General features: G+C 34.3%; 1 protein-coding gene and 2 long non-coding RNA genes across 4 annotated transcripts; 2 read left to right on the top strand and 1 right to left on the bottom strand.

The window, feature by feature from the left end:
- The first annotated feature begins 28,028 nt into the window (after positions 1-28,028).
- On the top strand, positions 28,029-39,929 carry LOC142976608 (uncharacterized). Its single transcript, XR_012959662.1, has 3 exons — positions 28,029-28,799; positions 35,891-35,996; positions 39,150-39,929. It is a non-coding gene; the product is annotated as an uncharacterized LOC142976608 (long non-coding RNA).
- A 9,720-nt stretch (positions 39,930-49,649) lies between these two features.
- LOC142976607 (uncharacterized) lies at positions 49,650-143,911 on the bottom strand. 2 transcript variants are annotated; one of them, XR_012959661.1, is made up of 3 exons: positions 121,815-122,075; positions 101,388-101,439; positions 49,650-49,836 (listed from the first exon to the last, which is right to left on the bottom strand). XR_012959661.1 is itself a non-coding variant. In XM_076120051.1 (3 exons), the coding sequence occupies exons 1-3, from the start codon at positions 143,876-143,878 to the stop codon at positions 49,816-49,818; spliced, it is 309 nt and encodes a 102-aa protein (XP_075976166.1). In that variant the 5' UTR covers positions 143,879-143,911; the 3' UTR covers positions 49,650-49,815. The 2 variants fall into 2 exon arrangements, 1 of the variants encoding a protein (XP_075976166.1); XM_076120051.1 differs by lacking the exon at positions 121,815-122,075 and adding an exon at positions 143,643-143,911.
- LOC142976610 (uncharacterized) lies at positions 61,913-109,202 on the top strand. The gene is made up of 4 exons (XR_012959666.1): positions 61,913-62,130; positions 94,575-94,765; positions 108,034-108,199; positions 108,431-109,202. It is a non-coding gene; the product is annotated as an uncharacterized LOC142976610 (long non-coding RNA).
- Positions 143,912-144,179: the final 268 nt, after the last annotated feature.

Here is a 144,179-nt window from a genome sequence, read left to right as displayed (position 1 = left end):
CTACCGATATCGATACATCATCAATCTTCAATTATATGCGGATAGCATATTGAAATCTTGTTCTATATTACTAATGTATCTAAGTCATTAGCATAAGGTATTCGTTATAGCTTTATTATTATGTCGATATAGGCCCGTCCCTAGCGCGGACGGCAGACAATTGCTATACAAGTTTGTACCTATACGTAGTTGACTTTAGGGAAGGGATCATAATAGAGAATTTTCTCTGGCGAATATGCGCACAGTATCCGATACCCTTTTCACTTGTATTGTTTTTATTTTCCAACCCTAATGAAAGAACTTGCCTCGTCTGTATTGCAATTTCAATATATTGGCTTAGCAGCGTTCGTTTTGCCACGTATTCCGTAACTTTTTCTTTTTGGATATAGTTTTGACATAAAAACGTAGGATGTTAGGCAATAGATACAGACGAGTTCAGACGTCTCTAATGTATGTAGGTTACTAGACATACCTACTTTTAGGACGCGAGTCACTGAAAATAAATATATTATTTATAGGGAACCTTCACACTGCGATTATGTCAAGTATAATATATGGGACGAATGTTTTCGCACGTTTATAAATAAAAGTTCCAAATTTTAATGCCGTTAATTTTCTGTTTAATATCAAGGTGGAATCACCAGTTCTTTTTGAACAGCAGTGCATGATATCTTTTCCAAATAATTCCAGCAGTTAAAAACAATTCCGAATGTGTCTTGAGCGCACCGAATACTTTAGAAGTTCGTTTTACTGTTATGAGGTTGCGTTACGTTCATGCTCGTCGTGACACAAATACCTATGACAACTGGAAGTCGATCCGATACAAGATTTATGTCCCGACAAACAAGGGCATGAAAAATAAACTTTTTTGTTCATCAGCTGTAAATGTCTCCACAAATTGACCATAAATTTCTGCTCTATTAAAATTTATTGCCCTCAAAACGTTTATTGTAACATTACGTAACTTGGTAACCCTTCCACGGTCATAAAACAATGCAGGCAACACGGGCCATGCGAAAAAAATGATTTCAAGTTACATAACACCTGACATTTAAGGCCATATTCGCATGACAAACTCGATTCGATTTTATGACACGGGGGGCAGTGTTTTACGATCTCTTATCGAATCAAAAATTTTCTCCAGGACAAACAAATGTGTAACTTGTATAAAGAGCTAATTTGAATTACAACCGACAACACGATACGATCACTCGGTTATACCTCTGTTTGTTTTTGTTAAGCTCTTATTGTTTTATTATTGTCATAAAAATTATCGTTAATTATATAATTATGTGTGAACTTTGTAGATTTTACATTGGTAATAATGTCCGCTTATCTTTATTCTCGACGCTCGTTAAATTTTCATGATGCATATAAAACATTGTAAGAAGACTGGCGCAATCAATGCATAATTACTAAGTTGAATTTACAACGTGGCAAAGCTTATTGGCCGCACCTCGGACCTCGTAGAGTCTCTCGAAATCATAGCCAATGCAATCACTTGATGTAAAATCCTTTGACAGTCGACACGTATCTCTCTTTTTATTCAAGATAAAGCAAACACCGCTCTGAGCAGATAAAGAGGAGAAATCGACCGCAACTATATAAAGGTTTGCGGCGATAAAAATACCGTGTTTATTTGCACGTCCTACATCAGTTCCCTTAACCTGGAAAACTGACTTAAACGTGCGTAGAGCGATATACAAAAATAAATCTCACATGGAAAGATATACGACCGATTTTCCAACGTAGCACCTCATTCGATAATGATGTTTTAAAACTTTCGGCAAATTGAACTTACATTCCCCGGTATCAGTAAATTCGGATCCCAATCTCGAACAATTTTTTCCTAAAAACGTGATTTAAAAACGCTGGCAATGTACATTTTTTAAAATCGAGTACCCGGGGTGAGTTTTATGCATTTTATTGTTGAGAGTCCAGGTGGTACACGTTACGTCAATTAAAAGTTAAAAGGATTAAGCTCTTAATACTTGCTCAATATAAATATTTCTCTTTGTTTACGACTTCAGATAAGGATGTTTATTATTTAATCGTTCCTCACTTTCAATTTTCTAATGCAGACTTATTTTCGTAGCTTGTACGAGTTTCGGAACGAGTAAACACTACTAAATTTACAATAGTAGCGCCTACAATGTGGTTTCTCTGAAACTGATATAGTATAAAAGGCACTCGTATAACATTTGAATGGCTTCGATATTGATATTCGCCCTTTTCGCCCTTCGTAAAAATGTGCAATGTAGCTATCGTAAAGTGATCCACTTTACTATTACGAATGCGTTTTAAAAGCTAGACGGGACTGCACATGCTCTGTTCGTTCAGTTCAAGTAGCCCCCTCGCACGTGGGACAGAGATGGACCTATTCCGTGAAGGCAAGCCTTCCACATTGTCGCGTATTTTAAACGCGCTACGACAACAGTCACGTCGCTTGAAATTTTCTATTAATTGGCGTTTTTAGTGCTTTTTGTCGATGCCATTCTATGGCTTAACGTGATTTCGTATCTGTATTATCATGTAAGTACATGTTTATTTGACAGTGTTATGACACATTTATATTTGTGAACGACGAAAATCTACTTCAAAGTAACGATTTGTTTTCATGTGACTAATCCTACACAGATGTTAAGTGGCGGCATCCAGCAGTTTGTTGCGTCTGTTGCGGTCGTTTCATATCTAGGCAGATTATATACAGTTTTATTCTCGTCCTCTGCTACTCCCCGGCTGTAGGCGATTATTCTCTGAATATAGACTCATTTATTTTTATTTTGCAAATAAAACCGATTCAAACGCCAATAAAGGACCGCTGAATTGGATGCGAAATGTATGCTAATGCCACCGCCGAGTTGTATAATTGACGAAACTTCCTCCCGCGGCATCGTCCGATCATACAGATAGACGCTAACGTCGCCGGTTATCAGAGAGATCTCATATGAAATTCCAATAAAGAACACCATGAAAAATTCAATAGGTCGATAGCCAAAGAACGAAAGTGAAAAAAAAACGAAAACAATAACGTACATTTAATCAGTATTCAGAACGCGCCGCTTGTGTCCACAGCTGGGATATTTGGCAAGAGGACAAATCCTGCGGTCGGCCACCACGAAATTTGTGCGGCTCGGCGCTGCACCGTCACGTTACCCCGGTCGCTGTTGACGGCACGACGAATTTACAACGCGATTAACGACGTACATTATGCAAGGAATCGGCGTCAGTGATCGCTCGACCAAAATAACTAACACGAGTATTTTGAGTGAGCACTGATTTATTACGCTCTGGGATGCTACTGTGTATTACTACGATCGCTCACCCAGTTTCGAAACAATAAAACCGATAAAATGGTCAAATTAATAAAAAGTATTGCACACATAACAGTAACGTCTATATAAATAACGGTCTCGTTTGTTATGCACTTAAAATTTGCTCGATCAATTGTCGGATCGCAACTAATCATGCCAATAAAGTGCCGCGTCCGACGCCTCTATTGTCGTAAATAAACTCATTACTCGGAGCGGGCGGCGACTCGGTCAAATACCTGTGTTTTAAATCAAATGCTATGTATTCGGGGGCGATTTGTTCGCCCGAAATGGTTCCTTTGTTGAGTCTAATAAATAATTTAGCGGTCGGCCGGACGATCCATGAATTCACGCTCACTTGAACTCCTGTAAATTTTCATTTGCAGTAGCTACAAGATGATGCACTGATATTATTTATGAAGTCATTCTTAAGTGGGTAGTGACATCAAAATGACGATTAACGTTCCGTATACATACATGGTCATTGTTCAAATAAACATAAAACGTTATCGTGTTCAGAAGTTCATCAATACGCACAGTCAGGGTGCTCGGCGCGACAGAAGGGTGTGCTGAAATAAATGAAATAATCCACTGAGATTATTATCATCTCGATGTATAATTTATTTACCTTTATGTTGGTAGTTTAAGAAAACAAAGAGTGTATTACATTTAAAATTCAATGTAAAGGCACATTCAATTACGGACAAAGAGTGTGTTTTAACATATATTTTCGTGAAAGAGCAAACGTCGTCCCGCCTCCCACGATTTGCATCCACGTGATGTTATCTGCATTGTCGTACAAACAGCTTTTTATTCAAAACACATACGTAACGTTGTAAACACCAAAACTAAACTATCTATTTACTATGGAATTGTTGTAAACTCATAACATTGCGTCGATAACGATCAGATCATCTCTATGTAAAAAACATAACTGTGTGTATTATCTATTTATTATGTAATATTTTGTATCGAAAACTTATCTTTTCTATTAGCTAGGCGATAACTTGGTGTTGTCCAATAACTTATCGATAAGCTCGAGTAACGCGCTGTCACGATTCTATAGTCCGAGTCGTCGTAACCGATAATAAATTGTGAATACAATAGAAACCTTCTATTACTTTCTTACTCTTTGTTAAACGCGTGTAACTAATAAACGGCGACAGAAAAGTGGCGGTTATATTTTTTGTAAGCGAATTTCTAGGTTAAACGTTCCGACGTGTAGATGTTGACTAGATAGTGTGGCAACCTACATGTACAGTTCGGCGACCCCGCAAGGCCGGAATCCGTCATCCGTGGGTCAAGGTCACGTCGCCTCATGTCACACGTCACGAATATCTGCATCTGTGATCGTCTACATTGATACTCGTACCCAGTATGCATTCCTGCGCGAATGGGGACTTTATTCCACCGTGTTAAGACGTATTTAGCCTCTCGGTGCATCGACCCCATACAGTATGGCTTCAAGATGTTACTTTCGTTGGTATTTTAGATGTTGATAAACTTAGTCGCGGTTATGTAGTTGTTTGTTGTATTTCTTTGTAATATTACGTAACGTTTACTTGTATTTTTTTAGTTTGACCGTGAATTAATAGTAAAAGTTGCTTTGTTTCTAGGGAAATATTAGATATGTATCTAAATACTAGGTCGTATTAAATGATTTATATGTCATTTACGTTTTATTGCACGCATAATGAGTAAGTAACTAACAATAAAAATAGGTTAACATGATCTTGAAAAAATTGAAAGTATATTCTGTTAATTCATCGTATTACTTCTATAACATAAACCTTTATATGAAGGAGATAGCAAGATGGCTCCTAGACAAATTAATAACCGTCTATTAGAAGTGGGGACATCCAATCAATACGGAATGTGGACGCAGGAACAAATACAGTAGGGCGTTGGTTCACTCGCTTGACTCCCTTTACGATATCCGTACGAGTTGTCGACGGCTCGAGCTCAATGGTACCGAACCCTCTTAATGTATTTTCACGGGTACATTTCTCCTTTAATGTATCCCAACCTTTATACCCAAAAGAATGAATATTTAACTCTCTTAATCTAAAGAATTGTAGACATCGATTAATGACTTCCTTTAACATTATTACATTCAACCAATCTTTTATTGCAATATGTAAAACAAATTCTGAACCAATAATTTAGGTCTTTATTACAGTAAAAACACAATAAATTGATGAAGTAATTACCTCGATTCGCGCTAATGCATTCGCGATTGATAAAACTAATTGACGGTAACACTGTTATGTACCTATTGCATAAGTTACTATTTAAATGACTAAGAAAATCGCTTCTATATTCAGACTCCCGCGATACATTATTAATGTTGTCTAGTCAATAAAAAAAGTGTAAGTTATGTAGATAGCGAGCCAACACAAACAACACAATACTATAAATCGATTAAAGCTTTTGACAGCCACAGGACCCGATTATAAACATAAATTGGCGATTTTAAATAAAAATTATACGTACACCGGACCAATCCATGAACTAATCACATAAATAAAGGGAACAACAGATGGTGTACCCCGCGTTCAGCCCCACCTACATTTTTATTCGAAATTTCATATTTTACAACAATAAATTTTAGAAAAGAGAATAAAAAATGAAATATCGTCGTCGGCGTTACAAAGACGTGATATAGTTGTTAACCGAAGTGGTCAGGTGGTCCTTAATTATTTAAGATAAAAATATGATAGTACTTCATTAAGTGAGTCCCTGGCATTTTCTTTTTAATAAATAATATCCAGCGACGCTTTATAATGACCAAACAATGAATTATCGTGACATTGTGTTGTGTGCAGCGGTATACTTTAATTCGTGGGCTGTTTAATATAATGTATAAATATTATAGCCATTTCGTAGATAATTATCTTTATATTTAAATAATTATCACCTGCTTAAGTAATTAACAGAGGCTTTGTTTTAAATGTTTGTAGACTCTTCTTTTCATTTCCGTTCTTGCCTCCAACTTGTATTATTAAAAAATATCATTGAATTGTATTTTTTTTGTATTCATTGTTACGTAACAATTTGATAAACTAGAATGTGCCAGTCATTGTATGCTAGGCTAAAGCCGGTGTTAATTAAAACAAAAAACATTTAGAAGTGTGCTATTACCTATAAAAAATTTAAGACTATTTTGTTAGCCTGTTCTTCGTTTATATTTCGGCCGGGCTTCCTTACTGAAACCAATCATTTTAAACACAAATGAGAGGTAGTTTATTTGCTACGGTTACATAGTCTAAAACCTTTTTTGCGTCCGTGTAAATGAGATATTATTTTAAAAGTATTTACCGCCAACCATAAACGAAAATTACACAGTCACAATACAATCTAGATTCCTGCATACAGAGACCTATCATTATAGGCTATATAATATTGCAAGTTATAATTTAAGTTCTGTGCCGTCAAACAGGCCGTTTGCACGAGTGCCTACATAAATTCCTTTCACTAGAAACCCTTTCTATGTCAGATGAAGTCAAGCTACAATGTTGTTCATTCATTACCTATGCTTAGGTAAGCCGTTACATTTTAAGGTCTTCACATAACCAAGTAAACTCACTTACATATCTGCTCAGTCTACCATAAAACTCCAGGAGATAGTACTGTTTTACAAACGAACAAGACTTTTAAATATAAAGACATATCACATCTTTCATAAATTTCATGAGACAGTCGTATAAATCAGCCGCTCCCCAGGACAGCGAGATTTATCTGAAACCCTTTTATACTGTACATTTTACACTCACAAATAGATGTTTGGTAGTGAAATTTCATGTTAAAAGCCTATTCTAATACCTCAGTGAAATTCTAAAAGATCTCCTAATTTAACACTCTAGTCGAACCGGGACGACAAAAATCAGCAGCCAATTAAAATCTCTCAACCTATCAGTGTCGAGTCACTTGAATTTTAAATGTTCCCCCTTGCCCGATTAGGGTGCATCCTAAAAGCTTCTAAAGCGATAATTCACAACGCAAGAATGCGAGCCGACAAGGATAGGCGCGTGTACCACGCCACCAACTTAATAGTGCGTCCATCTAATCGTGTATGTCCCTCCCATAGTGTTTATTATTCAGTGTGCGAATAGTCAAGTGACGTTTGTTAGTGTGTAGTAATGGTGGACTGTCATGGCGCGCTTGACGTCACTCAGCCAATGAGCGTACAGTGCGACGCGACGGCAGCGCCACAAGATGGCCGCCGTCGGCCGGTCGCCGCCGCTTTTGTTGTGTTTAGGCCTAACCATGAAAAGAAAATTGGAAATAATAATGTATTTATAAATAAAAACGTGAATTTAAGTATTTTAAAATATATTTAAATTATTTCTCCTTCTTTTCGATTCGTGAATTCAGTAATTTTATGTAGGAAAGAGTGAAAATCGAGTGGTGTTTTGTTGTGGCAAGGTAAGTGTTTTATTTTATTTTTTACTGATTTATTATATTTTTTCGGAAAAATAAATTCCTCATAATTTTTTATTTAATACTTTTATTAAATTAATAGTATTTCTTATCTGTTTATTACATTATTTTGAAGGTTAACTAATTTAGTGTTCTTCTGTCTTATTAGAATTAAATATTTAATTTTTCCTAAATCGACACATTTATTTTAGCCCCATTAATTTACTTTAAATGTCTTTATTAATTCATTATAAAAATTTAAAAGCTTTAATTTATTATTTGTTCCGCTGCTTTAATATAAAATCTTTTAGATTTGCAAATATTTTATTTATTTATTTTGTAACTTTGATACTGGACATTATGTTAATCAGTGGGTTGGAACGTTTTATTGAAATTAGTGAGTGGGCGCTAATTTATTATGTTCGGACGTAATTTATTTGAATTGCGGGACTACTTTCGATCATAATTATATCATTTAAGACACGTTAATATATCGTCGTTGTACGCTCACATTCGACTCGCACTCGACAAAATTATCGGGCGTCTACATGGCAATTAAATTGTGTTAATTTATCGCCCTCCCAGGAGACTCAGATATCAAAATGAGGATCAAAGGCTTCCCTTTTAAAGGAGGGAATACTCATTCAGACTTGATTAGGAGCTGGTGTGTTTATACAACGCGTGTGTTGAGAAAATCTGTATTGGAAATTAGGCTAAATGAACGTTTAAATTGAGTACAAGATATGATCAGAAATATCTCTTATAGATGCATCAACTGGCATCAAGGCGTGACTCACGACGTAAAAATGTGCTTCGACGATCCGATAAATTGTTATGTATTGGTACTTACTTATCTGTAGGTATAACTAGTTAATAGCCTCCAGTTATCTGATAATTAACGATAGAGGCTTTTCTGGGGCACTGGCATAGTAATAGACTATTGATTAAGTTATTTATAAACAGCTGACCAGTAATTTACTTAGTTATACTGGTATATACCAGTTTATGGCTATTTGAACTCGAATTGGTATTGGACTGTCGACGTAGAGACAATAGGTAATTAGGTTGCTCGCTAATTAAAAACCTTCTACGGATTTTTAATACATGCATTTTAAGAATAGATGTGTCGCTAATTTGAAAATTAACTTTGAAGAAGTAAATTTCGCTTTCCATAAAGGATATAGTATAAGTAATAATGACAATAGGTCTACTATGAATTTAATCAAATCTAGACCTAAAACAAAGTTAGGTTTCTACAGAATCTAATGAAGAATTTAGAAGTTCATGTTGCCGAATCGGGACAAATATAACTGAGCCAAGTTTTTACAATTTCTGATAGTTTTTGTGTAGCTTTATCTCCGAGTTTTACCTTGCTTTATAGCATTACTTCTCATTAACTACAAGGCAATAGAGCCAAAACTATACGGAATCAGATACGTAATTTGAGAGTAACCGTTCAATTATAACATAAGTATCTACTTGAAGTAGGCATATTAAAATTTTGAAAAGAACTTTGAAGAAATATTATTCTTAAATAAAGAACCTAATGTTAGGTAAATGCCAGAATATTCTTTCTACTTAGTCTTTGTATAGATAGCTGACAACACGGAAGGTATCATCTGCTTATCACCCTGCGGAAGTCGTAAAAATCGAGTGAGGTAAAGGGTTTGTACCTACCTGCAGGCGATGGGGTGGACTTGACTATGTAACATTCAACTTTAATCTTGTAAGTTTTACGTGGCTGGAGAAATAGGTACCTAAAGTCGGCTGATTGCGGTTCAATTAAATATTCATTTCATTCGTTCGAGTATTGTGACGGTAAATTACTAATTAATTAAGTATTCTTCGCAATACAATGCCAAGTACGTTGACTGTAGGTAGTATTATGTACAAAAATATATGAAAATAATACGTTAAGCAATAAAAGTATTTGTCATATATGTACATTGTGCAACGTTGCTTTAGCTAGAGAACTTTAATATTAAAAATAAGATTTTGAAGCCGGTTAAAAAAGTAATAGGTAACCATAACATCACGACAATCGCGACAACTTGGCTTGCACCACCGTGCACCCAACGCACACAATCATACACCCATTCCTATTATTACACAATGTGTTATTCGCAAATAAATCTTAATTTTTTGTTGCAGGGGTCGTTGTCTGGTCGTACTTTGGTCCCACCCCATTTTTTTCTCGTCCCCACCCTTCGAGAGGCCGTTAGGGTTGAAACCGTTTATTCATTCATTTGACCATCGACCGACGAAGAACACCGGTTCGAGAGAAATGGTAACCCATATTCTTAAATTTCATGATATCTTGGATGAACATTGATTGAGGTAAGTAGGTCTGAATATATATTTTTTTGCAGAACTTATTCATTTATTCTCAAGGTACTGTCCTTTATTAAAATACAAGTTTGTGTCCTTTGTGTTGTATGAATTTTAAATTGTTCTACTTCGAACTTGGCTTATGTAGACTGGGGCTATTTATTGTGATTGAGTATGCCGTTACTATAAATAAAAGCAGTGTACGGCGAACTGTATTTTATTAAGAAAATGTTGTTTTTATTTTTGTGGTGAGAACTGAAAAACTAAATAAATAAAACGCGTCACGTTAGCGACTGTCGTGATTGCACAAATACCGTGGTACAAGGCAGGCGTGTTCAACACTTGGCTACTACTGCACAGATGCATTCAACTTTGATAATTTTAGCTTTCATTTATTATTGCGACTTCATCTAGTATATTACTTGTGACTTTTCAATTAATTTCAGAAATAAAGAGTGTAATGAAAATTCTTTTTTATTGACGAGGATTAGGGATTATTTTTCCACAAACAGCTTGATCAATAACATAAATTGTATCGCAAATACGTTTTACAGAAATTATACAATACAAAACAAGTTAATAGATGCTTCAATTAACTGTGGAGTGAGCTATAAATCTTAATTATAAATGTAGGAGTCTTACAATTCTCTACATACAAGTAGGTACTCTATACTCGTTAGAAGTAATAGGAACCCTGTAAGACCGTGATAAGGCCATTTTAGGCTTCTTTAATGACTTCAGGAGTTTTAGATGATATCCCTTTCGTCGTAAACAGGATTATGTAACAGAGAATATTGCTAGTACCTAGATTAGTGCTTAGGTAACTAGGTAGCTATGTTCACGAAAACACAGACTATGTAAGACATAGAAAAATGCTTAGCAGTTAATGAAATCTTATTAATTTTATATCATTATACTGTCTTGTACACTAAGTACATTTTTCATAGTAAAATTTAAAAAATGTAGGTTTTTATAAATACTTTTCAGTCTGTTGGTTTGACTTTGTATACCACGCGCTTTACATGCACATGGTTGCAACAAGCGCCACCTAGTTTCAACACCGGGAACTTAACCCCATAGACACCATAAGTTTATCATGATTTTATTTTATTTTTCAGTTATTTCGAAGATTAATCAAGAAACACTATTCTTTCAAAAATGCATACTTATATTGTTTCAGCCGTCTGAAATGTTCTGACGTCATTTTTAATTCGATATCAATACATATGCAGTTCAAAGACTTGTTAGGATTGCCTTTTTATAGCCCACTGACATGAATTAAAAGGCCAAAGTTAATTACAATTTAGTTCGAACATGTGTTCTTACAATTAGATAATAGTGCCAGTTATCTGATACTATATGTTAGCACCCACTCTACCTTACACATCAGGCATGTTATTGCTTAACATCGTTGCAAAAAAATCCAAGTTAATACCAAACTTTTAGGCAATTTAGACTACAGTTTCGTTCAAAATATGTATTGTAATAAGGGAACAATTGTTTTTTCGCTTAGCTAATGGTCTCAGACATAGATTAAATAAATACAAAAAAGGCAATCAGGATAAATGACTCGGAAGGGACCTTTTGTATTCGGAGTCTCTTAGCCTTATTTTTGAGCTGAAATACTAAAGGCTTTTTGTAATTTTCCGAAGACTGGTTATTAGAAACACTATTACGTATACACCAGTCGTTTATTTAGCATTTAAATCTCATAGTAAAGAGTACAGATTTCCTTCAAAATTTGAATTATAACGACTTTTTTATTCGCCATAAATTTATTTCCACGAAACGGATAGTTCCGGAGTTTTTAAAGTCGTAAAATATGAATCCAGGTCATATCGAAATAATCCGTCTTGCTAATTTTAGAGCCTTTTGATATAGTTTTAAAGACTTCGGATATGAATGAATTACTGAAATAGAAACGACGTATGTCCGGATAATCAAAGCTGTACGTTCTTTCTCAAATAAATTATTTCAAACTAGAGAGCGGCAAGCCTCTAAGAAAAAATATTTTTCGCTTTGTAAACGTTATATTTGTACAGGAATATGTATTTAAGACTTTTTATATTGGAACATAAAATCTAAAACAATAGGCTTCGCTGTTACCCACTAAGTAAGGTTTCACATGGATGATGAAGGATTCCAATGGGTAAACGCAAATGTACTGTCATAAAATTTTCCGTCATAAATTACAACTAAACGATAACTTGGATACCTCAGGTCTTGTCGTCACTATTTTTTTTCAACGTCGTTACCTACTTGGGCGCGATAGACGAAAACACCGCGTAACAACAATGTACAATTTCGTTTTATATTTTCTATTTATAAAATTGCCAAAATCTACATTACCCACTTATTACGTTGCGACATAAAGCCGACCTATGTTGGTATTAAAAATCCCGAGTCGTGCCGCAGGGCGGAACGGTAATCACCGAGAGAACAGGAACAGGTGGCGCAGCCTGTGTCTACTCTTTAATATCGACTTTTTTATCAGCACTCGTACGAACGTAATATTATAATCAGGCTGCCGGCGAGCCTCTATCTAAATAATATGTAAACGTAAATAGATATTCGTAATGTAAACGGTCGCGAAGCCTAAGCAAACTATCAAAAAACATTACGGGGTGCAAATAACAACGATCATGGCGTATGTAATGAAAATCTTGCATCGGCATTAGCCGTCCCGTGGTGCGGCGCGCGCCGAGCGGCGAGGGCGGCAATCGATGGCGGGCCGGGACGCGCGCCCCGACGCCCAGACCGGCAGACGCCCGGAGACGCCGTCCCTGAACACACGCTCCTTCGACACGCGCGCAACCCCATCCGTCATCCTTCAATGTTTACTTATCGGACGACGCGAACAGCTGACCGACCGGACCGGTAAGTCACGTGCTATATTCATTCTCTACCGCGTTCGGCACTACTCGCGTTTCGCGCTCCCCCGTCTCTCTTCTAGTGTTCGTTGCTGCATTTTTGTGAATATTTTATGGGTGCATAGAGAACCTTTCGTTTGTGCATTAGAATCAATAATGCAGGCCCGGTGCGATGTTGGCTCGCGTCGTAAATTACGAATATAATGCACCCTTACGCCCTTTCATGTTGTTCTATTGAATCCCCGGCTGACACACACATACAGGCTGGGAATTCTTTAGTTATCTTTACGAGTGGTGGTCGAAACTTGTCTTTTGTAATTTATCCTTTATGTGCAACAAAGGTCTGTGGACAAAAGGGCCTGCGGGAGACAGTCGCTGCCCGCTCGGTGGATAGGTTGTAAAAAACAAAGAGACGCTCTGCTACCGGTTGGCAGGTTTGCGAAAATAATTTTTGCAAACCAATCGCGTGTTTTTGCAATTCTCTGTGCTCTCATTGGTCTCCGAGGACAATAGATTGTTAGAGTGTCTAGCATTAAAGAATTTCTGTAAAGCAATTTCACTTTGCATATTTACGATTGGCTATAATTTTTCCCATTTTACTCGCGGCGTTACGATAGCGGAACGTAGTGTTTCCCGGTGCTATCAGTGTTTCCCTTTTGGGTTGAAGAGGCAGGCGTGTTGTAAATCGGCTGCTTTATTTTATAGATGGTGTTCCCAGTGGAGAGGCGGGGACCGGTATGCAAGTGACTACGTTTGGTGAGCTTTTAACATATTGGGAGGGTTAAATCGTAACATGGAAATGTTATTGTACTGGTAGTGTAACAATATTGTACTTATTTTATGTTAGGCTAAGTTTTTCTTGTAAATCTTCTAGCAGGCGTAGCGAAGAACAGAAGAGGAGAGAACGCGTCGCCTTCTGTACGTATACTGAATGTATCCTGAGTGCCTCATTCTTTCCGGTATACCTTCAGTATACGTAACAGAAGATGACACTGGCCAGCGAAGCTCCGACGAAGACAACTTGAAGACTTCCTTCTTGATTGTATTCTGTATTTCTTCACATGTGTATTTACCGTGTATTTTTGCTACAGGTGGAGACGTTTACAATATTTCTTTGTTGTACACTTTAATTAGGCATTTATACATGTTAATACTAAGTACTTAATTGACTCTGTACTTATTACATTTCATTAATTTTGTTGTAACATATTACATAAATGTTTGTAATTATAATGATTGCATGTTCAACTACTTCAATTAAGCTTGTATACTTTTTATGTAATAGGTTACAATAAAATGTTAATTTTGTATACAACTTACTTACATCTGAAATTATATGACTAATTATGTACACTGTATATTTCTGTGTCATACTTTCAGCTCGCCGGTTCTAAGTCGTTAAATAAATGAGTTTAATAAATGAAATTTTGTTTAATTTTTCTAATCCTTCTTCTCCAAATTTTTTCCCCTTAGAGCTCTTTTAATACAAAGTCATGGAAATTAAGATTTTGCAGTAACGTAGAGTCCGTTATCAGACATAATGATGGCTCAAACTGATTAAGAATTTGAATTAGTTTTCACAATACATAACTTAAATATCAACTTAACAAGGGTAATTGGAATCATCGATTTTCACATAGGCTACATAAGTACTCAGTTTAAACACTTAATTTGATAGGTATATACAACAAGTACTTAAAAAATATTTAACATAAAGCTTGTTTTAAATTATTAAGAAGCTGTTATAACTTAGCTCTACCATAGCCTCAAAGTCACAGAGTACGTAGCTCTACCGGTGACTCTACCAAGCATTGTTTCCTCTTCCGTATGACATTGCGAACAATAGGTAGAGTCAATTTGTATGTACAAGGCGTCTTTGTAGGTGGTCGTTATATTATAATTGTCATTTCAGTTACTTTTGGATCGATATTATTAAACGTAGAGTTTAATAGAGTCTTTCTATACTGAAGCTAATTATGAAAATAATGATTAAGGAATATTTAAATATACTTTTCTTCCTTTTGATGCTTCGTTTGAATAATAGCGTAAGTTACAAAAAATGTAGAGTAGTAAGAAAGGAAGCCTTGGAAAATATAATTTTGCTTTCCTTATTATTTGAAACTTAAATATTCCGTTGGGGAGCATTGCATTAATAATTCAAAAATTTCAAATTTTCTGGAACATAGAATACTGGTCAACCGTTAAATATAAAATGAGGGGATTTTTTCATCATTTCTGTTTGTAGAGTTCCAAGGAGAGTCATGCATGATTATACTGTCAACTAAAGTGCTATTTTCTAAGAAAACAATAAACTTGCGAGCATGAGTAAGTATGAGTATAAATATTAAAAGGTATTGTAGATTCTGATCACGATTACATTTGAATACACTGACATCCTACCAATAAACTAAACACAAGTAAATAAGGCATCAATTTATTGTGAGGCAGTTATTATGAATATTAAAAACTAGTGAGCATTTCTTACTGGCTGTAAGACTCTACTATAGAGTCATTGTTTTGCAATGCTTTCATAGTTATCAAGATTATTTCTTGGGGATTTCCTTCATAGGTTTACATTTTCAAATTTCAATTTTTTACAAAATTCTTTTTTTATAAATGATTGTTTTACAATATTGCTTGAACAGTTTAACATTAATAAAATATATAAATTAAAAATACTGATAATTAAAATCTAATAATTTTTTAATATTATTTTGTATACAAATGGAACTAACATTTAAAGAAAATAAAAATAGGCAGAGTTTTACGACGCCGAGTAAACTGCTGAGCAACCATGACCCCTGTTTCTAAGCGTGAAGGTAAGTGAGGTACGGAGAAAAATCTTAAAAGTTAATGTAAGGAAAAAGATAAATAAAATCCTTGAAATAAAAATTGCCCAAACCCTAATAAAGTTGATTTCTTCAACCTATTATTTTGAATCAAAATTAAAAATGAAAGTTTTTCAAATTTTTATTCTGAAGAGCTCTTACATGTGCTACACAATATTTAAACAGAACATAATAGGAAACGTAAAGCAATAAATTTTAGAAAAAGGGACTAAATATATATTTTAACGAAAGTACAAAATTTCGTGTCCTGAAATTCCTATTCCCAGCAGCCTGTATTTGATAGGTTCTAGAACAAGTTTCTGTGTGGCGAGAATTTAGATAGGATCATCAATTTTTCGTTCAGACAAAGGAAAAATTTCCATCGTAAGGTTAGGGTATGTCTACTAAATTCTATTCCTGGGCTGAATGTGTGACTTAAGTAACTAGCCACGTCAAAAATTACCTACTATCAGATTAACCCTTCCAATTTCGCTGGTGTAAGTACATTTTTACGACTCGACAAAAGCGCCATCTCTGTCGTCAAGGCCGAACTACTTGGTAAATCCGGAGCACGATAGAGCTTTTACTGTAGAGAAATGACAGTTGAGTACTTGTAGAAGGATTTTATAATACTCGAATAGTTTTTTGTGAAGAATGTTAAAATTTAATAAATGTTTCATTTATTTTATTTTCGTTTGTGACTTTATATAATATTGAGAAATGTACAAAGTATTTAAAAGTTTAGCGTTTAAAGTTATGTTGAAGTGGAATGAGATAAATGTTTAGTTGATGCAAAATAATTTCAGCGATAATTATGAATGTGTGCATTAATGAGATAATAAATAATTGTTAGTACTTAAATAATATACACTTCATTATTTATCAAATTCATTCAATCTTAAATTAAAACAATTAAAAGATGACTATTTTTGTGTAAAATTACTCATTATAATATTTGCACCAATATATGCCTAGTAGGTAAACGATCATAAATGTAATCAATATCTATATGACTGTATGGTAATGAACACAAAACTTTTTGACACATGAATATTTTTATAAAACGACTTGTTTATTGTGGTATAATAAAAAATAGCTCTACATTGTTAGAAAAAGCAGACGGTTATTATTGTCTCACCACCGACTGGGTTAAAAGCAATAAGCTATTGTTTCAAGGGGTGAAAGTTTTTAAAAACCCTTCCGCGTTGAGGTAACAAACCAGGAAGAATGAGAATTGTAACAAAAAAGAGAAAGTTAGTATAAAGGTGAGGAAAAAAATATAACATTTGTGCAATCGACCAATAGGGGAGCCGAAAATAGAACTTTCTAATTTGTTTTTGAAATTGCCTCAAGTTTGGAGTCATTTGCACGGTAGCTTCCCAAGATGAGTTTCGGCAAAGTTGTGTTCCGAGATTATATATTAAAATTAAGTGGTTCCAGTGGATTTATACCTATCTTTCTGTATACCTAGTCACTGCAAGAAGAAAAAAATGTTTTGTGAAAAAGTGTCAATTGTGAAGTGTTTTTTTATAGCACAAGATTACAGACATATCAAAGCAGATGAAGACTACATGCTTGTAATATTTTTAGGAAATATTACAAACAAAAATATTTCCGAACCTACTGAAAGATTTATGACGTTTAACAATAAATCATCTAGGATCATCAAGTGAGTATAATACAATCATAGAACTAGCCAAAATACAGTCATATCGATGTATTATGTTGTAAATTAGGTACGAGATATTTGCTCTAACAACGCATATTTGATATAATCTATATACAATCTATAGTTCGATGTAGGTCAGAACGGTTCAATATACTTATATAATTTACATTCTTGTTCGAACGAAGCTTTCCAACAAGACCGCGCTCAGTTAACCGACAGCACAGAGCATTTATGCTAACCCTACGAACACTGGCATTCAGCCATCGTGGTGCGAATACGACGATCGTCCAAATCCGGCCCCAGCATCTGACTACTTAAAGAGTAAGCGAGATGACTGTAACTTTGATTGTGCGGCTGCGAGTCCCCGGTATCGAGCGGCCCGTTGTCATGGTAACAGACAATGGTTTTTGGGTGCATAATATTTTAGGCTGCGTCAGGGTGCGGGTAGCGGGGACGCGGGGCGGGGGTAGGTCGAGAGCGGCAGCCATCTTTAAAATTATATTTCCAGTTTGGACGAAGTTCTTCGATTCCAGCGCTACTTTTTCTCTCTATGTAGAGTCGTGTAGGATATGCAGAATGAGGTTATGCTACGGTGAGCTTTTTGACTTTTGATGTTATATTGAGAATTGGAGGGTCGCATTATGTTGTTAAAAGGTACTCATATACGGATAATTAATAAAATTATAATGAAAACCTTAAGTATAAAATTATGCAAGCATTCAAATTAAATGCTCATTGTTTAACGGTTTTGACATTTTTACAAAATGTTTGGGATTGCAGTCACAATATAAAATTATTTTATTATTATATACTTGTAGGTATAAAGTATCCTTTATCTTTACATTAATAAGAATTACAACATTGATAAAAATGATTATGTATAATAATATAAATTAACATTTAAGCTGCTAGATTATTGCCGGCAACCTTTTGTGTTGGATAATATTTCATATAATTTTATTCAGGTCCACTATATTTTATCTGCAATGTTCCGCTATACGCACTCAATACGCTAAGAGGCTGGCGTTGTCTGCGGCTCGGATTCCCCTCGTAAAGCCTCCGATTAATGTCGCTCCTCCGACAGAGCCTCCCGCCTCGATTAAGCGATATTCTACTACCTGCCCTTCAGTATTTCAGACGAAAAATGTTACTTTACCAGATATTTTTTGTTCGGAGCTTTGTGTAATTGCGCATTCACCTAGCTGGGTCTTTTTGAGGATGGGGAACTTTTATTCTACTTTACCGTTAGTACATGTCTAGTTAACTCAAATATATGGGCTCCTATTTATAGTAGAAGTTTTAAGAAATAAAAAAATAAATCAAAAATATACACACCAGTCCATTAGGTGCTATAAATGTCACACAACACTTATAACTATAACTCACGTTATATCTGAAACAAAGAAAACAAAAAAATAATATTATCTATGTAGATTAAAGGATACCCGAAGGGGCTACCTATCTATGAGCTTTTAGTGGCCATTTAAAAAAATCTAATCTGTAATCAAGCATCAACCCTTCTACGCCGTGTGAAAGTACTTGTGAGTTGCGTCCAATTTAAACATATTACATAGCACATTTGAGCGTATCTCGTGTAGATAACATGTCGTAAAATAAAAGTATGAGTGTTAGGGAAATGCAGGGAGCGGGCTGCAGTCGGAGGGTTGAGTAAGGCTTGCGACACACTGACGTCAATACCTGCACAGTGCACACTAGCGAAGTGCAAATCCCACGAGATTCCGTGCCAAATCTCTTTAGCGCGGTCTTGTATTTCAAATGTGTTTGCCAAGGCGGCTCCCTATTATTGCTATATTGGCCGTATTCGGCATTTTATCAGTACCCGCGGCGCAGCTCTAAGATGTCTAGACGGGGTACGTGGTTCGATGTCCGGACGAAAGGTCATAGTGAAATTGAAAAGAAAATACCCTAGCGATGAAATGTCGTGACATTCAATTTTTTCTTCGACGGGTTAAGTCGAATGAAATTGGGGCCTAAATGTTATTTGCGCGTTAAATTAAAGTTGTTTATTCATTTTGGCTGAAATGTCTGGTAGGATGATATCATTTGGGTAGATGTAAAACATTGTGTTCTGTTGAGTAATACGACGGATTGTTGGGGACTTCTCTCCCTTCGTTTTTGTGTGTCTCGACGACATTGGCGTTTTAAAATAACACTTGTTTAAACGAGTATGTAGGTATGTATGTGCATCACGATAACGTTGTGGAATAACCAGTTTTCCAAGCCTGCTTGAATGATAGGTGCGAGTATTCGTGTAGGTATGAGCGGCTGAATAGGTAATATCAAGCGATGTTTAGCGGGCGTGTTGAGGAAATTTTGAAGTGGAGTAAATGGATGCTTTTATGGTTTGTTTTTCACGCAAGCAAAAAACCATTTGTATACTACGTATAGTATTCTTTGCCATTGTTTTGATACTGAATATTTAATTGAGTGTAGGTTCTTCGTTTGTTTGTTTATGCCTAATTACTTTCGTTTCAAAAATGTGATTTTTACAACGCATTTTCAAGACATATTTTCACCCATTCCACTCTAAGTTACTTTATTCAACAGTAAAATTTGTAGATCTCTCGGAACGAACCACAAATATTATTATTCCTTTTATTTAGCCTCCCCTGCTTCCGTTTGAATCCCTTTAGCACTCAAACGTGATATCATAGCATCTACCGAGCGTATAACCACCGTGATTTTACTGCGTATTATATAATAGACGTTGCGATCCGATCCGGATTGATTTTATTACATTTTAATTCACGATTAATTCAATTTTTAGTTGTAAAACTTTATTGGGCAACATTTGAATGTATATTAGGAGACAGGGCCTATATTTTTGCTCTTTAGACGTTCCTTAGTACTAAACTTACAAATTACTAGTAATAGGGATGGCTAGTTGAAAGGTCCTGAAGGCTGGAGGACATTGACCTTCGACCTTCTGAAAGCCAGAATACGTGAGTACCTACCTAACCTTTACTTAGAACAAAACTAAAGTAATACGGAGGGTTGGGTTCGCGTCGTTTAGATACATTCCCTTGGACCTACTAGGATTTGTTCGAGAAAATCTACTAAATACTTTTATACGTTTCTCTCTCTGCATCCAAAAAAGTTAAAATACTTGTACCTTTATTTCATTAAAATAAAATAGTTTTCGTGATAATATGGGAGATTTTAATAGTCTGCTGGATTAATCAAAAGTACTATTCTCGTATCAATTTAATAGCTAACTAAATAAAAAGGTTCTGATACTAAAGAACACTTAATACCAAGGAGGTACGTATCTTATCATCCTGTATATTTATCACGTAGATACCTCCCACAGCTGAATGTAGAGCTTAGTGTACAACGGCGTGTACTTACAAGACTTCAAGTACTTAAGTTAAAACTGAGCCTAAAATACTTCTATTTATCTCGATCTAAGTGTCGAGACGAGGCTCACAGACTGCAAAATATACCACCGTGATAAGCCTAAGAGTTTAAGATAAGACTTAGTATTCCCTCTGTAAACCTTTCCTTATGTAAATACGATCAAAAAATCAATGTAGATAAGTAATTTATTCAGAGTGGGGCGTCCAAGTGGTCTGTACGACCCCTGCTTGGAAAATATGTTCGGGATAATACCATTCTTAGGGACCACTTTGGGACACCTGATACCCACGACTCCACCCATTTCGAGGGATGTCAAAGGATTTTCTTTTAATTTATAAACGACGTTGTACGAAAATACAGGAGCCCCTACAAGACGAATATGCTCCAAATCCCTAATTAAATTATTCTATTTTATTACTGCCGGCTGTACTTCACTAATGAATAACGAAAACCATTTCTATAAAATATACGTCCCACAGAATTATCTAAGAAAAATTCGTCGGCCTACTCGTAAATAACGCACTTTGATCTTCCACGGAACCGGAAAACAAAAGCTACTCGTAAGATATGGCCGCGCTAGTTTATAAATATGCGACACTTAGACAAAACAAAATCTGTGCCAATGTTTAGGTGATAAATGAGTTTTCGCAAAGAAAGTCCACAATTCGAATGAGGAAAAATACTTTTCCTTATGCGGCATATCAATAAAACTATCATATTATTAGAGGCGTCGTTTCTTGGGTTGTCGTCCGTAACTTTATCAAATATCGACCGATTTTTCCTGCGAAGTATTGGTGAAAATTCTTTGTTTTTGTGAGAGCAAACACTGCGTGTTTATCCTTGACGTTTAACACCTGTTTTCAAGGCAATTTTGCAATTACAATTAGAGTAGGCCGGGGTCGTTAACTTAATAAGCAGCAGCCATGTTACCCAGCCCTGGCTTACATTTCTCTAATTATGTTAATTTCAAAATAAAGTTATGCCACCGCACTTGTAAGGGTCCCTTGTCCGTCCCATTTTGCCCACTCGCCCCTGTTTCGCAGTGTGTAGCTTACAAACAAATTATTTTTATAGCTACAGTACATATTACGTCGGTTTTTGTTTATCATTTTTGTGTTTTTTGTTTGTAATTGGATATGTTGCCATAATTTATCAAAGTTAGGCTGTTACTCTTACAATTATAGTCATATTTTACTGTATTTATTTAAGAATTAATTCATAGGTATATATTTATCACACTTTAAAAAACAATTACCTAAGTAGAACACATCTATATAATTAAAAATGCCCTTAAAAAAGCAATAAAATAATTTTAAACAATAATTATTTTACTGTTCAGTAACCAAAACGCACATAAAAATCTTCTCAGCTATTTATATTACAACTTTAGGTATATTCTGCATATTGTCAATTTTCCTCTAGGCATTTAATATCGCTTGAAGCTTATGAGCTGCGATAATATCAGCTCTTATTTTTATCTCATTATCTCTACATGTTTACAAAAACTTGGCGAAAAAACAACGCAACACAAAGGGCATTGCACAATTCAAAAATATTTCTGAATCCTTTAAAAAACAAGAAAAATGTGTCTTTTAATTTTAAACAAGCATGAAAAGTATGAAAAAAATTGTCTCGGACGGATTTATATATTAACATGGGTACACATTGTGTAAAGGTTTTTCATTCGACCCTTTGTTGACTCTTTGTCAATATCTTGTCCTTTTTTCATAGAAAAACACAATGGGTATGCGTTCGAAGACATTTTTCTGTGATACATACCTATCCTATGTAACGCTGACTAAAGACAAACAGTACACAATACGTGGATACCCAAGTTTTATTTCTATTGCTACTGAAAATGCTGAACGTATCTGAATTTTTATCTACATCTCGAACATTCAGATAGCGTATCTGCCTAGGCAATTTCTGAAAGTTGATTTTTCCCCGTTTTTCTTATTTTCAGAAGGTAACCAGGTGCCTATCTGCAAAAAAATATGAGGAATTCTTATGTTTCGTTGCGAGGTTCCCTCGGGAAGTCAGGGGTGATATGCGTCTGTCAAATATGAATAATGAATACCGCGTAGTTACCTCTCCAATACACTTTGGCCTTTCGATATGTTTTATAAATTTAACACGTAACGTCGTATTTTGTTTACCTACGAACTTAATATGTAAAAATCGATGAGCTGTACATCGGTACTGTGAGAACATTGCCGTGTGAAAGTTGCACTTCCATATATGGGCGGTAAATACCCACTTAGGCAACTATAAAAACGATCTTCTTTAGGTATTTCAGTTTGAAGTAATAAAAAGATTTTATTTGACTTCGCATTACATCATCTCTATCATAATTGAGGTTTTAAAATATTCTCCCCTTGAATAAAATCCGATCGTCAGCTGTTATTTTATGAACAAAATCGGATACCTCCCCACATCAATACCGAAGAAAGAGCCTCTAAAACAATCTGCGTCTATTGTAAGAGTTGGATTTGATTTAATTTAAAATGTTTTATCAAAGCGTTCCTTGTAATTGAGTAGGTATTTGATGAAACCTAAAATGAAGCGCGAATGAAAGAAATCACTGAATATTCGAGTTCCGTCACACTCACGAAACGTATCACACACCTAAAATTACACACTTTAAGTGTGAACAGGGCGGTAGGTGCAGGGAATAAATTAATCTTACCCACGTACTTAAGTATGTGCGTAGAATATACGAAAAGCTCGTATATCCAATCCTAACACGAGGCATTTCTTTTAAAATTAACGCGTAAATCGTACTTCGCTTTAATAAATTGGTCGAGAACCCCAATTCTTGCTTCCAGTGATGAAAACTTTGTTAGCGTGCCTTTGAAATGCTGAGACAGATATTGTTATGAATTTATATCTGAACATGAAATTATTTGAAACATTTTTAACAAAATTTGTCATTCGACAGTGGGGTTTAAAAATGGAAAAGTGTAGAAACAGATGCGAATTCCGTATATCTATACCTACCTACTCGGTGTAGGAGGTCGCTGGGTGTGCGCTGGGAGTGTGCATGAAAGTTAGCGTTCATCGGTATGAAACATGTGTGTATAGGATAGACGGACGTAGGTCTGGAGACTGTCTCATTCAAAATATAGCTGGGGAGCGCGCGCCGAATATGAAACAGGGTAGCGTCGGAAAATAAACATCGCGCCATTCTCACAATTTGTAAAGAAATAACCAACAGAATTTTAATACGTCAATTTCCCACGCAATAGCCTCTTGTAAAAACGTTGACATTTTACAGCTATAATTATGTGATTTTTCATTAAAATACTATGAAATCTCGTCTATAACACTACATTGTATAATACTTATTAGCTGAAGCACGTTCAGAAAATATAATTAGGCATATATCTCGCTTAAAGCGACGTTATGCTATCGATATATTCATATTTATAGTGATAATTTGCCCTTTAAAATCCGCCACCAGGTAATATTGCTGTATGAAATAAGGCAATGAATATTAAATTAAATGCCACACGTTGCAGACGCTCTTTGTGAAAGGGCAGACGTGTTCGATATTAGCTGTCGTTGAGAATGTCTCACGATGTTGCATTCGGCTGTCGTCGGCACGTAAATGGTCGATATTGCAGTATTTTACGTAGTTTTAGGTGAGCACTCAACCGCTATTATTCTGTAGGTATAATCGTAGTCATTGATATTAACCGTTTTTGTTTCAATGGCGTCACTGAAGAACCGATGTAAATGTATCGTGATTTCGTAATAAAATTCTTGGGCTAAAAATTGCTACGCGACGTAGCACGTCCTACGTAAAATGTAGCGATATATTAGTAAATAATTTTGATTTGTGGTTCGTAATAAAGTGACAAAATAATCTGTTTACAAACATTGAGTGAGAGTGTAAATAAAGTTAGGTTAGTTTAGTGAGGCTCATAGTTAAAACAAGTTGCGCCCACGCACGAACCATGAAAAAAAATAGGTAGGCGTGGATTAAATTATGTGTTTACATTATACATAAGTTTTACTGAAAGTTACTAAGTTTCCACTCTTAAACTTTGTTTATGAGTTCATTTTTATTGACACGGTTATAACAGGCACTTTTGACACGGTCTATGATATTTCTATTAAATTAAACATGTTAACTTACGGGCATTTAAAAAAAAACGTATACTTTTTAAGTTGTTATATCTATGTTTAACGTGTTTATAACTAAGCAAAACATAATGAAATACCCATAATTTGAACCATACCTTACCAATTATATAGTATCCTACTGTTATTTGTTCCTTAAAGCGCCAATTATACATTACAATTAAGCTATTAAATGAGTAGCACATGTCCGTTAAACGTGTTCTTTCATACGTTCAAGGAACGCCTTAAAATTGTGTTCATTAGTGACGGTACATTGACTTGCCCCGTAGGTAACATACTGGCATGCAGAGGAAATAGTATGAAGACAAATAATCCGTATCTACTTTAGTATAAAGTCAGAAGGTGATCATATTTTTTGTAGACTGTACTTTCCCAGCGATGGGTGGTACAGATAACAACTATCAACACAAATTGTAACCCCTTGTTCCATTCGCCAAATTGGCTGCATTTCTACGCCAAAATTTTAACACGACGTCGTTCTAAACAAGTTCCTATTGTCTCCTCTTGTATGTTTTGCGATACTGACGTGAAATTACTACGTAAATTCACGCAAATATATTTAACGTTACCAAAGTACTAATAGTCAACATAAAACACCTCGTATATTTTCTTAAAATGATATGAAATACCCAAAAGAAAAAAAAACAGACACAAAAAATAATTTGCATAAGTTTATGGAAGTGGATGACTATAAAATGTCATATGTTTAACGAAGATTCTCTTTTTAAATACACATTAATGTCCAAATACTCGACGAAACTCGTAAAACTTACACATGGCTTGGAATATGAACGCATTGACGAATTATAAAATACACAGCTGACAAAGTCAAGGCTCGTAGGCTCTGTAGTATCAGTGCCTCCCTCGGCGATGAATATATCACAGATCGTAGCTATAAATGTTGAACTTTATAGGTAATAAAATAAAGTTTAATTTACGATAACACATTGTAACAGTTAAGTTTTTTATAAGGTGGCGGCGTGTCAGTAAGTAGCCAGTCCGCAGCACGGGCTGATGACAGCGCGACCACAACAATCGGTACGAAGAATAATCGCTACACGTTTTATAGGTCGTAATTGTTGTCATAAAATGGTAACAAAAGTTGTTTTTACGTTCGGCACGAGAGGCGTGTTTATCATCCCGTAGTAACGATACAGAATTACTCAATGATTATGGTGGGAAACCACCGCATTTTATGACATTTTAATTGTTTTAGTCGACTTTTAGGTGTTTCTCACGCGTCTATTTGTGGTAGATCAGTTGCGGAACTTTATCGGCACTTTTTTCACCGAAAATGATAATGGAAGGACATAAAGTTTCCGTGAATGGGACGTCTTTATATCGAGAAATACGAAACGCATGATACGCACTCGCGTAGCGACTGCGAATGGGTAGATATCCTCCAAATTATGTTATCGAAGAAAATTAACCACGCATTTTAATTGAACGCGCCATACCTTATATGTGATGTAGGTATATAAGAATTAATACCAAGAACGGATGGAGAGAATATATTAAAATATTTAATTAGGGTTCAGGCGAAACTGGCATCGCGGGACGTCCCATCTGTTCGGGATTTAACAATGCAGCGTTTCTTTGAAGGAATCGCGGTTGGCATAAAATCATTCTAATCAAAATTCAGATATTGTTTGTTCCTCGTACTTGTCGGGTAGATTACTATGAGTATAAAGTTTAATAATGGATTCGATTCGAGCGTGACTTCAAAAGATAATGGACATCTACGCGTAGGGAACGAGCGCGGCGGGCGTTGCTGGTGTAGGCAACGAGCTCTGTTTATTTAGTAACACATGGTAAGGGATATTTTCCAATTTGTAGGCGTAGTTCGACGTCCGTCCTCGGGCGCCAACTGACTCACCGACTACGGCCGATTGTTCGACACTAAACGTCGATGGAATCGGTAACTCAAGCATTTTACGGCCGACTTTAATAATATATGGGGCGTTGCGTAATTTTCCTTTAGTTTCGCCTTATGCGAATGTTAGTGCAAATATTGGCTTTGGGCGTGGTTAGTCCGCGATATCCAGCATGTAGTAGTCGGCCGCATCCGTAAATAATAATAGTACGAGACGCCGGCGCCTCGAGCGCGAGTGTTTGCGCGCTCATTAAACGAGTGTTGCACGACACTGAACGTAAATATTTTTGGTCGTTAATCCGAAGACTGTTCGGACGCGATTTGGCATTTTTTTACACTATAAACAATTCCCAGCGATCGTTAACAAGAAAGATGAGCTCTAACAGCTTCGGTTTATGGACAGTAAAGTCGTCGGCACGCGTGTGTTTGCACGACATTTGCTACTTGATAAATTCAGTTTAACCGTAGTTAAGCTGGGCGAATGAAAATCGGGAGATCGTGCCGCCGATCGCGGAGCCTCGCTCTACAAATAAATTGCCCCCTTGAGCAGGTGGCGGTAGAAATTAGAAAGCCCAAGATGAATGCGGTTTTTAACTTGTGTATAATTAGATTAATGAAATGTAGATGTAGAGATACGTTTGCGTGTCGTTTTCTCACCTAACAGCATTAAAGCCTTAAATTACGATACGAATTAGCATTTAGGAAATGTATCGATGGAAATGAGAAGACAAAATTTGGATTTATCACATTAAAATGCGGGGTTAAAGACCGTGGAGCACGTCGGTTCGAGTCTGAGTTTAACAATCGTATCGATGCATCGTGTCAGTGACCGCATGAAGCTGACTCGGTTGCACGACTCTACATATTTGTTTGCCATTATAATATATCACTGGACTCATTTGCAAAACTGGGCGCAAACAATATAGTATATAATACCTACGATAGAATTCCCTGCAATAATAATATATTATAATGTATTCCGAGAATCGTATTAGGTATCTCTACTTTTAAAATTGGATGCTATTTTATGTCTAATCTTCGCAGCTCCGGTACCAAATCCTCCGTTAAAGTTAATTATTTCATTAGAATCGGTCTGACAGTTACGAGCAAAGGGTACTTTAATTATAAACGTTGTTATTTTTCATTAAAGCCTACTTGAAACGTGTCTAGAATTCTTTGTACAAATTGTAGAACAGGCTACAGGGTATGCATGTCAAACGTTGTGCACATTCTACCTTTTTAGATTTTTATATTTTTGAACGGAACTTTAAAATGCAAGAGAGTCGCGGTGCATTACATCACAAAATCGATAACATTACCGGGAACGAGTCCCACTACCCTATTTCCTAAAAACTTCATCTATCTAAACGCGAATCGAGTTTTTCTATCGAATATCATATCCGTATCTATACGCGTATACCGAATGTGTGGAGAACACACATCGGAGCGGCGAGCGCAGGTAGGGAGTCAGATAGCTTGGTTTATAAATAGGTAAAGAGCGTAAATAGAAGCGGTTGTATCGGCTTTGAGCCGCTACCAATCGATACGTGATATCGTTGCGATATTACGTCATAAATCCCTCTACTCTCTGAGCGAAACTAAACCGTATCAATGCAGAGTTAAGGTAGATATTTGACTGAAGGTGTTACTCATGTGTTTGCTTATACCTACACATGTAATAGACGGAAACGCACACACACTGTAACAGATATGTGTGCATGGATAGTTAAAAGTTAAATACCAACATGTTTTCATGTTGTTGAATCTTTTCTTAATCAAACTAATGGAAATTGCCAAGTTTAAGAGTCAGTAAGTAATTTCTTTAGTTATAGTGCGTTCGTTATTGGGTTTAATGGTTCGGGGAGACGGTTTGGTAACGAAGTTAAAAGTTTATTTCGTTAATATGATTTTGGTGGAACATTTCATTGAGAATTAAGTGTGTTTGTGAATGGCTACTGAAAACTATACACGCTTAGTGAGGTAAATAAAGCAACTAGTAAAATTAAATATTTGCGGTACATTTTAAATTCACTTGTAGGAAGAAAATAAAGTTGAATAGAAATAGGATTTGTAATAACGCTGACGTAATACATATTAAAATAATTAATCTCTTTTTTTCGTGTGGAGTCGACCTTGTGTTAAAAGTTGTTCCAAGTTGCCTCGAACTTCGTGTTTCGATTATTGTCTAATGACTTTTTTGAGGTCAACGATATTTTGTCCTAGGAATTGTGGAGTGTGTTTTATATACGAAAACCAACAAATAAAGAACCACACCACCATTTTACAAATATCAATTTAAAGTTTCCAATTGATATTTAAATTGTAGATATATATTATATCGTTATTATTATATACCTAATACCTACAGTCCTACAAAAGCACACGTACAAACTTTACCGAAACGATCAGAATTTTCACTCTGAGCCAGATGGCACGTAACCCTTTGTAATGACGTCATGAACGTGATCTAAATCTTGTTTTATCTGTTCAATTTATACGTAAGAGTACCTAAGAACAATAGGTACGTAATGTTACATATATTTTCTTTTCTACCGGCCGTAATACGGAATGTTTGCGTCCACTGAGGCGTGGAGATATCTAAGTGACGCAGTTCACGAAAATATACGAACAAATTTACCTTATACAGGTAAACTTGGCGGTTTATTTACCGTAGCCTTCTGATCTACGGGGAAATACGTTTTCATCTAGACGTTCGTGTAATAAGATCTCTAGTAATACGTCTATGCAAATATTTATTATGATTATCACCCGATTATTTATCTTCTACAATGTTTCTCGATTTTATTATTAGTTCCGAACAAAGCGAATCTACTACCAGTCTATTAAAACACGCAATTTTAAACGTCTGATCCGCCGATCTTAATGAGCCTAATAAAATAAATTACAAATATGACAACACGTTACTATCCGCGCAGCTATCCAAATCTATGATATCTATAATATTCTAATTTAAAATCATAAAGATATGACGCTCGCGCTGAGAAAAAATAAAAAAATTAATAAGGTTGATAGTTTTAGATTAGATACCGACTGCGATGTATATTTTAGTTGTGTTCAGTCGAAATACCACTGGCGTTGGAGCCGGGCTCGTTATGGCCGAACTTTGTACGAACGGGTACCGTCTCTTAAATAAAATCTTAAAACTTTTATCTTTTACTTTGATAACGCACCTATTCCGAGGCGGAACTTCTATTACATTTGCCGTTCCACGATGCTTTGTGAGAAAAATGTAAAAAGATTCAAGGAGATCCGAAATCGAGTTTGTCTTTTCAATATAAAAGACTGGTAGCCTGACGTTTTTGTTCGTTTTACATAAAACTTTTTGATTCTTCATTCTAGTTTCGGTTGTAGAACTTAAGTGCGCAATTAAACTGCATTAATGGCAGATACATAATAATTTACATAGATAAAATTAAAACTTAAATAAAAACGTCAATTTGGGAATATATAACTCTAAACATAAGATGGTATCTTGGGTGTAACACTAAAAAGACAATAAAACTAACACGTGTCGATATATTGTCAACAGTTTCATATTGTTTTGACCACAATTCGATTTTTTTAGTGGTCGGCTAAAAGTTTCCACTATAATAATAATTAACTAAACGACGGTACCAGAAGTAGTGACCAATTCGATTCGATATCGTGTTAAAATAATGTGCACGGGACTTACAATTCTTTTACGATCGAATTTTATAGCATTTTTATGTTTTTCCAATTGCCCTCGGTTGACAATCCGATTCGTGTAAATTCTAGCAAAATATGTGTGTGAGAATCCAAAGCTATTAAAATGCAAATTGGAAGTTAAATTTACTATATAATATGTATAATAATGACGTCCGTAGGCTTTGACCGCATGAGGTAATTGATATACCGTGACCACTCTTTAATCCGTTAATAACTATTGGTGTATACGACTTCGGGTGCTTGCCATCGAAGGCAATAGAGCTTATGATTTTATTTCCAACGTTAAACAATTATAATGAAATACACACGTCGTAGATATTAGAGGTCATATTCTTAACGCTACATTTCTTTTTATTTTTCATGCTGGAAATGATGGCAGTGAAATTGAAAAAGTAGACATTATTTCGTACTCATAAATAAAACGACATCCGCGATAATCGCGAGGAAATCAGTCATAATGACGAAGAAAATATGAGAGTTTCCTCGTCGAAGATTACACCAGCAAAAATGTAGATTAAGCTCACTGAATTTAGGTATTCAAGGAGCAATGTTCCGACGAAGGGCCGGATTTAGGCGAAATTAAATCATTAGAAACATCTGCGTTCCTGGAGCTAAGTATCAAAACGATGGCAATAGGTAGGCACGGATTATATCGCCCGCCCTCTCTCTTATCCCCGGTTTTTAATTCGGCTTACCTACATGCAGTATATTTTAATATTTACCTGCCACCGACGCCAATATTTCATGTAAATCCCTGCCTCCATACTGATTAAACTCTCGAGGGGGCTAATTCATTACGAACATGTATAATCGAAAAATTTGATACACGTGTCGACGTTGCTTTTGCTTAATATTTATTACACCCCACATTTTTCCCGACCCCGGAGATTTTTCTTAAAAATATTTATCCAATATACACAATCAGTGCCGCCTCATCACTTATGAAAAATCGTTTCTCTTCAGAAAGTCCTCTATAAAAAGCTCATTCCAAATTAAAATTAAGGTCTAGCGTAACTAAAGAAAAGAATCTTATATTTTATCAAAACATTGCAATCCGAATTGTACTTTAACGCCATGCGTTTAAGTGAGTAATCGCTTGCAGTTTGCAGCGTTTACGACCTATTTTGAAATGGTGGTTGTCAAAATAACTGGTTGTTTTTCAAGATCCATTTGTGTGGTGCGCCACACTAGCTCTGAATTATAGATGTTAAAAGAACAACAAAACATGTCGATATTTTAGTCACGTTAGATAAAGTGTTAATAGTTATATAAAACCAGCACTGAACGGGTTTATTCAATGAATTTTTTATTCTTAAAATACACAACGAATGCTCACAACGATAATAGTTAATAAAAATATCGTTTATGTACATCATTATTGTTTAAAGCTATTTAATACATATGTATAGCGTTTATAAAGATAATTATGTAGATAATAGTGTTAAATTGTGATCCGGCATGAGACAGTTCACGGTCGTGATTTTATCACTGTACTTATGTAATTAAAGAAACTATATCTGGGGAAAGGTCTAAAAATATAGTCGACTAATTAAATAAATATAACACTTAATAGTGTTTATCTTTAGATCGTACCTGAATGCGAGTATTAAGCATCTCCGCATAGGTATAGTGAAGCAGCTCATTACGGTGTTAGTAAACGTATACTGGTCCGAGTATATAACACACCTCCATCGAGCGAGTCCATTAACATCAAGCGTTATTGAGGCCGTATCTCGAACCCCGGGCCACTCCGATAGCCCCACGTTCCATTAAAAGAAACCATAAAATTACATTATTATGTGTTAATAATTTCAAGTGAAAGAACGCATTTTCGAGTTTCCCCGGCGACAAATTAAAAATTCGTATTCATTACGTATTGTAAATCTTTCATATTTGACGTGCAATTAAAGATTTAGTATTCGTGAATCGGGATGCAAAATTGAGTTTCGCCTTATCGAGTGTGAAAATGCTTGTTCAACAGTAGCTTAATTCTGCGCTCGCGTGCAACATTTCGTCATACACGAATGCTCTTGGGAAACAAAAAGTTGTTTCACGGTTTATTTTTTAGCTTTTCGAAACGGCTTTTATAATCTGATCATATGTTAACATGAGAGTCTTCTTTAATTCCTTAACGATTTTAATTTCGATTGTAAAATTTTATTGTCCGATTATTTTTCGTGAAAGCCACGCACGGAGGTCGCGTTTCATCACATACCTACTGGCATACCTTTCCAATCGGGGTGCGCCTAGAAGAATACAATCTATAATATATTTCCGATAGCTCCTCTACGAGGCAGATAAAAAAAAACGTATGTATCGAGGCGGAAGGCCGATGTAAATTTAGTCGGTGTATCTACCTGTGAAAGCCGAAAGGCGTTTACTCGGGATGTCTCATAAAATTAGTATCTCACTGCTTCGCGTATTATCAGACCTGTTTTGAAGCGAACCGAACTCACATGAAGCGCGTAGGTATTTTAGCAGATTAAGATTACACTTGACACGTTATCAATGTAGGTAAAAATACCGTGGATGCAAATAAACTACCTTCTTTCGTAAAATATTGTCCTGATAATTTCTGGCGGGCTCATTAACGCCGGTTCCCCTATCGGATTATTTTAATTTAAACATTTTCTGCACAAATTATAATATTAACCGTTTTAAATAAGCTATCGTGGCCGTGAAGGAAGTCTTAATACCCTTTTTTTTAATTTTGTCGGCGAAGCAAAAAGCCTTTTTTAGGCAGTTATACCTACTTATATAGTACTCATTTGATTTCAAAGGGCTAAAGATTTTGGAAGAAACAGCGGGCTTAAAATATGGTTGTGATATTCTGAGTATGTAATAAATAAGAACAAAATACACAAGCAATAAATTAGTGATTGTTTTGACGATTCTTCAGAACATAACACTTCCCGAACTATTTTCGTAACAAAACAAAATTGGTCTAATAAAATAGAATACTTATGAGCATAAACTAGTAGATGTTGGGGGGATAAAAAGATTTTCTCATGTTAATGCTAGATGGTAAACAGATCAAGATCAGGTTTCGTGTTAATCTGTAGTACATTGAGTGAAAAACATGGAGTAACACTTACTCTACAAACAAACTACATATTAGTCCTGTAACTTGACTCATATGTTGTAATACTTACCAATAAATAAGGCTTATATAGTTACTTAAGTTTGTACCAATTACGTAGTATTACAATCGAAATAATTTCGCATCATTGTAAAGATAAATACTAAAGAACGGACAGATTGAAATTTCCTATTTCCACATTTGATGCCTACGACTTTTGTTAACCTTTTTACACATGCATGTTGAGGTCTCCTAGTGTAACCGGATACTTATATACAGCGACGGCAATGTCATAAGTTACAAAGTATAAAATTGAATACATTGAACGTTCCCATGCCTATCATTATTTATTTATACCGTCATACACGTAATGGAACGTACATAAGTACATTTATTCAACAAAAATCCCGCATACATTTAGCAAAACACGAAAAAACCATCACCATGATCATTGATGTTCACGAGACAACTCATTCGAAAACTATATCACTTACTTCAATTAAGTAATTGAGGGCTACCGGTGTAAGTATGTACAGTTGCGAGCAAAAATATGCACACACAGTCACAATTTCAATCTTACTTTTTTGTATCAAAACCTTAATTTTGTTCATTGCTATAGTCAACAAACAATACACACTATACACAGTTATTGTAAAATTTAAAGTTAATATACAGTAGTCATAATGTTATAAAAATGCTATTGAAATTATAAAATTGTGTACATATAATTGCTTTTTACTGTACTAAGTGTAGGTATAAAGATAATATCGTGTCTGTGGAATCGATACGCATTGCTCCCTAAGCCCTGCGTCGCGTCATAAGTTATGTGGCGAGGCCAGTGTTTGCCCGCCAATCAAGTGGCGTATTTTACTGCTACGAGCCGGCACTAACTTACCACAGCGGGCACTGGCTCTCCGTTAATGAGACAGTATCGTTTTAGTGTCAAACATGAAACGGTACACGAATAAACGCACTGGGAAATAGAGTATTGTCGTAGGTTTAGAGATCGTTAGAAACAAGTTGAACTTGATTTGTAAATAATTTAGTGCTTTGAAGTTAAAACTAGTAAATATTTCGCTTTGCTGTCAATTTTGACGTAGGTAAATTTGGTTTAAGAAATAGGTTTTAATGTATGGATAAACTATGGGACATCATAAAGTACGCTGAAAAATTATATGACTGGTTGATTTCATAGGAGCTGCTTGTTTTTAAAGTATAATCAATTTTATTTAATGGTAATTTAACATATCTTTAGGATTAATGATTTTTAATTATCGTCATGTAAATAATAATCTTAGTAAAACCTAGTTTAAAATGCCTATCAGTTAAAACAAAATATCCCAAGCGTGCATACAGCGGCTGATTCCACGCAACTTAATTGGGAATTTTTCGTGTCACCACTTTTTGTACCGCGTCATAACAGAAATAAATAGGTAGTAGGTATTACTCTCTAAATCAATTGAAACATTTCTGTGTTATTAAAAGATCATTTAAAACAGTGCCCAACAATAACAAATTACATCATTCATGTCATAAACATATTAAGCCTACGTTATAACTTTTGTTATGTACATTTCCTCTGTAATACTCGTCTTGTAATAACGATTCAAGTGATATTCAATTACATAGCAATCGATAGTTTATCCCAGAGGTGCCTCTATCTATAAGATTATCAACGTAATCTAATATAAGGAAATCCACTCTATATGTAGAGGCTTAAAAGGTTTGATTTCCAATTTATACAATTACACTCCGTAATCCCTAAAGGGTTGGACACATGTGACTGTAGCTATTACAATTTATTTGATCGTATTGTTCGAACAAATATAGAGGGAGAACGTATTGCCATCTACCGGACATTTTTCCAAACCTCAGATTTTTTTTTTAATTAAAATCGAGTTCCGTCTTCCTCATTTAGCAGATGAGTATACAATTACTCGACCATGGAAGCCGAATAATTTAGTGTCATAACCTGTCGTATTATGTCCTAAAAGATACCTACAGAAGTTTCTCTTCTCGTATTCTGTATACGGATGTAGTAATAAAGGTACAAGGTCCTTATTATTATCGGACCGCCTCAATAAGGGACATATACAGGCAAAACAAACAATAAATTCAATATAATGTCATCAACTGAGTATAATACACCTACAATGTCTTGTTCTTGTATCAAGTCCGACAAGGAATCACGTTTAAAAAAGTTCGTTATCGAAGAACAAAAAAATACTCTTAAGAATTTTCAGTGGAGAAAATAAATGCATAGAAAAATTCTTTCTTGTTATAGAAAAGAGGGGCCGGAGCACACGTCGCCTCTGCCTACATATTTTATTGAGAAGCACAGATCACACGGCACGATGCTGCGCGACAGATCTCAAGATACACACGATTAGGTAACGCAAGTGTTTTATTTCTGTTAATTATAAGTATTTTTTGGAGTTGCGTTTCGATTTCCCCGTGTTCCCGTTTTAATCGATGAAGGAATCGGAAAGGTGGTAGTAAGTTAATTACTTTATGTCAGCTGTCCGACCACCCGGAATTATTCGAAATTGGTTTTCGACTTATTCACGTTTTGTACACGTTATTGGTTAGTCTTGACAATAATATCGACACTTGATGTTAGAACTAAGTATACAATATAAGGAACCGCTTCGAATTATTAGATACTATCATCTTTTTCAAATACCTCTATGGGATAACAAAAAAAAACATATAAAGAAACAATTTCTATAGCCACATGTATCATGTCTACAAAAAACAGTTACAACAAAACGACGTGCCTGACGTCAATTCGACAACGTGTGCCCATCAATCATTTGTCATCAATATCGTAATAAAAACACGGCATAAAGATGTGTATCTCGCGACACATCCGAGGCCGTCACCTCTCGTGCACCACGCACAAAGTTTATAGCATATCAGTCCGTGCGGTATTCCCTAACTGCACTTCAGAGCTCCCGAACCTACAAAATGTATGTATACATAGGTGTGTATAACACGCACATACTCGCATTCATAACACGTAACTTATGTTTTAGAAGAATATTCTTGTATACCTGTATCTCGTATTTGATTTTTCAAATTGGTTTCGTTTCTACTGGGACTTGCGGAAGAGTTCGCTAGAGTGATTGTGTTTTCAGTCAACATTTTAAGGATATTAAACTGGGTCATCTTACAACGACCACTAGTGTAGCCTATGTCAAAGCAATAAGCAAATTGGACTGCAATGTTTTATAAGACACATAAAATATTTAGTCGTTTAAAATTAAAAATATTTTTAAGGCTTATTATCGCCGAGCAAGTTGCCCCAATGCTGCAGAATATTAGTTTTTTTCATAGAACAAGCGTTTTTGTCCGTCACCCCGAGGGATACTATATCAATACGGTTGGACTGTCAAGTTATTTGAGGGTTTTGACGACCCTTACCTATCTATATTATTGTGGTTATACTTACTTCCTTTGCAAACTTTAATCTTTTGCTCCTAACAGTTTAAACTACGGTTAACAAAAAGATAACTATAATGAAACCCACAGTATAACTACTGGTTATAATATTCGTTTGCTCATCTCGTGGTGCCGGAAAAACAAACATCGCACCCTCTTGCGTCGGGTGACAATGATATACCGCATACACTAGCTAAACAAACTGATAATTGACAAGCTCACAATTAAAACAGGCGCCTTTTTCAGACTATTTGAACAAGAAAAAAAATTGTTATCATAATAAGTGCATACAATTTAATAAACGATTATGAATAAAAGAATAAATATTTATTGTAATTTGTATCTATTGGTATAGGTAAATTAGGCGGTCCTATGGCATATGTGGATTAATAGAATAGGGTGTGAGACTTTTAATACTTACGTTTTTACATAGCGACTTTATTCCCTATACGACTTGCATTTTAACTAAATTGTCTCATTCTATGCTCCCCTAGTACATATATCTACCTACTGTAAAGGTGTGTGTTTCCTTTTGATTCCTCAAATTGGGTTTGGAAGCACTATGGGGATTTGATGAGGTTAGTCGGAGGTTTGTGCGGTCAAGATGTACGCTGATAAGACCCTCATTTAAGTTGGGCAAATAGTTGATACGGTTGTGCCGGGTACCTTGTTTGAACGGCAGGTGAATATACCTACAACAATCTATAGTGCCCTGGTACAAAACACTGATAAAAGTAAACTGTGTGGTTTAATTTAGGTACCAAAAATATTTCTATTCCTTTGACTGATATATTTATCAAATTATTAGGATTCTAGGTAATTGTAAAAAATCACTGCTAGTTTTTGTATGATTTACGTTTCCTTTCTTAATGCAATATCCTTGAAAGAAATAGGCAGTCAATATTTTCTGCAATAAATCAAAGTTCTAGTAGTAATATCCTCTTCAACAGTTAGCATAGTTAATATAGCTATGTTGAAATACGTAACTGTATTTACACAATTTACAACAGATATTTGATACTTAAACGTACAAAGTTCACGTTTAAAATAATAATAAATACTAATAAATGTCTCTCAAAGAAAGTGTTTCTATTTAGATAATCGACGTGAAAATAAAAATCATTGATTTTGTATTAAAATGGTTATTTGATACGCCTTTACATATACATAATCATGTATAAAACCTGACATGATGTTGTTATCACAAATACGCAATTAAATAGGCAAAAATATGTTATATTTTAGAAATTATACATACAGGATTCTTGTATACTAGGCGCAGGAAATTGTCATTTTATGTAGATTTTTCTTAATGAATCTAGACCATGTTCTAGGGCTATCATAATATTCATAATTAAAATATATTAAATATAATAACATAATATATATAATTTATATACGCCTCTGTATAATTCTCTTTTATCAAGGTGTCGTTGTATAATAAACAAGAAATGCAATTACGCCATACTTGGTACGATGCTTCAAGTTTTTAAATAAAACAACACATTTAATTAGGGTGCTTCGTAGGTATAATGTTATTTTTACTGCTTAATGTTAAATTATCAACGACGAATTCGAGTATAATTAAAAGACTAAGATACATAAACAGATAGTATTCGCTAAAAGAGGTAGAATTTCATTATCTGTAAACAAGGGAGTTTATTGTCATGGAAAATGAGATGGCATCATCGCGAAGAAGAGCGCTTTAGAAGAATGTTTATAAATAAATGTATAGTATTGTTAGTTCTGCTATTTTGTTTTTCTGTTACTGAAGGTTGTAAATAAGTATTAGTGCCTTTAAAAATCAATTGCTAGTTTTTAAATTGAAAATGAGTCCTTGATGATCTTTAAATGGCAGATAATAATAAGCACATGCTTTTGTTTTTATTTATTAGATGTTTACTTATCCGCATGTGTTGTTCTTAGTCCATATTAATGTTAAGTTATATTTAATACACAAAGAGAATAAATGCAATAGTTTCCTATCCTCAGCATGTCAACCTTGTCCTAATTTTCCTCAAGCAATATTGTAAGGAAAATAACATACGAGTTCTCATTTGTTTGTATGTTACCCACAAATAAAGTTTTTTCTTCTCTTCTAGGAAAACTACATAATAGACGGAGGACACAGCCTGCAAAGCCTGCTTCGCTCACTCGCCGCGCACTACATTACAATAAATTCTCTTTTATTTTCATTGCAAATGTACCAATCCGCAATATTTTCATAATTTTATAGTAGGCTTGATACCATGCCAACTCATGGTTATCTCGCTCCTAAAACACAGCCGCTATCGAGCCTCGTAAAATTATGTAGAGTGGAAATAGAGTTGCCACCCGCTCGCCATTTTTTGGGACGTTCTTTCGTGACACTGCCAAAGTGGGCCGTTGAGAATATTGGCTGCTAATTATAGCTGGATTTTCTTCATGCATTTCGTATAGCGTCCTCTCCGATGTTATGTAAATAATGTAGGGAAACTCGAAGCAATAACGACTGCATAGCTTCCTGTGTCACTTCATTAGTCGTTCCGAAGAGTTTAATTCTGATAATAAAAACTTGTATCTGGATAATAACGTTTTCATAATTGACGAATATTGTGTTTTTGATGTTTCGAGTTGTTATTTATGTTATTTCGAGTACATTTTGTAGGATCGTCTCGATAAATCATGCGAGTTGGCAATGGTACAAAGTGGGTGAAAAAAGAGTGAGTTTGTGAGACGTAGTACGTTCTACACGCACAATTAAAATGCTATTATTACATCTAGTTAACTTTGATGTATAATTTAAACGTTTTTTGTGAAGTGTACCTCTTTATGTGCCTATCTCTTTGTAATTTGTTATTCATTAAATTATAAAACTGTTTCGTATGAAATAAAATATGTTCCGTTCGGTTGTTTTATTACTACCATTTTACCTGCAATCTCTCAAAGTGCTAACGCTTTGTTAATTAAGGCATTTAGTTTTTCTACTTAGGCTACAGTTATGCATATTCTGTTTTATTACCAAGTCTAAAATTAATATAACAAAAATACAATTGAAGGCAGAGAAAGCATAGAGTATCAGCTGGGTTCCATTTTACTAAGCAACAAGTAACTTAGCTACTTCATTCAGAAGTTCTCAATTTATTATTATGGGTGTTTATTGTATGTTTAGTATTATTCTCAAGTGCGTTAGAAATAATTGAATATTTGTTGGACCCCGTGCATCTACGGACATATTTTACTTAAGTAGATACCCACCGGTTTGTGCTTAAGCTTTAAATCGAAAATTTAAGATGAAGGGTGTCAAGATACTGCAATAAAATAAATAAATAATAGGTAAGCGAGTACATGCATGTATAATAAGTAGATCAGTGGCTATATACCGGCTTATTTACTGTTTCAATGGTAGAGCAATATTCGAAACTCGACAAAATCGGAGTTTAAATTGTTCGTTTTACGATTATTGCGTACTTCGATGGTAGGTATCTTTTGAATACAAATTTGCGACTTCGGATATACACGCGAGCCACGATATCACACAAAGCTCAAACAAAAACGAACTCAACTGCCCAAAAAATAAGTCTGAAAATAGATTGATTGGTAGAAAATTAAAATCCACTTATTACATACATAGGGCCAAGTAAGTTTACACGATAGTAACTGTAATATTTTAAGAGCAATATTGACAATTGGTTGTTGATGTTGTGCATAGTGCTTACGTCGGCGGGTTTATGTCTATAGATAGAGAATATCACGTGCATGTCCATGATTACCAGCCGCATTCTGTTGTTTGTGTGCAAACACAAATATAAATAAAAGTGCCGACGAACATAAATGCTACCTTTTTACAAGCCTGCCTCTAAATGAAATAGAGAAACATGCCGTAAACGATTTGTATAAGATTCTCTGATAGTGGTAGCAAAACAATTTACAAGGAATTTTATTATTGATATAGAAATGTACTTATTTAAATACAACAAAGTTAAATGTATGTACCATAATATTAAGTAGAGAATATGTTTCAAAATATAAACTTTTAAATTACCTGTTTTAAAATAACTAGTGCCTGTGGCATTCTTTTTAAGCTGAAAATATCTTAAAATAAAGTCAGTATAAGATCATGAATATAAGAAGTACGTACCTATCAATCTATTCATTTAATCCATATTGCTAAGCATTCCTTGATCAGCTATGAAGTAAATATAACGGTAGATCTTCAACACTATAAACATATTCATATTCATTGTTTCACTTTCAAACATTCCTTTTTACTTGAGTTGTTAACTAATAAGAGAATTGTTGGCAATGTAATATCATAAATTATATATCTACTAGCACAATATGCAAATCCAATTATTGCAGCAATGCTATAAAACTATTTCATAGATATTGCGTTGAACATAAATATAAATTTATGATTAACATAACACTTACATTAAAATCAGTAGACGCAATAATTGTACTCACATAAGTAAGAAACTTAGATATTAATAATTTTATATTACACTCCAACGTTTGTTCGTAGAGCACATTTTTCAAAGAGAATTAGATCATGTCATATTTCAATGTTTTTCTTAAATAAGGAACTGAAACTTTGAATAAATACAATCCTTTTTGGCACAAGAATCTGTCGGGAGTTCAAGACAAACTCGAGCAGTTGAAACGAACGAAGTCACTGCAATATAAAACTATTTGAGTTGCTTCGACGTCTAATGTGAAGAACGGAGACAAAAACCAGGACACTTCACAGAAAAGGACGGCACATTAACCCAGATCTTTAAACCTTACCACTTCAAACTAAAAACAAACTTTGACCAACTCTTTCGTAAATTTTCTAACCAATAATGTTAAGAATCCATCTGAAATTTAAGTAACCCATATCTTAATAGATAAGCTATAAAATAATACGACCATGAACTTGATTTTTTATACCTACAGTAATAGTTTGAGTCAATGGTACTAGACCCATACAATGTTGCTATAAGCAATCGATTTCGTCATTCGAGATGTAAAAAATCGATTTACCGGACTAGAAGCGAGTATAATCGGATATAGAATCGGTTTTATTGGCGATTGACTACCATATTGATGATTGTGTATTGATTTTTATTTTTTGGATGCCTTACTGGTTGGTCAGAGCGGTTAAATGGTGGGGTTATTGACGGTAGATGTAATTAAATTGGTACTGTGTGACATTAGTACTTATGCTAAGCACTTATTATTTGCAGTGTTGAAAATGTAAATACTTTATGTAAGTGTATCAATGCTTACCTATTCATAGGAGGGTTTTTTATGATCTTTATTTAATAAGGGCTTTTAACTCTATGAGCTTAAGTCAGTCTCATAGTGACCAAACAAAATTACCTACACAATTAGCTACAGTTAAATTTTAACCTATGTTCTTTGTTCTTTTTTTTTTTTTTTTTTTTCTATTAAAGTTCCATTTACTATCCATCAAAAAGTTTAAACAACTGTAGAATTTGATTAATTTTAGGAAGCATAATTATGTATATTATTTCCAATAAAGAGAAAAATAAAAAAAATATATAACCATACTTACTACCACCAAAATTTGATACTTCAGAACTTATTTAGGCCTACATTTTTAACTTGTGGAAACTGTATAATATTGAGACTCATTTGTAAGCTTCAATGAAACAAATAATGTGGATTCAAACACTTTGTATTAGATCACCAAACAATAGGTACAATACAAATCGAGTATCAATTTAAATAAATACATAATAGAATGTATTCATTAGGTATTTAGATACAAACACAAATGACATCAATTCAAAACATTATCTCATTCAAGAAATGTTTATTACTTGCATTAAATAACGTCAGTTTGTTAGAACCATTTGATAGATATATGAACAAACAGAATTACTATGTATTCGACTTTGTACTATACCTATGTGTATAATAAAACTGCCTACTTTTTGCTACGGCCGTTTTCAAGGTTACGTAGACACGTTTACGCCAATCAATTCATGAATTAGGTTAGAATTACAAATTAACAAAATACTACGTACAGAATTACTACTGTAAGTACTTTTTACCTACTTTATTATTCTAAAAGAGTAGCAAACACTTTTGTAAGTAAGAATACATTACTTTTATAATACCTTTCCAAACATTTTGAGGTTATATTTCCATTACACTTTATTAATACCAAATAAGTATACATATTACTTACGTTAAAATCAAAAACTTTAGTTCTAAATGTATAAAATGGTTTATTTTTCACACAAAAATGTATGGAAATGGTAAAATAATGGGCACTTTTTCATTCCACGTGGTTTCAAGCACATTGTCAAGGCAACTGTAGTACAAGGTTGCATAGATATTTTGACAGTTGGACATTTCCGTGTTAGTAAGGTTAGGTTCGTTGTATGATAGAATTTTTTCGTAGAACAATCCATTGTTTAAATTTTTTGGGTTTCACTTTTTACTTCAGGCCTTTGTTAAGAGGTAGGGTAAAGCACCCAGTAGTCAGCCCCCAACCAGTAGTCAGCCTTTACAGGCTTTATATCCATATAATTAGTGTAGAAAATAGTAAAGACCAATAAAATAATCATTAATCGAATCTGTATAATCTTATTGACTAATATGCACAATTACGATTCGATAGCATGGCAGGTTGACGTGTTACACTCATTCTTATGAACTGCCATCAAAGACATGGCCAAAAACGTCGCCATTGCTATTTTTTTGTTAAGGATTCGTGTTTTAGTTTTTAGCATGTTTTTAAATGAATTTGATGCAATATGGAACGAATTGATATTTTATGCTAGTATTTAATAGTTTATCTTCGATAAAATCATGCATTGCAGGCGTTTTATTTGTCTTTTGTATTATAAATTAACGTGGCCGACTATTGGGTTTGCAAAATATGAGGTTGATCCAGTACTCGGCCATGAGTGGCTGACTACTGGTTTTTTTGCAATTCTCATATATGTGGTTGAAATTAACAGGGCAAATACTTCTCAACACAACTATTGCGTTGAGCTAAACTCTTCTAAGACAAAAATAGTATTTTACCAGTAGTCGGCCGCATATAAAGTCAGTGAATTTCATGAGGCCGACCATTGGACCTACATATCCCATAGTCGGCCGTCAGTTTTGCTAAATGAAATTGGGTCTTAAATCCTTTCATTAAGGTTCAAATTTGTGGACGGCTATGTTGGCACAAAACTTAGTTACTTGTTTTCGAATAGTATCATATCAAAAAGACCAAAATATCTGTATAAAGAGGAATAATTGTCATGAGCTATGGTGGCGATCAAAAATGTTATGAAAATCATGGTAACGAGTCGAGTACTTGGCATTTCACACATTATTATGACACTACAAGTCCGAAATCGTTTAATAGTCGCACAAATGCCCCGTACCATTAAGCTAGACTAAGTGCACTCCCAAAAACAAATGACTGCCCTAAGAAATTGGTCACGATATGTTGGAATCAGCTTCCAGTTTCACCGGATGCAGCTGAATACCAGTGTTTTACATGGAGCAACTGCCTATATGACCTCCACAATCCAGTTACCTGGGCTATACCATAAGACTGGTTATCAGATTTTCAAGCTTCTGACTAATGGCAACGATTGCCAGAGATCCTTGAATGCCCGCCGGGACCTACAATTTACCATGCCTTCCGAAACACGAAGGAATTTTGGGAAATGAGAAAAGAAAGGAATGATACCAGTTACTTCTATCATCTACCTTCTATTTCCTAGCCTACCATTGACTTATGTTTCAACACATCAAGAAAGCTAAAATAGTTTTATAGAAGAGAGCATCTTTTGTAGATTGGGGAGAGTTGAGAAACAGAAGGAACAAAGGAACAGAAAATAAACTTTACCTTTAACTTAACCGTGTGAAGAAAGATTGACTAGAAAACATTTAGAAATCAATTACCTAAGTGCTAATAACTATAAATTAAAATCTTAAAAACCCCCGATTTCACAATATATTTTTTTATTTCATACTTTTTATAGGTTGGTGGTTAGGTTAAGCCATTCTGACTTTCCCACCACCAGCTTTCTCAGCATGCGAAGCCATTTGAGACCCCGTCCGAGTAAATTTGCAGACATTCGGTTAATCTCCCCACTTTAACCCACTACAACTTTTAAACGGCTCCACCGATTTTCATCAAACATGTCGAAAAACACTCGCACATAAGTCACCTTTAATTTTTAAAAAACTAAATTGAAATCACTGCATCCTTTCGGAAGTTATGATGCCATAGACAGACAGACACACAGGCAGACACGTCGAACCTTATAAAACCCCTCTTTTTGCGTCGGGGGTTAAAAATTAATGGATGTATAAATTGTACTGCATGGTATTATTGCAAATGTGCTTTATTTCCTGGAGATTACAATAAAAATATATTTAAAATAGAACATTTGTATTGAGTAAGTAAGAGGCTGACTACTGGGTAAGATATGGCTGACTACTGGCGACATGGGGCTGACTACTGGTAAAAAGTGCCATATTTTGTTTAATGTGGATTTTTTCCATAATAATCTTATGAATATGTTATTTTGTTATTTTTTTCTTAAAGTTTAATAAATTACCTTTCATACAATGACTAATGATTTTACATCTAGTTGTAAATGTTAAAAATATGGCTAAATCAAATTGACATTTTCACTAAAAGGCTGACTACTGGGTGGTTTACCCTACCTATGTAAATAGGTATTTACTTTATTTTACATAAATGTTTAAGTATCTTGCTATATTTTAAATTAGTGTTACTTATTATCAAAAGAAATGAAAAATGGGTTTGTATTTAAATAAGAGAATAACTTTTTGATTATAAGGTGCTCTACAGAAGAGAAAAAATATCTTAAATGTACATTATTTTAACTAAATGCATATAAAATCTTAGGTATGAGCATTCTATATTTTTCTGGTGACAATCTCTTTTATAAGTAAACAAAACAATAAATCAGATACCTATCAGCCTTTGTTTTATTTAATTTAAACAATAACATGACAGTTTGATAAAAACTAAATAATGTATACAATCATTGTATATTTTTTCCAACAAAAAATAGTGAGAAAGTTTCTAATTAGGTAGGTATGAGAAAAAATATTTGAAAAAGACATTGTACAATCAGTCAAATTAAATTCTGTCTAGCCTAGCATTCATTTCTTGGAATCTGCGGCTACGATTCCAATTTAATTGGCGCTCATAAATAATTAATTTGCTCAGCTATAAAGTAGTCATTTTAACACCTAGACAGATTTATGATAACCCAGACTCGGCTATTTCCTCTAAAACATAATTGACACAGATTTATTTTTGTATTAAATACGATCTTTCATGTCGATACTATTGTGGGAATCAATTTCAATATAATTATTTTCACGTAAATATTTTACTTGAATGGAAAATTTTAATAAATTTCGCATGTTATAACCTGACTACCGATACATTTATCTTCAAATCAGACCAACGTAACGATAAATATTCGTTTTGAATACTAATCATAACAAAAACGAAAATTTGGATCTATTTCGAGAAAACCTGTACCGGGCCCAAATTCCATTACAGCCCCATTACCAACAGCTGACTCCCATAAGATTACATCAGGCGGTGCGCCATCTAGCGTATAATAGATGAACTACTTTACAACTAGCGCCATCTCTGCGCAGCCACTGATAACACGCTCATCTACTACTACGCTGACGTGTATCGCCGCATCGCTCACTCGCATACGTAATGACAGAGATGCGAATACCTCCCAAGATGTCTTCTAAATTGCCTTTTAAATATGCGCGGCGTTGATTGGTCCAAGAGAGAGCGGGTAAACTGGTTTTTTTGAGTTTCCGCCAATCGTTGCGTGGCGGGTGTTCGCAGAACGAACGGCCATGCTACTTTAGGTGGGGCTTGGCTAAAGTTCCTCCTTTATATTCCTGACGTATGCAGTCATTTGAGTTATGGGCGATGGCGTAGGACTACGTGTATTTATAAGAAATCTGCTGAATTTCCTTTTTTCTCTAATACTTTTTTCAGGAAATAATGCTGAGCTATGATATTCACGTTGTAGGTAGGTTGAGAGAGCGAGCCGACACGCTGTAACGAATTGACTTTCCGACGGCAACAACCTATTACTGGCAGGTCCAACCGTTAACATTAAAATAGGCTCTTACAGCAAACTTGCTGCTTTTGAAACTGTATTATAAGATAAAGACATTACCTACACTGCCAACACAATAAAATAAAAAATAATGTGTACCTATTCTAATCCAACCAGACGGTAGGTTGGCTCATAAATACATCAGTAGGACTTATATCTTATAGAAACTATCATCTAAAAACATCGTTTCAAGCGAACACGATATTATACCTGTATAACAACATAAATTGTATACAATATAGTCTTAAACTGTCAAAATACTCAGAGAAAACACGTGAAAACAAGACATAATAGCAATAAAGAGAAATATCTAACAAACGCGAATGTAAAAATAACTAAATTCGTAAACCCACATTCGGTACACTCGCGTTCAAAGTATGACCCAGTGAAATACCTACTAATGTGAAGGAACCACTCATAAACATTTTATTCTTGTACAGTCGCGAACAGATATTGTTGCGAGTGAAATTATTTCCGTGATCAAAAGCATTCCGAGGGGCGGCAAGATGAAAAAGTTAATTTATTCTACGGAAGTGTTTGTCAAAAAAAGGAGAAAAAAAATGGTGAAATGTAGTTGAAGTCTTTTATCAATTCACGCTTGAAGGCGTTCGGAGCTGGGAACTTTGGTGCAGAACGCGGCGCCTCAAACACGTCGTAAAAGAGGAACTTGTGAATGAAACATCGAACCATAATTGGCACATTAAAACGTCGTCCATTGACAAAATTTTATTGACACATTGTAGGAAGGATAACACACAACAGGTGACCGTAGGTTTTTACGAGCAAAGTCAAGCGCGTGCCGTGCCATAAACCGACGTCGAAATCGTAAAATTGTAAGGAGCTGTTTAAATTGCCCCTAATAGAACATTATAGTAGTCTCAATGACGTGTTTGGTTTTATGTGATTTCGTATAAGTAGGCGCCACCGTAAAATGAGATGACGTAGCGAGAATCGCCAATAAAATAGTCATTCGGTACGTGCCTAGGCAGACAGATTCTAGACGCGATTCTAAATAGTTTTACGATATCAACACGTGTTTAGCGATAATCGTCGTCCGTTTAGCTTTTATTGCTCATTAAACTTTTTATTATCACAATACAAACGTCCTTGAGGTTTTTATTTAAACTTCCACTAACGGTTACATTTCAAATGTTTTATTTATATAAATACGTTAATTGTTTATTATATAATGTGTTCATGTCTTATCAGATCGCGCTATTTTAAACCACACGAGTACATAGCTACAGCTATCATTTATTTTAATTAACTAGATAATACATAAGCAACAGCATAAATAAATAGTTACGTCAATATTATCAATAATTAAACTAAATTAATTAATAAATTAACCATTATATCTCATAAACAACTTATTTATATCTACTGCTATATAAAATTATAATTTTATTCGTCCTTTCATTAAAATTTGGCATGTGTAATTTTAAGTATTTCAATTAATCTAATTAATTTATACAAAATATTCCATATTAAAATTCCGAGGTAAAATATTTTGTTGATACATTTGTGCGTGCGAGTGTACCGCGCCTTTTCCTGTTCTGTACCGTAACTACTAACTAAAGGGTGGGTATTAACGTGTACCTACATAACCTACCCAATTTAGGTAGGCCCGGAACATTTCTCTAACTAAGCACATTCTCTTTACCGGGCCGACTAAGTTTGTACAACGACTTACCTCTTCAATTTAGGCAGGTAATGTAAGGATAGACCTTCATAATCCTTTGCAGATATTGTTGGAAATTCTTCTATATACTTTTGTCCTGATGTTGCGCAGTACCTTTTTACACAAGGTTAATTTTAGCGGACCGTTCCTTTTGATAAAACTTATTATGTTCCTGTCATTTACCTGCTATTTTAGATATCTACGTTTTAAAATATTACAGATTTGATTTAGAAAAATCGTCTTTTTTGGAATCAAGATATTATTGTTTCGTTTGTAGGTACATAAATATATCTAAGTATATAAGGCAATATACGCTTGTATACTAAGATATCTTTATATGAACTTTTGGTAGAGAACGGTTCTAACTAATAAACAGAAAATAACACTAAAAACTAAAACCTAAGTCTTCTCAAAAACTTGTCTTTTGTTCTAGATTCACAAAACTTATCTGGCTAAAATTACAGGCTAAAATATAATAATATAGGTCTCAAGCTAGTGATTTGCAGGCGCGTAGATAGGCACCAGTGTCCTACATTGTTCGTCCAATAACTATGGAATAACCGGCCGGCAGGCTTCTGTCTTATTAACTTTATGATGACTACCAGGCTCAATGTTTTCTTTGAATCTTACTCAATAAGTATTGTAGGTTCTTGGATTTATTTTATTATTTATTAAAAATATTTACTAGATTATGTTATTTAGGTAATTAGTATTGTTAAAGAATGTTATTTTATTCTTCGGTACAGATACAACGCTGTTTAAAAGAAGAAGTAAGATACATTAAGTGTGGATGATGTAAAATGAGCTTTGTGAATTTTATTTAAAGTAATTATTGAGTTATTAATTTTTTCCTTCTTAGTTTACAATATATTAGTAAGCAAAATTAATATTCAGGTAAATAATTGACATCATACCTCATTAAGCTTCAGAAAATTCAGCTCCTTGTCACTGTAAATATCATCCAAATTCCTTGTTCATCTGAAACAATAAAAAAATACATAAACCTTTGCGCCAATATTCTGTCACATATTAAAAATAATTTACATGAACATGGGACCCCAAAATATGCGGTTGATAAGTGTGTATCTCGTTCTAGTTGAACGACCATAATGCAATAGGTTGTGAAAGATGCAATGGTCGCAGCCGTAAAACGACGACACCTCATCACCTGCGCTGTTCGTCACCGAAGCGAGCCGCACCGTAAAACTCGTCTGCTGCTAGTCTACGCCATTTACGACCCAACCGATACCCGGATAAAAATAACCATCTCGTGCAAACGCTATTATTATAAATGATACACACTTTACGACGCGAATATTTACGTTTTTATTTCAAACGTTTATTGCCAGTTGTGCAACTTAATAGCACACTTGAACTTGGCACGCCGGGCTAGTGACACCGTTTGATCCAAATCGCGTTTTATTGTTTTGCTCAATGGACGGACGAATTTTACGAGCGTGTCGTAATCTGTGACGTGATGGTTATAACTCTGATGCGTACTACGAGCTCGTGACTCATACAAATGCGCTAACTTTCAACTTCATCGTGTACACATTGCACGCGACTGCCGGCTACGATTTTTAATTGAAACCCGGGCCTGATTGCTCGGACCGAGTGATTGCTCGTTGAGTCAGTGCAGGAAATTAGATATGCCGTTTAAACGTCAGCGCTTTTCGATTAACCGATGCTCCGTTCGAAAAGCGCAATGAGCTCTACCAAATTTTATTGCTTAATCGAATTCCAAACTCTACATAGCGTATCCAGTAAATAGAGTAGGTATACAGAATCGAGTGAGATGTAAAGAAACGTCGAGTCGGAGTGTCGTTTCCTTATGTAAGAACCCGGGGCCGCCCTTATTTACCTATTTACACACAAATTCTTTAGATCGAAATACGAAAGGTCGATAAGATACGATCCTTCTCGCCTCACTTATCTTTCTTTAATAACATTGTTCCCAGAGGTGCCCTCGGATAAATAGAAGAAAAGGAAATAGTGTCAGGACTCGCGCGACCCGCCGGAGGAATTTGCATTATATTACCTATATTCATATTTCTTTTGAGGTAACCTTTTCTGGGGAAACAAATAATAGGTGGAGTGCATCTGGGGCCGCATTAAGGGACATCTTTTTATTCGCTTCGAGCTTCGGTAAATATTTTTGTTATTGCGTTATGCCTCCCTCGGAGCGCGCTCTCGTGTTTTTCGATCTTCGCCTGTGTTCCTGATAGAATATTGTGTAAGTGGCCCATGCATTATTGATAGTAGAAGTTTACCTTCACTTGACATAGTGCTCTTTGTAGATGAGCTCGAGCTTACTCGTATTTTGCAGAATATGTTTCCAAACTTATGTACAACTCGAATGTAAGTATGTAATAAAATATGCTTCCAAAAGGATTTTAAAAGATTAAAATATCGCAAACAAATAAAATAAAAAACGTATAATCTGAACTTAAGACGATTGACCGGAGTTCGTTTACTCGCCGGCCTCGTAGAGCCTTCTCACGGATATCTTAAACATAAAAAGAATTTACACGACAAATTTTTAATCAACCGCACCCGACTCTCTAAACGAATAAAATGTAATATTAACACCATTTGTGCATTACATGTAACGCCAAAAACTTGTAAATGTACGAATAAAATGTCCAACATTATGTGACAGCGTCGTGCCGTGTTACTTTCGAGTATTTTTGAATTTTCAAAACAGGAATGGGGTATAAAATTGGAGGTTCATTAGGCGTTTTTTAGTTTGTGGTATCTTATATGTAAGGTGTGTAGGTATAATGTTATCTCGCGAGATGGGGCGCCGAGATTGCGCGCCGTGAGTGGCTGCTGTAGCGCTAGCAAAAACAAAACAACCACATTACGTTTTATACATTGTTGTTTTCGTATTCACGTTCAAAACAACTTAGCTTATTTTATAAGTCTAAATAAATGTTACTCGGTTTGATTTAATTTAAAATATCATATGAATAAAAAAAATGTTCGAGATGCATTTATATTATTGTTTAATACTCCGTTATATGCTATTACGAACGTATACCGAAACTAGAAATTATCAAAAAACAATAACCATGCATTGGGCACGTTGATTTGAAATTAAACTCCCACGGATCCAATAATTGACAATTCAATAACGTTCAGACAGCTAAATAAAACATCAATGTTTAAACGAGGAGTCAGTAATATATTGTCATTACTAATCATCACATTGACACACTATTGCATAACCCTCAAATATCTTAATAATGAGGTTTAAACCGTTAGGAGAGTCGTCGACAAGCACTCGACCGCAGCGCACCATCGAGGCGGCGGCGACCAAAGTTTCAACATTTCAATTCATACATCTTACTTATTAGTAGAAGTAAAACTATGTAGATAGTTAAAGATAAAACGACCGGTTCATTCGCATCCACTCATTAAGAGAATGCCTCTATCCACTCATCGAATAATTGGAATAAAGGTACATTTCTTACGTCTACCGACAACGGAGCCCTATCTTGATAAAAAAAACTCAATTTAAATGTTTATAGCCGCGGCAGTAACTTCGACATTTTGTTGGTTCGGCTGCCACGAATTGACGTTTTTACTAAACGTCAGATTTGGTAAATAAAACTAGTATCTAATGACTGAGGCCCACGCCCACAAAGCCGTTCACAGTTTAATCGATGGATTAGATTATCCACATAGAGCTACGTGTCGTGTTATTTTGTAATCTCATGATTGGACATAGCGCACACCTACGCAACATTTATTTACTCTTTTACAACTTTCCTTCTATCTTCTTGACGAATTCTTTGAAAAGTGACGGAATTTTTTTATCTTATTTTAAGACGGAATAATTTTGTGATACTTTATGTAAAGTAGGTATATGGAAAGAGTGAACTTGTTTCTCGTAGGTAGAAACTCGGTCGCCTTGAAATTTGTAAGTACAAACTATATTTCGATTGGTATACCTCCCAGAGAGGTATATTTTAAGCTTCTTTGTGTGGTTCGGTGCCCCGAAACGTGATTTGCAATTTGTATATGTAATGTAGCTTATTATAAACCGTGCTAAATTCATTGCACGTTCGTATTAGGAAGAATTGTCTTGTAAGTGCGCATAAATACATACTCATATCCTGTATTTATAATGTTGGGAACCAAGATCTTATCAGCTGATGAATTTAACGTTTAGAATATAAATATTATTTAAAGTTCCGACTATATCTTTGAATATCTAAAATATTTTTGAGAGGACAATGGAGTCTAAATTTTCAGCCTTGCCCTTTAAAAAAACTGTATCGTCATGGGTTCATGCTTATAATATAATTGTACTACGTCACCCCTCAGCAAATACCTGATAGTTTCAAGCGTGACTTTTATAATTATTTGAAGCACTTTCACGTCGCCTTATTAGTGTTCGTTAAGGACAACAAATTAATAATTAAAAGGGACTTTTTGTAATTAATTTGAAATTTAAAACAAAATTTAATAAAAATGTATTTATTGTTTTGCAGTCGCTACTTTAAAACATTGCAGGAAATGCAAGTTGGATCAGCAATGCGAAAGAGCGCGACATTCGCATTCAGCATCGCAGCGCCCCCTAGTGACGGGGTGAAGGGGATGAAAGCTTTTTCCAATTATTGTCGACGGCAGCAAGGGTGAATGCGAATAAATAATTTGGCTTATTGTTGTGTTTCTGTTTTTATTTGCCGTGTTGATTCAAGTTTTGAAATAACTCTCATAAAAAGGGACTGGGATGCACACGTTTTCATTGTTTGTATAATATCTTTTAGGAACTTATAAAGACGCAAAGACCATTATATTTATTAATTTAAATAATGGCTACATGGAAAACTATCACAATGGTATTTAATTCTTACTTCTATGACAAGAGATTTATACTTAAAATCTAGCATAAATGAGACAAAACCTTCGTTGCGTTTCTAGACCTTTTTCATTTTTGTGTATTTAGGGATAAAGTTATTAATTCACAGTAATATCAAACGAACAGATTATTCTATATGTTGAATACGTTTTTGTTATTTACATCCACCTTGCAGAGAACATTGTACATACATTCTCATAAACGTAACAAGTATTGTCACTTGCTGTCCAAAATCCACGCTAAATTATTTTATTATTTCTTCAACACCAATTCAGGAAAATAACGTCGAATGTATGAGACAGATTTTACAACACAACGGTAATCGTATATTAAGAAAATCTGTCACAAAATGTCTTGTAAAAATTGAGAGAAAGTTGAGGTGTTTCATTCAAAACAAAATTATAAATATGGTGTAGGTATTTTAATTTGATTTTGTTATTATGAATTATATTCATGTCCAATTAGCAATGTATGTTTTCCTTGCTATTGCATACTATTTAGTATTTTTTTGTGAATAGGTATATAACATTTCTTCTTAAAGAAAAGCCGTGATATTATGTATGTAGGTGTAGGTAGGTAGGTATATAACATGCCTACCGGTGTGAGTAAAAAGGCGAGACTAAATATTTGAAAGTACTACAAAATAGTCAACTCTATGTCAAATTAAGTCTCTATCTTTAGGAAAACTAAGTAAGTATTAACCCTACATTACAGAGACTCCGGGCAATGGAACACAGGGTCAAGGATCATTATGTGCAGCAAGCAATTGGTTGCACTACAGTTGTACCATTTTGTCCAAGTCTTTATTTATACAAGTGTGCTAAGAATAGAAAACAAGTCACCTTCTTTAAACGATTTCGAGTTACATCAATGAGTTTATTGTGTTTATAATCTACTACAAAGATACAAAAGTCTCTGTGCTACCTTACTTTAAATAAAATTCAATAACGGGTACAATGAGTCTCATTGTATTCTGTAAAACATTGTAACATGAGAAAGTATCAAAAGATACATTATCTTAAAACTGAAATCTAAATGAATCTCAAAGGCACTTCACATAACATAATCTAATACTCTTCAAACACAAAACCCAGCCAACATTAAAAGCATAAACAGTACAACGATGTCGAAACAATCCAATATCTATCCATAAATAACGAACCCGATAACTTTGCTAACAAGATCCAATGAAATATCAAAGATGTGCTTGTTAGTTCAAACTGAAAACAAAAGGGGCTTTCAGCGAGAGAATACTGTAACAAGCCACCTTGTTAATACCGTTGTTTCTATATTAAAACTTAGAAGAACTCATGCTGGCTCGGAGCCAATTAGCTTTGGTAACGGGGGAGCTACGCTGACTATGAACTTCGAGTAATTAGAATGGATGCTGTATCGTACTTGTAATTATAAAACAAAATGTTGTTTAGTATATTGTGTAGTTATATTTTTTTTTTTTTTTTAATCTTTATTATTTGTGTAGTTATATTTGTGTATGAAAATTTAATTTGTATTGTTTAAGTAAAATACTATCTTAGATATTATTTTAGAAACTGGGATGGTTAGGTGCACTATTGAAGTAATTTGATAATAATATTCTATTTATACCCAGCACTTAGTTGAACAAAATAACGATGATACTAACATTATTTTTAAAATAAAAATGGTTGGGAGCACTCTCAAAATATTTTGATTAAAGGTTCTAATCTAATAATTATTCGTATTTACAGCCAGAATTTATTTAAAGAAAATAATACTGATGCAGAACCCTTCATTATAAAATGTAATAAAAATAATTAAGTTCTACAGACTTTCATAATTACTTTACTACAAGTACCTACTCTACTCTGTATTGCTCCACCATTTAGGTACCATTTACATTTTCTTGATAACAACCATATCTAAATACTATTCAGAGCTAATGATTATTGCTTAGAAAACACTTAGCAAGCATAAATGTTTAATATTAAAGTGTATTAAGAATGCACCAGACAGTGTAATGTGCTTCATAGTAGCTCATCTATAGGAACTTTGGTCATCGCGTGCTCACCCCCTGTTCATAAGACACGCGAGTTGTGTTGTACAAGATGTTGCTTATAGTATTACTATTGTTTGTTGAAATGAGTAGACGATATTACGGGGAAACTTTGAGCAACTTGATTTAATATGTGTTTAATCTCACGTTAATTTGGTTTGCAAAGACTGTTTAATTTTGGGAAATTTCAAAATACAAGTTATCTAAGAATGTTTGAGAGGGTAAGATAGGATTAGCAGGGTAAAAAAAAAAAAAAAAAAATATAAATAAAAATTCTATATATTCATAAACTTATTTACCAATTGATTGTGAATGCCTTTACCACTTTTGGAACAACAGGCATCATTACCGGTTTTCGTTTTGACTCTACAAAATATTTACTTCACATTTTACTTCATAAGTCTGATTAGATAAATATGATCTATAACTTTAAACTTTTTTTTACTCTTGCATAACATCTCAATAGCGTGAAATATCTTGCCGAGTTTCAAACACATCGTAGTCGCCTCAAAACCTATAGATTAGTCGATGTGCGCAACAAACCGTACGGGATATAATCTAGTCTTAGTTAATACGTTACTTCACACACTTACACATAAGAATGCTATTCCGTCCGTCTGATATACTCATAACCGCTTTATAATACGATGCCGCTTCATGAAAGAACACGTTTCGATAGAATCTTGTATGTTTTGTAGTTTAACGCTTATCGTATGTGTAGAAATGCGTTGTTGATGCAAGTTGTATGTTTTATAGAAATTCCTTTGAATATGGACCTACCTACTACATGATTGTATAATGTTATTAAAATATGAGAATGTTGTAACAGTAATTTAGAATTGTTTCATCTTGTGAGCGATCTTGTATCTAAGCGAGTTTTTAATTCAAAGTTTGATCACTAAAACTGTAATTTATACTACTTATATGAAATTAATTTATAGGTACGTACTTTCGTTCCATAAAATTGTCCGAAGAAATCAAAAGTTTTTACAGCTTAGTAAATAAGGTAATATCTTTTATATACTACGTTCCTAAATACTAAATTTCCTTGTATTGTATTAGGAGTATGTTCATGAATGTATAATGTACGAATAAAGCTAATTAACTCAGTAATAATTCATTTCATGTATGCCCCTCTTTCCCTTACTAATGAGTAGGGTAGGATAAATTGCGTTGATAATCACTACGCCTGCCTGACGCTCAGTTGATAATACGCCCAGATTTTAATTATGTAGAAGGCAAATGTTTGTATGTAATTTATAATTACAATATTGTTTAAGGTAATTTCTAAGTAAGTAAATACTAAATACATAAATAGATATGTTTAATACTGAACTGTGAAGAGAACATGAAGTTATTTAAAAAAGGTACCTAATGTGTTGCGGCGGCGGTGGCGTGATAGTCGGCCATTTTGGACAAGCTTTTTCGATGTCTATATATTTGTTTCGAAAAATATTGATGATTATAATTTATTTATTTAATGATTAAAAAGACAATTAATTTATTTATTTGGTTGTTTATGTTAATAATTTAGTAGCCGTCCTTTAAAATAGTATCAAAGTTCAGACGATTGTTTATTTTTACTTATTTATTTGCCCTTAAAATTGCTAATAAATTAGCAGTAACTAAAATTCCTGTGTTATTTTAATACACGGCATATAGCGGCCGTATTTTATCGAGTTTATTCCATCAAAGTATAAATATAAAATGTCAACTAACATCAACAAACCATAATTAACCTACTGCCGTGTGGTAAATACTCTAGAATTAGCTACAAACCAATTTGTGATTCCGTATATACTTACTTTTTTTTTATTACGAGCCAAATGGCGTAGCGGAAGCGAAGGAATAGTCAGTATTCTTCCCTTTTCTCGTGATTCTGATGGCTATTGGCAGTTATCCAATTTGGCACGGGCCTTCGAGCGAGTCACCAGAATAATATCTCGTAGATTGAACCTATATGAAGGATTCTCTAAAATATATTTGTTGACTGAAATGTTTTGGCTTTGAGATACTCTTTTATCACTGTTCGACTTAGTTTAAGAATAAATTGAGCTCAGAAAATTGAAAGGAAAGTACCTAACTTTGTATAACAACCCGTAGTTTAATCATAAGTTTTGCTATTCTTTACTTTCCAAAAACTTAAATATTTTTTCAGCAAACGAATGCTATAATGAACTTATTTTAAATACGCTTTACCATTGTAAAGGTACTATAAAAATTGTATTCAAATTACGCCCAACGGCTTAACCTTAATTTGTAACAATTATCGACATTGAACTTAACCTAATCGCCTCTGAATTAGTAAACAAATTATATACAAGTTCAATGGGTACAGAATGTCTAACATTTCTCTGCACGAATACCAAACATATACTTACATAAGAAGTGACATGAAGAATAAATGTATATAGTTGAAATTCTTTCAACGTAGCGCCCATTGGAATTAGACCAAAGAGTTTATGTGATGAGATTACCAACGAACAAATCTTGTGAACTACCAATTTATTAGATCAAAGGCCCTAACACGTACCTAATTGACATCTGTAAATTAAAACTCATCTCGAACTATAAACACAAATTCAGACTTCCCTTTAACCTGAATTCTTCAAAAATATTCTTTTTATCAAAGTAGAGGCCGCCCGCGACTTCGTCCGCGTGGAAACCTTTCCCGTGTAAATCCTGATCTCTCAGGAAATCCAAGATAAATAGTAGTCTATGTGTTATTCTGGGTCTTCAGCTACCTACATACTAAATTTCATCCTAATCGATTAAGTAGTATTTGCGTGGAAGAGTAACAAACATCCATACATATTCACAAACCTTCGCATTTTTAAAAAGTCTTTAAGCTTCTTAGCATATTTATTCACGTATAAGCCAGGTTTAATTATATTGTGTGATTTAGTTAAGATTACTACACCGGTCTTACTACCATTTAGATATTTTTAGTTCTCGCAATTCAAGTTATCTTGATGCTAGGTTATTAAAAGATACACTATGTTAGGGTGTGGATGGACCGATTCGAGAGATCGCTACAGAAATGTGTAAATAAAAACTGATTATATTATTTTTATACGTTAAATAAAATCTTTAATAATTTCTTCATACAAATAAGGCTTTATAAATTACTTTTTGTCACAAGCTAAGTCGTTACTGTAAGCTTGAAACTGCAACTTAATCGAAATTGTCTCTTTGCATCCAACTTCGAAAACCAATGTCCCTGGTTACACTTAAATGTAGCTTCACCCTTATGAAACTAATATAAGTAAAACAAGTAATATCTTTACTACGCACAGTAATAATACAAAAGTTTTCTCTCTAAGATAACTTCAGTTTATAAACTGTCTAGTTGGAATAACTAGTTATTTCAAGCAGTTTATGTAGGTATTTTAAAGTTAATTATTGTTAATGGAAATTGGGAAAAAAATAACACGTCGATACTTCTAAGGATTTCCTACTACTGTCGGTTACAACCAACCTGCGACAAAATATCGAATTATAAAGATCTGATCGCTAAGGGCACGCCGTAAGAACTATTTTCGCAATACATTTTATATATCAAACTTTGATAGTCAATAGTGCCGACTGTAGAGAAGCGTGCTACTGTATACAAAATGTCAGCTTCATATATTCGTTTATCTATTCAAATCGCTTAGACATCTATGCATTTGTATAATATATTGGTTTGTATCCAATGTAGACGTTTGCCAATGAGCTTACCTAATACACTGTGGGTTGCAAACTTGCAATGTATTATCATAATTTATTTACTAGAGAATTAAGTTATTTATTAAAATAAAATAAATCTTAGAAAGCAATAGCATCTTTAATATTAGAATATTGTATTAGCTATGTATCACATGAGTTACTCTTTATGTCGAGAATCACTCAGAAAATTTCTGTCTTTTTTTGGGAATCAATACATATTATAAATGTAAGACAGTAAATACCTAATATAATTAAAATACCAACCACTACGATATACGAAATCGTCGTCCCAAAAACAAACAAAAGCTTTATAAAACGCTATCTGGCAAATTATTAATTAGAAACGTGACACTAAAAATCATATTTATGTTCTACCTTTTTAAATTAGGTATATTTGGGCGTGTACCTGGGGCCGAGTCACGAAGTATAAACGACAAATTAACCCTCACACCGTTCTCATCGAAATGAGGAAAATGCCGAGTTCACATGGACATGAGGACCATCCTAATTTGTTCGGGGACGATCGATACGCCTTAAGGTTTGAACATACCACTGCCTTAAAGGGTATTACAGTGTGTAATGTACTTTGTAGGGTCGTATATACCTTCCTACTGATAACGTAACATACATATCTATATACTATTTAGTAATTTATGTCAATTATATAAAAATCTTCAAGTATTACCATAGAAGATAGCTATTACTGTACAAAAGGGAGTATTTTTTTGAAAACTGTTATTTGAAAGAAAACTTTTTACATAGCATCAAAATTCCATTAACTTACATTCGCTGTAATTACTAGACTTGTAGTGCTATGATACGATCTAAAAATACTTGAACAGGTAGAAATTCATGCTTTTATTCATTTGTAGACGAACGTAGGTAGCAACTTCGCAAGAACAACAAACTTTTATACAAATTGTACGAGTACTTATTTGTCACAAGTCGTTTTACTTTTGTTTCAGGGTAATATTACGTTTAAGGAATGCGTTGGTGTAGAATTTGTAGTAAGTAAGCCGTTTTGTTTACATTTTGGCGTGAGATATAATCGCTTTGAACAGCATGTAGCCGGTAGAGGTTTGAGCAATCAAATTAATTTCCACGATCAGGTTTTACTTCTTAAAGAAATATAAAGCATTATTTGTTTGTATTACTTAAACTGTTTTTATCGTTATAAAAAAATACCTAACATATTTTTTTTATGTGTATTTTGTATTATGCCACAAATAATTTCAGTTTAATGTGATGAAAAACGCAACTATTGATACTGTGTGAACAAGGCTTAATCAAATTAAGCCCCAGTTTCTAATTAGCAACATTTAGACCACGTACGAGAGACATCAAGAAAATGAAATCTTCTTCGGAATGCAAATTGAAAAATAAAATCACAATAAATGTGCGTGAAGCGTACGACCTTTAAGGAGTTAAGTAATTAAACCATCGCACTGTTTACATACGAGTAGATTCATTACAATTTATTTATTTACATTGAAAACTCAACTTCGTATATAGAATACGAAATAAAAGGTTGTTGTTGTAAATAAATTGCATTGATACTTATTCAACTCTTTCAAGATCAGTGGCAATTCACGCTATTATATTTACCGATTTTCGTTAGAGTAGCAAAACTTTGTGGCGTCAATTGTTCTACATACCCAACACGTAACAAATGATCTAAATGAATACGTATGTACATATCTACAAGATATAGTAAACTCGTTCACAGTATCGTAGGTAGGACACGCCACAATAGGAATGGTCCCAACAATCGACTCGGAACGCGTATGTCACTAGAATGTGTAATTTATACGACAGTAGATTGTTAGCCGGTTCCGATCCACAGGAACCTTGAAAGTCTCGGGTACACAAACCGAACGAATTATTCTACCAAGTCTCACTGCTTTCCTAAAATGTCTTCGTCAACATAATTTTCGTGTTAACATTCCGCAGATCCTTGTTTATTTGACTCTTATTCGTTGTCGCAAAAGAATATCGGAATATTGCTTAATAAATTATCGGATATTATTATTTGTTCTTTTCTAGGAATTGTTGTTCATGTAATATTGTTGTATTTACCTCTATCCAATGGCCCGTCACGCTTCCCAGTCGTGACTGCGTATTGAAATTCACTCACATTTACGACTGTTTGTATCTGACGTACTTATCTTGTACGATAGCGCTTGTCTCAGGGACACATTTGGTTATTTTTAAAACTTTTTCTGTTATCAAAAAACGTTTCACTTTTTGCTATGCAATACACCAACGACGTTCTTAGAATGACTAACAGAATTCAATCACGTGCAACTAGGAAAAAATTCAGGACAAAAGTTGCGTAACACGCTATTGTTTCTACAATCAAAAAACACCTTACCCCGTCCTTTGTTGCATTTTTATAAAGAAACTGAAAGTGTATTGTTTAGTTTTTGTTGATGTTTTAGTGGGTTCCATAAAAATTTAGAGCACAAACAAAAAACGCAAACCCTTCCGCGTTTCGACAATAGAGTAACGAGCAAGGTAACGATCAGTTTGAAATTACAGGTGATGTAGTGAAGATGACCAGTCATTGTGATAATGTGGTTCTTTGTCTTGGATACTCGTTTTAATTGCTTTCTTTTATACAATCATTGATTTATTGCTGCGGTCAGTGAGAGTGGTACAATACGAGGTGAGATTTCAAACCATGAAATGTAATTTATTTTTATTGACTTTCTTTTGTGAGTGTTCTCTTGCCGTCTACGGACCATAAGGAGTTATTATTTACGTAATAGTACTTTGGCTGTAATTTTATAAACAGATCTGTAATAAGATGTTATATGTACCAAAACACCAAAACAACTATGTAGATGGTACAATGGAACAATGACATATTTATCACGAGAGCTACAATTGTCTAAACTCTAACAATTGGCATGCAGATGTGCTCCAGTTAACTTTGATTGTCTGCACAAACTGTACTTATTGTTCTCGACGTTTTTTGAAATAGGTCACCCATTCTATTTCAAACAAGAGCGCTTGTTATTATTTTGTTACTACGACTTCTTAACGCTACAGCGTCAAGTGTTGAAACTTGATTTTCATAATCGAATTGAGAATATCTGATTTTTCTGATGTTATGTTGCTACATAAAATTTGGTGTAGGAGCTCAGAATCGCCGAAAATCCCGATAAAAATACATACCAATAACAGAAAACGGTTCGATTGTGCGAAAAACTGAACAAGCGATAAGTCGCGTACGTGCCCCGCTCGCGTCGGCGGAGACAATCGCCGTAACGACTCGTAATTTTATATCGACGTGCACAATTTACTGGCATTATGCCCCAATGTTTGTGCCATACTAAGGCATACACATTTGCCTCGTATTTGCCGTGTCTGTAGCACAATATTTGTCGAACGTGCTAACCGTCGTGTCAAACATAACATATCTAGGCGTGACACGTAGCGACAAACATTTTCAGCTATTACACATGTTCTACTGTTATTATCTCGTTGGCTTTTTCTTTTTGGTGCAATAAAGCGTTGATTACACCAAGACAGCGGCAATTGGTCACGAAATAGGACTGTGGGGGTGCCGATAAGGCAATTGACGCCAGTTACTTACTTGCGGGTAAATACTGCGCCTGACGCGGAAACGTTTTAATGATACCTTCGTTTATTACATCGCACTATAAGCACGAACATACATATTATACTGTATTCAGAATACCACTAAATCGATCAGAGTTAATTTTATTTTATGGTTAAATAATGAGAAGTCGTAAAATGGAAATGGAAGGTACCACTGCCTACATCAAATAGATAGACGAGCGTTCGAGATTTCCTGTATTTGGAAATAAATATCTACCTACGTCATTTGATGAAAATTGTTTCTAAGTATAACACTAAAAGTAATTTTACGCATTCCTTTATTAAGAAGAGATGTATAAACTTTTTGCAAAGGTACAAATTCAGGTTTAAGCGAAACATTTTATTTGAAAAGGTCTTCATATTATGAAATTTGTTTAATCCCCGTTCCGTGAAATGGCCACATTACCAAAACAGTTGAAGCAGAAAAGAAGTTTTGCGAGAGGGAACTTCTCGACGCGGGTCCGTTAGTTAATGCAAAGGAAGATGCAAATGGACTCTTTGAAAATTGGACGGGGATTCAAAGTTTTACATACCTACAGAACTCTGCGTACTGAGATACTAAACGACGTAACTTCACCAAATATCTCAGCAATTGTGGTTCGTTTCGCAAATCAGCTTGAGTGAATTTTCGCTTGGCAAAGAAAAAACTTGAGCTATTTTTAAAATAAACTTCTTGTAAAATATGACAGTATTAGTGGGTTTGACATGTACGGCGGCGTTCGAGTATTCGCCATCCAACCTCCAACGTTAGGTAGGATTTGTGATAATATGCGAATTGGATATGAAGCCAAGATTACGTATTCCCGTTTTCCGAGAACAGTTTCGATGTTAAGTATTGAAGTTTTGATAACGCACTTAAACCCCGGAACGTGACTAATCCAGATATGAGATGAACTTTATAAACAATCTAATTTCACAGATTGGGAACAAGGCAACCGACTTGTAAAGTAGATACCGTTCCGGACTAAATTAGATCATTACTGTCGAGACTTTTTAGACCCGACTTCTTTAACGAAAACCCGATATTTTTAGTTCTTTTATGATGTGTATCTCTTCTTATTAATGCTAACAAGATGAATTACAAAGTAAATAAATTTTACATTGCACTCACTCAGACTAACTGGCTAACACAGTAAATGGCTTTTGTCTAGCATCTTTGTTTATTCGGAACAATTTGCAAGTCAATAGAAACCAGTAAGCTATAAAATTATTTGACGGAGTATCATTGTAGTTTAAGAATTATAATACTAAAATAAGGTAATAGTGAATAAGAGTCGCATGTAAGCGGTCCGCTTTCAAGCCTCTCGGCCATAAAACGTATGATAGATTTGACATCGACAAGCCCTCGCGTGTTGCCAGTCCCGTTCCGTCCCCACCACCAAGGGCTGAGCCGAGCCGCCTCGCAACCAAAATAGCAAGACCTCCCACCCCTCGCGTCATCATTTGACCCACCGATCCTAAAAAGGCAAAAAGGGCAGCTTCGACGTTCTTGCTAAACTGGACGCTTGTATCAGACTATCGAATTGGGGTTCGGTGCACTCGGCACCATATTTAAAAATCGAATGCCGATAGAGCATGATTTGAAAATGGCCGACGTTTTTTTGAACTTATTTTTTTCGAATTTTGGATTAAGGCCGTGATTTCACGGCCCCGCATCATATCATGTTTCAATTTAGTTTTAATTTCTTTAAATAGTGGATCGGAAATCAAGTCTGAAATTTAAGAGCCATTACGAATCGTATCTACCTTTTAAATTTGTTCGTCCATATTCTAATAACTTTATATCCTTTGTAAATAAATTGGACTTATTAGGTAAGAGGACGAGGCGCGCCAGATTATCTTGCATTTAAATGCATTGCGAAATCAAAATTCCGTTAAAAGCTTCTCAGCGTGAAACGAAAATGATCAGATACGCATCTCACAAGCGTGTTTCAGGGCCACCTGCCTGACACATGGACATACAACGTTTACTTTATGTAAGGTTTAGTCTCAACGCCGCGAATAAATTCACAGTTTTTATATTACGTATCGAATTAACGCATCGAGAACATATCGTAAACATACGAAAGCAACGACATCGTCTTATTTTTGTTGAATACATACTGCAAGAAATTTTAATTAAAATATATGGTCGTGTGAACGTCCCTTGTTAAGGTAGCTGAGCTAAAATACATTCATCTCATAAATAATATGAAAATGGTAGGTTCGTGTAAGAAGGATTTAGCATAATTAGGTATTTTACCTTAGTACCTATAGGATTTAAATGATAACTTATGTTCGTGACAATGGCATAACTTACGCAAGTTATTTAATTGTCTTCCTACTATTGAGTATATTATTATATTGAAAAACAATAAACCCAAGGTAAACGTACCACCAGCGAAGTATGAACAAAAATAAAAATAAAGGTAGATAATATAGGTATGATTCAAAGGTTTCGAAAAGGATGGCGTGAAATGATTCAGCTAAAATATGTAGGTGGATTGCGATGTTAGGTATTTTCTCCCCTCGGGTCGGGTGAATGGATCGTAGACCCAACTTATAATGGGGACAGGCGAGCGGATAACACGGAAAGACATGCGAATCGATTTTGTATGTGCACGTCGGGGAGCTCCAAGTAGCAAGCTTACATTGTATCATTCATGATTATGTGTAATGTGGATGCAAAATATCGCGCTTCAAATGAGCAAGCAATTAAAAAGTCATCGTTTATTGCATGTTTACTTTATAGCCCTGTTTTTATACGTTACCTAACCACGAGATAAGTGTTTAAAACTAAACATCCAACAACATATTCACACGATTTTGTATTTAAGTTATAATTTAAATATAAATAACTTATTCAGATTCACATCTACAACAAACTTTTAATAATGAACTCTACATAATTCTCGAGTTATCTAAACAGCCTACTATCTCAATTTCTCCTTAAAATATGAATTTAATCTTTTAATTTAGAAAGCTACTTTGGACGTCGATGTTTTCTCAGTCATTTTTAGATACATACCAAATTCATTAACTTGAGATTGATTTAATCTCGACCGACAGCCGAGTGGAGTCTCAAGAGGCCCAAATTAATTTTAAGAACAGAACAACATTCTACCATACAAATACAGGATTTTCATTCCGGGGATGGGAGTGCACGGGAGAATATCCTTTATCGTTGTGTTGTAAGGGTTATAATGGGTTAAGGGATTGTAAATGGTATGTTTGTGTAGGTGCCAAGATCGAGTATCCAACTGTGGGCAGGCAACAGATGCCTCGAACGGGTCTGCGCGCGTTACGATGCTGAAATAATTGTTGAATAATTATTTTGTTAATACACCCTGTAATTGACGGTCGGATACGTTAACAGCGTTTCGGGAGTCCAATTTAATTTGTTCGGTAGCTGTTTGTGAAATTAACTCGTTTTGTCCATAACACAATTGGATATAATTGGATCTGTTCTTACTCAACAATGATTCAATTTTGCAATGGAATGGTCTGTTTTGTATTAAACTAAATTTAGTTGAACACTTTATTGTATTACCTTGTTTCCTGTTATGGAATTGATTTTGCTCGTTCTCAAAAACAATACTACAGTCATGACAGACATGCTATATAGATTTTCTAAAGTCTAAACTAGATTATCCTAGGTTCGTTAAGTCCTAAAGTGTCCGAAACCTTAAATAATAATAACCCAAAACACTAAGCATGTGCATATAACGGTCCAAAACATTAAAATGAAGTGAAACAAGCATTCCCTAAAAATGTCAGAAAAATTTAAAGGAAAAAATAGAGGACAAATAGTTAACAACAGTACGGAACGAGTAACAGGCATTCCTACAAAAGGTTATATCTCTAAAGTGTTGGTCCCTCAAATGCTAAGCGCGTAGTTTCGAGAACATTTCCTCTAAAGTTCAGCGTTTGACCGACGTTCCGTACTTTAGTTAGGTACGTAACTACGCGGCCCCCTTCCCTGTAGCGGAATAAAGACTTAATACTGAATGTAGACGAGTAGTTTTGAAGTTACAAGCTCTAGCTTCTACGTTTCCTGTTTTCCTGGTACCTACCTGATAAGTTTCATGCAATTTTGAGGAAATGTCAAATCATGTAACGGGTTTCTAAAGTTCATTTTAGGTAGGAGCGATATGGTAATCTAGTTTATATATTACATTATATCTAGGCAGGAAATTATATTTATAATATAAAATATCAACATTGTCAATCAGGTCTTCTTATCAAAATAACAACTAATTTAGACATGTTTATGCCCCTTATCGGCCATTGACAAGATACATACTTAAACAAGTATCTGAATATTTAAACCTCATATTTTATGTAAACAGTCATTCTTAAATTCCCATAAGCGTCATCTTCCCATAGATTTGTATATCTATTCATGATGTTCAACATTCATTTACTTAATTTATTTGAATAAAATTCGTGTAATGTACAAACAAGAATTATTTACATACGTGAAGGAAAAATGTAGTTATCTGTTATGTAGCGATACGAAAATAAGCCCCGTTATACTTTATCATGTAAAAGTTTTCATTACGAAATATTTGGCACATCTGAGCGATTCTCTCGTAACTTGTTCCATACAAAACAAGTGGAAAGCCACTCAGACTTGTTTAGCGGTTCCGACGTCTAAGGGTTGAAATACGTAAGGGTTCTGGATGCTGACGCAACGGACCGTGCCGTCTGGACGCACTTAATACCCGCTACATTCCGTGTGGATGGGGCTTTACGTCCGGAGAAAGGGGTACACATAAATATATACTTTATAAACTGTTGTTGTTTAAGTTCCAGACAAATGTTTCACTTTTTCTCAACATTTCACGAAACAAACGAACAACGTGCCTCGTTTATTTTCTTGTTAATTTTGTGTTAGGTATTCCAGTTATGATAATACTGTTGAACTTATTTGCAATGGAAATCAACTACCCAACTTCACAGATTAAGAAATAATCCCTGCATTGAAATTAGCTGCTTATGATATTCTCGTAATAAACACCGAGTTGGCTTTTTACAAAAATATTTCCGTTGGGAACTTCGAATTCCCATCAGCTTTTTGTGGATATAGTATAATCTCTTTTAAAATTCTAATTTCGAGTTACTTAAATGATGCGTCCTACTATTAACACGAATATATTAGCCACTATTTTTGACTTACGAGACTTTGGAATTAAAACGTCAATAAGTTGGAGCTGTCTATAAATAAATATATAATAGGAGGTAGGTACGGGCAGGTTGCCTTACCAACTCCCGTATAAAAAACACGTTCGAGTATCTCGTTTCTTTGGAGGCTCTTTTTAATCTTTTATGCTTATAACATACGCAATTATCTTTATAATAATTTATGGGCTAATCGTAGCGGAACATTTTTGGAGTAGAAGCGTCGTGTATCAATTTTTAGCGGTGCTCGGTCTGAGATTAAAACATTAACATTGATGTTTTAATTTAAGGTCTGATAAAATATTGCGTTTTAGACAGGCACGCTTTGTTGTGAGCCCTTTGCTGTGCCTTTGTGGTGCGGGTTCACCGCTATGTAAAAAATAAATAGAAACAACAAAAAATCTCATTCCTTATACCAGTACAAAGCCTTATAAAATATACATATAACTTATATAGTGAAACCTTTGGGTGGTCTGCAGTTATCCAATCACCGCATGGCAAAATTAATCCGATAAGTATGAAAAATATCACATTGCGATTTCAACCTGGCTCACAAATTAAACATAATAATATAAAATATTCATACAAAGTATTAATAATAATTTGCCCACGTATAGCTGAAAATTTATGGACGGTTCTTACACCCACACAGCGGGTGTCGGATAGTTGGTATTCAAAAGTATTTTATTTCGTATATAGGCAGTTACATAAAATACAGGATTGATGGTTCCCACGTAATTCGCAACAAAACTCACAAAGGGAGTTCGACTTATATGCAAATACAGTGATCTTAAATTAGGTGGATACATGAAAATGTAGTATGTAATTATGTAGTGAAATATACCACTTCATGCTAACGTAATTCTTACAAGTACTTTATTTTTCATCAAGTTATTTAATTTCCTGTTTTAATGTTTTATGTACGTAATTATTCATTTATATCTTTTTGTATTTTGTTGTGTAAGAAGGTCGGAGGGGAAAACTCGAAGGGGTGATATGATGCGGTTTCGCTCAGAATGGTATTAGGGGACGGGCCTCTATCGCTATTTATCGGGCACAGTTCCAATCCTTGTATATCTACTTATAGCTATGAGTTTTGTTCGCATTTGAGGCGCGAGTCGAATCAATACTGTTTTGGTAGCGCTTTGTATCTTACCTACTGTTTTGGCAACACAACTAACATAACTTTATTTCAAGCTGAATTTAAGAGTAAATGTATTATTATACACGATTCTAACTTTATTTTAGAATGCCGTTTAAATTTAATTTATTTTATTGGTGGATGTTGAAAGTTAAAAAAATAAAAAAGGCTGTTTGCCATTTTGTTTCAAAGGCATTTTTTGTACATAAGAAAATTGTTTACAAAACAACAATACGACAGTGTAGGTTGGCAAAAATCTCACACTCGACTAGCAATAAACTATAATAACTAATTTCAAGATTATTATTTTTATATTCTACTGTTTTGATATTTTATGAACACATGTCATAATCAGGACGTCAACATACACATTTGAAGTAATATTACTTCAATTGAAGATAAGCAACATGAATTATGTTGGTGCAAAGGGCGGAACGTCAATTTCAAGTAATTAATAATCTTATTTACGATCAATCAAAGTTGATTATACTAGTGATTAAAACATTCTCAAATTAGTTAATTATTTATGCAAATTTTAATTAAAACATTATAGATTTACATGTTGATTACTTGATATCCCGCCGGGCCTATGACGAGTCTTGCTTTACGTTACATTGATGATGAGAATAAGTATTTTTTAACTATACAGTTTCTAGTAAATATGTAAAAAGAAGACAATTATTTTACATACTCGTTCCTTATTTATAAATAAACTGTAGAAGGATTAAAAATACCTAAAATGGTTGGGTCATATTTTACACAAAGGTGAACTTTGTTCAATAAATTTAATTTTAATCGAAACTAATTATGTTTGATACCTTTAAAGTATCAAGTATCTATATTGTTTATCAAAACAAATTAAAAACTAATTAGGTATTGCCGATTTGTATTTCAATTTATATTAAATGCCATAATTTATTACAGTATAGAAAAATATTTTTTCTTTGTGCTAAGGTTTTCGTGTCAATAACATTCATACCTAAACCATGTTTAAAAAATAGTCTCACGATATAAGTAGGTATAGAAACTCAGTTGTATAATTACTGCAAAGAGTTTTAATCTCATAAAATGTGTTTACTTATCTGCTTATTTTCTATATTAATAGTTCATTACCACGTCATTAAATAGATAAGTATTCATTCGTAATATACAAGACTTGAATTTACAAGAATTCTTACGCTATTTGGATATTTTGATCTTGCAATGCGAGTGTTCAACATCCTACGGCGTTTCTCTTTTAAGTATATTACTGATTCGTGTCCTTATTATAAATATTCATTCAATCATTTTTCCCGTCGCGTTGTGATCGCGACATTTTGTATATTGTCGGCGGCGGCGCCAATGATATGATTTGAATGTATGGTGCCGCGTCGACTTCCCGGCTCAACATACATTTGCATGTCATTTACCACACCACTGTACCATCCACTTTACTTAATTCCCAACAAAACTCGGATAAAACAAGAAAATAAATTAAACAAACTAAACACAAACAGATCACGTCCCTTACTAAATGCATTTCGAAAACGATAACGTAAATCGAACGCCAAACGCGTCGGTGCCATCAAAATGTCATCTCGTTTGGAACCACTCGTCGCCAGAGTCGATATCATTTTCGAATATCGAAATCGAGATTTAGTAAATTTGGATATTCGCATGCAGATCTTTAGCTCGGTGCAGTGGAGGACCTGTAGTAATCAAGAAATACTGTGTACCCTTGGGTTAGGGTGTTGTTGGGTGTTGTTACCCCTCTTCTCCCTATGGGGTGGAGGAGGGGCTGACGGCGCGATGTTTGTTTGTTTCAGAATGCCTCGGGAAGCGAAACTTGTGTGAGAAGGTTAATTTGGTGGGTAGATAAGTTGGTAGGTAGATATTGTTTTTATGTAGCTTAGTTAAGGAAGTTTGTCCCCTCCGTCGTTATGTTTCCGTTCATTTTTTATATCGCGTCTTGCGTGAACTTTTACATTATGTACGAGTTTTGGACATTGTTCTGGCTTTGTATTTACATTCTTTATATAATGGATTATATGCCAGCAGCTTAAATTTTGTCGTCGTAAATAAGATTTTACAATAAATTAACCATACACGATTGGAATGTACATATTTATTCGATTTGCAAAGATAACTTCTATTTTCTTTGAAGTTTCTTCACAAGCATTATGAGTAGAAGATAATGTAGCTACCAAAAGTCACACCTTATTATCATCACCGACACCTTCAACATTCTTATGTTAAAACAGAATTGTCTCTACATCAACATAAAATAAATTACCAAGTATATAGAGTCAGAACTGTAATGTAGATAAGTTTTTGACTTCGCTTTCAAACTTCGACGCATTTTAGTTTTCAAAAGATAATGCGTAAGTGGGGTAAAGTCGGTAGAGTTTTCGTCGGAAAAAGTTTAAGTTATGAGTCGAAATCGTTAATGCGTGTCGGGCGTCCATTAGAGAATCTATGGTAGCTTTTTATTTTATCGCGGTACAACTACTAACTCTTGCATTCGGGTCCGTTTATATATGTAACTAATAAATTGTAAAGACATTACGAACTCAGCGAAATTTTGATTCAAAAATGACCGGCTCTACCATCGGTCGAAGATATTTTAGTTGAAAATATTTACACAACTCTAAAAACAGTTCAGCAGTTTAGAAGCTAGCGATTCAAATACAAACATACATATATAATTCTATGTAATGGTTAAAGTGTGGATAAGAACGTGATAGAGGGGTGTAGAGCGCCGGCGCCGGTCGCTATCTAATTGAAATATGTATTCGAAGTGTTATCAAGTCTTTAACGTTTCGTTCGTAATGAATAATGTAGAGATAAGTGTTTTCTTACACCTCTACATAGAGATATGTAGAGCCGACTTGTTCAACCAACTGTAGGAATAAATGATTTGTGAAGTATATGCTTACCTTTTTATAGGTAAATAAGTAGAGATATAAATTATACACCTATTTATATGATAATTTTACTTATGTAGGAATCTTAATTAATGTTTTTGAATAGTCTAGGGAAAAACCTCAAACAAATATGTTGAGCCATGGTTTAAAAATAATAAAAAACATAATATATAGTTTTAGGTGTCAATTCTAATAATTGTATAAAAGGCTACTACGGGCCTTAAAACGTGATTAAGCAGCTTAAAACAATATTTTATCAAAGTGATTTATACAAAATCACATCCGCGTTGACTCCATTAGTATAATTTCCATAAAATTTGAACACATAAATTACTGTCTAGATTTTAACAGATACATAGTCTAATCGTGTTATGAACCAATTTAATATATGCACGCGCCCCGAACGACCATTAATTCACTACTGATTGTAGATAACCTATGTATAACAGCAAGTTTACGTTTTGCTTTCAAATTGTACGAATTTCGATGTATTTTCATTGTATGTTTTAGTGCGATGGTATTTTTAGAAGCGCAGAAATAGCTTGGTTGTTACATATGGGGTATTGACATGTTCAATCAACGCTCGTCGAGCGCGAGCCAAGTGGTTTTTTCCACGTGAATAGTCGGTTAATGCGTCTATGTTAATTGACGATTTTATGCACAGATATGTATGTTTCCTGTCATCTATGTATCATAAAGAATCGTAACTACCCGCATTTGCTCTATACCTACATACTCCAGATGCTTCATACAGATACCACGTTTTAAATTCTGCCTTATCGATTTTTCTAGGTAGGTACCTACTCCGCGGTAAGTCAAAATTCTTCGGCTAAAATTCTATTATACAAAGTAATTTTCATTAAAACTAAAGGCCTACGCGGCAGCTATTCAAACCCAATAGTCTGGAATGATTCGTCACAATGGCAGGAAACTGTGTTGCGTAAAACAAAGCCGGAATCAGCGCCCTCTGCGTTCCTTTATCAAGCTCTAAATTATTTTCCACGAGGTGCACAAAATATTATCGACCACACAACGGGGCCATGTTTACCAACAAATAAGGGAGTTGGTCCCCGCGCATGCGCCAGCCGACGGACGCTGTGTGCGTGGATATAAATATGGCGACGGGACACCCAGCCGCCCTCCGTTATGCAACACTGTTTGATCTAGAAACATCCCAATAAATCTTCCCCATCATTAGGAAAAGTTTTCATAAAAAATAACATCTATTAACGAAATTTATAGAGCCCGAAGCTAGGCCAATGATTTTGAAAATAGCCCCCCGCTTATAAGTGGGTAATCTTACTGGAATGATTTATATTAGGTTTCGTAAGTTTATGGAAAAACATTATAAGATTACACTAATATTCTAATAAGCTGTCTTATGTAACGAGAATCTAGGCTACGTTTGATCCAAACAAAGATTCTGAGGAAATGTTATTGAACATGAGTAAGGCATAAGAATTTCGACGTTTCTTTAGCTTTTAGGTAAAACAAACTTTAAATTACAATTTCTTATCTTTACACAGAATTCGCTTTAAGTTTAAAGTATCCAGGAATTTTTAAATTTGCTATATTTAAATAAATTGGGCTCATGCCCTGAGATAAGCTTCGTCTCAATAACGTTGACCAAAATAATATTCAAATTTATTCAGAACGAATTCTTGTTGGACTGCGCATTCAATATTCGCAATTTGTATTTTTTTGGACGAAAAAAGCTTAAATATTACTAGTTTTTGTCTGCCAAAATTAAAATGGACGGAATATATAAGGGCGGGAATAGTTGGCGGGAAGGAAAGGAAGGAAGCCATTACGCGGAGCCTAACGCCATCTATCCAAAATCCTCGGAGGCTTTTCCAAACTCTACCGAATGCTGCGGGACGTAGCTGAATATTTTCGGAACGTTGTTTTTCGTTCGGTTATTTTTTCTGTATGAATGTCACGTTACGCTAAATTTACGTTATTTTCTAAAATATTTTTGGTATTTATAATATCCTCGTTCTTCTTTATCTACTGACATGTTTATTTTGTTATTAAGTTATAGAGTTTTCAGTGCAAAGATAATATACTGATGAAAGATTTTAGATTTTGAAAGGATACATAAAGTGTCATTATGTCACAATTACGGAATATACATATACATAAATATACTAGGCAATGTTTTGTCTCAAAAGTAGCTGTGAAAAGAATTATTAACTTCTACACGACTAGTTTATTAGTCAAAATATTTTGATTGTATTATACCAATTGATGTGCTTGACAATTGATATTACGACATTAATTAGAAGTGATGAAAGTTCTTTAAATCAAGCATAATTTGTCTGATATTTTATTTTAATTTTGTCAATATCATCAACGCAATATTAAAACTAAAGATACTTTTACACACGCCAAGTGTTTTTTTATTTATAAAAAAATAATATTTTAAAGTCATTAAATAAGTACATAGAAGGGCACAAAAATAATTCGAATTTTCCGAAATTAATTCAACGTCCCGAAGCATTTAATCGAAACCAGTTTCCCCGGCAAAGCCTTTCGAAGGACGCACCAGCCTACTTTCTATCTATCTCTTTTTCCTAATAACCGATCGCATTGCGAGGGAGTGAGATGGCAATCACTACGTAAAACTGCTTGTGTGGCCTTTAACTTCCTACAGATTAATGAGTTTTTATATTATTATATAGATACCTACTGAATATGTATAGACGAAGGTTCTTAATTAGGTAATTAACTCTTTGATAGCGGCCTGGCCTATCTGTCATATGTATCATAATATATAATAAGTGTGCATGTGAAACAGCCTGACGTATGGAAAATTTATTAGTTTTTATCGCGGCTTCGCTCGCTTGAATTAAATTGGTGTTCAGTTCCGTGATATCATTAGTTTTGTGTTACCGAAAATTATGACACTCTTTGATGTTTGAGATAACATTTATAACTAAAAGAATATATGGTTTAACGAACATATGGTAATTAGGTAATGTTAGAAAGTTGGTTAATTTGGTTCGGCGGTGTTCATTACGTATATTATGTATTATTAGGTGTGTGAACTTACCGAAGCATTTATAGTAATTAAGAATTTTTATCTTGGTTTTAGTTCGTTGTTGCATTTTCATGAAGGTTGAGACGAGGGCTTTAACACCTAGATATTTAAATGTAAATACTTATTCACGGTTACTTAGAAGCTTATCTCCAAATAGTAGCATTTAAGAAATTTGATACAGTCGCTCTATGATGTTACTCTACTATCTTTAACTTACACTGAAGTTTTGTAAAGCCAAATTGATCGTAAAACTTGCGTAATACTTTTTATAATTTATTCTATCTTATAAATGTTTATAAATTAAGCATACGGCCAGTGTCACGATCTAGGGTGTAGCAAATAACCAAACCAGCAGATAAAGAGACAACTATCAATATTCTACCGAATAAACTTGTACAGCGTAACTACAAGTCATCTCTATTAGCTCAATAATACCTATATATACCTAGTATAAACCGGTTGATAATCACGCAATAAAGTTCAAGAGATAAAGTCGTTCGCATGATCCGTAATTGATGAGAAAGGTCGAGCAATGTACGTTGCACTTGAACTCTCAATCGATTGATTGGTCATTGGTCAATGCTTATTCGCATATGTATCGTCTTTCTGATCTGTGGTAGACGTATTATGTCGTAGTCGCTAAGCTTATGATTGTAGGTGGCTTGATTGTTTTTTAGGTCCCAGGGTTCCTCTTCAACCACGCATCAAATGGTTGGTTTTCGCGTTTCGGTGGTTTTTTTAGTGGTTTCACCACATAACTCAATCTTTCTTCCCCCAAGAAAGATGGGTATCCGAAGGAATTTTTCCCCCCGATAAAAAAAAAAAAGGTGGCTTGATTGTGTTATTATACTAGGCTAAATTGTAGCAAATATAGTGTTATTTTTATGTAGTATAAGAATATTGGTTGAGGAAATATTGATCAGGTTTCAAGTATTCATAAACGATTTAGAAGCTTTCATATCCATAATCCATCAGGACATCTCAGGAAAACTGAAGATTCCCACGGGAAATCAGACCAACCACAGACGGGACCGCGGTCCGATCGATTCCTACAATTTGTTAGACCGGTTCAATTTTGAATCCAGTGTCTCTTTCACCCATTATAATAAATGATAGGGATGGATAACGATTCGAAACGGTGCTTAATTTCCGCCTGCGGTGAGGCGTAATCAATGAAATTTATTATAAACCCCGCTTTGTACGATGTGGGCGGTCAGTCCATCTCCATATACTCTAATATCTATCAACATATTTGAATCTTAACTAGTTACATCCCGTGACTCTGGCTGTGCCACATATGAGATGAAAGAAAACTTTACTTCATAACTTTTGGCTTGAGCGAATAATTTTCAGTCTTATCATAAAAGTCATAGAGATGAAAATGCAATGCTTGTTTTCCACCCGAGGTTTATTTAGAAGAAGAAAAGTGACACGACGGAAAATTAATAAGCCTTATAGTAAGCTGTATTGCTGCGATATTTATTTTGAAAATCATATATTATTACAGCCACTAACAGCGTGGATGAATATTATCTCTAAAATTATATTTGAATAAGATATACCTAGATAAATCAAACACTATCAAAATGCAAAAATACAAATTTCTGAATAACAAGAGCTCTTAGTTGTATCTATTATTTAATGTGTGTGTGTATAGACGCCAAGCTCATCTCATACACTATTAATAAAATGTCAGTCACGATCCAGATATTTGTAAATATCAGCTAAAATGTTCGCTTATTTAAAATATATGCCAACAAAAATGACACTGGCAAGCCGCAGAGAAATCTCAAGAAAAAAATATGTTTTCAGAGCGTCGGCATCGTTTATTTTTACCCACTAGAATACAAATTGGCATTGTTTTAATAAGATGAGGCCAAACTAAGCGTGTCGCGAACAACTCATTATCATCGAGAGAACTGACTGTATCCGTTTTCGCAAATTTGTTTTGATTAAACTTCACCAACGTACGCAAATGTTGATCAACCATCGTTCCTTTTACATGCTCTAGTTTTCGGAAATTTGTCAGAATTCATTCCCACTCCTACGAAGGACGGATTACGTAAGTTTCTTTAGTCAGACTGTTTTAGTTAATTGGACAACTTTTTTGCGTTTCAACTCGGTCGTTAGGCTCTCGAAGACTAACCAGTTCTTTAGCAGAAATGTACGAAAGTTTTTTTAGGCCGCTCAAGTGTTCAAACGACTCGCCTAAACTGGATGGAGCCTCTACTCAGGTCTGACGTATTTACTGTGAATGTCCGACTAATGTATAAAAACAAACGCTGATATTTATACATTAATTTGTTAGGTCTGCCGAGAAAGCAAATGCCGAAATATATTTTAAAAGGTTTTTATTTTAAAATTCCATTCTGGAACACTCCATTTCGGTGTAAAAATACATGAATGCCAAAGTGTAGCTTATGAAACTTTAAATTCCGTTGAGGACTATTTTCACACCAGCGATGCATAAGGGAGAGAGTGCTCCGGGTAAAAAAACGTGTTAAAAATTGTTGCCATCTAAATAAGTACCGATTTTCTTCTTTCGTAAATATCAGAGTTTTGCACGATCACGAACGTTTATTTTTCGGTTTTTATAGTAAAAACTTTCACTTCATTTTTGAGGAAAGTGTACAAAATCCAACAATATCGATACTTAGTGTTATAGTTTATTATTTATTGCAGATATTTTGGAGCCTTTACAACAAGTTTCGATTTAGATATCACAGTTCAAAAAGAACACAGAAGTCTGTCTCGCCAAATGTTTATTTTTCGACCTTCAAAAGTTCAAACAGCCGGCCGACTAAATGCCAATTATGGCCACCTGCTACCACGAGACGTGTGCGACAATTTGCTAGCACCGCGTCCCTCTCGCTCTAACGCGTCGGCATAACGAGAGCCGAACACGCGGGCCCCTAATCCCCTCGTATCGTCTACGCGAAACGTCAATGAACTTTACTAATCTCGGTGCGATACAAATCGTAGGCGTCCGCCGACTCCGGCTGTCCTTGCACAGCAAAAATGTTAATTTTGGATTCATTCCACGCAGTATCCTTGGCACGCTACTAGAAATAACTAAGATTGAACTTAGCTAAACTTCATTAAGAATGGAACGTAATTCTGAAATATTTTACACTGAGCCTCGCTACGAAAATTGCGTGTTGCAATCAAACGTTTCATAGGCCATTGACCGAGTTCGTCGCGTGTCATAAAATGCAATGACATAATAGCCACGTGACGTCACCGCTGATGTGACGTTGACAACGATTATGCGATAACGATCCGCAAAACGTTGAGGAAAAAACCGTTCGCGGTTCATATTGAGATATTTGCTCATTGGACCTGTGGCTGACAAGAACGTGTAGGTATGACGCCATTATGTGAGATATAAAAAATCCTAATTAGTTACGTAATTACATATAAATGGAAATACCGCGAGAATAAATTATCTTTTGTTTTAATTAATTTCGGGGCCAGCCTATTAACAGTTATTACGTTGGTGCATTTTTATTATAATTGATTACGTATCCGCCGTCATCCTTGAATTATAAATTAGTACACGCCTTTGTAATAATTATCCAAATCGAATTCAATCTGACCGTACGTAAAGGAAGTCTTTGATAAAGATGTCTATTTTAAGCTTAGTACGCTGCACGTGAATAGGTGCGCAAGTGAAAACTTGGTTATGAATATTCACGGTCACCTTTCAACGTCAAAATACTAAAATATTGTAAATGCATTAGGTCGGCATCACAGATACCTAATATACAGATAACATACTAATATCTGGTGAACATTAACTAAAATATAGTTTGATAAGCAGGAGAAATGCACAAAAAATATATTAAATTCGACTAGAAAAATCTTGACTATTTAAATCTACCATCAAAAATGTTAACGTCGATTTAGCAGCATGAAGTTCCAAATGAGTAACAAAACATTTTCTTTTTATACTTAATTTATACTATAAAACTTCGTTTCTTTCGCTTACAAAAGTTAATAGTTTAAAAATACATTGAACTTAAACAAGATAAAAACTTACAGATCAAATTTCAACATACTGTATATGAGCTACGTTTTCCATTGGCAAAAAGTTTTCCAATTGGAAAGAACTGTAATAAAACTATTCTAAGTAATCACTAGTTGGAAAACTCCCTTGCGTCTTTTTGCAAAAGCTCTGACACGTGTTCGTTCTCTTGTTTCGTACCAGATGGCGCTACGGGTAACGTTGGGAAAAAGTTTTTTGCTAGTGTGCGATAACTTCCTCGTAGCTACATGCTACGCACACAGCCAATGTAGCGACTGTAAACTTTACGTACGATACAGCACACATGCGCAGAGTTTACTACACCGACGCACACAGGCGCACCAGTAACAAATGAATACACAAGGTATTCTGCATTAGTGTGTGTAAAAGCGTGTTTACGTAACAGAATACGAATACACACAGCCTCAAATTGTATGTATAACAAGCTTTGCAGAATTTGCGTGGGGCCGGATAGATGGCGCGAGTGACTTGATTTGGAGAACTTTTTTGTTTAAGCAAAATAATATGGGGCAGATGTTATCTTATTGTTGTTTTTCGTTTGTTGGTATTGGCATTGAAATGGCCAATTAGGAGTAATTATATCTGAGACGGATATTTTGTGTATTTTAGTATTTTCCTGTACAAAGTAAGTGAGTGAATTCCAGTGGTTTGTTTGAGTTCGTTTGTTGTATAGATGGGTTTTATGTTGTGAAATCGATTGTTGTTTGGTTGCGGTGCCTAACTATTAGATTACTTCGGTTGCTAGTGAGTTCTTTGGCTTCTTCTATGAAGATTTACTTTCACTAGTCATGTCTCACTGTCTCACATCACTTCGTAGACGTTTATAGTAATCGTTGTAGCAACGTTTTGCTTTTACTGCAGTTTGTATTGATTTCAAGCTGCCGTTTTGTGTAGCATTCACTTCAAACTTCAATAGACTTTAATAATTGTTAAAGTCTACTAATTGGTTGATGCTTGTCTATATTTTTTGTTTACCTTTCTTCTGCTAATTAGAAGAATGAAACTTTACAAACAATAGGAGTAAAAAGAACATACAATATTTTTTGCCACAATCATAGTCTGTATTGCATCTAGTCACAAAAAAATGTCTAGAATTAATCGAGTGTTTGACTTTGCAGACGTAGCGAAAACCTACTTACCTAACATATTTTTTTCTTAGATATATTTGATACTTAGATATTTCACATCTCTGATTCCTTACTATATTAAGAACAAAAAATATTTTAATTCAAAATTAAAAATTAAATTCACCAAAGATATTTTTAATAAAGTAAATTATTAAATATGAATACGTAATTGTTTACAAAGAACAATAAAAAAATATTTTCTGCGGTTTTTCAACTGCCGTGAAACATTCCCTCCACGTTAAACAACAAACATCTATACAATTATTACCAAGCAGTTTTTCTATCTGCTATAATATGGAATAGCAAACAAAACCTTTTATTTTCAATATCAATGCAAAAGGTCAATATCGTGGCTAAGGTCATTGAACAAACAAGAAAGGTCACGAATAAATATCTAAAGATAATGAAATAAACGTTTGAGGTCACTCATCTAAAACCATGCAATTGATAAGACTGATTTCATTTAATAAATAGGACATTTTCATTGACCGAAAAAAATGAACAGAGTAAATAATTCAGTGCCGTTTTTACTATTTACTGACAAAATAGTATTAGATAGATGAAGTAGTAGAAAGTTTCTAAAAAGCTAATTAATTCCTACCTCTTGTCCAGTTTTATTTTTCTAATTGAATGATACCTTGTTCATGTGATGAAAGCAGTGGGTGTGGTTTTATCAACTTTAATAATATAGATTAATATGATAAACAATATCTCAAACAATTATTATTAGTTTATAGTAAAATATAGTAAAATTTTACGAGGAATATGTTAGTAATTTTAATGTTAAAGTTGATCATATTTTCATTTACTTATTTAAAATTTTGCTGATTACTAAACACAATGGTTATGATAGTACCTACTAAACAGAATAATATTTAAAACCCACGACTGCAAAAACGTTTAAATCTGCTTACGGAACCCAAAGATCACTAACACAAAAAACGTGCATTGTTATTAATAGTGTGTGACGTCAGAGCTCAGCTGTCGATTGAAACGAAAAAAAACAGAAACGGTCAAAAGCGGCCATTTTGTGAAATCATATCGATTGGTAGGAAAAAATCCATTGTCGGAGCATAACCGTCCCCTATTGGCCCACTTTTTAGATGAGGGTGGCACAATAGGGTTAGCTTTCCCTGTTTTTTTCCTCGACCCTTTTAAATATGAATACTTTTTGTTAACCGTTCGATCGCTGACGTATGGTCAGTTTTGTCTGTCTAAGAAGAATTCGTCATGCAATTAAATTGAGCGTGTAATTAATTTTCGATGTTGGTCTACACGCGATGAGGTAAGATACTTTGATATGTAAATCAATTGTTGTAAATCATTGAACTGGAGAATTGCTCGGCCGTTTTGTGTTTTGTTTTCCTTATTCGATAATTGCTGTTTAATAGTTAGTGTACGATGTTTTATCATCGTTTTAAGTTGGAGTAGTATCAATTATGAACAGTGTAATTATTATTACGGCAGATTTTTGTTCTATATTTCTCTGAAGATGCTAAAAATATAGCGAGATACGAAATCGGCTATCTAAAAAGGCATTAACTTTCATTACATCAAATGAAATAATATTGAAGTTTAACCACTTTTTTATTACTTTTGATTAAATATAAGTAAATCTTAATAATAATTACACATCATTAACATTTATTACATTATTATTAACGAACATTTCCGTCATAATTACGTAAAATATATTCGCGTTGTATCACTAATTTAAAATTGACGGATCATTTTATCGCAATAAAGATAAAATTGCTATTATATTATCTTGAATAAAAATACCGAAAGATATCTATGTTATTGTTATGTTTAATAAACATGTAATTATGTGGCCTTAGACCTGCAATTAAAAAAATCACGCGCCCGATTTTGTTATCATCCAAAAATTACAAATAGGAAAAATAAAACTAACTATATTGTATGAAATCAAAACGACACACACGACTAAAATTGGCAGAACCAAAGTGTATTTCTATAATTTTATGAACGCTCTAAACTAAGTACATAGTACCTATATAAAGTACTAGCTGACCCGCGCAACTTCGCTTGCGTCACATAAGAGAGAATGGGTCAAAATTTCCCCCGTTTCCGAAACATTTTTTACTGTTACTCTGCTCCTATTGGTAGTAGCGTGATGATATATAGCCTATAACCTTTCTCGATAAATGGGCTATCTAACACTGAAAGAATTTTTCAAATCGGACCAGTAGTTCCTGAGATTAGCGCGTTCAAACAAACAAACAAACAAACAAACAAACAAACAAACTCTTCAGCTTTATAATATTAGTATAGATATACATTATTATACATGTATCCTTAATTATTATGTCCTTTGCCTGCAGTGATTGCATTCACAACTTCAAAAGGGAACATGTCATATAACTTTGCAATGAGAGTTGTATCCTTTCTAAATTGAAATATTAATATCGACAAATAGTACCTATGTACCTATATACATAGTTATTATGTCCTATGCCTACAGTGATTGCATTCACAACTTTGAAAGGGAACATGTCATATAACTTTGTAATGAGAATTATGTCCTTTATAAATTGAAATACTTATTATCTTTTCTAATTCTAATAGGTATGTATTAAAATCATGTTTTTTTTGCATCATAACAATAAAATGTATTCAAGCAGGTGCCAAATGTAATCTTACATTGTTCCATTTTGATACTAAAATTTCTACTTATTTTGCAAATAGGTATTCTAGTCATTAGTTCATTTTACTCGTCTATTTATATTCATTAAAGTTATTGTCTTTTTCTAAATGACTCCTAATTAACGAAACGGAGACAAATAAAAATACTTAAATATAAACTACAATAGTGTTAACATTTTCTTTAAAAAACGTATTAAATTCATGAAGAATTCTATGATACTTTTTATCTGTTATTGGGTATTTATCGTTTTTGTTAAAATTTTCTGATAGCACACAATGAGTTTAGTTTTAGCAATAGGTTTTAATGCATACTAACGTTTTAAGTTGCAAAAAGTAGGTGTCTATTTCAGTACACCGGGTGTTCTTGAAGATAACTGTATACTACAAATTCAAGTAGGTACCTAAATATTAGTTGCTAGCTGACCCGCGCAACTTCGCTTGCGTCACATAACAGTGAAAGGGTCATAATTTTCCCCGTTTTTGTAAAAAAAATTACTGGTGCTCCTATTAGTCGTAGCGTGATGATATATAGCATATAACCTTTCTCGATAAATGGGCTCTCTAACACTGAATTTTTCTTTTAGCTTAGCTTTATAATATTAGTATAGATATATTGGATCTCATAAAGTAAAATGTTTAAATGTGTATACATATTATATGTGTTGAGTGATCTTTGAAACGCACGGTTAGTCTGAGAGGTGCATGTCTGCCGGGCTTCTTGTTAATTACTCCACTACTCGTACTCTCTAGAACAACATATGCTGTTTGTTGCAGGCAAAGTATGAAGTAGCATGTTTAAAATATTAAGATTTTATCTCTTAACTTGATAGTATTGCATTTGTATATTTTATTTTATCAGCGTGGTGGACTCGAGGCCTCTTATGCCTTACTTTTTTAGAAGGAGATGCTTGCCCAATCGTGGAATTTAAATGGATTTTTATTTATTTATTTTAAACCAACCAATATTCCAAATTAATGGACTTTTATGTTTTTAATGTCAAACGTGGGATACGCAAATTAGTATGCGTTTATAAAGCAGACTGAATTATATAAGTCACAATTACTTTTCAATACCTATCTCTATCTCTTATATACCTACATTATAGGTCTTCATAATACTATTTATTACTTGGCCTAATAAATTATCAATTGAAAAGCTCCTTACATACATAAAAGTATAAATGATATGACAACTAATCGTAGGTACCTACCCATTTATTACCAAACGATAAAAATGTACTAGAAACAATGACTTGTTAAAACATTGATGTGACCTTAACACTGACATCGTAAGGTCGTTTATGTAGGTTTATGTGCAAATAAATAAGATAATATATTTTGTTATTCCCCTTTACTTTGCAATTAAACTAGCAGGTTCTAAGGAATTTAGTTGCATTAGTAGTAACAGATTCTATGATCCGTGACAAAAGTCATGGGTAAAAATCTTCAATATAAGAATTTTATACTTTTAAAAAGGGAAATTTCTTCACCTTGTCAGGCGAAACGCCATTAAAATTATTTTTTGTTCTAAGATATTAGAATAGTTTATTCAGAAATATGATATTATAAAAAAATATACAAGTTTTCTTGCATTGTCATGCCTATTATAAAGTAAAGATTTATAATGTGTACATATCTTTTACTGAAAAACACTATTCTGAACATTTGTAGACAAAACTTCAAAGATCCGAAAGTCTAGTATACCAGGAGCACATAAATTAAGGAATGTTGCACAACAGTAGCTAGCCGTATAGCTACATTCACTCTAGGGACAGACAACATATTATGTCTTTAAGCACTGGACTGGTTGCTTTTTCATTTAACGTTATTAGACGTTGTACAATATCTTGATGTAGAATATTGCCTTTATGATGCACTTCGTACTAGAGGCTACAATAATATGTGAATGTTTATATTATTTTGAGTGAACAAGTGAAACAATTTATTGGTGAATTACTGACTAGTTTGTAAAGCCCATAGGGATGTTTATAAAGTTGTAAATACACATTATAATTAATGAATATGAATTATTCAGTGGCTTGAATGTCAGCTACAATATATTTATATATTTTAAAAGAATAAGTTAATTTTAATTTCAACCGATTTAAAGGAAGACATTTTCTTAAATATGCCGTGTAACTTACGAACTAAAAGAACCAATTACAAACTGTAACCTGTTATAGTACCAATACCAGTATACCTACTTGGTACCTGAGCGCGAAATGAAGAAATCCACGAAGTCGTTAAGAAATGTCAAGTAATACAAGTTTTTATTAAATACAAAGATTGTTAAACATAAATACCAAATCTAGAAAATCCAGTACAAAAATGAAACGGATCAAAAACTAAAATACTAAAAGTTGTTCATCAATCACAATAAATTTAACAACAGTACTGACAAACTTTTCTCTTAGTCATGTCTCGCTTGTCCAATGTAATCTTAGGTTAAGACTAGCTGACTCGCGCAACTTCGCTTGCGTCACATTAGAGAGAATGGCTCAAAAATTCCCCCGTTTTTGTAACGTTTTTTACTGGTACTCTGCTCCTATTGGTCGTAGCGTGATGATGTATAACCTATAGCCTTCCTCGATAAATGGGCTACCTAACACATAAATAATTTTTCAAATCGGACCAATAGTTCCTGAGATGAGCGCGTTCAAACAAACAAACAAACTCTTCAGCTTTATAATATTAAGTATAGATAAGTATTGATTAATATTAAGCGCGCTACACACTCCACTACCCCTGTCAATATCTGGTAACTGAAGGAATTTAGTATACGATGCATTACGGAGGGCATTTATCTAGTCTGTAGACGGCCGAGTGCACTTACGGAACAATGTTCGTGGGCTATTATTTATGTGGTGCATTGAATGTGACGTGTGTTATGACTGGACGTTCTATATCCAATGACCTTTTAGACACTCACTGTAGAGCAGGGGTATATATAGATTTAGAATGTTTGTATATTATACTCCTTACTCCTTAGTAGGTTACAAATTAGAAGTAGGTATCTTAGACTTTTTAAGCAAATTCACGACAGTTGTTTTACTAAACGATTTGTTAATTATTTATATTTGAGAACTTTTGCTATAATTTAAAATGCATTTTTAAATTGGTTGTTTTTGAACATAAGTAGGTACGTTTTTTTTTCGTATGTAGTACCTATATAAAAAGAGTATATATGTTACTGTAAAAGCCCGAACGGTGGTATATCCTAAGATTTTCCGGTATAACCTAAGATTTACCAACTCGCAATGGTAAAAGTCCGAACAATTATTTTATTTCGAACTTTTACCTATATTCACTTGATGATATCGAGATGTCGCCGGAGCCCCGCTTCGCGGGGCTCCTCCTTCTGGGTGGTTAAAAAAAAATAACCACGAAGGCTAAGGTGGGAGCTTCGCTTCGCTCGCTCCCACCTTAGCCTTCTAACCTAACCTACCCATGTCGCTATGCCCAAAACTCCTTCTTTATAACTATGTCACAGTATATAATTATACCGTGAAATAGTTATAAACATAGTTATGAAGGAGGATTTTTTTATATATCGTAACATAGTTTTTAAACTCTGGCTTGTTCGGACTTTTACCATTGAGAGTTGGTAAATCTTAGGTTTTACCGGAAAATCTTAGGATTTACCACAGTTCGGGCTTTTACAGTAACATATACATTTCGCAGTCATAATAGGTATTGGAACAAGAATAAGTTTCCTCTATATGGGATCTCTATTCGCATTGAAATAAGTATACGAACTGTGAGCCAAAATGTTCTAAATCTTTCGTTGCCAAAATGGCTTCCGTTGCCAACGCAAGATACTTTCCAGCAACATTACTATGCGAACAAACTTACCGAACCAGTTACTTCGAACATTCCTAATATAGCAATATAGAGTGATTTATAACCTTGTTTTCAAACTCACAAGAAATAAATAGCCCAATTTGATTAATCCTCAAACTTGAGACAGCACTCAAAATTCACTATGTATTATACCTCACATATATAATCATACAAATGTCTTGATACATAAATTGAGCCCGTACCTATCTTGTATCTCGATCTACGCATATATTTATTTTAAATTCGGCCTATGAATCACACAATTGAACAGTTACTAAACCAGTTAGAGGCGTGGGCGCATAATCTATCATTTGTCCCATAAATTAGATGTTAAATCGGTTTATAATCAATTCTAAACTCCATCAGACATTTTTAAATAATTTGTACAAGACATAAATTATATTAATATACCCTTTTCCTTACTAGGTAACTGTAAACCGAGTAGGTTGACATGTAACATAATATTTTATTTCAAACTTCGTACAAGTTTCGTGAAGGAAATTAAACAGCGTTCGTACTTGTATGTTGTCGGAGTTTATTAAAGTGTGAACAAAGCATATCGTCCGTTATGAAGCGGGGCACCAGTATTAGGCAGATACGTTTTCATCCTTCACGGTTTAGATAATACCTACTGTTGCTACGTAGATGTATGAAAGGGTACGGGAAACAAAATTAGACCCGCTATGGATTGTACAACTCTCTCCTTGTTCCTTTTATTTTATACATCTCATAAATTATTATAACTTAGCTTCACAAAAAGACGACGATATAAGTAGCAACATAAATTAAATTATTATACCTACAACGTAACTCGAGACATACTCTGATTTCAACAGAAAAATATTCAAATAATTTTCGCAAAACTTAGATATTTTTGTTCGCCCGGGGCCTTATTACTTAATAAATTTACGTAGGAATCCCACAAATATTCTAGACTCAATGTTGCTTACTAAACCTAAAATATTTCTTTGTCTGTCACCAGACAAGGAGTACGGAAAACAAAATGTCGCAGAATGAAACAAAAGAACAATTAAACCTTAGGCATGGAACCCAAATTCAAAATAATTTTAGTCTCAAATCTCTTAAGATGAGTTAAGCTTCTTACATCTGTGGTTGGCAGGCAGACATCTCGAGGGGCGAATGGTAATCAAACCGAGACGGAAGTCGGAGTTTACCGCAATCCCGGCCCGTCTTACCTAAAAACCCTTTAAGATTGCTCTACCTACCCTGCAGTTACGAAATATGTTGATATAAGACTGTAGATACATGTATAGTTCTATCGAAATATACCTACCATCCAGAAGGAAAATGAAAACACAACCGAAAAATAAAGGCAACGTAGTTAGAAGCTAATAAGTATGATTTTAGAGCGTATTTTTCCAACAAAACTCCACACTCTATAAGTAGCAACGACGAAGATTTATCTCCGTGCATCCATCTACCGTTCTCTTAATTTTGTTGTTTGCACCACAGTCTAATAAAACTCGACCAAGCTACGTCAACAAAAAACCAGAATATAAAACATAGAAAAAGGGGAGCGTATACACTGTAATGTTATTCAGAAATCCATGTGAAATGTATGAGTGTGAGGCTCTATTGCTTTGGGCTTTAGCGGGATAATTTTCGTTCCGTATTGTTTTGCTGGATTTCCAGCCGTTGCTTTCGGGGAGAATAAGAGGCTTATCTTGTGGGAAAAATATTTTGTTTTGTAGTATTCTCCTCCTTAGTATCTAATATTTTCCTGCTTCACTTTATCCTGGTATGTTACGATAGATTCCGTAGGTATAGTTTGTTTATTTTCCTTTTATCTCGGCATCGGCTCGCGTGTTTCCTTCAACCAACATAGTTACATTTGCAAGTTCATTTGATATTTTTTAGACACGCAGGTCTTTGCTACACGAACTCTATTGCTTAGTTCCAACTATTTACCGGGAAGATTATATACATGGATATAGTTACAAAATACCCGGACCTCATTACCATTCCGTATACCTAACTTATAAAAAGAAAAAATATTTTTTTAATTTGGCATGCACATGTGACATATCCTCAATGTTACATACGGAATTAATTATACATGCATGTTTAATTATACGCACGGTGGTATCGGGGCAATCCAATTTAACCAGATTGCTCCGCGTCCTAGCGATGCGTGTTTTGCAAAAAACGTTGTGCCTCAATGTGGCCGTAGTTACGGCAAACTTCAAGTGGACATAAATAAGGGTCGCAATATTCGGCGGTCCCATCACGACGGGCGGTGCGCTACTCTCAATTTTACAAAACAACTCCTACCGAACGAATATAAACTTTACGATCTTCAAAACAAAGTCGCAACTCGCGTCCTTTGTCCCTGAATACATCTTTAAATAACAATAAAAGATAATCAACTTTCTGTATTCGCGAACAGGGACCATTTTTGCTAAACACCCGCGATCCACGGAGACACTTGAAGCGGAATTTCTTCGCGAAACTGTACACTCACAGCATCAGTTTTTGGAACAACATGGATTAAATAAATTCTTTCCAGTGCCATTTGTTTGGAATTACGAATCAAATTTGCGTTCATAATGGTTGTGTTTCCCAATAAGTTAACATTAAGCCTTGTTGGGTAACGAGAAATTTTCATAATACACGACTTGACCCGAGAGAATTGGACGAGTAGGTAATTTCAGTTTTAAATTTGGTTGAGTCAATTAATTTGAATTACTCTTCGCAATTCGACGTATTTTGAGATTATTGTCAGAAAATAAATAAATACATTTGATTTGGTTTCTTTTAAGATAGGAGCGATGCGTAGATTTAGAGAGGCTCAATATACTTCGTGACTAAAATGTATTAGAACGTAGACGCATAATGAACGTATTAACAGTACCGCTCAAGAATGTAGACCTTGATTACAGACCGGTTTTAATTTGGCTTATGAGTAGATATAGAACACGCCGCATGTGATCTTTGCAAGAATTTGATTAGTGCTAAAAGCCATATCAGAGGCGGCTCCCCTCGCGCTTGTGTCATTCCGTCAACATCCTCTTTTTATGTTGTCATCCACCCATCGACATTCAATTTCTGAGTCGTGTGCAATGTATGTTCAGTCCCTGATGCGCAATACGAGAAAATAACTTTACCATTTGGGAATAGCTACCTTTACACCTTAATACAGCTCAAGAGATTTCCCTTTGTCCATTCTATTCCATACATATCTACCCGGATCACGTAAAGCGTAAGTACATCCTACGAGACACGATGGTTTTCCTTTCGGCTCCATTTGTCCGCCCAAGAGACTTATTATACTGTGTGTACACGGTACACGAAGAATATTTTGTTCAAATATAATCAGGGGATGCCAGTTTCTGGCCAAACAATGTTTTTGTTTTTGTTCAATGTTATATGAAAGGATATTCGGGCCCGACGACCGTCGCTCTCGCAAATGCAAATGTTTAACTTCATATTGGATCGGGCGGGTTTGTCATTTATGTAAGTAGATGCGCGATCATATTGAGGGCTTTCCGAATATAACACTGGATACATAGCTAAGCATATTTTTGGTAAAGATTTTATAACCGTTTACACAAGCTGTATAATTTATAAAACGCTACATATTAAAGAGTTTAGTCGGCTTATCAAATTATATAGAAAATAATACGTACGACTCAATGGCGTTTTCATATAGCAAACATATTTAAACACACCTTCCACAACACAGAATCGGTTTCAACTATTATATAAAGAGCTAAATGTCGATAAAGCCGACGCATTCACAATCAACCGTCGTTTCTACTGTAATAAAAATAATAAAAACTGTTATGTTATAAGGAATTTAATCGTGTATGTCTAAATTGATTACAGTAGCGAAGGCGTTGAGAAGTTGAACAATTTTGTATGCGTGTATTTGAATTCTGCAAAACAGCACAGATGCGTACGTAGGTAGGTACATAGTATAGTAAACATATTTGGGTTGTGTGTAAACAAGGTAAACTTGCCTGTCGTCGGCCGTTGGAGCCTCAATAATATAAAACATGCGCCCATACCCGTATCCCGGCTATATTTGTAGCTTTCACCCTGCTGCCACCTACACGTAGGGAACGAACTCACCACGTTCTGTAATATTATTCCGAACAAACTTTTGCCTGAAATATTTTAAATAAAATAGTGCAGAGCAGGTGTGTTCAACAATATTGAATGTTGTTTGGTAAAACTCATATCGTGTAATAAAATAAATGTATTGTATTGTATTATTTTGTTTGCAAAAACGAGACTATCAGCTGCTCTACAAAAAGATTCTGTCTGTGATTTTTTCATTCCTTTTTTCGTACTAATTTCATACATAAATATATTGCTTTATCTATCTGACTACACATACAATAATAAAAACTACACTAAACTATGTAAAAAGAAGCTTGCAAACGAGTATAGCAAACAAAGTTCTTATTTATACCTACATAAGTACAACAATCGTAAATAAACTACACAAATGTCACAATGGATCCCTTGCAGTGTTCTCAACCGTCACAAGTAGCGCTACCTATTGGAATTCTCCTCACATTACGTTCCCTACCTCGGCGTTACGTCATCATACCTACTGCAGCACGATTATGAACTCTATATGAACCTTCGTATCGAATGTTCAACATTTAGTTTTATTTTCTTTTACAATATGGAAGAATCGCTGATCAATTGAATAAGAAAATAATGAATTGTCGATGAATTGATATAGATTTATGCTTCTCTGAAATAAAAGACGGAGGCGATCTTACGATGTTTTATAAAAGTAATAATTCATCGAATCAATTCATGTCTTCATCTGTCGATCGTAAACGCGAAAAGATGTTACCTAAATAAAAATTAAATTGTACACAAAAATATAGAACAACTTTCTTCTTTAAAAATATTGCTATTAATAAAAAAAAAAAGAAATTTCTTTATCGTATTGCATATGTCTCATTACGGTAAAAAAAATACTGTACAATTTTATGGAAAAAAATAAGTCTAATTATTTTCGCAACAAAAGAAAGGTCTTCCCATCAAAAGTTTAGCTATTGCCACCGTCATTCAGCTTGAGATTGCTAAAGATATTTAAGACGTACTTAAATATTTTATTACCTGTTACACTGACACATAATCGATGTTAAATAGGCAGTAAACGTATCGATACATTTATGTCACTGTGTTCATTACTGAAACAAAACTCGTAAATATCATCTGTACTCTACATTATAATAAAACGGATTCTCGTAAAATCCTGGCCTTTTGTGTATGAAAATACTTATTTTTGTGATATCTATTGACTGATTAATATAATGACAATAAATACCTTATTTATACCCAATCTGTATTAAAAAGAAGTGATATTAAAATGACATCAATCTACACATTCAAGTATAAAACTGAAGCAATACGAAAAGCATACTGTTACTTTTCTTATGTATTATTTTCAATGATATTAATATTTATAAAGAACAGTTCATTCTGCTTCCGTATTTACTCTCCCTATTTTCCCGTAAACCGTAGTACATAGAATCAATGAAAAAATCATAGTTTGCGGACAAAAGGGAATTTCTGGCAAGGTCACGTATTCGACCAATGGACTCCATGGACGAAATGACGCTCCCGGTTAACTTGAATAACCGACCCTCGCATAGATTAAACATGCTGCAGAAAACACATTGACCCAGTTTGTGCCTATTAAGAGCCGCAATCTTATTGTACCACGACTGAAATAAGCGGGTTTCTGAGTATCTCAGTTGACAACTATTTTATTATTGAAAGCCACTATGCTGCACATCCTCTGTTAGATTATAGTGATTATCACGTTACGTCAAAGCAGCAATGTACTGAATAGTGAAAATCAATTTGACGTACACTATTTGTCAACTGAGATACGTGATAAACCCGCTGGTACTGTTACCTGATTTCCTACAGCCGACAATATGGAGTATCCAAAATTTGACTTTTGAATGTATAAAACTTGTCCATACTGCACCTGCTAGGGGCACTGATCAATTTTTCATACAAAATTTGTCGATAATAGTAGTAATCGATCTACTCGTTTGCGGTTACTACATTGTATGGCTATAGGTACTCTCTTATTAAGTGAAAACTTGAAGTATATAGAATTAATTGTTGCAAAAACCCTGAGTTGATTTTAATAGGTTTTAATTGATTGGCTATTAAGTCATGAAAGATACATTGTTGTCAAGGAGATCACACAAAGTAACTAACTATGATAGTAGGATTTTTTATTTAACATCCTTGTAATAGGAAAATGACTGACATAATATACATACGATACAATAGTCTTTAAATTAACATATATAGTAAATTATTTCAGATCAAATGGAATATTATTTGCAATTAAGACGTGACAAGCTAAAATGGCTAGCTGCATGGAACTCTTTGACATAAGAATGTAATCTGATAAGATATTTTTCACAATGGCGTTCTTTCGATATAAACAGCGGTTGTTACCATAAAACTAACAAGCTTGTCTAGATATAACAAAGGCAATATTCTTTGACGCGGTATCCGACCACGTTCGGCTTCGGTCGTCAGCCGATCGGAATATTATACAAGGGGCCGAATAACGCACTCTACGGTGGACCCAGCGCTTAGATTATCTCGACATCACACTTGTCATGTTTTTATTATCTTTGTATGTTAATACTTTCCACAATCTGATGCTAATGTTGATATACATTCGTTCTTTAAAACTTTCGTAGCATCCATTACGTGTTGTTCGATTACAAAACGTCAGATTTTAGTCTTATGGTGACGCAACCTACTGTGAACCACGGAATGTGATTGCTTATTGATCGGTAATATCAGTTCTTTATTTTAAATAAATTCATATTATTATTTATTATACGCGAGTGGTATTTTAGAACTGTTCATTTAGATTGGTTGTTCATATTAATTTGTATGTTATTTCTGTCGATTGCATGAATTTCATGTACTCATGTTGCTGATATTGTCTTTATATCGGAATTATACGCAGTAACTATTCCTTGTATAAGTAGATAGATATCTTCGAAGATGAAGTTGCCGACAAGAGCTAGAAGATACTAAAATTATCATAAATATATTCTTATGTTTATGAAAATGATGGCTGACGGCCCGTGACGAGTCAGCAATGTTCGCTGTCAACTGTTTTCCTCTATCGAATATTGTATCTGTATCTATTATTTGCATTTAAGTATCTCTATTACTGTGTATGAGACGAGACGTAGGACGTTTGGTCGATTATATTATAGAATGCTTGGTTTTCATAGTTGCGTAGGCACTAGCTACAAGAAACCATCTCTCTTTTGCATATAATATGTATATGTATGTGTTGGTTCAATACGGTTATTATATGCTAGCTCCCAAGTGTAAACAATCCTCTAAATACTTTTAATGTTTTAAATATTACGGGATTAAAAATTCCAAATTAGGTTTGAAGTAATAAATATATTGCCACCTTAAGTTACACCTAAATAATAATGATTTTGGTTACATTGCAAGTATCGCGTAACATTTGAGGAGTACAGTGCAATTTTCTTCGTTTTTTAATTTAAAATTCTCTCTTTTAGATAAGATACTGGTTGGCCGGCAGCGGTGCAGAACATTTTGGCTCGACTCAGCAACCCGCTGAAGTGTACCTAAGCGGTCGTGAACCCGCTCCCAGACCGTGTATTAGAAACTCAACAGCTTTATTTGACTTACGAAAATAAGGCTCAGCAAAATTTTACAAAATTCATTTGTAAGCAGAAAGTATACTGAGGTAAAAAATCTTTTAAAATATTTTTATCGAAGCAAAACAATGGTTTCATCAACCTTTGTTTTCATTGAGAGTGTTGAAAGGTGAAATAGTCCATCTTACACGTCATTGAGATCCATACATAATAATTTTTATTCTATGTAAGTAACATGATCTCGACGGAAACAGTCCTATCACATGGTATTGTACCTGCAAGTCGATGGGTCCCGGGACCCCGCCCGCGCACCTCAGTTCACCGCCCCCTCGCATCATTGACATGCAAATGAAACGGGCCACGCTCGCGGACCGACGGTTATTTATCTCTGATTGGCTCCGTTCATTCCGCTTTGACAGACAGGTTCCAATTTCAAACGGAACCCGCCGGTGTTTACATAATTAGATATGTAAACGAATGCGTGCCCCGTACTGGATCGCAGAATTTAGTATTTTTAAATTCATATTTGAACATTTGTGTAAAGCGAATGATAAAGTCAGTACGTGCTTAGACAACATATTGTATTTTTCTTTAAATTGACTTCGAGTTCGAATAAAGTGCGTCCGTCTGATAGATTTATTTTTTAAAGTATTTTTTACTCTTTGACATATAATTTAACATTGCTCACCACGTCATTGCGTTCAGTACCTAGAACTATTCATACCGCATAATGCATAACCGTTTTACAGACAAACAGATCTCACAAAAGAAAAATATTTCAGAATTTTCAATGAAAAAACAAATCAGCCTGAGCAAAAACAACTAAGTACTACTAAGTCTTATTTAAAAGTCTCAGTAGTTCAGATAATTTTCTGCATTAGTAATCTTTAAACAACATTTAACTCGAACAAACTTCAACAAACAGTAAAATTACACGTATTCTGTATGCATTAGATCCTGTCTATTTACCTAGGGAATACGATATCGCTTTAGATATCAGAATCAATCTAAACTGTAGTATTATGTAAACAAACAGTTCGCTTTCTGAACACGGCAAGTGATCGGAGACTGTGATAAGCTCTGCACAGAAATGCTATTCATGTCAATCAGCCGTATAAGTTTCAATCTTTACGAATAATAAATTAACCCTTTCAATGCCGAAGCATAATTTCGCTTTTATTTTAATCTAAAGACACGCCCTACCTTTCCCACGTATCGAAGGTGTGTTTTTTGCTTTATCTATTCGATAACCGGAAGATAGCGAAAGGGGTCGAAACCTTTTCTGATATTGGGTGATGCTCTTCCAATAATTTTTTTTGGGTTGAGTAGTTTTCGATAGCTCGGAGTTTATTTTCAAATTTCAAATAACATAGATATGAGCTATGCCCTTAACTGTGTTTTCAATCAAATAGGTATACCAGAAAAAAGATAACATCTTATTACATGCATATTTCAAGTAAATATCATTTAACTCATTAATCGCGTGAAACCCGTATCGATTTTCGATCGAAAGCGGCGATTCCTTTGTTGTTTATCGAGATGATCGCTTTGACGGCGAACAATTATTTTGTAATTTATTGCTTCCATTACCGTTTCGTAATAAGCTTACATCGTATTATACTTGTACTTTGGTTTCTTCCGATGTTTTCTTTGAGCTGTCCAGTAAATTATATAATTAATCGATCGATTTAAAATACCATGGATCTGTTTCTATTATTTTTGTATTACTCGTGCTCACTGCTCTACGGATATGTAGCCTGGTTACATGTAAGATTTTTTCTCATATTATAAAAATGATAATTTTGTTCTTTGCACATTATTGCCGTTTCATATATTATATCGCATTTTCTTGCGAAGTTATTTTTGTAACCTGTAAAGGTTATCCAGGTATTTCAAAAAGCCTCATGTGGTTTTATAAGAAGTAATGAAGGTCTACATCGGTTCCACGGCTGGATAACATCCTAATAAATAAAGTTTATACAATGTTACAGTTACAATACGACAGTTAACGTCAATTACGGAATCCTCTGCGTGCACATGTAAATTGATGCATAATTATTTACTCAATACACTTGCCTGTTTGTATGAAACGTGTCGGCTTTATGCAAAGTGTTGTTTAATGTAACTGCACGAATGTGTGAGTGCGTTGTCGTTTCCATCAAATGCGATTTAATCAAGATAAATGGACTCGTCACGACATGTACAAACGTTTTGCTAATTAACTAGATGGCGTACGAAACATACAGATACCGCAAAAGTAGGACAAAAGCCGCAACTTTACTCAGAGCAACACCAAAGATGTTTTATACAAAGTTTTAATAAGAATCTCGGTTACACAAAGGCAGTGTAAGATTAGTTCAATGGGCGTAGTTATGATATTAGTTAGGTACTTTTATCTCGCAAAGTTCTCGGCGACTCAAGTGTTAACCCGGATTACCGAATGCCGCACAAACTTTGGCAGTTCCGAGACTTGTAAGCGGTTTAATTCTTGGAATCGATGACGTAGCTCTGAAGACTAGGGCAGCCATATTTCGGAACAACATTGAGTATCAAATTACGGTCTAGATTTTTGTTTTGGATCCCTATTTTGTTGAGATTAGATGAAAATTAGTTCTTGTTAAGGAGATATTTGATTCTGGATTGGAAATATTTTTTAGGTTTAGAGAATAAAATACATTTGACTATTAAGAAATAAAATTACGTAGATGGCACCTTGCTCTTGAAAAAAAACACTTAAAAAGAGTAATCATATCACACGGCCTGAAATCTGTTAATAAATTTATATGTATCTGAATTGTCCTCCTTTTTGACACCACAGTTTTTATGCTACAAAAATAGCCATACCTAACTGAAAAACTTGATTGTAAACTATCATATAATAAAGGTTCAATACCTACAGGAATCAACGACCTTCTTAAATAAAAACATATATTCATGTGTCATCACTTACAGTAGGTATTATAAATAACAACGAATTATTTCAGTCTCCCGGTCTATAAAAATATTGTTGTCTCACTCACTCTTGTTATATTTCCATACATCATATTACATATGTTATAACATTAATTTATTTATCTCTGTCTAATTATAAACCCATTCATCATGTTGTATAATTATTTTTATAAGGATTCGGTTGAAGAAATTTAAAATGTAAGTCCAAGTTAATAATGCATAAAGTTAATACCTAATCTTTTTTAGATGTAACTAATGAACTTTTATTGAAATAATTTACTTAGAGCCAGTTTCACGGCTTATGGATAAATGTCAGGTAACTTATCCTATAAGTGAAGTAGTAACAAATGTTTAATTACATAATGATTTATTTTTAATGTCTTAAAAGGTTAAATATATTTTGGGTTGAGTTGAAGATAAACAGAGTTTTAAACTGTAAAGTATTGTATCTAAGGTTTATCTACACTTTCGTCTTAAATTTTTTGCTACAAGTAACATTTGTATTTTACCTATAAAGAGGGATAGTTTAGTGATCAACCAATGCAATGTTACGATTTCAAGGTGGAGCCTAAAGAACACACCTCTTTGAATTAATGAACATAACATCATAATAATACATATCAACTTCTAAAATTGCTTCGAATTCTAAATAACTCATTCATGTGTGTCTATGGAGTAGGTAGTGAAATTAATTCGCATTTATAAATTACTACTTGACCGCCCCGGCTTTGCTCATATACTACAGTGGGTTTACCATAATAAATTATACAGCAAAATTATTACTATTACAGAAAATCTGTTTAGAAAATATTGACTTCATCGTTAAACTTAAACTCAATAGGTAGATTATTTTTATTGTTACATAACAAACAGAATCCTGCTAGAAATCAGATTTCATCTAGATAATGCATAGTATCTATATTTCTTTCTATCAATACTATGCGTGGGGTGAAAGAATACCAAGTTTTAGGGGGGTAGTGGGGGTGAAATGACTATTTTTCGCAAGTCACGTATCGGTTCGAGCTTATCCGGCGTTAGGTTTGATGATAATAAGTGATACCGCCAAATATGGTCACCGTGGATGCAAAGACAGTTACTAGAAGCGACTTTGTCTATTATAATATTTCTATTTCAATATTAAAATTAAAAAGCAGAACCAACATTGTCAATTAAAACTAAAGGTTTTGGAAAAGAATCAAAAGCGCTTTTGAAATCTTGCGCAAGTGTTCCGACGGAAAAAAATAATCACGGCTCTACACACTTAAATAGAAACAGAACTACGCGTAGCGTTATTTGTAGATTTTTATCTTACTCTATGTCAAGGAGCTTAGAATTATTTGTGATGAATTAAAAGTAAGAAAAGATAATACTTAAATTGATGTATGGTATCATGTCGATGACAAATCCGTCCCCAAAAATTTATTCCTTTGCCTGATGTCACATTCAAAAATAAAAAATATTTCGTTCATAATTTGCCAAACATTAACAACTTATAATCTTGCAGTATTTCTTCCACCACGTTCTAACTATTGACATACAAAGTGAGTTTGTCACGGTGTTTTATGTCTTCACTGCTTAGGTCAGGGTCGCCGCTAACTGTAGAGTAAACGTAAGATACTAGACACTAATGTTACGACTAGTTTACATACTTTATGACTATTTAGTGGTTTTCTAGGACGAATCTTTAATCAAAGACGTATTTTTTTCGTACGAGTCATCACATTTAGAACTAATTTTTCATGATTTCAAACACGTGACTAATTATTACTTAAGTTAGAGTAACAACCGTCAATGCTCTCTCAAAAATTACCCAATTTCACTCGCCATGGTCAATAAAAAATGTATTTTATTTTAAACAAGCTCTCTTTTAAACGACACCCAATAATAATGTCTATGCAATACGCTATTTCTTTCAAATCTATTCAACGCGTTCGATTTAAACTTTCGTAAGTAGTACGATTACCACTTTTCCACCATCAATTTAAAATATGAACGTTCAAAGCGATTTAAAAAGGAATAATTTACATTTTGGAACGCAAAGAATTTGTCATGAAGCAAATCTACAATTCATAGGCGTAATGAGGTAGCGTTGCGTGGGTGGCGCATCCATTCGACGTATAATCCGAGAGCGAGGCATTCACGAGGCGTCCTCGTAGAGTCAATATCAATAAATGGGAAGCTGGGAAATTGGATGTGTTGCGGTTCGTGGCCGGGCCCGACACGCCATGTAATAAGATAGTAATGAGACGTTCTTGCCACTCGTAAAAATATGGTCGTTGGCTCCCGGTCTATGACTAAATATTTAACTAACTTGTGTCCCGGTGTAAAGGTGGGACCTAAATATAGACGCGGCTGCTTTGAATGTCTTCGTTCACGATTGGTAGTGCACACTATGTTTATGCATTTATGCAGTAGGCATAAGTACCTTTCTGTGTAACTATCTACTTAAATGCTAATTTATTAATGTCTCTACTTTGTTCTATCTCTAGATAGTCGTTCAAAGGCTAAGTGGTAGAGGCATCCCAATACGTGCGTATAAATTGCCTAGAATTTATCTCGAGACTAGCTGACCCGCGCAACTTCGCTTGCGTCATAAGAGAGAATGGGTCAAAATTTTCGCCGTTTTTGTAACATTTTTTGTTGCTACTCCGCTCCTATTGGTCGTAGCGTGATGAAATATAGCCTATAGCCTTCCTCGATAAATGGACTATCTAACACTGAAAGAATATTTCAAATCGGACCAGTAGTTCCTGAGATTAGCGCGTTCAAACAAACAAACAAACAAACAAACAAACAAACTCTTCAGCTTTATAATATTAGTATAGATAATAATATACTTATTATGCAAAATTATTCAGGTGTACGTGGTCTATTTACATATATTTTGTAGTTATTAGGTCTTATTTTTGGTTTTATAAATGACCTATTTAATTTATTTTTTACTTTAAGTATTGTAGCAAATGGAATTTATTTTGATAATACTCAAATAACATGTTCAGCAAACGACAAATCGATAATCGAGATAAAATTATAATAGCAACAAGTACAACTTTTGTAATATCAGGCTTTTTACGTACATTAATGGTAAAATCCCTATCGCATTAGTCATTGTGAGTTTACTGATAGATGTAAGTGTGTGATAAATAAACAAATACCTACTAGCAAATAAAATAAAGTTAGGAATGTATTTGTAAAATGCCGCTCCTTTAAAATGAAGGAGTTTTACAGAGATAGTGGACATCCTGGCTCAAGGCCCGTTGGCACGCGATGAGGTGATCATAATACGTCATATAATGCACATGAAGCACGACCAAGCCCCTCTCCCGGTTAGATAGGTACTTTTTATCCCTTCTTCGAGTATTTCTAGTTGTGGGTTGTAAGTTTTTTCGTTGTTTTTCGTGGATAGTTGTTTAGTTTTACGCTATTACTTTATTGCATGTAGTAGGTATATGGTTTTTGTTTTTATATTCATATTGGGGTAATTAGGAATTTTATATAAAATATGACAATATAAAATATATAATTAAAGGCAGTAAAATAACTGTACGAGTTTCATAGCAAAAACCTAGAGTGCAAAAACGATGTGTATGTTTGGTTTTAATAAATAAAAGAACATGGGTTCACTAACAAGTTTTCTACCTTCGTTTGCAAATAGGTTACGAGGGCAACCAGCCTCGCTCACCGACATTAAGAATAACGGCCTTTTCCTACTCATACCTACCTACATTAATAGTAATAAAGAATGGTTCACACACGTACCGTCCATGTTCCAAACGCCTCCATACTCCTACGAAATCCAAACCGGAATGTTCTGAAAAAAGAGAATCATAACATTAATTAATTACTTCGACTCGTTTGTAACTATCCTAGTAAATTGTGTGTAACCGATTGCATCAGCCTACGAGGATTGATTTGACATTGACACGCCGCGCATGCGTATTGCCCTAATTCCGTGTAGAGTTCCCGTGGGTGAGAGATGACAAGATATCATTATGCATGCGGAGAAAAGAGATAGATATAGGGCGCGCGAGAACGGCTGTCAAAGACAGGTCGGTAACATGGCCGACGGCTATTGCATCTGCATGCATTTTAAAGAATGGTGTTTTGGTGCAGAAGGCTTCGCTGTGTGGGAACGTTTGACTTTTTCTTTTTTTAGGCTTTTACAAAATTTTTAAGAAAATATCTGGTACTTCGTAAATATTTTAGATTTTTTAAATCGGTTTGAGCTACTGATATTTCGTTTGCAATATTGTGAAGCAGTAATTATCGTTAATGTTATTAAAGCAAGATAAATAAAATATTCCTGTTAAATAGTCACACGTGTGTAAAAATCCGGTGCAATGACCTCAATATGTAGGTATGGATCGAAATCTCGCGGTACCGGAAAATGTTCAAAACACTTACACGTATCAGTTAGTTGTCAGCACCAGTAATATAAACTTTAAATTATAGCATAATTTGTATCTACCTACCAAATCATATCGTGTATCGTGGATCTGCCTATATCATAACTTATAACTTTTTTGGTATAATTATGACAAAACTTTAATCGAAACCCTAATTTTATTCCGATACTCAATAAAATATGTAACATGTGTTGATATAAATTTATGCAGATATTAGAATATAAATGACTCTACAAGCTATTTACATAAATATCGATCCGAAGATAATTCAATGCTGAATACGACTTGGGGCTTGTTGTTTGAAATTCAAAGTGTAAAGAGATAACGGCAATGAACTCGAAAGTACTGTATTATCATATTTTCGTTACATTCGAAGCGATCATCTATGATTTATTAAACAAAAATAGCGTCTATTTGTACAACGTATATAAACGTACTCAAACACAAAAGGTTGTTGAGAAAATCAATAAATTGTAGTTATACGTGGAGGCCTCATGGAAATTGTAGATAGACAATGAGAACAAAACGTTCCGGCCTACGTGAGGTACGGAATAATTTCTAACAATATGTTCAGATAGGTAGATAGGAAATGTTCGCCGGTATCGTGCCATTTGTAACCGGGCTTCCCTACCTGTCCTTGCGATATCTACAATGTCGTCGACCCACATATCCGCCGAGCGACCTCTCAGAATAGATTGAATTCGTACAATTCAATAAAGGTGTTCAATTTCGAAAAACAAGGTGAAATTGCTTAAGGCGATCATGAAATTCCTTGAATATTTCATTCCTGTTCTAATAAGTTGAGAAACTTTAATTTGGAACAGCGCTAAAACAAAAGCATTTCCATGGAAAGGCCCTGGCTGCTAATCGCTTCAATTTGGCGTAAGTAAATAAAAGTTTAAACAGATTAAACTCGGTAACGAGGGCCGCCGGGGGTGGGGCAAGAGTGGAGGCACAATTATCTCGTCCTATTTTCCCTTCTAATTTCACGTTAGGTCTACCCTTGAAAGGAAAATGCAGACGCGCGCTGGAAAATCGCATAGACGACAGAACTTACGCAACCATCAACATCGAAACGCTCTACATTTTTATTTCTTATCTATGTTTCTTGTCAAGTGATCACAACCCATTGAGTGTTGGATTTTCTATGATAACGGTAACCTAATATTATAATAATACATACAAATGCGTATCCCGATAGCATCAAATGAGAATTCAATAGTTCAAAGTGCTGATAAGGAACTAATTTTCCAATCACATGATGGTATTGAGTTCGTTCGTGGTCTTACCGACGGCACGACGTTATGTTAATTAGAAGTATTACATTGGGTACGGTACGATTGTATGGCAAAGATATGTAAATAATGAAAATAATCGAGAAATCCGATCGTGGTGATTCTTTAGAATTGTATTTACTTATCGCTATATTTAATCATACGAACAGTAGTGCGTGTTGTTAAGATTTTTGTACGTGATAAAGTCAATTAGGAAGGTAAATAACCTTTAAAGGCTTGGTAACTACTGGATATTGAATAAGTATTTATTGGTTTGTTGATAAAAGTCGTGGTTGGTATATTTATACAAAGTCGCAAGTGTACTGTTCCAAATGCCATCTTCTTACTGAAGCGTTTGCACACGCCTTCAGTTTTTCTCGTCATTGAGTTTCACACTCGTGGCTTTTTGGGTTATATGACGATTATGCTCATATCAAAGACAAGCACGAAAGAGATTGCAACGAAATTGAGAAATTTAGACAAAAGATTTCTTGAAAATTTGGCTTTAAAATTCTGAACAATATAAGATTTTTCAGTGTTTAAATTCGAAGTTCTTTCAGTGGTTCTACCTTTTTTGCATACGTTATAACGTATTATTATAATAATGGTGCGTTATATACATAAGTATAATAAAAAATAAACAGTACTTTGCACTAACTGTTTGAGTTTATTGTAGGTTCACATACAATGTGCAAAACATTTGCTTTCCAAATAATTTAATAAGTTTGTTTTGGTTCACTTTTCCCTTCCCTGGCGCATGGCGGTGCGATAAGCAATGACGCACTTTCATCTTTCAGGCTTGACTTCAAGCAAAATTAGCATTTGTGTACGCAATTTTGGCAAGCAGGAAAATCAGCCCAAAATATAAAAACTTGCACTGCTACACGATGCTTAAAGCCTTTTCCAGTAGGCATCATTATACTCTTTCACTATGCAAACGATCGCCAAAACATTAATTGTAAAAGAAATGACGATAAAATTAATGCAAACAGGGGTGAAAATACTCGCGATTATTCGCATTTCTTTTAGTACGACGACGAAAATATTATAATATTTTACAAGAGCAAGAGTTGTTACATTAGCATAAGAATCGGCGTAAGTTGATATCATTGAACTTTATTAAGGAAAGCCCGCGATAAACACCCCATGCTGCTATGATCCCATAATCTTATCCAATTATACTTTGGTTTTATTCTAATAGATGTACTTAGATTCATGAATGTTGCTGTAAACAAAGATTGGAGCTTTATCTATGCGTACATATTCTTATTTATCGCCGGCTTTTCCAGCTTCAAAAATATTTGTTACATAGGTATATTTTTTTCGTAAACAAGCTTGTTGTTACTTCCCTACAACGGGTCAAAAAGGCCGTTGCGAGAACTACGTATTCATGATGGGAAGTATATTCTAATAACATAATAGATATACACGAATATCTCATGGAATCGACACATTTATAGCCGTTTAACGGTCGTGGTGAATATTTGACAGGCCCGCTTCAACAAATCTGCCTATTTATTATCACTGCCGATAATTCTGACAGTTCTATCAGCGTATTTGATAAGCAAATATATTTTATTAAAATTAGCCGTCGCCCATCTTATTGTAATTCCATTAGATATCTTATTACATAACGTTAATTCAAATTTGTTTAAGTTAAATTCTCTGAGGCGTTAACACGCCGCATTCTGAATAAATATATGTGTATTTCCATAATAAGAAAATTAGAGAACTGGCGTTGCGTTTCCTCTGTGTTTCTCACGTTACACTTTTATGTACCTACAAAAAGTTGTTTGTGTGATTGAACGTACGAACACGACATTTCTGGAAAGAACAACGAACAACCATTCGAACTGCAACACTTTAGATATTAGCTAGTTTATTACATAACACGATGATTTCCAACAGTAAAAAATATAAGTTTCGCTTACGTTATATTTAATAGTGGTTAATTTCCTGTTCATACGAACATTTTATTAGTAGAAGCAAGGCACCATGCTGACATGTTCGTGTTACGTTCTTGTACTCACATATGTACCTAATCCACGCCTAATGTTTGTCTAGTTCCCGCCTTCGAGCAAACATGTTAATAGAATCAATCTCTTTCAGAACGTTTTCTGTCGATGTGACGTACATACGAAGGCTGCGTCACATCGCTCCCACATCGAGCCTCTATTTACATGTTTTTCTAATCTACATCCTGATATTGGGTTCACTCGTGACTTGCATTGAACAGGCATTATTAGCTGAACCCAGGATTCTCTCACAGAAGATTAAAACGGGTATTTACATAATGCGACAGACAATACGACGCCCAGAATAAGTTTGTGATATGAGTAGGTATGCTGCGTGATCACGTATTGTTCAGGATTTAGTGCCTTGTACTCGTTTATGAAGATTTTCAGCGGACAAGACTGTGAATAAAATTATGGACGACCGCGAACATCGCATTAGGTATTATGTTTTAGGTGTTTCTTAGTATTTCTCTTTGAATAGAAATATCAAGGATTCATTCGATTTTTTGCGGATGTACAGCACATATAAAATCAAAAACCTAACCAGAAATGGCGAGCTTATCGATTAACTACTTAGTATTTTTTATCACAAAAAATTGGATCTGCATACCGATAACGATTATTATAACTTATAACTGTTGCATATAATATATTCAAAATCTTTGCATTCAAAGATTAGATTTGTCAGCTAGACACAGTATCCGTAAACAAATGGCCATTACTTCCTCACGACAAATCCACAGTTCAATAAACTAGAAAAAAATGCGTGAATATTTCCGTCATCATCGTTTTAGCTATTCAAACGTGCTTTATTATAGATAAAGTAGGAATTATAAAGGTATTGTGTATTATAAACAGTGTAGATAGAAGCCTCCTGCTGTTTCATACGCGTGGGACACTGTTTACTTTGCGGTAAACGGGACATTAGTGTTTTGTTTATTAGTCAAGCTTACCGATGTTTACTCCCTCTACAGCGAATATTTCCTACTAATGCAACGGCCCTAATAACAGCATTTTTTGCACACGGTCTTTCCCTTTTATGTTTTAAATATTGTAGTTTTTTCTGTTATGCAATAAACTGTAAGTAAATTGTAATAACAATAACTGCAATTACAATAAACGACCAATAGACCAATATTTATCTAATATAAGTACATATATGCTAGCTAGATAAAAGAAAATATTGCGTTTAAATGGCACCATGCCGCAAAAACCTACCAAAACTATCTATGTACTTTTTTAAAACTCTATTCCATGTTCCTTATTCTTAAAATAAAAGACCACACTGGCATTCTGTCTGACCTTTTAGATGTCCCAAGAACAGAAATTTCCTAAGCTAGCTTAAAACAAAACCCATCTTGAACTTTACAGCTGGCATTCGAAGGGTAGACGAAACAAAAGCGGGGTTGAAACAACAAAAGTTCAAAGTATTTGCATTCTGCAGATCCTGCGAAGGCTTTAGTATAAATAGTAGAAGTGGGAATAATTGTGGCTGTGTGTATTGTACCTCGATGCTTGACTACTAACTACTACGTTTGTTGTGTGGGTACACATGTGTGGTGCAAATACGAGCAAACGCGGTTTTGAATTTATTTAAAACGTTCATAAATTAAACGTTCATAATTTAGTTTGAGTCCTTCCAGATCGAAGTATTTGTTTTATTTTTCATTACTAGATTGAACTCAATGTGAACTGCCGCAAGTAACTTAAGTTGCTTGAACGTAACATCTACAAAGAAAGAACGAGGATTCGATTTAAACTTAAACAAATGTATGAATTAAAATGTATAAAATACGCCCACTAATAAGAATTGTAAGTTATTGTTTAAATCGCGTGAGATGATCAAAATGTTTTAAGTAAAAATTTCGTTTATGTATAATACTAGTTAGCGTATTTAAAAATATTCCGGCACCTAATTGCTTAACACTAACAAAGACTCTCAACGCGTTATCAAATAAACAGTCCATAAAAGTCACAAGTATTTTTTACAAAAGGCAATAAAACCCCGTTTAGGCTTTCACTTTCGACAAAAAAGTTTAAAAATGAATTCAACTAGATTTCACTTTTCTTATAAAAGAAGTAACCAATTCATAACAGGTAAACATAAGCATTGTTACTCTTTATCTTTTATTGTTTATTGCTACCGTATTTTTTTATTTACTTGTTCCATTTTAAGTTTATAAAAGGTGTTGTTGTTTTTTAACTTCCGAGGTAAACAAAGACAATGCTCATAAAATTGCGTGAACGTGAGTGATTCATAAACTTGATTTATCCCTTAACAGACAAATAGCTGAAATAATAATTTTAAGTCTTTTAAAAGTGAAACTAGGTGATTTTTTATAAAGCAACAGTGGCAAGTTTTTTTGAGTCCAATAACTCAAAAAAACTTGTCAATGCTTCAAACAAAAAAATTGCATAAGGAATTAATATTACAATTAGTTACTACATCCTTATTTTTAAATTTTGTTCGCAGGAAGAAATTACGGAAACAAATGGAATGCGCAAAACTGACTCCGAAAATCTCGCCTGTTAACGCAGAAAAACGAATTTCGGAACATAATACGTATTCTACCATATTACATGCATCATCTATTCATAATCATATATGTAAATAAAAATAATAACAACATCAGTGTCGAAACATTAAAAAACCTGCTCAATGATATAAAAGCTCCCAGTAAACATAAATAAATATATCTTTTTATTCCAGATCGCTATATCGTCACACTCAGACCACACACAGCGAGCAGCCGTTTCTACCGGGATGTGTGCCTATAAAGCAAGAGTTTTTAGTTACCGCCCATTCGAGCTAAGTTCGCCCGGGTCAGAACGGTCCGGGTTAGACCATACTATCCAGACAGATAGTAATGATGCAGGTAGGTATGACGTCATTATGCGACCCTTGTTTAGTTGTACTTGTTTGTGTCAACTTTATACCGCTTGTTTTTACGTACAATAACATGTTGTTCAAGAATTGTATAGGTATTTTTTTAAATGTTAAAGAAATATTTCTTTACAGACTTTTTCGAAATTTGGCAACCTTTTCATCTCATAGAGTAAGTAGAGAATTATAGAACAGCGAATAATGATCTTTTTGCTTTTTTCAGATAAATATCTTGCGCGAAATAAAGCGAATAGATGCACCAAAATCCAACAAAGAAAAAGACAAGATAAAATAAAAATAAATTGATTATCTACTGTACTCAATGCAATGTTTGTCAACCAGCATTATAGTGTTCAAAATTATTTCTTCTTTGACATTGGAGAACGACAGCGGTGCACCGATTCGCAACGATTTTCTTATTTCAAAATGGGGTGAGGAATGTCGTTAGGGATGACACACAAATATCTGGAGCGAAAATAATATTTGTACTTAGGCAAAGAAGGGAACCCGTGCGGGCGTCAAACCCGCGACCCTTTGTGAAAAAAGGGCTAAAAGGGCGTCAGCTTCCCCATCATTTCGTTCACCAAATGATTTGGTACAATGAACATTATAACGAAGATTGCTTTGTTTGTTTGCGACTGAAAAATACAAGCTCAAAGTTTCAGCTTTAAATGTTTTCTCAAAAATAAAATTGTAAGTAGAGAGAGAAGTAAAGCATTTTATAGATTGTGTTTGAATTTAACCCGACCACGGATACTTTCAAGATATTTCTTTAACCGAACAGTTCTGTATACTATCACAACAATAGTAGCAAAACAAAGAATTTGACTCGAGGCTAGATTTACTAATTTATTGGGTAACAATAAGAACAACCTAAAAGACAGGAAAGATGATAATTAGCAAATAACAGATCAATTTATTTACTTTCTAATTAGTTGCAGAAAAATACGTTTATTTTATTCCCTAAAGTCGCCCGGCAAGAGGTTGGATTAGAAACCCTACTTAATATAAGAGTCCTCAACTAAAAGGTGCTGACTGCCTAATTGGTTTGGCTTCATTCCTAGATCTTGTGACGCAATCAACCTAAGACAAATTGTGTGAGCGAATTAGAAGATTTTATCTGAAGCAATGTGGGGAGTATTACTACTAGGTAGGTATTTAATTATTGAGTAGGTAAATAATATATAAGGTTAGTATAAGATTATAGAAATAAGTTTATGGAAAATCTGTATAATAAATTTAATAATTATTTGTATTGTCTAAGATCGAGTGCATCGCATTTAAATTAAGTAATTAATAGAATTGAATAAAATTTGATACATTACGTAGTGCTAGCTTTTGCCCGACACTTTGAAGGCGTGATGAGAATTTTTAAAGTAAAAAGATTTATTCCGGGTTATAAAATACTAGCTGACCCGCGCAACTTCGCTTGCGTCACCTAAGAGAATAGGTCAAAATTTTCCCCGTTTTTATAACATTTTTCGTTGCTACTCCGCTCCTTATGACCGTAGCGTGATGTTATATAGCCTATAGCCTTCCTCAATAAATGGGCTATCTAAAACTGAAGAACAGTAGTTCCTGAGATTAGCGCGTTCAAACAAACAAACAAACTCTTCAGCTTTATAATATTAGTATAGATTTGTGCACCAAATTGAACTAAAATTTTTTAAATAAAATTGTTGTGTAGTAACAAATATCCCAAATCTCACATTTATAAGAATATGTTAAATTCAGTAGGTATGTAGCAGCAAAATTCGCAACTTATTTGTTTGCAAGTCTTTACAACCTTCATGAGAATAATGTCATAATTCGCCATTTTAATTTATACAATTATTTTCAGTCTCGTTACCTTGCCTTGTCAAAAATACCTACATACTACAGTAAATAAGAAAGTTAATTGACCAAATAACGAATCACTACATAGTATAAAACAAAGTCGCCCATTTTGTCTGTAGTCCCTTCGTATGCATAAAACTTTAAAACTACGCAACGGATTTTGATGCGGTTTTCACTAATAGAAAGAGTATTTTCTCCGACAGGTTTTTATATATAATTGAAATACATTGAAACTATATTAGCTGAGTTATAGCGATTTATGTCCAAGAAGGCAGAAAAAAAATCTAATTGAAGATTGCATTTGTGCGTGCGCCGCTTATACCGTTGGATACAAGTAAGAACAATGTATAGCAAAAACATTGGTCTTTATTAGTTCTACAAAAAAGTCCGCGATGACATATATCCAGCTTTTTTATTTAAGTCACAAAAACTACTTTTCTGTATTAAAAAAACATTTAATTCGTTGGGTGATGTTTAACTGGTGATATAACCAATAATACATATATCCTTATCAAAATAAGTAAGTTCATCATCACGAGCATTTAATATAGATTATTTTTGCAGTTTACAGTGTGTTATTTAGACATATAGTTTAGGAGATATCACGATATTAGTATTGCGGCACGGTACGGGCAGCGTCCCTATAAATAGCGTATATGTAGTGATTGTGTACAATTCGCTTTTAAAACAGAAATGTACAATTGTAGTGCATTCGGTTTATCACTGTACATTTATCTTTTAAACCCTGAATATGCTGAAAACTGAAATCTATACTATATACTATATACTATTATACTATATATATATATACTATATAATACTATATACTATAATATTATAAAGCTGAAGAGTTTGTTTGTTTGTTTGTTTGTTTGAACGCGCTAATCTCGGGAACTACTGGTCCGATTTGAAAAATTATTTCAGTGTTAGATAGCCCATTTATCGAGGAAGGTTATAGGGTATATATCATCACGCTACGACTAATAGGAGCAGAGTACCAGTGAAAAATGTTACAAAAACGGGGAAAATTATGATTTTCTTATGTGACGCAAGCGAAGTTGCGCGGGTCAGCTAGTTAAATATAATACATTATGTACTTAATTATTTTTGTACATAACTTGATATTAAGATAACATTATTTGAGTGATATCTTTATTATAATCTTCTATTTAATATTTAATGAATATAAATATACAAGTTTACAAGATGTCGTGATAAAAGGATGCAATTCAGTCTTAATTGTAGGTAGAAACTTGTTTTTATGCAAAATAAACTTACAAAATAATTTGACTAAAGAAATAGAATAATGTTTTTCTATTATGGATCTTTTTGTTCGTATGTAGGTTAAATAATAGCTGAACTCGCAGTGCAAGATAAGGTTTTTTAATAAATTTAGTATATCATTAAACATTTTTTTATTATAGTTTTAAAGAATCTGAAAATAAACCCTAAACCTATGAACAATTTTAAATTATACGATACATGTAAATTGTTGTCGCTACACTTAACGTACAATAATTTCATTTTCAAGAATTCAACCCCAAAATAAAGAAATTCAGCAAACTAGCTACCTCATTATAACGTACCGACAACAATCATTGTAACCTGAATTATAAAGAAAGCAGCAAGTCTACTCAGTAAATTATGCAGGTAGGCGATTTGAAGGGTAAGTCAAAAATAACCACGAAATAGCGTGTTCCAGTCCCATGAACTCGAGATGAAATATTGTTTCAGCCAAAACACGACACACAGTTTTTTTTTGCCATTCGCCTACTATGGTACCAACTCACGCGATTCTCACCTAAATGACAAAATGCTGTGTATATTTTTTAAAATACAACTTCCTTATAGGTATCGTTACTCAAATAGATGTAGTTATGATGGAAAAGTATTTTGGATTATTTTGTTCGTGGAATTAGTAGTTTTATCAAAAATGTAACAAAAGAAATTGTGCCTTGGTGATTGAATCGGAAGCTGTCACAAAGATCTTTTATTTTGATATGCTTATTTTAGTATTATCATTCATTTCGGCAACTCGGCATAACATATCTCCATTTTACAGCACTTAAATGGCTTTCAGTAGTTTAATAGAGTATATAGCGCAATGGGCTTTAACCCGTATTCATAATAATGCATATCACCGCATTAAAAACTGTTAAATAAATTCTTCAATAAAGAAAATTGTTTGGGACAAATATTCCTGTAGGTACAAACCTAGGAAAACGAATAGTAAAATTCCTCGTACCTATATGAAAATACGAATATAACAAAAATATCAAACTCGTAGCGAAAGAGGGCACGACTACGGAGAAACTATCCCCCTTCTTATACAAATTTCACGAAGACAGCACGAATACATTTTGCATGAAGCACTGTGACGGAAAACTTGAAATTCGCCTCAGCAAAGTTTGTTTTATAACTATATCTGTATAAGACTGTTTGTTTTTCTAAATTTTCGTTTCTTTTGAACAAAAATAAATTGCAGGTGGAGTCTTAATAGCTAATGCATTGGAGTCGTACAGTGAACGAACCTACAACTTACGATAATAGTATTAAATTTGCGACATAAAGTCAATCGGTAATCACATTTGAAGGAGTCTAATGGTCTTCAATATCAAACATATTGGTAAACGGATAAGATCTGCAACATTGTTGCAACTGTTCAGTGGTTATGTAAAGCATATACATTTTGCTAACGTAAGCGGTTTACAGCGAATCTTGAATCGTATAGAAAACTAGCTGACCCGCGCAACTTCGCTTGCGTCACATAAGAGAGAATGGGTCATAATTTTCCCCGTTTTTGTAACATTTTTGACTGGTACTCTGCTCCTATTGATCGAAGCGTGATATATAGTCTATAGCCTTCCTCGATAAATAGGCTATCTAACACTGAAAGAATTTTTCAAATCGGACCAGTAGTTCCTGAGATTAGCGCGTTCAAACAAACAAACAAACAAACTCTTCAGCTTTATAATATTAGTATAGATAGTATTTCAATAGCAATGCATGACGCAACTTAGCGATAGTGTGTAAGCAATGAGATAATGTAAAGAGTTAAAAAAGGCTTATACATATTCTAAGCGTATCCCAACGGTCTAGACACGGCCAAACTAAGCATGAGTAGGTGCTGATTGCAGGAAGAAGTGGGTTCCGCATTTAAATATTAAAATTACTCCCACAAAATTGTACTGTTCGTTTGATGGCAAACTACTTATTTGATATACTTTATATAATTAGTGGTAAGTAGGTATTTACCATTAACTATATAAATTAGGCATATTATGTCCATAAGTCAGGTGACTTATTAATGCATCATTCACTTTATTTCATAGCCGATTTCTAGCAGCAAAGCTAAAAATATATACCTACCACATTCTACTTAAGATAGAATTTTTTTTGAAATTTTAATTTCACGCAAAGGAGCTTTATAAGTACTAGTACTACTGGGCTGGCAGTATATAGCAAGACAAAAAGTGTCACACACTATTTTTAGTTTTAATAATATATCATAATTTGTTTGCCATCGACACGCTAAGAAGAAGAAGTACTACAAATTATTTTACCGAATAAGTTACAAAAAAATACATTTAAATGACTTTAAAAAGGCGAAAATTAATGAGCAAAATTTTCTATCAACTAGTTTTGAAACTTAACCCTAAAAAAGTGACAGGATCGGGCCTACGGACGCGCGGCCTCACAAAAGCCATGAATGGATAACATGGACGTGTACAGTTGAATCACTAATAAGTTAGCACTGTGGCGCCTTGCATTACCTTAGCAAGTTTAATGTAACCGATTATGTGGACATTACTCTTTTACTGTGAGACTTCGGTTTGAAAAGGTTTTGATTTGGTATGATGATTTATAATACTAAACTTAAGTTATTTTATGTCAGTTTGCTTAAGGTTGGTGTGATGATAGATAATTATATTATGTTGTATACGTAAGTATGACTACAAAATTAATTTAATTGACCACAGAACTAAACCTAAAAACCTAAAAGACGATAAAAAATATTTAGGAGCTTAATAAATTGGAGCTTAATAGATAAGATAGTATAGACTAAATATCCTGTTTCTGATCATGAAAATTAGTATATTAAGTAACAATATTTTTTGTGAACTCATTTATGTCTTTTAAAACAAAAAATTTCTTTCATAAGTAAGCCAAAAAGATACAGTTCGTCTTTATAAATAAAGATGCCTTTTGGAACTTTTACAACATAACCTAGTGTACTCAAGAAACCCCAAAAAAATACGTTCTATATATTGAGATATTTTCCACACGAATATAGTTTGCCTCCAAAAAGGTCATGGAACCGTTTTCCTCCTGTTTGTTTGCTTCACCATCACGAACAACGTAGCTTATACGGGATTAGACTGACACAAACATCCTTCTAGCATTGTGTAATACACCTACTCAGGGAAGTATTCCTATCAATAAATAAGTACCAATATGATATTTTCTATAAAATAGTACGCGAAAAAATCACAGAACGACCAAAAATCTTATAATTATTTTTAATATTTAATTGGACCAATGTAATAAATAATAAACGCCTCTGCTTAGTTACCGTTTACAAAAAAATAAACGTGATGTCCTAAATAAGAGTATTAAAAACCTCAATGTCACTTTCGATATCCATTAAATTTAGCACCTGTCTTAAACAGACAAATAAATGTCTCAAATCATAATGTTTACATATTCATGGCAGTCGTAAAATCAAAAATTTTAGCTCCACATTATAGTAGTATAAATAATTATGTCATCTTCGCATAATATCTTCAAAGGCAAAAGATTATGAAAAAAGCTTTTTATAAAAGGAAAGATTTATTCAATATCTCGGTAGATTTTAGTTTAATCAAGGGTCCAAGTTTGCCTTCCGATTGAGCATTTCCCTTTCCTCGTCCCTACATCTCTGCAAATTAACTTATCATACTTCCCACAAATATTATATTCGCTGAAGGAGAAAAGTTTTCTGTCTTTATCTTGCTTACTTGTTACAATGGAAATGGCAAACAATGTATCAGAATTATCTATGACATATGTAACAACATATCAACAATAGCAAGATATAGTTGTTAATCAAATTAATTAATAGAAAAATAGTTTAAAAACTTTTATATACCAAACTTTTATTGTTAAGTTGCAGATTTATTCCTATTTCTAAAACCTGTAGTAAGAGTTATGACAATTTAGTAAACATCGAGACAGCATGATTACATTTTATGTCCATAGTACCGTCGAGAAACGTGTATGAAACGGATTGAAATATGGCTAGGCTTTTGTACCTAGCTATTGTCTTGAGTCTCGTGACTCGCTCTTATTGAAATATTCGCTTAATATATTCAAGATGCCTTGCTATATAAAGCACGAAATACACACGAGGAAACTATATATTTTCTTTATTATAAGATGTTTTTTAGTACATGATAGTTATTAGTATTGGAGTCGTTAGCTGCTTTTAATTACTGTATTGTGTCCCAGGCCTAGTTTGTGAGAAACACTACTCTGATGCAATGAAAACTAATTTAAAACGTCTACGATTATAAATCATGTTCAAGTCTAAATATAATTACAACAATAGGTACATTTCCTGCTATAGGTTTGATTTATGTGTTCGGAGGGGCTCAATAGTGTGAGATCTTAACAGATATACCTCAAAGATTCCACCACTAAACTTGTAGAAGCAAGACTTTCGAGGTTTATTAAGTTAGTTAATTACACAGAACGTCGACTTAGATACAAATGTATGAATTCATGAATTTTAATTTACTCCAAGTTTTAGCTCGAGATAAAACGTTTCAAGTTTCTTGTTTTAATCTTAATAATTTGTACTTTCCTAATTTAATGTATTAAAGTATGACGTTTACTACAATGTCGCATACGACTACGATAATTTGTTGTAATAAAATTTGTGATACAATCAGCTGAATGTAGAGAACACGCCAGAACATAATTCAATATGAGTTGAAGACGAAGTTGCGATAGTCGCGACCAAATCTTGTTTATAGATACGACTTTCAGACGGGGAGAAATAAGTTTAATTAAATTAAGAAATTTATTGATACAGTCACTTAGTGATGTTGGTATTTGGGGACATCGGGGAGTTTTGGCAACGCTCCTTTGTACAGTTATCGTGGGACGGTCGTCGTCACGAGTATAGCTCTATATCTTACATCTCGGGGACGCTTTGGCCACACACGATGATTTGTTTACGTCAAGTAAATTGATTTCGGGTTTTTCTTCTAATATATTCTATCATTATTTATTCTTTACTTCAACATTTTAGTGTAGGTCTTTACAGAATAAAAATATAAAAGAAATTATGTGTGGTAGGTATTTTTGCGTAAAATCTTGAACAATGTTACGATTCTGTTTTGTACTTGAGTCTAAATAGACGCTACCAGCACGAAATACTCTTAAAATATTTCATATATCAAGCCGAGAGCCCTATAGACGTGCGGGCGTATTCAAACGAGATTGGCTCCGAGCGAAAGAATTTTGTGAAAAGAAAAAGCCTACAAGCAATCCAATTCCGCGCCGCGAATATCTACACAACACAAATATGTGACACAATACGTAATCAAAATTGTTCCGAAGCCAGATTACATATTTTTCATCTGATGTTGACGCAAAAAGATGTACAAAAATAATACAAACAGCGAAAACATGGTGGGGAATTGCTCGTCGTTGTTTCTGTACAAATTGGGCGCCTGTCGACGTCTACCATTCGCATATTGGCCAATATTACGCTCTCGATGCGCGTATGCCTATACGTTCAACGTATTGGTATACACAACATCATCTACGTATACATATGTATATATGCACGGCATGTTGTGTTTACAACTCAGCGTCGATATTTGTCGGAACAAAGTTGATCCGTGACGTATTGCGACAAAAACGTGCTACACTCGATATGGGAAAGTTTGATCATGTTATCGGAAGGGAAGTTCTGCCCTAGTTTCCCCTATTTTTATTAGAAAAATATACAGAGCCTATTTATAGCTGCGTACGGAATCCGAATATTTTGGTTAGTTTTGGTGAAAGCTCGACTGAAATGTTGGTCAAAACCAGAAGCAAAGTAGTGATGCTATCTAAAACTAGACAAGAAAATAAGATTTAACTTTTCGTTTCGCTATTTGGACGAACAAACCCAACGATCCAGAACACTAAGTAAATTGTTTAAACTTTTCTAAATAAAAGTTTCTCAACGAATATGGAGTTTTATTTTCTCTGTGCATGTGGGGGTGAATGATTTCAGATTTCAGTCGTCGTGTGGAGCCCGTACTGTGGAATTGGCCAGACTAAAATAACGGACGGACGTGCTCGGAAACTGTAAGGAATTATTTTTAAGTTCGCCTCTCTCGCGAATACACAAACAAAGATGTCGGAACTAATAGAAAACACACGTATACTTGTACACGTATAGACCCCGTAAAGGAAAGCTTTCGTTTAACCTCCGTACCTACGATAAGTTGATGAAAGTAGATGGGTAAGTAAGTATTCGGCAAGAGGAAAGCCCCGTCGAAAACCTATACGTATACAAGTAGACACGTAGCACGAAGGTATAGTTACCTATAGGCTCTTTCTTGTGATGAATGTAGCCTGTGTTGATTAAAGCAATTAGGGGAGATAGAACCCGCTGTTTAAATGGTTGCTCTCCTTAAATCAGTTTTAAATTAAATTTGACTTTGGATGTTGGCATCCTGGGACGTACTTTCTTCATACAAAAATAACTATAGCTAGAGTTCCCTAGTAACTTTTATTAAAGATGTTTCTACCTTTATATATTCTGTAGGTATCCTCACTTGTATTTAAGTAACTCTCATAAAACTAGCTAATTAAGCAAATGTTGTTGTGCAACCTCTAACGAAAATTCTTCAAACATTCTCGCTGAAAATAAAATTGCGAATACAAGTAAAATTAAGCTAGAGAGAAATTATTTAGTAAAATATGTTAGAAAACAAATGTTTTACTAAAATTTTATGCATCTCTTTACCTTCTTGTTTTGTCTCTCTTTTTCAAGCTTCAAGCTATATTAGACATGATGCCGGTTTAAGGACTTATATACAAGTAGCCTGATATATATACTGACCGCGATTAGGAAAATCAATCAACATTTCAATTGTTAATTTGTCTAATACTAATCCAAAGGAACTAGCAGGTGGTTATTATGGTTTGTTAGCCAACTAATACTTTTATCAAAGTCATAAATATGCTTAGATATAGTTCTTTAATTAAGGTAAAAGTGAAAAAGCAACAGTCATACCTATAGACATCTAAGCTTACACATTTTCTACATATATTTTAGGTAGAAGATTTTTTTACAAAAAGCAATATTTTTATCCTCCGTTTAATTAACCTTCAATCTTGTCAAGCTCAGTGATTATCCCAAATCCTCTACAGGGGAGGTCAATGCACTCTAATTGATGTTTACTTCTTAGAAGTAGAAAATGAAACAGAAAAAACGATTCATACAACCTATGAACTTGAAAGATACTTTTGTTATTCAAAATACGTTTTACGATTGCAATTGTTTCTTTGATCATATTTGGAATTCACCACCAATATTTACATTGGTGATAGGGTCGATTATGATGCACTATATCTATATATATTTACCTCATATATTGTTGAAAAATTATAAACATTACATATTCCCTACAACTGTGGTGCTAACGACTTTAAGGGTGTTACAGCCACCTATCGGCATAACCCCGAACTCCGGGGGTAGAATTTAATGGCGTTCATACTTAAGTTATGTTTTAATTTAAAAAACTAACCCAAGAAACAATTAATTGATTTTTCATTGTAGTAAATATTATATAGCGAGTCTTTAATGATAAATACTAAAATATAAGTATATACATACAACCTTACCGATATTTTTCATAAAATGCGCAACTACAAGTATTTCCCTACAATCCAATATATGTATATATCCCATCAATTCTCTTAAAAATAAAAAATAGTTTTAGAAATAAAATACTTAGGTACAAAAATATGTTAAGTCGAGAAAAGCTACATTTATAGGCGTAATTACCGAATTATTCAAGAAACATTCAGTTATAATCGTTTGTACCTATAATGATTAGTAGAAGATCGTAAATTACAAACGAGCAATTAATTAACCGTTTAACATAAAATAAAATCACAACAAATAGAGACATCACGTTAATAAACTTCAATTATGCAAATATACTTTTTATTACTTCAGATACATACTTTTATAGACAATTAAACAAACTATCTAATTTTGAAAAGTACATACATTTTAATGTACTAAAACACAAATAGCTTAAAACAAAAAGTAATATTACATACCTTTTTACATAATATTCATAATAATTATTTTCTGTAGGGCAAAGGTTGAGTAGTTCGCTTTTCTCCTACTAGATGGCGGTAGTTACATCACATAGAGCATGAAATTGATATGAGAGAGCAAAGCAGTTTTGTCAATTTTGATATGAAAACTGTACAAAAGAAGTTGATTAATGTGTCAACTTGTAGTGTGTATTTTCTTATTTAAAACGACTGTCAAATTAAGCATAATTTATGAGAAAAATAATTTCTGTGCTGCTGTTTTCAAAAGGTCAGGATAGGATTAACTTCTTAAAATATAATAATATTCGAAAATAAATACATTGTAGGTATACCTGTTCTACTTAAAAAGATTTATTCAAAAGTGCTTAGCATCCTATGCAATAGGTACCTATTCGAAGCAAATGCCTGCCTACCATATTTAGCACAGCGATTTTTTTAAAGATGACAAACTAAACGTCTATTAATGATCAACTACTCTAATTATTCAAATTTAATTCACATCAGCCTATTCTTATTTCATAATAGCAGGTATTTTTGTATTCTTTCCAACTTTCAATTTTACGTCAAATAAATTCAATAAGCAAAAATCTTTACTTAATTATGACAATTTGAGTTATAAGTATATTTTTTTTTTTTTTTAGTTTATATAATATAAGTTAAGTTAATTTGTTTTTTAATTTAATCTGAAAATGAATGTCAAACATATTCAAATATAAATCAAAAGGCAATCAGCATGAGAGTGAATCAATAAGTAAATAAATCAATAAACAAAATACTAGATCTAGCTTGAGAGGTTATCTAACTTTATACCACGCTTGGACGAAACCCGTTCATATCCAATACGGCACGATCTATTTTATATTCTCAGTGCCCAATCTCTCGCGAAGCCTGCCGAAGCTGCGGTGCCATAGATGTGCCATCAGCTTCAAATTTCAAATTGGAACGAATGGAACAGCCCCAGTAATGGAACAAGTTAGATGAGGGGTGTGGGAGGACTCACTCCGACGCTTCACTCCGGCCAAAGTTGACGTCGACCAAAACTTTAAACGAGACTAAATTTTCACGTCTAGATTTTCTCTAAGAGATGTAAAAAAGGTTAGTTATTTAACTTTGAGAGAACACTTCGCTACAATTATAAAATTCTTTAAGACTTACTCTCTACGTAACTTTTGACGTAATTTATAATATCGCTGAGTTATTTTTATAAATATTCTAAACGTGCCGAATACATTCAGTTTTATTTTTAAACTGTTATCGCTACCGAATACAAATTGTTGAAATATTTAAAATTTATGATCGACTCACCGTTTGAAAAAACAACGTGCTGTAAAGAAATATTGCACAAGAATATTCTTATTTTAAACAAAGTATAGGTATTGTTCTCTCGGCCATAACTCGGTACATACATAGTTTTTGTTCCAACATATCTACGTTACGCATTATGACATTAGTTATGCCAATTGTCTAACTTCACGTTTTGCTGATAACTCGGACCAAACGCACGGTTTCTATAATATTGTAAAAAAACTAAAATTACTACAAAGATTTACGACACGATTCTGCTAAAATTTCGGCTAATAGCTACTTTCAATACTCTAATCTATATGTATTTTTTCCACTCTACTCGAGATCAAGGTGATTGAGATCTCAACTTATTATATTATTATCATTTATAGCGATTAATACTAGTTTTAAAATAAAAAAAAAATTACTATTTGCAACCACTCGACCTACTAGTGAAGATATATATTTCAGCCTTCCAATAAGAACGGTTATAAGTCTCATTTGGGTCTAATAGGACTATTAAAAATAATGTGATCTCTAACTGATAGACGATGAGAAATTTCGCGCCATTATATCGCAGTTTTAATTATGATAAAATTTCATTTACCGTTTTAGTAATATTCTACAGTAGGTATTAACCTGTATTCTGTTCTAAGTTCTAAGCAACATTTGAACAAAACACAAAGAGAATTTTATCTATATTGCACGTCTCCGTTCCCATCTATTTACTCCGTGACTAACTCTAATAAGTGCAAGCCAACAAAAGGATCCCGTCTAATAAGAAAACTAATTTAAAACTTTGGGACGGCACAGCAGCGCCGAATGCGTAAAGTTGGCGCCACTCGGTCGAGATACGAACCATCGGATCAGCGCCACCGTGCGGCGAACGGCTGAAGCTTTTCAATTGCTGTTTTTACGACTTATAGGGCCGTTAGTGTGCGTGAAAGCTTCTACGCACACTTACGCACCGAACGAGTTTACTTTTGTGCGTGTGTTGAACTTTTTATGTGCCTGTGTTACGTCCCATGTACAAAAAGGTTGTACCATTGTCGGTCGTGTCCCATAGTTGTTATCTATTGGCTAGATAGATGGCATTGGGAGTAACGTAAGCACCCACGCGTGTTATTATAAAACCTGGTATACATTTGAGTACTCACCGAAAATATTGCTGTCGGTCTCGGCGTGTTTTTCACACGTTTCAGTAAACACGTCTGGACAATATTGGGGCCAAGGCACGTGCATGCGAGTGGGTAGTGGGAACAAATTTAGGAACACGGGGCACTGTAGATGTTTAATTAAAACCGTAAAGACGTGCTGGCCAACGCGTGGTTTACTCATAACTGTGATAAATTGCGGGTATATTTTTTTCACAAAGCAAAAAAACCAACCGCGTAGAAATGTGGAGCGAAACTGCATTGGCCATTGTTTAGTTTGCCAATTTATACGGGTCGGTTACACTTGCGACTTTTATTGAAGCATTACCGATAAAAGGAGTCATAATAGGTTTTATAGGCAGATTTTAATGGCGATGTGTTGAACAGATTTGCACTTCGTTCACTAGGTAACGAGAGCGACTCACTGAAACACTTGCCTGTTATAATTCTTACTCGGCGATCGTACCTTCATGTGGGTACCTACCCGTATAAAAAAATAAGTTATTTGTAAATCAACTACAACAAATCAACCGTAATGTTATATACAATAGGTATTGACTAAAAAAAATCCACTAAAGACAAATTAATTTTATTTATTCATGACAGGTTATTTTAAAAATCAATTCTAACGACTACATATTCACTAAGATTGAATCCCTGTTTTCATTCATATAAATTCCACGAACATTTCTAAACAAATTGACAAAAAATAAAATCAAATCTAGCATATAAATGTGAAAATTATGCAGAATTGTGCCAAACCTGCCTTAGAGATAATGCCGATTATGATTAGTGTCATATTGAATGACCTTCGACTATAAATAAAAAAAAAACAGTAGAAATATAAATAAATGTTATAAATATGCTAAAATAAATATCCATAGGTTGAAATAAAACAACTAACTGACGCAAACTACAAATACTTATAAGACAATATTATTCTTATCACATATTTATATTAGACGATATTTTAATAGAATAAATCAGAAACGCCGAAGCTTCATTGACACCCAATAAGAATGACTTGCTTTCAATGAAACGGTAGGTATCTTGCAACCGAAAAATGTTGTCTTAAATATTATATCTACAAAACATAGATATAATTAGAAATATTAGAATTGAAGACTACTAGTCATAATTGTAATAATAAAAAATAAAAATGTCTTTATTGTTTAGAAAATTACAAATATTTCAATAAGGCTCTGGACCCCAAACTAGGATGCCCTGTGTCGTGGGATCCAGTCTCATTCGTTCTGCATAATTAATTGATTAAGAAGTATCTCCATACATCTTTACCTCTAAAGGTTTTTTTAACATTACATAAGCATGTTTCCATATTTCTAATAAGCACAAGATTCCATTACGACTGTCTAATTTTCAATTTCAATCTTATCTTGATAGCGTTCTCGAATGATTTTTCAATCGAGATCTTTTGATTAGCAATTCTGTACAACAATGGGTGGCCTTTATCGATACTGTTTATCAAGTTTAATATGCGTAGAAAGTCGGCTCCCTTATCGTGAACTGAGAGCTTGCTCTACTTTGTTATCGCGGATTTGCGCTCTGAAATTGTTATTGTGCTAGGTACGTTGCGTGTGTAGATTAAAACTACGGTAAAAACTTGCTCTTTCAATTTTAGATGATGTTTTCTATAAATTGGTTTGTAAGAGATAAATATGTTGAAAAATCTTGTTAGAATTTACAATATCTATTGGAGTTTTCTATAAGTAAATCTTTGGTAATGTAGAGTTACTTCAGGAGACGACAAATTGTGCAACCTCAATTCAAAAATATTGCTTTATTGTCTGACTATAAACAAAAAGTTTTATAAGTATTAGGTACCTACAAAAATATAACCTTTACATAACTATTTCTGTACATATTTCTCCTACCTATATTTTAACAAAGGAAATATACACTGAAACGTACCGTAAACCTGACACAATATACTCAAAGAATTTTCATACAAAAGCAGACTTTATTCCGCATTTGTTCATATATTTCCTGACCTTGGCCAAATGAAGATGAAAGATAACAATTTGCGTGTAAAGTACACACACATACCACACGTAGGGCTGCAATTCAAACTTTATTCCCTAGGCTACGCCCTCTATTGTCAACAACAAGGAAAATCTTGCAGGCAGAAAAAGGAAAAACGAAATAGAAATTGAAAAGAAGCATGTTTTTTCATGGACTTAAATAATTAAAGTTTACAAGAAAACGAAAATTAGGCTCACAGTGCATTAAAAATATCCAAAGAAAACGCGTCCCATTTTCATTTCTCCAACAATTTAGTCACGACAAAAATGTATCTGGTTTATTAATACACGAACTGTACATGATACTTTCAAAGTTAATCTTGTTGCTACTATATCCAAGCATATTTCTCTACAATTACGGACACCATTATACCTTCGTTTGACGGCAGCCCTACTCACACAGAAATGTCGCTTTTCATGCAGCCCCTCTTAACATCGTAAGCTGCACATAAGTGTCTTCACAATTTGCTCCCTTGGGTCCGGCTTTTATACAAAATTCCTGAATAAAGAGGGTATGGAATATTGAAGGCCGATGGTCGACCGCTATTCTATGTAGGGCATGATATCTATACGCAGCATATTATATACTATAACTATAAGTATAGAATATATTGTTCTCCCACCTAGTTAATGTACCTGTGGTTTGCGTGGTAAAATATTCTGCTGCAGATTGTAAAGTCCCGGGTTTGAATTGCGGGTCGGACAAAATCTTTGTAATATTGTAATTTATATTAAAACATTTCTCATAGCGACCTGCAATTTGGTAACGTACCTACATGGTATATAATATAATAGCAAAACGATCATCCCCTATTTCATGTGGCTAACATTGTGAAACGTACGTTTATTTCAGACGGGTCTACTTACACCTTCAGGTATAACTGGCGTGATATTATGTTTGAATATTTATACTAGTTAAACTGTTTTTTTAGGATAGCATTCAATTGATTCATATTGACGTAAATCCATGGTTATTTATAGATACAGGCAAACAAATTAAATATGTTTGACTTATAACCTATATTGATAAATAATAAAAATGTAAGTTATGTAACAGCAGACTACAAACAATTGAAAATAAGGAACCCCGAATAAAGTAGGTTAAAAGAAGAAAGCCAAATGTACTTTATGCGAATGGTAACCTACGCTCTTAGCCCACTCACATGCATATAATAGAACCGTTCGCTACAGGACCACAATAAACGTTCCCATGGGCAACTCCTACGTCGATTGCGTAGGTACTTTCAATATAGGATAATAACGCACAGCACATGCATGGTCACAAAGACGCTGGCCGAAGCCGACCTCACACCTCAGCTGATCGACCAAGCCGTTAAATCTTTACAACCAATGACGTCATTCTTTTTTCCCAAATGATTTACTACCCATAAACCTTCCACAATAACTGTACCGATTGTTTAACAGTTAACCGCAATATTTAAACCCTTTCTAGGTAGACCCGTTATTGAGAGCAGTTTTTTTGAACAACTTTTTGCTCCAGTTTCGTTTATTGTCATTTAAAAACTTTAGTCGAGGAAGTCGTTAACGTTATGCAATATGCAAAAAAGGGTTATTGGTTTTTGTCTTGGACATTGTTCCTTTTGTGTTAAATGCGACGTTTTGTGAGCGATTTTCTTCGGAAACTATTGTTAGGTAAGTTATACGCAATGTGCAGTACTGAAATGTGAAGTTTTGCCTGCCCACGTAGGCCCAATTTTGGAATATCTTAAAGTAAGCCAAATGTCCTTGTTGAATGATGGGCCATAAAGTATCTGTATAAGCCTTTGCTATCAGGATATTGCAAAACAGTATAGTGTACGTAACTTATTTCTTGCTTTATATGTAAGTGTAGGCATGCACCTACACACATATAAATTAGGTAAGGAGAAACTTAGGTACCTACAGACGAGATAAGTACGCAACTTAATCTCAAAAGAAGGCTCCACGCTACACTCCACATTATAACCACTCATTATTCTAATATTTCCGTTCTTTAATTCCCGCTTTCATAAAACAACGTTAATAAACCAAAATATAGCAAAACAAAAGGCACAAGATCACAATAAATACAATTATTGGCTTCATATTTATTTATAGGGAGCAGAGAACGGTTTTTGGGGGACTATTTCACAATAATTGGCTATAAAATACCCTAGCACTTGAATTGAGAAGAAACAATGAAAGGAAATGACTTATAATTCTTGTATAATGATGTAAGAATGAAATATTAAATAATTCCCAAGTACACAGGGATATATTTATGTAATCATTTTGAACAATAGCGTTGCAGATTTATTATTTAATGAAATTTAAATAAAATCAAATATAAGGTGCAGGTAGACTTAGACCACAAATTAAAATCTTTAAATGAACTAAAATATCTTGGAAATGAAGCATATATTTTATTAGAATTGGAAACTTAATTTTTTTCCTAAACGTGTCATTAAAAATCTAAATAAATAAGTTCCCTACCTATTTCTGGGTCAACTGCTTCAACCCACTAAATAAAAAGGCAAGAGTTTGTAAAAAAACTAAATATATATATATTCTCGATTATTCGGAATGCGTTGATTTAGATTTATATTCCAGTACAGATTTGAAGTGCGTGCTCTAGATTGACAATTCATTGATTAACCAATTGTATCAATGAAGACAAGTGTCCGTTGCCTATCCAATTAAAAATGATTGTGAAGTGTATCTTTAAAGGGTTAGCACATTCCGGACAAAATAATAGATGTATTGGAATTATTTAACAAAAACAAATTCATTTGAAACATTATATTCCCTTTAATTTATGTAATCGTCTGATGTAGTGGTTAAATTAAGATTGATGTAACCAATTATGAAGCACAACTTCTTTTCCTACGTAGGTTTTTTCCACTGAAACGGATTATGGGAAGCTTTCCCTGTCTCATATATTATTTATCTCTTAAGTTTATAGTAAAAGAACAATAACAATGTTTACTTAAACAAATCTAACTTCATTTAACACGCTAAGGAATTTCCAATTTAAAAGATGGCATACCTACCAAATTCCAGACAGTTTCATGATAGATATCTTCAGAGGAGTTAGTTAAGTATAGAGGCGTTCCCCCATACGCTCGCTTTAGCCGCCCGTCGCCACGAAATTTTTTGTCAGTCTAAATATATGTATGCGTTGTTGTCTGAACATAAATCATGAACTCGTTACGATTTACGAGCTCGCTCAAGCGTACCGATTGGAGATTTAATTTTAGGGTTAACCACACTGATAGGCTTTAGCGAGGATTTACAGTGATATCACTGAAGATCAATCTTAAAACAACTACTTAAACTTCAAAGATTTTTTTGCTGTTAGATGTACGTTTGTAAATCATATCATCAACAAACAAACGCTAATTTCGTAGACTTTTCGTAGATCACTTAAAAGCTACATAATTTTGTATGTGCGTTCAAAAATACATACTCATCTTACGTCAAGCGATACCCAAAAAACATAATCTGAAGTTTTAATCTCGAGTGAAAATTTATTCATTTGTATTTTTATATATCCGATCCCACCTAAGACAGTTTTTTAAACAAACATCCAAAGTTATGCCCACTTGAGAGTCCAAAAGTAGTTTTCACGATATAAAATCATGTGTAAATTGACACTAATGGGCTGTGGAGGTGACACAAACGACACCCAACCTGTTAGAGAATCGGAGACAGAAATAGGCCCATTAAAATGACATTTCATCCTGAAAAAATGCGAAAAATACACCCACGAAATGGTAAATTATTAGCCTGTTTCTGGGTCATACGTTTAATTAACTTTCTTGGTTTGTTTACCGACTTTATTTCCCTTATAATTTTATATGGAAAATGGTATTGCATTGACTTGGTACATAAAATGAAATATGTTGCCTTTACCTTATGTTAGCAATTTAGTAAAAAAAACTAGACGTTTAGTTACAAAGCCTAATACATAACTTACTTAATAATTTCATGTTCACACACGTCATGTCTCTTCATTCACGCTTGGCAGTTAACTTGAAAATTCTCTTGGTAAACTGAACATAAATATGTTAAAGGAATTACTAGTAGTCATATCAGCGCTGCAACATACATATTTCCAAGGGTATTTAAGCCCTAACTTGCATACAAACTTCAGCAGTCATCATAAACATCAATCTTTATCCAATACTAGCTGACTCGCGCAACTTCGCTTGCGTCACATAAGAGAGAATGTGTCAAATTTTTCCCCGTTTTGGTAACATTTTTTACTGGTACTCTGCTCCTATTGGTCGTAGCGTGATTATAGCCTATAGCCTTTTTCGATAAATGGGCTATCCAACACTGAAAGAAGTTTTCAAATCGGACTAGTAGTTCCTGAGATTAGCGCGTTCAAACAAACAAACAAACAAACAGGCAAACAAACAAGCTCTTCAGCTTTATAATATTAAGTATAGATAAATTTGACGTACTCAGTTTTAAATACATGACTTTATTTAAATGTAAGACCAGTGTTTACGTTAACTGCACGTGTCAGTAACTTTCACCGCTTTACTCGTGCAATAAAACCCCAACCTAATCGACTTCAAGGGCTTTAAGCGGCCATGACCCGCCCTGAGTGACGAGCGGAGGATATAACTGTAAACACACTTAGCTTACGCTATGTCTGCGTCTTAAATACTGTAATGCTAGCGAACGGGTTTATTTGCTTAACGCGCTTGAAAGGTTTCGGTTTATCTAAGCGTATTCAGATGTCTTTGTACTTATTTATTTTGTTTTACAGTCGCAGATCTCGCTATTATGTATAATATACCTAGCGCGAGGAAAGCTTTAAATTATTTAAACCGTGCAATATGTATAATATTTTTAAAATATGTACAAGGTGACTTTTTGATGAGCGTTTTTGAAAATTTAGGTATCTAAACATCTATCTGAAATACTTCTCAGCAATAAAATTGTGGTGGCCAAGGCCACGGAATTCCATAGAACCTAGATAATTATAAATAAGAATTAAATACGAACCATTTAAAACAAAGACCACTAATCATCTTTAATAAAAAATGTCAATAAATAATAATCTAGCTTAATAAACATACAAAACGGACGATTCGAGTTACAGAATCAAATTGACAAATAGTCCTTCTTAACTGTAATTTAAGCGGACAAAGGCCTTGTCAAAACAAATTTGAATTCGTTGTGTCGTGTGAAATATGACACTGCGACTAGCGTTTGAAGTAATACCTACGAATTCATAGCGTAGGTACGTCACGTCGCGTATGCTAATTATATTTCCGGCGTCTCGCGATTGGATAAGTACTATCCACATAGGGATAACAATCGTTTGTTCAACTTTCTTTATCACTTAAATCTAATGAACAGATTTCATGGGTCAATGTACGGTTAAAACTAAGTGCTTTATAAGAAAGTCTTCTTTAGACAGGTGTTGGCTGATCCGATCAAAAAACAGGTTGTTTATACACTTACCATTTACATAATAGATGCTACGTCAAGTTAAATTGTAGAATATGTATGGATGGTTTATATTTGGAAAAGTACAGTCAGCCGTTTATATTCCTTTCCTTTATTAAGTTTATTTCTGTAAGTTCGATACCTCTTTTGTAATATTGTATTACAAGTGAAGTCTTCTTTAATAATTTGCGTGTTTATGTTAAAATCACTGTTTCAGAAAATTTAGGTTCTGATTTCAATGAATAGGATTTTTTAATTTAAAACATGTTGAAGGTATATAAAATTTACAAAATAATGCGTGTTAAAATATTTTTTATATGCGAGGTACTCAAAATTTTAAGTCAACTTAGACAAAATATGGCCGCCATATCGTTGTACTTTAGTAGGGTCAATTACATTAACGGCTGCTAGAATTACACTCTAAAGAGCTGCCACTTACAGCGCCCCACTATAAATGTACAACAACAATTGTAAACAAAACTACTTTGCCAGTAGTAAAGCTTAATACTGGACCAAATTATTGTACCTAATCATCTTAGATGCTCAGTGTAAAATACGTCTGCAATCCCCTTTTATCAAAATTTCGTCCAGAGATTAAAATTTCTTGAAGCAATAAAAACTATCTAAGAGATTGCACTAAAAGAACAGCGATAACTATACTGACAGTATAAAATTTAAACCGTTGTTCGCCTTTACTTAGTAAATGACAACAATTTCATCACACTCAAACAAAAAAAGTTGAGATTGATTAAATTTTTTACGACAAAAATTTCGCTTGTATTAAAACTGCTGACTGTACATTTTACACATACATTCTTCTATTTTTATTACAGTAGAACTATTTGGTAGTACGAGTGTCACAATCTTTACATATTCCTCTCATATCGACAGTGTGGGAAGGTGAGCTTTGATTATTCCAAACGAAATGTATACAACGATCAGCATTGAAACCCGATAATCTCCATGTCTCCCGACAATTTGCCCGAACTCAACTTACAAAATACGTAAGTTATTATCTGATTCGTGTTCGGGCGAAGTCGCTTGTTGTTACATTAGTTGGGAGGGTTCAATCTAATTTAAACTTTGGGGTGATGAAGTTAAGGTTGGTATTTGTGGTCGGGCGTGTGATAAGGGTGGGATAATGGGGTCATATGACCGAACCGAGGTGTAACGTTGGATATACGCACATACACGCAGAGGCGTGTACCCAAAGTGTCAGAATATTGGCATCGTGTATTTGTCAACTATACGTACACTGCTCACTACCAATATTACTGGAAAAATAAAATTGTAGAGGATACCTAAATAGATTTTTTCATAAATATATTTAATTAACACGTACTTTAGTCCAGCTACCTCATATTATAGTATTACACGGGATTTTTGCAATTGCTTAATGCTTAGCCTATTTGCTGAGCCTATAACGTCAGAATTAAATAAGGTTCATAAACCTGTACTCAGGACCAGCGTGGCCAAAACAGGTGAGTATTTAACCCTTAAATAAAATTAGGTAGATTTACAATATTTTTTATAACAATTCTATTTTAAGCAATTAGGCTTAACAACATATTTATCGAAAAGCTATCTTAAAAATACAAGCAAAACAAACAAACAAAATGTTCAAACAAAAATCATAAACAGATTACGTAACATTCTAGCCAGCGGTGTACACCAACTACCTCTCTCCCATATTGGCCGGTCCGTCATTACGTCCCGGATCGGTCTATCCTCGGCGTAGTCGGCCCATTACACTGGCTGTAAGCCGGCCCGGCCGACCCGATCCACTAATGACCACCTAAGAATTTTGTGACGCATCTCATTACAGTCATAATTCAAACTGAATATCACGTATTACGTAACTACTATGTTGAATTTACATAAATGTGAGTTTTATCTATTTATATCTCTATACAGAATGCGGCTGTAGCGCTCTGTCGCTGTATAAAATCGATAAGTTTATTGAGTGAATGTAGGCAGAATATAGAAATAGTTGGGATTAAACCTATCTAGGTTAAAGAGGGTATATTTCTATCAAATTAAATTGTTCAACGAAGATGTTTTGTATTATAATCAAGATGTAGCTACATCGTATTGCAAATATAATCTTTGTAGTGCAGTAATACTAGATGGCAATATATTTGCTCGAATAAATTGAGTTTCGCAGCATGTGTACATTCATTTTTTAATATTAAGTCTCAAGATTATTAAAACAATATTCACAATCATGAAAACTCGGTAACACTACACCAGAATATAAAACTACGAACACTATATTAAAAACAATAAGACCAAGTAAAGTAGTGCCTATGCAATAACAGAAAGAAGTACATAGGCCTGAGCTACTTTAATAAAAAGGTTACGACGACATAACGTAATAAACAACGAAATAATATTCATTACAATATCTTATAACATTAAGTTATAAAAATTACTTGGAAACTTTCATGTATATTTTATTAAAATTTTAATGCATGTTTTTGAATAAATATTTCCATAAACATTTTATCCTCTCTTTCCCCTTTAACAACCTCGCCGTAAGAGGGTGGTTGGTATTTTCTGTTTGCAAGAGTTCGGTATAAACAGCCACTATTCTCAAAATGAACGCCTTTCCTACTCGAGTTTTGTGCCAAACGATATTCTTGAAACTTTATAGTATAAAACCTTATTCGGACGGTTTATATTTATTTCCGCGTGTATGTTTAAACTAAGCTTAACATTTCGGTAGATTTAATACTCGGATATTTTAAAATAAAAACGAGATAAGACTTTCTTCATCGTACGACTATGCTATCCAATCGCATTTTTCTGGGTTCATTTAACAAAGTATGTACAAAGATATTACATGTAAAATGACCCTTATCTATAACGAAGACATTACATTTATAACGTACGTTAATGAATACAGATGATACTTTCTAATTAACTCACTCAAAGGAATTATGTAAATGATACCTCCCCATATATTTCGTAGGACAGACCTATCATAACCGTTGTCGGATCTTTTCGACCGATTAACGTACGTATAATAGTTATTTTATGAAATTATAGAATATTAAGATTGTAGTTGAGTCGAGTTAATAAAGTTTGTTCCGGAAGTCTGAGCCGATGTGGGTGGGCCCCCTATGGTATCTTAAGTGGTTCCGTTTTTTATAATGTATGTATCGCATTTTCTTATGCTCAAGTGCTCTACGATTTGTTCTTGGAAACGCGGTACATGTGTTATATTTACTTTGTAAGCGTAGATTTGTAACCCGATATAGAAACTATGTTTCATCTTCTTAGATTTTATAAAATTGTACATAGTAACTTTTGTATGTAGTAAGTATATTTTTGTTCGAGTAAAGTGGTTAAAATAATTAATTCCCTAGCCTTAGGCACTTATAAAAATGCCTACTTACTGAAAAAGGTAACATAAAAAGCAGTGAGATTTAGAAAACCTTGATAACCAGAGTCTGAGAAAGTACGTAATCTCGCGCGCCATTTTATGTAAAAAAGTACTTTTCTGGTCGTTAAAATTATCTCAGTCTAGTACCATGAAGGATCCACTTAATCGCGCGGCTTTACGTCAAGATTTTTCAAAACTTTTCTACCGTAAAAATTATCACCCTTATTCTTGTGAGATATGAGAATAAACCTCTACATTATCTAGCATCGGTACCTAGATCCTTCATCGTTCAATTAGTGGGGATCGTAGAGCAAACACGTCGTAAATTAGTCCACACAAACAGAGTTAATGAGAGGCGGCAAACAGTGCCGAGTGTCAAGTGCTTGTACCCAATAAGGGCCGATCGGACCGATGTCCCGATTGTTTGGCAGGCGTATTGCGTGTCGCACTGTTTGTTCAGCTACGTGACGATTGTCGCACTCCAATTGATCGCAAACAATGTGTCTTGTTCAGACGATCATTATGTATATGTTGTCTGGTTGAGTTGAATGATTTCATCTTAAGCCAAAGATGTTTTGCATAAAGATGGCTAATATAGCGAAAAATCAATTCCTATTCAACAGTCATAACCCACGGATCATAAATTCAACAAAATAACACATTTGACACACTATGTATTGCATTATTGTGAAACCTTAATAAACATTTATTTATACAAGAATATTTTAAATAAACACCGCAAATATAAGCTCGTTTTATTTTCGCTGGTTTTTATGAAATTCAAAAGCATTCTTCTATTATAGCGCTGGGGCGTCCAATCTCTTTATTGACATATAAACAAAGCATTCGCAACTAGTACCTATCTACATTCATCTATTCTTTAGAAGTTTCTAGACGCATCATCGTGTTTGTTCAAAAGCAGAAAGTGTCCAACTTTAAATTCAAAGCCAGTCGACTGGGAGCTTCAAATCTGAATACATTTCCGTCCGTGCAGTATTTTGAAACACAAATACGGAGGGATGGGGGAGATCTCGTGAAGCTGGTTGTGTATCTTCAAGAATATCAGTTGGACAAACACACGGGAGGGGGGCGAGTTGTGTAAGTGGTGGGGGCGGGGGGTGGTGTTTACTACGCTCCGGGGAGGTGAGCGGAGAAATGAAATTGGCAGATATTTCGGTGATGTGACACACACGTGTAGGTAAGCTTGGCTAGCAATGAAAGTTTTGCGAGGTTTTTCCACTTTCGACACGAGCAGAATAAAGTAAAAGAAGGTGGAATGTATTTAGGTACCCTTTATACATACGTAAGGAATGAGAACCCTTCCGTTATATCCTCGAGTAGAAAATATATTGCCAGTTTTCCCGAGCTCGCCTACCCGCACCAAATATCGGTATGCAGTAAAGAACTAACAAAATAAATAAGGCAAAATAATATCGAAGAAAGGTTTCTGCGCTGACCAATGTAGCAGGGAGTAGTAATAACGTTGGTATATTTGCTAAACGTCTGAATTTACAAAGTTTAGTTTATAGAACTGCAAATCTGTAATGTAAGTTTACAAAGTAAGTGTTTTACGTACTGTCTCTGCCATCGTCTCACACGGTTAACGTCATTCAAAGCATAATTTCATCATAAATAAGTAAAATATTACAGCTACCAGGTTATATTTCCAACCTTTTACGTAGTATTTATCGATTTTGTGATCGACTCTACCTAACCTGATGATAGAATTACATACTAATTTTATTCCTTTACGTCAGCAGGTACCCGTATTATTGACTGAAAATACTACACACATCTAAAAATTGCGCATAATAAAATGTTATTTGTATGAAAACTTCAAGCACGTATATTATCCGCGTAAAGAGAAAAGAATAATGGTCGTGTTTGTCGGGACCGCAAGATATTGTTCCAAACTTCAAGGATTTGTTCCATATAATATCGATAAAACAATATATAGGAGGGGACGAAATGGATCAAACTTGGAAAGTATAAATCATTTTCTCCTTTCCCATTCACATTTTCTTCGATATACCAACCAAGATCGAAACCACAATTTTTTGTGTATTTTATATAGCTGATAAGTTTTATTTCATAAAAAAATTGTAGACATTTTATATTTTCGTGAAAAAATATTTTTGCTCCAGAATAAAGCTTTCCCGGATTATTATCAGAAGCTAAACAAACAAGTTCGCCCAATGTTTTGCTCCGAACAATAAAGAAATAAAGCCTGGCATAATAATAAAGAAACTTACCGAGTTTGTAGATATTGCTGAGATGAACGAGTATAAATAAAAGTGCGGCGATACATCCCCGAGTAGGTAGATATATAACATAGATATCATGATATCGGGTTGCGTAACACAAAGTATGAAAGATAACACTGATTGCTGATATCGCTTACTATCTTCATGGTTATTAGGAAAACGGTAATAGAGTACATAACGTTATTTATGCTGAAATAAAATATAAAATAAAATCTTTACTTTAGCGTATTGACAAAATGGTTTGATTTATGGAATGAATAAAGAAATCACGTTTATCGGAGACGTAAACAGTTGAAGTACCGTCTTCTACAATACTCTACTTGAGTATTTAAAACGTTTGAAAATATGACGCCTATTAAACCAAATTAAACTGTTTTTCGACCTACTGTTTCAAAACAGTAAAATCTCTCCACATACCAGCCGCTATTACGCTTGTTGTACGTATCCTGCGATTGTCGCAGTCTGTCGTAAAAGCTCCTACTAATGTTTCAAACTTATTATCAATCCTGAGGGAACTCGACACAATCGGCACCGCACCGGGAATTTCGCACACAAAGGAGTAAACTGTATGCCAACTCGAATAAACGAGATGAGTTGCGGAGCGATAGGATACAAAACCGAGCCCTGTGCCTCGATTCTCTTCTACTATCGCCTACCGACAACCGACCTGTCATCGAGAAATTTTGTATGAAAATCTGATCAGCGCCTCTGACGGGTGTCGTAGGAAACATTTTGGCAGTACATTCTAAATGTCAAAATTCGATAGCTAGCCGGTTGTCGGTAGTCGATAGTGGTACAGAATCGAGGTACTGAGTAGGGGTTTTACTTAGCTCATAAATACTTGGGAGTGCGTGTAAGGCATATTTCAAACTCATTTCGAACTGTCTCCTTGCAACCGTGCAGCGATCAAATTGAATGTTCTACAATGGGCTCATTTCCTTTTTGTTACCTTGAAATGATGTTCATTTACATAAATTTACCAATTGTTATTCTCTGTACGGATACCTTTCTCTTACAAAAGAGATCTAACCAATTTCTATATATAACAGGCTCACAGTCGTGTTTAAATAAATATTTTGTTGGTGGGAAAGTAATACGAACTTTCTTCGAAAACAGGAAAAATAAAAGCACGAATTATATATATTGCCGATATTTAACAAGCTATAATTTGCTTTGTACCTATTTTGTAGGTTATGTTAATTTTATATACCAACCTTCATATAAAAAGTAGGTATCATTAAGCAAATTCGCATTCTTTTTTCGCTTGTTTAAGTAGGAGCGTACAGAATTGGATCCCGTTAGTTTTATTACATCTTCCTTACAAGAGATAGATGAGGGAATTTCCTTCGATACTAAAGAATAGGCGGTATCGGAAACGAGTTAAATAACAGACCTCTTTTGTTTTGTTTTAAAGCCCCAAGGAAAATAACAAGACGGCAGAATATTGATGAGGCTCCTCCGTAGATTGGATTTCTACTTGCTTGATTTTATATTTATAAACGTTTTGAGTTCTCTCAGCGGGAGTTTTCGTTCTCTGTCAGTTTACAAGACGAGAGTATTGCTCAGCGCTTTTTATTGGCCGATAGGAAATGACAAAATATTACTTTTACTCGTCGGTAATAGCTTATTTCATCGCGTGGGAGACGCTTTCAACGTAAACATGGAAAATTGTGTAACATTATATTGTCTGATTTATGTATCGAAATATATTTTACATTCATAATATATTATGATGCAGATCAATAACGTATAAACGGAGAAGAACAAATTCTGTAAACGCTGGGAAAAAATCTCGAATAACATAAAAGAGAGATGGCCCGAATCTGAATTCATATCATGCCTTATCAGAATGTCTTCCGAACGGATAAGTTTGATCGCGTGCGGGAACGAAACGTGCATCTGTGGCCAAAAGATCTCATTTTCTTTACAGCTACAATTCCACCGGCATCCCAGCTTTATTGATAGGTTTTGTAAAAATAGCTTCTGATTAAAAATATAAACCGTGTTATTTTCTACAAACAAATATATTATGTGCCGTACTAAAATATATTTACTGTTAATCGAGGAATACATTTGCTGTAATAAGAGAGGAGATGGCTTAAAACACAATAGCCCCGTAGCATTTCGGACGGAACATCGACAAGTTAATGAAAGACATTTGTATGTAACGGACTTGAGCAGGCTTCCTCCGGGGCCCGATAATGGGGTGCATTCCGTGTTTTTATAGAAACTCCCTCGTTGCCAGTCTCTATGCGGATAGCAGTCAAGTACGTATTGTTAAGTACAATCACGCGTATAAATAGATGGTGAAGTCATGATCGCCACTTACTGGGAATTATATAAGCACATCCTTTTTACTTCGTCCTTATACTTAGTAATCACCGCGTTTCCAAAACATACAATCACTAGTAGTTTTCATAGTAAAAAAATATTTTTAAGTCGGTAGATAGCAGCTGTATAATATCAACTCATTTCTTATAATAAGCTCTGGTTCGGAGGAAAATTATGTTGTTTCATGAAAAATATATATGAAAAAGGTAAACAAAGTAAAAGCAACGTAAAGATCCACTTGCTTTTAAAATACAGAATAGACACGGCAACCATTCCGGTACAAACGGCCGGCCGTAGCATTCGTCCCGAGAGGTGGCCATTTGGCTCGCGCTCTCTCGGATACTTCTCCGCCTCCGTTTCGAATAAACTGAGCACAGTTTTCAGCCAGAGTTGAGAACAGCATTTTAGCCGAGCGTCGTAAAGCGAAGGATCTCGAAACCCGTTACCACGCGACTCCCGGCGACATCTAAATTCAAATTTTTCTTCTCGATTCAGGCAAAACCTTACGACCCCCCCTATCTGCATAAAACGAGATGAATTTCATTTTATACCGTTACGTTCACACTATTTTTATGCGAGCGCCTGTAAATCGATTTTACTTACACCGTTTCCAGGTGACATTTTGATCTTTATTCGGAGAATTCCTTTCATTCACGTATAAGGAACATAAAATAAGATGCGGCGTTACACAATACGGGGGCTGGAAAGGGAACCATTATCGTAACTAGTTTGGCAGCGCACATCACATAACTCTGATGTTACTAGCGTCCATGATACTCACATACATTTACCATCAGGTGGGCAACTGAGTCTTTGCCTTTCATTTCACATAAAAAGATATTTAGAGCCCTCTAAAGGCTCTCATATCAATTCTTATTTACATAGGCATTTTTATATTAAATTATCAAATAGGTACAGATACCGGTCCAATCGACCGCTAGCACTTATCAGGGTTGCCTACAAAATGCAACCTACTTTAAAGTCGCCGACTAATTAAAATGTTACATTGTAGTTAAAAGCGTCTGAGCCATGCGACTGTGTATTTTAATATAGAAGGCTAACGTATTAATTAATGTTGGAAATACTCGTGTCTGGCATGCACTCAACTCAATGGCTCAGCGTAGAAATACTTACATATATGTTTGTTTTCTTTGTCCCGAGCGGAGGTAGGGAGTTCATAAATAACTACAATTTACTCGAGAAATAAACCCTAGATTGATAAGGTACAGTTATTTAATCTTTCAATTTAAAATCACGACCCGTTAACTCGACTCTTGCGACATCGAGTATAAGCCGACCACAAAATGATTTGAATCTTTATATTTATGCTCGATAGATAAGCATCCAAGCAGAGTAGCAAGGTATCTCTATCTTCACTACACTGCGGACATTCTGAGATAATATAATAATTTGGCAGGCGTCATATAATTTCATGACGAAATCTCGTCTACTTTTTCTTGTGGCAAATCTCTAAAGTTTCCAACCTAAAGCATTGTGAATAGACCCGTAAAACAACGAACAACCATTCATTTAGGGATCTCCAAGTTACGTCAGCGGCTTATGAATAAAGAGGGGTCGGCTGCCGGAAAAATAGGGGGTTATTCAAAAGGAAAAGTTTTTTTGCGTAAAAAAGGACGACTAAGCGGTGGATTATCGTCCATTCGCTGACAAGAGTTTTGTGGAACTCGTGGCCGAGTTATACGAACAAGCTTTTTATTATCGCTTACTGGAAATGTTGGGGAAAATGTACGGATAAGAAAAACAATTATCACCACGCTCCTTCGGTGTTTACTCTGGCTGTGTTTACCCGGCCAAGCTTTGTCATGACTAAAATTTTAAACACGGACAATGAGTCGTTTCCTGGGCAGGTTTGGGCACCCGTTTTAAATATTGATGTTAGTTGTGGCGCCTGCATGTCAACAAACCTTAAACGGTTAAAACAGTAAATATTTTTCACATGAAGTATGTCATAAAAGCCGCTTTAGCCGGGTTGAGGCTGAAACGTTTTTTCTCGTATCGCATCGATCGTAGCTTTTTACTTTGTGCGATAAATAAGCAGTTTCCGTCATATAAACGATGAGTTCTCACGAAAAGGTGTACGATTTGGGCGGATGACTTTATAATTATTTTCCACATGTGGGCTAACGATTCGTTCCGGGACATTAGCGATGGCCGGAGAGCCGGGACCAAATCCCGGCCGAGTAACGAGATCTCCGGCTCAGCGTGAAATTGTGAAATTACCGGGACGGCTGAAGGCAAACTACACTTCCACCTAATTAAGTAACGTTGTAATTTACTATGAATATTATATTTCGTTTCATAGTTTTTTATTTTACTATTAATTGGTAATACTTAGAGTTATTAATTTTCTTGTTGGTGTGATTGCCTACTTAAAGCAGGTATTTATATATTTGTTGTTATTCTTGTATATTTTTGACGTAGCACGTATCCACAGTACATTAAATCCTCAAGCAAAAAAAATATTACAAACCAAAAACTGGGAGATACTAAGAATATTCAAATAAATTATACATAACATTATAATATCAAGTAGCCAAAACCATAAACATGTAAACATTGAATTATACATGCAATTACTCAACTAAGTGGGGAGAAGTCAGCGTCAAATCGCACCGCAGTGCAGAGCAATTTGTCGGGAATATTGAGTGCGTTGGGAACGTATTTTGTGTTTGCGCAAAACGTAACGTTGTTCACTGAAACTGTGAGATAATGCCGCCCGGGACCTCCGTCAATGTGCTCGGAAATTTCGTCTTCTGATAAAAGAAAATGTCTTTAGTACAAGGTGCTATATAAACCGTCAGTTATTTTTATATAAGGATGTAGGAAGTGTGTTTGTTTTTGTTATTCTTGAAAGGAAGTATTTTTTCTATAAAAACCTGTGAATTTCACCACTTACAGTTGAATAGGCTCACCGGTATATTGCAGTACAAAGGTTTTCCTATTAATGATGCAGTATTCTTTTAAAGCAGGCATCGACTAAAGAGTCCTCACTAAAAAATAACACACTATTTATTTTATGTAGATTTAAGAACGTTCAAAACCAATTATGTATGAAAGTTTGTACATTACGTGAAATTAATAATTAATGTCTTTATAGTAATCTCAATAGAAAAAATATGCAAACGTTGTAAGTAGAAAAAAATACTCTACTCTATTTTTACTATAGTAATACTAAAACGAAACTATCAAACAACTAAGACAGAAAAGTCGGAACTATCATCAGCGATTAGCAAGGTTTACGACCTTACCTACATCTCTATCCGCCCCTGAGTCCCGTGGATTACACCCGTGTACCTCGCCTACATACTATTTTATGGATGTATTAAGTCAGAGACAACGTTTAGCTACCTCACACCTTAGAGCTAAGTGATTTAATTAACTGAAGGGTAAGGTGACTCCTACGTAGACACATATGCTTCTTATTAAGTAGTACTGCAGATAAATTGTACGTAATCTAGTTTAATTTGTACAATTTGAGACTAAGTATTTTCTTATTGATTTAATTACCTAAATAAGAAATAAAAAGTCGTTGGATACAACAAATATTTTACTAAAATAAATAGTTTTGGGCAACAAAAATGTACTGCAATAAGTATAATCCGCAGTCTTATTCAGTAAAGTATTCCTAAACTTCAGAATTTTGGATAAGTACTTTCAAGACTATAGGTATTGCTCATTAGGTAGATAAATATAAATAAAGGCTACTGTGCCATTATGCTCCTCATCCAATTTAACATAATCTTTAACATTTTACGAAAGCTATTTTATACCGGAGAATATCAAAGACATTTTAGCAGACAGAGACGGCCTTATCAAAATTCAATATCTTTATTTTGTGTTGGAGAAGGACGGTGCACCCAGCTCGACTAATCTCGAAGGAACAATGTTGCGTCTCAATCCAAAACAATTTATTACCATACGTATCAACTCGTAACTCCGTTTAACAAATATAAACTTTATAACAAGTTGATAAAGTTTAATCTCGTGTGTGTTTTATTGCGTTTGTGTTGTTTCGTCTCGAATATGAAGATCTCATTCCGTGTAAGCTGGCCCTTACAATGTAAGCGTCGGAGACAAGTCGAAATGCCACGGAGCGAGCATTTACTCGTATTTCTTACTCGTATATACGCAATTATGTAGCTAATTATAGTGATAATAAGTTTAATTTGAACGCTTACGATTTCAAGAGACCCCTCGGGTGACCTACCGCAGCGTCGGATTGACTACATAAATAATACCACACGCTTTTTATTCAAATGAGTATTAAGTAGCACTTAAATTAATACTATGCATGCATTCAATTTTCTTTAAGGCGGTCAATTTGTTTTTCTACCTGTCATGATACGCCTAATAAACTTTATATGGCTTAGCGCTAATTTCAACTAGTTCCCATCGCTATGCGAACAATTATTTTCTATTAAAGTACATCAATAATTAACGTATGACTTTTATACTCTACAGTACTAATTTCACAACTTCCCTCATTAAGTTTAGTATTTATGAGCTAACTTTTTGTGTTCAGTAAAATAAGCAAGGTTGACAACTTTTTACTATTATTTTTTTCGACCACGTAGGTACCTATTAATAAAGTACCTATACATAAATTATAAAAACTAGTTCTTACATTTTTTTATCATTTAAAACGTTCAATGTATTACGTACACGGCAATCATCATAACTAAATTACTGGGCGCAGTACAGTCGATGAAAAAAATGTACGGTGTCCATATTAGCGGCACGAGTTAGTTAAATAAATCAAGCGACGCGCGATCGCGCCGCCCCTCCCGGCCGGTTCCAAGATGGCCGCCACACACAGCTGACTGTTCTCTCACGTTTTTTTGCCATTGCCACCATTTTGTCGCACCCATTCTTTTTTTTTTCAAATTCTTCTGAGGATTTCTACATGTCAAATTAAGTTAAACTAATTTTAGCTGACGTTTACGCGACAAGTTGTAATTGTTTCCTTGTTTACTGTGTTGTATGTGGGATATGCTTGTACCAAACACGACTTGGAATTATTCCAAATTACACGTACAAAGTTGCTTGTTTTTGATGATCCTGCGGCAGACATATTCATAGGTGAGAGATAGTTAATTTTCTTACACTTAAGGTGGAGTTAGTACTTATTTTTACCATGAAAGAACTTTTTGTGTGTTTTGAAGTACCTATTTTTTTTCGTATTAACGTCTTTTATAAAACACAAAATGTGTATTTATTATTATCGGTGATATCAAAGTATTATATCAAATATTTTCCTACATTCATACGCAGTGTAAGAATCTATAGCTGCAGTGTCGTCCTATCTCGCGCCTACGTGGATTTAATAACTCCTTAATCTTCTCGAAGGATAATATTTGACTTTACTCTGTACAAGTTGCCTTGTTCCATCTTTATGATATTAGGTTAAGTTCGCTCCGAAAGGATTAAGGCGGCTCTTAATTCAACGCTCCCGGGCCGGAATAAATTTAACGTTTTGAGAAGCTTATGAAGAAAAACTTGAGATGTACGGATAAGCTCTCTCGTTTAAAATATCGTTGTATTCATGTGGAGTATTATACGGAACAAAGTATATAAATATAACAAAATAATGGAGTTTTGAGATTGAGCGCGAGTGTACATAAATTGTTGACTTTACAATATTATGCAAAACAAGTATTTTAAATTCACTGATACGTAGGTATACAGTGCATTTAGTATTTTGGCTCCACATACAGCATTTAAATTTGGCTGCATTTTATTCGTCAGTGTACTCGCGCCAACAGTTTAATTGCGGCGTGAAATTTACGCGCGCTTCGAATTATACCTGCAAAACATAGGCACACGTGGTAATGGGCACGCAGCCTCCGAGCGCAGATACACACGGTAATTTGAACGAATCTCTCGATATTTCATTTTATTTTCCTCCTCAATTTTATTTTATTTTCTCCGAGCGGAACGCCTCTAGCTGAATGGAAGGTAATTGTAGGCTGCGCAGCGAAGGGTTCGCTTCAGGGAATAATTGTACGAATATAGCGGAGCCTTTGGGAGTGTTTAATGCCGGGCTATGTCGAGGCCGCATTTTACTGGGCCTGCGCGTTATGCTTAATGCTGGACCAAGGACGAAAATTATCTCAGTAACGAGTTTTGTAAAAGCGGCGATGGGAACTAATGAGACTATTGGGTCCCCCGACTTGTTGTATGAATATTTTTATAGGGCATAACTTTAATTTTGCAAGGGGACGATTAATTTTAATGGAGGCGATGAAGAGCGTTCCGTGGCGGTCGAAGCGTCGCAAACAACGTGCTCCGTCTGATAAATGTTACAAACGAGCAAAGGGTTCGCGATAAACTTAGGTAAAAGCGTACTCACCGATGTGGAAGCGCTGGCGTCACATGGGACTTGAACTTCGGACACACTGCACACCACTGAATATTTAAAATAATGAAAAGCCCGGACAACGGACCGGGGCGTTCCCTTTTAAAAATGCACTGCACTCGGGTTTTACTGCGGCCGTGCAGGTTGGTCGAGGAGAAATTCTTAAGACCAGGATAACAGTCTCGTAAAGGAGGTGGTTCCTGAAATACACCAGTTGGAAATAAACACATTGGCGTTAGCGCGTCAGAAAACGATGAGCACAGTTAAACTACCTGCCATGTTCAAACCGAGATAGATCTATCCCCGTTCGTGAGAGGATTACAAATATATCTTGGCAGACATTTTTAATCCTAGAAAAAATATGAAGATTTGTATGCGACGTCGTAATGTTTTATCCTATTGCTCCGATAAATTATATTATAGTCCAAAAAGCGTTTATGGCAGAATCCTAATCTTTAAATTAGTAGTTTTTACATAATAATTCAATTTATATAAGTAACGACCAGAATCAATTTATATGAACGATTTAAA

Source organism: Anticarsia gemmatalis, chromosome 11 (genome assembly GCF_050436995.1).
Source record: "Anticarsia gemmatalis isolate Benzon Research Colony breed Stoneville strain chromosome 11, ilAntGemm2 primary, whole genome shotgun sequence".
Classification (NCBI taxonomy): domain Eukaryota; kingdom Metazoa; phylum Arthropoda; class Insecta; order Lepidoptera; family Erebidae; genus Anticarsia; species Anticarsia gemmatalis.
The sequence above is the reverse complement of the archived record's forward strand: the minus strand, read 5'-3'. Positions and strand labels throughout refer to the sequence as shown.

Coding starts and splice junctions, on each gene's coding strand:
- LOC142976607 (XM_076120051.1), bottom strand. CDS start 143,878: ATGTGTTTATTTCCAACTGGTGTATTTCAGGAACCACCTCCTTTACGA. Junction 101,440..143,642: donor ACGCCAGCGCTTCCACATCG/GTGAGTACGCTT, acceptor CTCTTTTTTCAG/AACATTCCGGTTTGGATTTC. Junction 49,837..101,387: donor AGGCGTTTGGAACATGGACG/GTACGTGTGTGA, acceptor TTATTGTTTCAG/ATGAACAAGGAATTTGGATG.